At 37.0% G+C, this 144,179-nt stretch overlaps 2 protein-coding genes, 3 long non-coding RNA genes and 1 pseudogene across 11 annotated transcripts in view; 3 read left to right on the top strand and 3 right to left on the bottom strand.

Moving 5' to 3' along the window:
* Positions 1-25,394: 25,394 nt before the first annotated feature.
* Positions 25,395-70,246, bottom strand: FHL5 (four and a half LIM domains 5). Of its 3 annotated transcripts, XM_034991554.1 has the most exons (7): positions 70,030-70,246; positions 50,184-50,306; positions 40,291-40,461; positions 39,071-39,245; positions 37,930-38,099; positions 33,667-33,853; positions 25,395-29,166 (listed from the first exon to the last, which is right to left on the bottom strand). In XM_034991554.1, exons 3-7 carry the CDS (start codon positions 40,447-40,449, stop codon positions 29,003-29,005), a joined length of 855 nt encoding a protein of 284 aa, XP_034847445.1. In that variant the 5' UTR covers positions 40,450-40,461; positions 50,184-50,306; positions 70,030-70,246; the 3' UTR covers positions 25,395-29,002. The 3 variants fall into 3 exon arrangements, with proteins under 3 accessions (XP_034847445.1, XP_034847443.1, XP_034847446.1); XM_034991552.1 differs by lacking the exon at positions 50,184-50,306; XM_034991555.1 differs by lacking the exons at positions 50,184-50,306; positions 70,030-70,246 and adding an exon at positions 42,345-42,514.
* Positions 29,547-71,286, top strand: LOC118001443. Its single transcript, XR_004676696.1, has 3 exons — positions 29,547-29,820; positions 31,900-32,051; positions 70,594-71,286. It is a non-coding gene; the product is annotated as an uncharacterized LOC118001443 (long non-coding RNA).
* A 5,735-nt stretch (positions 71,287-77,021) lies between these two features.
* Positions 77,022-108,600, bottom strand: UFL1 (UFM1 specific ligase 1). Of its 3 annotated transcripts, none has more exons than XM_034991549.1 (19): positions 108,444-108,600; positions 107,066-107,211; positions 105,344-105,372; positions 104,588-104,685; positions 103,956-104,070; positions 102,251-102,381; positions 96,037-96,095; positions 93,359-93,505; positions 91,809-91,984; positions 90,449-90,628; positions 88,577-88,697; positions 85,782-85,898; positions 82,602-82,719; positions 81,084-81,250; positions 80,873-81,003; positions 79,229-79,309; positions 78,868-78,953; positions 78,145-78,325; positions 77,022-77,546 (listed from the first exon to the last, which is right to left on the bottom strand). In XM_034991549.1, exons 1-19 carry the CDS (start codon positions 108,518-108,520, stop codon positions 77,328-77,330), a joined length of 2,379 nt encoding a protein of 792 aa, XP_034847440.1. In that variant the 5' UTR covers positions 108,521-108,600; the 3' UTR covers positions 77,022-77,327. The 3 variants fall into 3 exon arrangements, with proteins under 3 accessions (XP_034847440.1, XP_034847441.1, XP_034847442.1); XM_034991550.1 differs by lacking the exon at positions 108,444-108,600 and adding an exon at positions 107,848-108,397 and having other exon boundaries at positions 77,207-77,546; XM_034991551.1 differs by lacking the exon at positions 108,444-108,600 and adding an exon at positions 107,609-108,396 and having other exon boundaries at positions 77,207-77,546.
* LOC118001758 lies at positions 97,264-97,484 on the bottom strand (annotated as a pseudogene).
* A 106-nt stretch (positions 108,601-108,706) lies between the features above and the next one.
* LOC118001441 lies at positions 108,707-109,472 on the top strand. Its single transcript, XR_004676695.1, has 3 exons — positions 108,707-108,762; positions 108,969-109,067; positions 109,187-109,472. It is a non-coding gene; the product is annotated as an uncharacterized LOC118001441 (long non-coding RNA).
* A 22,014-nt stretch (positions 109,473-131,486) lies between these two features.
* The window catches only part of LOC118001439, an 87,202-nt gene continuing 74,509 nt past the window's right edge, over positions 131,487-144,179 (top strand). For 2 of the 3 annotated variants that reach the window (XR_004676694.1, XR_004676692.1), the window contains exon 1: positions 142,193-142,324. This is a non-coding gene — a long non-coding RNA (uncharacterized LOC118001439). Of the gene's footprint in view, positions 132,857-142,192; positions 142,325-144,179 lie in introns of those variants that run through there. The other variant, XR_004676693.1, reaches the window with a different exon arrangement.

Raw genomic sequence — 144,179 nt, 5'->3', positions numbered from 1 at the left:
TGGAGAGAAGCACAGGGGGGAGGCTCAGAGCACGGAGTGGGAGGACCTTAAACTCTCCTCTGGAATGTGGGGTTTGAGCTATCCAGGTGACTTGTCCACTTAAGAGGATTTGTGGGAGAGGAATTAGGCTCACATAGGAGTCACTGGGATCCAGGTGGAATCTGAAGTTCTGGGAGAAATTAGTTCTACATCTAAGAGCGAGGAGTGGGGACGATAACAGGAACCCCAAGACTGAAGGGAAAGGGAGGCTTCAAAGACATTAAGAATGAGAAAGGGGAGATTTGCTCAGAGGACTAGTGGGGAACAACGGGAAATAATTTCAGGGAGTGCTTCAGCATTCTACAACATGATGAGGCTGTTAGACATGTCCTCTGGCTTAGCACCTACCGTACTGATGCCAACCTCGGTGGTCCGAGGAGCAAGGAGCCCGAGGGCAGAGAGCACAGGTGCTGCAAACACGAGAAAAGCAACTGAAGCCCCTTATCGGGGGCTGTTCTCTCTAGAAGCCTGTCTGGGAATGAGAGAACCGGGAGAGATTTGAGAATGCTTACACACAAAAGTAAGATTTCAGAAAGAGAGAGAAAAGAGGAGAAAGATTGCACATGGGCGAACGGGTCCCTGAGGATCTGTTCTCTTCTGATTTTTCTATTTTGCCTTCTTAGATAAGTGAGATTTGTAAATCCCAAAAAGATGAATTATTGTTCTTGGCACTTACTTACATAAGAGCTGTTTTAAAGCCCTCACGGGAGAGTGTGTTTTTCCTGTTATATATCCTTTCTCTGTATGTTTTTTTAAAATAAATAACAACATATGCAAAGGAACCCTGGGAGAGGACTCAATCAGAAATGACATCACATGTCTAGGGATTATTCTCTGTGCCCAAACAGAAATAGCTCTTTTTGACAGCTTTTCCTATGAATATGCCACCTCTAGGAAGAATAGGCAAGTGCCGTGCCCCAGTCAGAAAACTGTTTTCGATTTCAACTTCTCCAGAAAGGTAATTGAGTGATTTCATCTGATTATAAAGGAGGGTAGCAGGTGTGTGTGTGTGTTTGTGTGTGTGTGTGTGTTTCACAGCGACTTGGGAGTTGAAATAGAACTCTTAATGTAATTAAAGAAATATTTTTTAAAACTTTCAACAAGAACAATGACAAATAGAATGAAATGTGTATGATCTCAGGGTGTGACAAAGGCATTTCCGCTAACAAGCAGTGAGTGGGTGCAGCCTCTGGAGGGCAACTTCTGCCGCTCTGTTTCGGGGCCACCGTACGCAGGAATAGTGCACATAGGAGAACAGATAAGCTTTTCGGCATCAGCATCTGACCGACCCCGGAAATGCACTGCTGTTAAAATTGAGGACAAGAACTGGATGGCTATTTTTAAACTATTTTGAAGAGGTTTTCAGTGCATATGCTGCTTGACTTGTAAGGAAGAGGTTATTTACATTTATCATTTTGAGAGAGCTGATGAAATCTCAATGAGAAATGGCCTCCTGATTACCAAGCCCATGTCCTTCTAGGCAAAAATACTGTGATTTGTGTTCCTCATGTGAGTCCTGATTTTTCGCCAGGCAACTGTGCTACACATTTTAAAAGCATTTAAAAATTTTAATAATTACAATCCTATGCCATAAATACTAGTAGCACCCAATTTAGCGGAGGATGAATTTGAGACTCAAAAGACTTTCCTACATTTTGAGATTTGGTATGTGAGGTTTAAAGCTATTAGGAGGAGGCCAGTCTTCCTAGCAGTGACATTCTGAGGCAAAACAGCTAAGATACGAAGAAAATATCCTCATTTAGGGGCACGAGCCATTTGTCAAGAGTCCTTATGTCTAGGAAATTTTTGTCTTACCTGAAAAACTCGCAAGGTTCTGCTATTCTGATTGGTTATTTTCAGTCATGTGTTCATATATGTTAGATGACTAAGATCTATTGTTATTTTCAGGGTTCCTCATTTTGTGGAATTGATATACTCCTCAAAAATTGTGGGCCAGTAATTGTTTTCCTCCCTCCCTCCCTCCCTCTCTCCCTCTCTCCCTCCTTCCCTCCTCCTCCTCCTCTTTCTTCTCTCTCTCTCTCTCTTTTTAAATGTCTATAGCTCAATTTGAAAGGGGTCCTGCTGTGAACACTGGGTAAAGAACAGCTTTATATTATTAAAAAGTATAAATGATGATTTTCCAAATAAGCACACTTGTCTTTAAGTAGCTGCACAAATGGGGATCTGAATGCTTCAAAACACGTAGCTAAGATATGGACTCCTTGTAAACTGGGTACCATAGCACATGGTGACCACTTAGAGATGGAGCCACTCTCTGCCAAGGGGACTGAGACACCTTGGGCCTACGATTACTTATAGTCCAGTGGCCCACAATCTCATGTCCCTTCTTGCTAGGGTTATCTATTCCATCTGTTTCCATGGTTCCAAATCTGTTATATTTTTGTAAGTTTCCTATAGGCTCCTAAGAAAGTGTTACTACATGCTCCTTTATTTCTTGCTTATTATTTTTATGTTATTTTAGACTTCTAGCAATGTGAGATAAAAAATACAAAGAACTATGCACACACCCTTACCCAGCCACACCACTTGCTTACACTTTGCCCCACTTGCTCTGTCATTTTCTTTCACTTGTTCTAAATGTTTATTTGTATTTTTTTTTCTGAAACACTTGAGAATAAGTCTTAGACATCATGCCCCATTGTCCTATAACTTCACTGTGTATTTACCAGGAACGGAAGCTATTTTCTTATATAACTTGCATAAATACAATTGTAAAATCACAAAACCTAACACTGATATATTACTATTATGCAATCCATGGTCCATATTCAAATTTTATCAACTGTCCCAATAATGTTCTTTATAGTTATTTTTTTTTTCCCCAGTCTAAGGCCCAACCCAGGATCATGCATTGATTTTGTTGTCATGCCTCTTTATTCTGGAACTTTCTTTCTTAAGAATGCAAATGATTATTATTTTTTTAAAGATTTTATTTATTTATTTGAGAGGGAGAAAGAGAGCATGAGAGAGAGAGAGAGCACAAGCAGTGGGGAGGGTAGAGGGAGAAGCAGGCTCCCTGCTGAGCAGGGAGCCCCATGTGGGGTTCAATCCCAGGACCCTGAGATCATGACCTGAGCCAAAATCAAGAGCCAGACCCCATATTTCTGTCTTTCTTTGTCATTCATGATCTTGACATTTTAAAAAGGTACATGCTAGTTATTTGATGGAATGTCCCTCAGTTTGGGTGTGTTTGATATTAACTCAGTTAGACAGTAGATCATGTGTCATTAGTGAGGTTACAAAGAAATGATATGGTATCCTTCTTGGTGCTTCATAGCAGGGTAGCACAAGATTCACTTACTTCCATTACTAGTGATCCTAACTTTCACCACCCAGTTTAGGTGCTGTCTACCAGGTATTTTCTCTGTAAAGTAACAGTTTTTCTCTTTGTAATTAACAAACACCTTAAGGGGCATTCATTGATGATTCTTACCTGAATCAGTTATTACCATGATGTTGCAGGATTGTCATTTTCTAACACCTTCTATAGCAAGGAACTTTTTCCTCCACCATTATGTGTTTATTCACATATTTATTTATATCAATTTGGACTTGCGGATTTTTATTTGATTCAAAGGGAACAATATTTTATTATCATTTGGTGAGGTGATGGATGTGGTAATTAAGTTGACAGGGGAAATGCCTTTACAATTTATGCATATGTCAAATCATCATATACACTTTAGATATCTTACAATTTTGTCAGTGACACATCAATAAAGCCGGAAAAATACATTCTCAGAGCATGGAATTTGACTCTACTTAATATATACAAAATCAATTATGAATAATTAATGATCTTAAAGACTGGTAGTTTTTGTTTTAATTAGTATGCAACTTCTTAAACAATCTACTAATACTACTAACATTTCTTTTTTAAAAAAACTAGTATGGTATGAAGTTCACCACCATCAGTTGCATGATTTTCTCTTTCAGATTTTAGGTGCTGGCACATTCACATTAGTCAAACCTTCTGTAAGATTTTCCTGCTTTCTCTACTTGGGCACCCTCTTAACCTCAAAGAACAGAGGCCAGGAATGGATCAAAATATATGTTAATAATAAAGAGTTGCTCCTAATTATTATTGATTCATTTCTTCTGTGTAGCTTAATCCAGTAAGCATTATTCATTTGGGCTTTTAGTAGGTCTGTTTTATTTGGGATATCTTCGGGTCAGTCTCTCTTTCAAGACCCTACATTGTAGTGTTTTCAAAATTGGACCTTATTTGCCTGTTTAAAAATCTACAGACTTACACCCCAAAGTAGGACTGTTGGCATAAACTTAAGTGTGAACTTAATGCTTCTCCTATTGTCATTGAACAAGGGAAGCATGGAAAGGTTTCATTGGTTTTGTACCCACAAAACTCTGTACACTTGTTCAAAGGCTAAAGAACAAGGAATCTATTAATTGTGAAACTTCCTGGAGGAAAATTTGTTTGGAGAGACTTCAAATCTAGATCAGAAGTATGGAAAACATATGTATAGTGCCTTTTTGACCAGGTCTCTTCTTGGACTTAGGAAAATAGGTGGGGCTATTCGGAGTGAAGGAAGGGCTTTACTGGGGCAGAGGCATTGAAATAAGGCTAACACATACATTCAGCAGGTTATTTTGGGCTTGAGCTAGTTTTGTGCCCCACCCAAATAAGGCATTCTGTTGGTGGGGAAGTATTTTCCCTAAGACACTCTAAGTCCTTATTATGTTCTACGGTATTTTTAGAAAACAGCCTTGACTCTGTTAGAGAGAGGCTTACTTGAGTATTCAAGTTGTTATTTTACAAGGTGAAAGCCACACTGATGTAGCACTTCACTATAAATATGGTCTTAAGTAGTACCTACTCTTAATCATATTTAGATTCTTCTCTTGGGAAAAGAGTTTCTGTTTGCATTTAATTTTAGGGGAGTGCTATTTGCTTAACCATGGCCTCACTCCAGCCTATCACCTGAAATGTTGTCGGTGCAGAAAACACAGCACGCTATAGTAGGTTCACATTTATTTGCCAGAATCGCGGATAAAAAAGTTAAGTATCTCCATGCTGCCTATAGTAGTATGGAGAAAATGAGGTCAGACGACCTCTGTCTATGTCCAGATGTTACGGCTTCCGTTCTTCCCACTCTGATTCAAGCAGCCTATAAAAAATAAGTCCAACTGCAGAAACGGAACGCAGCCACTCTAGTCATTTCCCGTCCAGCCCCGAAAAGCTGGCTACGGCTCGGTGATTGCTCATCAGCTCCGCAGCAGAGAGCTTCAGTATGACGACGATGCATCGGCCCGAATTCAACAGCGTATTGCTCCCACTCATTTTAATGAGAGGGCCTTTGCCTCTATAGCACTGCGGTAATCCTTCTTTCTTACAAGAACAGAAGTATTTATTCACAATCCTGTAGTCAGGTCGGGGACTGTTTTTATATTTTAGACTCATTTTTATGACCAGTTGATGACTAGTTTCCAGTTAGAAGCCAATGTTGATTGGTGATAATATTTATTAAATGCTTGCAAGTACTAGCAGCACCATAAAACGTTTGCAAGCCATGTTTCCTGTCATCTAACGGCTAATTATCTAGGATGGTAAGATAGTCATATACTCACCCTTCTGCCTTACTTATCCATTAGATCCAAAGGAGAGTGGCAATTAGTCTGTGAAACAATACCTTCTCTAGACATTCTTTTTTTTTTTTTTCTTTTTTAGATTTTATTTATTTGCGAGAGAGACAATGAGAGACAGAGAGCATGAGAGGGGGGAGGGTCAGAGGGAGAAGCAGACTCCCTGCCAAGCAGGGAGCCCGATGCGGGACTCGATCCCGGGACTCCAGGATCATGACCTGAGCCGAAGGCAGTCGCTTAACCGACTGAGCCACCCAGGCGCCCTCTACACATTCTTGATGAAGCCAGCTGTTTGTTCAGTAGAAGAGGTTTGAGAATGTTTTGGCGGGGGGGGGGGGGGGGGGGTGTAATTGATTACAAGTGGGCCCAAGGGAACTTTTTGGATGATGGAAATGTCCCACGTTGATTGTGTTTGTGGCTACATGAGTGAATACATTTGTCAAAACACATCAAACTACATATTCAAAGTGGGTGAATTTTAATGTATTTAAGTCATACCCTGCTTCTAGTTTATAAAGCAATCCTAGATGTTAATGTAAAACCTACCTAACTGATAGAATGTTCTTCAAAGTATATGAGAAATCAATTCACAGAAAAGGAAATACAATGGAAAGATATATACTAATGCTACACTCCTTTCAAAATAAAGGAAAAACACATTAAAATAATGTGAAATACTCTCTTTCACCTGTAAGTTTGGGGGAAATGACTGATAACAAACACGTTGTGTAGAAAAATAGATACTCTCATACTTAACTGGTTGAAGTGTAAATTGGTACATTCCTTTGGAGGGTAGTTTGACAGTAACAAAATTACAACTGCATATATCTTTTGAACTAGTAATTCCATTTTGGGGGAGCTTGTCCAACAGATATAATTGCATGCATGCAAAATAACGCATGTATCACATATTACTTGTAGAATTGTTAATAATTGCAAATAATTGTTCACATGTTCCAAAATAAGGGACTGACTGGTTAAGTGAGTTATGGTTCATCCATGCAGTGAAATACTGTGTAGCTGTAAAAATGAGAAAGTCTTTAGAAGTTCTGGTACTGATAGCTCTTGATAATTAAGTGAAATGACAAGGTACACTCTCTAGGAAGATAGAGTGGATATAATTTTCCCTATTCCTTACTCTAAGTACAATATGTAAAAATGTAAAAATGTAAAAATTGTGGACATTATATGTGTAAACAAAGAAACAAAACCATAAGAAGACTCTGAAAGATGGAGAGAAGGCACGATTGATCAGGTGGGAATCTCAGGCCCAAGAGCCCATGGTGGTGAGTGCCTTGGGTTTTCCTGCTGCCCCATGTATACAGACTTATTGCTGAAAAAGCTGGCAACTTGGAAATGCCAATGGGAGAAGACAAAAATGCCTCAATGAAAGCTTGCTCTCTCTAGCCAAAAGACCGGGAAATGGAAAGGCTAGCAGAACAGAAAACTTGCAGAGAGTAACTACACCACCCAAGTACCACAGAAAAACTTGGGCCCGGTCCCCAGGCATACAAGCAAAGTCTGAGTAGGGGGATGAGATTTCCATCCCACTGTTCTCACTCCCCTTTGGTCAGGGTGGTGTCAGACAATGTGTACTTGGTAGGGAGCCCGAACTTTCATCTATGTTGGGGATAAATTAGACTTAAGACATAAATTAAATTTGTTTGTGAATGACACTGTTAGAGGATGAAAAGATGAACCTCGATTGGGAGAAAATATTTTTGCAAACTACATATCAACAAAGGACTCACAAGTAAAATATATGAAGAACTCTCAACTCTCAACGGTAAAGAAAATCCAACTATAAAACAGGCAAAACATGAAACATTTTACTGAAGAGGATTATACAGATGGCAAATAAACACATCAAAAATATGTTCAACGTCATTAGCCACCAGGAAGATGCAAATTAAAGCCATGATGAGATGTTACTGCACACCTTTCAAAATGGCCAAAATAAAAACTGGTGACAACACCAAATGCTGGTGAGGATGTGGAGAAACTGGATCACTTATTTATTGCTGGAAGGAATGTTAACTAGTACAACCACTCTGGAAAATAGTTTGGTAGTCTCTCATTAAACTAAACATGAAATTACCTTGTGATCCCCGAGTTTTACTCCTAGGAATTTATTCCAGAGAAATACAAACTTGTGTTCACACAACAATCTGTACATGAATGCTTATATTGGTTTAATTTATAATAGGCAAAAGTTAGAAATTTCTCAGTGAGTGAACACTTGAAGAAACTGTGGTATATCTCTACCATTAAATAGTACTCAGCAAAAAAAAAAAAAAGAAAGAAAGAAAGAAAAGAAAAAAGAGAAGGAATGAACTATTGACATATGCAACAACCTGAAAGAATCTTTAGGGAATTGTGTTGTGTGAAGAAAGCAAGTCCCTAGAGGTTACATACCACATGATATCATTTATATAATCTTCTTGAAATGACACAATTATAGACATGAGGAACTGATTTGTGGTTGCCAGGATGAAAGAGGGAGTGGGAGTTGGTAGGAAGTGTGGGTGTGGCTACCCAAAGGGCAGCATACAGGATCTTTGTGGTGACAAAACTGTTTTGTATGCAGACTGTATCAATCTCGGTATCCCAATTGTGATATTGTACTATATAGTTTTGCAAGATGTTACCATTTGGGGAAACTGGGTAAAGGATACATGGGCTCACTCTGCGTTATTTCTTCTACCTGCATGAGACTCTACAATTATCTCAAAAAGTGTAATTTAAAAAAGTCAGTGTGCAGAATAATATGTCTGATATGTTACTTTATATGTAAAAATTGTGAGACATAATCTGTAATTGTTTTGTTGTAAATGAATAATGGAATGTTAGAAAGACCCACTAAGAAACTTAAAAATCTTGTCACCAGTTGAGGGAGGGATGGAGGGGAAATGGGGACAAGAATAGAAAGGAGACTTTTCATTTATACTCTTAACTTTCCTATTTGTATATGTTCCTATTTTAGATGATAAACCCTGATAGGTATATATACATACATATATTCTTTTGAAACAGACCTGCAGTTCTCCATGCAATTAGTTTTCTTTTTTAAATTATCTTTTTAAAAAATTCAGTTAATTAGCATGTAGTGTATTATTAGTTTCAGAGGTAGAGTTCAGTGATTCATCAGTTGTATATAACACCCAGTGCTTATTATATCACTTGCCCTCCTTAATGCCCATCACCCAATAGCCCCTATCCCCCAACCTCCTTTCCCTCCAGCAACCCTCAGTTTGTTTCCTATAGTTAAGAGTCTCTTCTGGGGTGCCTGGGTGGCTCAGTTGGTTAAGTGGCTGCCTTTGGCTCAGGTCATGATCCCAGGGTCCTGGGATCAAGCCCCACATCAGGGCTCCTTGCTCAGCGGGGAGCCTGCTTCTCTCTCTCCCTCTGCCTGCCGCTCCCCCTGCTTGTGCTTGCTCTCTGCCTCTCTCTCTCTGTGTCAAATAAATAAATAAAATCTTTAAAAAACAAGTCTCATGGTTTGTCTCCCTCTCTAATTTTGTCTTATTTTATTTTTCCTTCCCTTCCCTCTATGATCCTCTGTTTTGTGTCTTAAATTCACATATGAGTGAAATCAGATGATAATTATCTTTCTCTGACTGACTTATTTAGTTTAGCATAATAACCTCTAGTTCCGTCCACATCGTTGCAAATGGTAAGATTTCATTTTTTTTTGATGGCTGAGTAGTATTCCATTGTATGTATATACCACATCTTCTTTATCCATTCATCTGTCGATGGACATCTGGGCTCTTTCCACAATGTGGCTATAGTGGATGTTGCTGCTATAAACATTGGGGTGCAGGTGCCCCTTCAGATCACTACATTTGTATCTTTTGGGTAGATACCTAGTAGTTCAATTGCTAAGTCATAGGGTAGCTCTATTTTCAACTTTTTGAGGAACCCCCATACTATTTTCCGGAGTGGCTGTATCAGCTTGTATTTCCACCAGCAGTGTAAGAGGGCTCCCCTTTTTCTGCATCCTTGTCAACATTTATTGTTTCCTGACTTGTTAATTTTAGCCATTCTGACTGGTGTGAGGTGGTATCTCATTGTAGTTTTGATTTGTATTTCCCTGATGCCGAGTGATATGCAGCATTTTTTCATGTCTTTTGGCCATTTGTATGTCTTCTTTGGAGAAATGTCTGTTCATGTCTTCTACCCATTTTTTGACTGGATTATTTGTTCTTTGGCTGTTAAGTTTGCTAAGTTCCTTATAGATTTTGGGTACTTGCCCTTTATCTGATAAGACATTTGCAAATATCTTCTCCCATTCTGTAGGTTGTCTTTTGGTTTTGTCGACTGTTTCCTTTGCTGTGCAAAAGTTTTTTTATTTAATGTTTGCTAACTGATTTATAAATGTGAGTTAGAAGATTTGCTAAAGGACAAATCTAGTTGAACAAAAACTCTGAACATGGAGAATGGATTAAATAAAGCTGGAAGTTGAGTGGTAATATAGAATGTAGTAAGAAATACGAGAAATAAACATACAAGTGAACTCTTGTCAAATTTATCTTTTCCATCCTCTTTTTCTTCATTTGATATTAACTCATCATTCTGGAAACTCTCTTTTGTTGACTCTGTCTGTTGGGTAACTAAACTTCCTAACTCTTAGATCAGTGTCCATTTCATCTACCTGCTTCATTGGCTCACTTTTTAAAAAAAGATTTTATTAATTAATTAATAATTAATTAATTAATTAATTAGAAAGAGCACCCACATAACCAGGTGGAAGAGCAGACATGGGGGAGAGGGACAAGCAGATTCTGCGCTGAGCATGGAGCCTGATGTGGGGCTCAATCTTATGACCCGGAGATCCTGAGCTGAAATCAAGAGTCGGCTGCTCAACAGATGGAACCTCCCAGGCACCCCTCATTGACTCAACTTTATCTCTTGTTACTGTGTGTGTGTGTGTGTGTGTATGTGTTAGGTGGAGGGGGAGTAAGGAAGAAGGAGAAATGGCATATCCTACAGTTTAGTCTTTGGGTCTCTAGTCATTTCTCAATTCACTTTCTATCCCCAAAGTCCACACATGTTAAACAGTTACATGCCAGGCACCTATCTATTAGTTAACTTAATCCTTGTAACAATGCTATGAAGAAAGTGTTATTATTATCATACCCATTTTATAGATAAAGAAAATAAAGCTAGGTGTGGTAAACAACTTTCCCAATGTCACCTAGCTAGTAAGGGATGGAACAAAGATTTAAATGTAGGTGTTTCTGACACCAAAGTATATGCTGCTTCGCTTATCCAGCTAAGGAATTATTGCATGAGGTTTAGGAGAACAGAGGTGGTGTCTCCATGAACTACATGTAACACATCTCCAGATTTCATGGGGAGAGAGGTGAGAAATGGGTAATACATTGACCAAGTTACAGTAATCTGTATATGAAGTGCCTGAGTTATCATCAATGCTTAGGTCATCGTGAAGGAAATGCATTCTTTATTGAAAGAAGGAAAACCAATTTGTAAAACAATTGAATGTGGGAGAAAAGAACAAAGGGTTTGGGGCTCTGTACTGGGGAGAAAGACATGTTTTGACTTTTACCGGGGACAACTGGTAGTGAAGTTACCTTGCTTAATAAAGAGAGAGAGAGAGAGAAACTGCTTCTATTGCCTGATTCTGCTAGATGTGTAAGCATATTGTCCAGACAGAGAATGGGGAAGAGGACTGGCTACCTGACAGAAGGGCAAGTGGGTGATGTGCAGTATCTGGAAGTGGTGACTTAAGATGACTAGAATGGCTGAACTTGTTTGGATAGAATACTTGGGAAGAAAAGGACAGTGCCAGAACAAAGATGAAGAAAACCAGACTCCTAGAGAAAAAAGAGGAGGGAAGAGAGAGTTGACCGTGAATCAGTTCAATGATAGACAGATAAATTTGAAATAGGTCTCTGAAGGAAACTATCAGTTACATTTTGTGCAACTGTTTAAGATAGGATGGTTCCCTGTGCTGAATTATGTTAGTGCATGATTTTTCAGTTAATTTTAGGCTGATAGAAGTATCACTTCTCACGTCTCCTCACGTTTGGCTTTCTGCCACTGGAAGTGCACTCAGGGACCAGAGCCATGGCAAAGTGCCAGGCCCAATTCCAACTCTAAATTGGCCATTATGGCCTTTTGGGAACCCCAAAGATAGTCTTCAGTTGTAAATTGGCACCTTTCCTTTCTGCACCTCTTCACTTTGTGAAGCCAGAATTGATGCCTGGCTCTCCCAGATAAATGTTGGGTGACTGCCAGTCCTGACCGGGACAATGGTTTAGGAAAAGCCTTTCACTGATCTCAGGGAATTTGCACACAGCATGGGAGAAATGCTCCTTGCTGTGGCCCACATCTCAGAGACTTCATGGACTAAGTAACTAACTGCACACAAGAAAGCCCTGCCTGGGGAGACAGCCTCCCTGTTAGTCCTGTGTCTTCAAGAGAGAAAGTCTAAGCCCAAAGAGCTGTTGTCAAGGTCATTTCCTTGTTGAGAGTCCTTCCTCCAAAGTCAGCTCCCCTCCATTGCACTGTCCAGTTGCAATGAAAGTCTCTCAGCTTCAAAATTATCACCCAATCCACAGTTTGGGGGGCGTACAGTAGACTTCTGTGATTTATTAAATCACTGTGTTCCAGTATCTAATGCACCATTTGCTACTGACGTTTAACCCAGAAGAAACATTTTTTTTTTCCTCAAAGGAAATAGTTACTAAGGAGATTACAACTATTTAACAAGAATCAAACATAGTCTAAAGTTTAAACAAAGTGATAGGGGAAAATAAGGCAGACTTTGGTGCTGTAGTGAGGACTTTTATATTCTTCCTGGTTAAAATTTATCTGACAAAACATTTTCTGAAGATAAAAGTTTGATTCCTCAATGCTAACCTATACTCCTCAGGGCCAGGGCATCCAATAACGAATAGGATCTAGATAAAATGGGTTCTAAAAATGTAATTATTAATTAGTACCATATAATGATTATGTTCTCTTAGAAAGAGTCCTTTTCTTTTAGAGAGTCATCCTAAAATTCTTACAGATAAAATAATATATCATGTCTGGGATTTACAAGGGAAGAGGTAGAGGTACAGATAAGAGACTGACAGGGAGTTAATAATTATTGAATTTGGGTGATTGGTACAGGAGTGTTCATTGCCTCACTCATTCTACTTTTGCATATTTTTTTCCATCATAAAAAGAAAAAGAAAATAGCACATAATGGTCATCCTTAGGGGCATTTAGTTCTTGTGAACATCATTATTTTCCTGAAAGACAGATCATCCAAAAGTTCATAGCAACTGTACATCATACTTACTACTTACCTCTGTCCCCTAGGTCTTCATTTAGCGAGCATTGTTGACAAAAAGTATTAATGACTTTTTGAAGAGAAGCTCCAGGGAATTCAGCTTGATAAGCCAAGTGGGGAAGAATCTATTCCACACCCACCTGCGCTTCTAAGGAAGGTCTCCCTCTGGGTCAAGAGACCTACATGTTCAATGCCAGAAAAAAAGTGAGGTTTTAAAAAAAGAGGATAGAATGTGGACAGAACTCAATTTTTATTAGTTATTGGGAGTTATGAGCTCTGGAGTCAAACCCCTGTCAACAGTTTATACGATTTACATAATTAGAATTTTCTTGAAAATTCCAGTAAGTCCATTTCAAATGCTCTTATTTTGTAAAATACCAGAGATTACTGAGTTCAGTTACAATCTCATCTAGAAAAAGAGCACTCCTAAATATACTGATTTTTTTTTTTTCCTTTGCCATAGCACAGTTCCCAGATATAGTATGCTAATTTTCCAAACAGGTCAGCAGTTATGGCTTAAATAACAACGTAGGAACCATAATTGTTAGTGCAGGTACAATTTTAGATATAGGTAGAAAAATAGAGATGGATATAGTTCATTCACTAATCAACTATTTATGAGGGAATTATGACATGTTATATGCTCAGATTCTAGAACCAGACTGCAAGGTCACATCTCATCTTTCCCTCTGCCTGTGTGGCCTTGGGCAAGTTGTGAAACTTTTCTGTGTCTCACTTTTCCCCAGCTCTGTCACAGTTTTGTGGATTGACTAAGTTAATATTCATGAAGGATCTAGAACAGAATTAGCTCTTGCACTCATGGAGTATGTTGTTAGACACCAATTCTAGAATTTGATGCTGGAAAAAAGATGAGAATGTTTAGTCCTATCCTCTTATTTTATATGAGGAGGCTTTGAAAAATACCGATGGCCAGTCTCCACCATTAGAGATTTGGGGTCTGGGCTAGGGTCCTCGGGTGACTCTACCATGCAACAGGAATGAGGGCTGTAGCCTGAAAGTTACAGAAAACCATCCTACTGGAGGCTTTTCTGCTTAACTTTAGTATCTGACATGCGGATGGAGCATTCTATGTGGGATCCCAGCCCTTCTCCCAAATGTCTGTGCATCTGCTCGTACTATGTTAAAGCAGAGCAACACAAACATATAATTAGCATGCTCATACCTAATATTTATTACTGTGAAAGCCTCTGATTTTTCCCAGCTTAAAAATAGTTGTTTTCTTTAAAATGCCATATGTGAAAAGGCCAGCATGGCTAGGAGTCCAGGGGAAAGTATTTGCGTAAATCTGAAACTAAAAGAGCTGGGATTAAGCTAGTAAAGTTACTTTGGACAGTAACAATTTTCTGCCATCTAGTGGATAATTCAAAGAATAAACCATGTCTTTATTTTAAGACTCAACATTATCACAGAACTATGATTTCCAGGCCTCCTGCTGCCGGAAGGGAATGTTTTTGTGTTAACAAAACAAATAGTTTTCCACAAATTGTGCCTCAAATCTATTCTCACATTTTTATTGATCTGTTGGTTAATTTTTTTAATGTAAAAAATTCATTATGTCTTATGACTTCTCTTAATGTTGCTAAAAAAAAAATTGTGGACACTCAATAAGTTAGAAATCCAAATACAATAGTCCCTCTTAGCCACAGTTATGCTTGCTGCGGTTTCAGTGGCCCGGGAGTCAACTGCAATCTGGAGGCAGATGATCCTCCTTCTGACCTATCAGAAGATCAATAGTAGCCTAATGCTATGTCATTCACCTTGCTTCATCTCAATTTGTGATGAGATTGAATCTCACAGCATCACAAAAAGAAGGATGCTTGCAGTACAGCAAGATATTTTGAGAGAGGGATCACATCCACATAAGTTTTATTACAGTATATTGTCACAATTGTTCTATTGTATTATTAGTTATTGTTAACCTCTTACTGGGCCTAATTTATAGATTAAACTTTAGCATAGGTATGTATGTATAGGAAAAAACATAGTATATATATAGGGTTTGGTATTATCTATGGTCTCAGGCATCCACTGGGAGTCTTGGATGTATCCTCCAAGGGCGGGGGGCTATTGTATGCTCAATTTCTAACTGGTTGAATACTTATAGGGCTGTAGCATAGACAAATGTGTCTATATTTGGCTCTTTTAAAAAATTCTCCTTTCTCCAATGTTGGAGGAGGCAGTGATATCCCAGGTTAAAAGCACGGGCTCTAAAGTCAAATTTAAAGTTGGGGATCGCCCTTGTGCTAACTTTGGGAATTTGGAGAACTTAATCTGTTTGTTCTCCAGTTTCCATCTGGTAATGATAGTACCAGACTCATAGGGCTGCTGGAGGGATTAAATCCATGCAAAACACTTCGTGTTCAATGTCATTACTATTTTTATCATTGTTGTTTGTTTACATGTGTACCGGTATTTACTAATTATGAGGAAGAAGTTCAGAATTGGCTTGTACCCAGACTTAGTTCAATTTAAATAATCAAAAAAACCTTTCTTTAAGGTGATTTTATATTCAACATTATGCAGGATACAAAGCTGAATAAGACATTGCCCCATTCTTGAGTCAATGTTCTCATAAAATAATGGGAGAGAATTAACTATAATTCAAAGCAAATATAATGAGTGTGAGCCCAGAGTTATCATAAACAAATTATGGAGGAGGAGAAGGATGTTTCCAGTGGGAGAAGTTGACTTGTGACCTATAACTTAAACAATAGGTAAATTTTAATGGAAATTTAATCATGTAAGTGGAGATGGTAGAGAAGACTCCCTAGGTAGGAGACTATCTTAAGCAAAGGAATCAAGTTGGAAAAAATTTAGGATTTATTTATTTTGGGAGCAATGAGTAATAAGATCTGGCTAAGCCATAAGATTTCTTCATTCTTATTTGAGCACCTACTCTGTCAGGCTCTGTTCTAGATGGTATGGATATGCTGGTGAACAGAATATACAAAGACTCCATCCTCAAAGATTTGTATTCCAGTGTGGAAGAAATACTGGGAGAGCAACCTAAGGAGAGAGGATGGGGCTGGATTTTGGAGAGGAGCTAATGGAAAGCCAACAAAAGCTGCTAAGCAATATGGAGCCATGATTAGGCATTACTTATGAAATATGTATCTGGTGGAGGAAGAATGAGGGATAGACAAAAGAATGAGGCCATGGAGCCATGGAAACATATTTCGATAGGAGGCAATTTAAAGAGTCCAGGTGAGATATAATGACGCCTTGCACCACTGAAAGTGAAAAGGACAAAGGAGAAGGATAGCCAACATGTGGAAGATTGGCACCCGCAGGGAGTGAGCATGCGGAGAATGATGTGAAATGAAGATTCTAGGTTCACTGCAGAGAGAGGAGGCATAGTGTATCCAGAGCATCATTTGCATAGCTGACAGCATTGATTCTAGAGTCAGCCAGCCTATATTGTAACGAGTCAGGGCAGTCATTTTATCTCTCTAAACCTCAGTGTCCTCATCTGTACAAGGGGAATTACTGAATATGCCATTTTATCAGACTGTTATGGAAAATGAAGACAACTTCTTCCACATTACTGGGGATATGGTGACACTCCACTCTGGAATCTGTAATGAGGGGAGTAAAGAGGTAACACAGAGTCGCCTACACCTTCCTGCATTTGGCATCAGAGGTATTTGAAGGGGAATTTGCTCCCATCTTGAAATTACAATTATTCACACAAAAAAGATAATTAGCTGAGAATTTTTCAACAATGATCCCACATTAGAAAATTAACCACAAATCAAAGGATCTTATTTTGCATTTGGGAGTCAAAATCGTTGTGAATTTTGATATTATTCTGCTCACCAACTGGGAAATACCTCATTTCAGTATCTGGAAACATACTTCTGATGAGGGATAAAGAGCGATTTCATGAGAAACCCAAGAATGAGAATTAGACTGCAGTTTCCAATCCCCTGAGTGTTTTATTTCCCCAAATCTCAGGACCCATCTCTGAACATTTGCTGGCTGCAGACCTCTATTCTCCCATCCTTAGAAGCTACACACAAAGCTTCATATAGAAGCATCAGGCAGCAGGAATGTGCGCGCTTGTTCAGGACCAGGCAATACAGATCCAAAAAGGGCCTAGATGTTTATTTTCCAGAATTCCACCCAAAGTAATTCTGTGGATAGTTGGAATCTAAGTCTGGAGAGAATTAATGCACATTAAGAGAAAGAAAACACAGAAACAGGAGAGGTGAAACTGTCAAGAAAAGGGGAAGCTTAATAAGGAGGAACGAGAGCAATGCTGTACCCTGGGAGGACTGGGGCAGCTCATGCATGCTGTTCCGGCGCGATAAGGGAATTGAAGATGCCCAAAGCTACACATACTCAGCAATAGCGTAAAGTAAAATCCTCTGCACTTTTGAGAGACACAGAGAATGCATTTTGCCGTTTAAGCAAAGTAAGTGCAATTACATTTCTAACTGTCTGTGAGTACATGATACAAAACTTGTTGGACAGATTGACTCCAAAGTTGGCAGGCATGGGATGGTCTGGCTTCACATAAAGCTATGTGGTGTAGGCAAAATTTACTTTCAAGGTCTTTGAGGAAAACCTCAGAAACAGCCAGTTCTTCTCCAGAACACCTGAAAAGTAAGTGTCTCAGGACAGCAATGTGAGTGCTGGCTGAGAGGCCACTCTACAGATCAGTAGTCTATAGACAGAGGAAACAGTGACATCAACTTGAAAAATTCAAAGCAGATGCCTGAAATTGCAGTTGCTGATTTTCAATCCAGCTGCTTCTTATATGGGCCACTCCCCATAACATGATCAAGGTGAGTAGCAAAAGGGATTTACATATTCAATCATGGTAATGGACAATCAACATAGGGAGAATACTATTATAGAAATAATAATATTTTCACAACTAGAATTTAGTTCAGTTAGTATTTATTGGTTGTTTATCAAGTGCCAGACATTTTGCTAAGCACTGGGTTTATGAAAGATGAATAAACGCACAATCTAGGGGTGGACTGAGGGTCGGAAGGAAGGTGAAGATAATTGATATTTAATAAAAAAAATAATTACTGAGTTAAATATATACCAGGTAGATGTGAAGCAGTTTGCATGTATTTATTTCACTTAGTATGAACCGCAACTTTTTGAAGTTCGTATTATAGATCCCCAATTAAAAATTGGAAAACCAAGGTCCAGACAGTTCAGTAACTTTCCAGAATGTCACACATCGAGCAAGTGGCAGAGCTGAGATCTGATCACAGTTTTTCTGGCTCCAAAGACCATCCTCCTTTAATTAGATTGCCTCCCGTTCCTAACTTGTAATTTAAATCAAGTTGTTCAAAGTTCTCACAGAATTGTAAAAGTTGAAGAATGATGATTACATTTTTCTAAGGGATGTTTGTAAAGATTTTACATAAGAGGTAACTTTGATCTGGGCTTTAGAGGCTGATTAAAATTTTGACAGGCAGGTGAGAGGAGGAAGAGACTCCTCGCCACAGAAAAATTAAAAGGAAGAGTATTTTGGGGAAACAAAAGTTTGCAAGGGAAAATTAAAAAGTTGTAGCTTTTCCTGCAGGGTTCAGAAGTAAGGCACTGGGGAAAGGCAGATTCAAGAGAGATTAAAAAAAAACCAAAAACGGCTTTGTTGAGCTATTTTACATATTCAATTCACTCATTCCAAATATGTAATACAGGGATTTTTTAGTAATTTTACCAAGTGGTGCAGCCACCACCATAAATGAGTTTTAGAATATTTTCAACCCCCTTAATAAAGGTGCCTCATTCCCACTTAGAATTAATTCCCGTTCTCACTCCCATCTATTCTCTGTCTATAGATGTGCCTTTTCTGGATATTATATATAGACAGAATCAAAGAATCTGTGGCCTTTTTTATCTGGCTTCTCTAACTTAGCATAATGTTTTCAAATGTAATGGCATGTACCTGAACTTCATTCCTTTATTCCTTTATTCCTTTATTTATTTATTTATTTATTTATTTATTTATTAATATTTTATTTATTTATTTGACAGAGAGAGACACAGCGAGAGAGGGAACACAAGCAAGGGGAGTGGGAGAGGGAGAAGCAGACTCCCTGCGGAGCAGGGAGCCTGACTAGGGGCTTGATCCAAGGACCCTGGGATCATGACCCGAGCTGAAGGCAGATGCTTAATGACTGAGCCACCCAGGCGCCCCCTGAACTTCATTCCTTTTGATAATGGAATAATAGTCCATTCTATGCCTATACTATGTTTTGCTGATATATTCATCATTTGAGTACTTGAGTTGTTCTACTTCTTGGCTATTATGAATAATGTTGCTGTGAACATTTGTGTGAACATATGTTTTCACATCTCTTGGGTAGATACCTAGAAGTAGAATTGCTGGGTTTGATGGTAGCTTTATATTTAACTTTTTGAGAAGCTGCCAAAATATTTTCCAAAGTGGTTGTACCATTTTACATACTTGCCAGCCATGTATGAGGATTCCTGTTTCTTTACATCTCAAAGGACTTGTTACTGTCATATATATCATAATCATTCTAGTCTGTGTGAAGTGGTATCTCGTGGTTTTAATTTGTATTTTTCCTAATGACTAATGCTGTTGAGCATCTTTTCATATGCCCAAATCATAAATTATAAAGACTCTCTTTAGATAATGCATTAATTGAGATGCAGGCCATAGGAAGACAAGTGGAATTTGCAGGAAGGGTAATAGAGCTGCAGTGAACTGTTCGCAGAACACTGAGTTGCATTTGTCCAGAAGGCAGCGAAAAACCTGAGACTGTACCTCAGAATTTAAGGCAGAGGATATAAGTTTGGGACGCAGCTACACAGAAAAGGCAGTTAAAATCATGAAACTAGAGGAGCTCATTAACATAGAAAACATAGAGCAAGAACCTTGAGGAGAGGATATTTAGAAATACCTGTTTGTAAGAAATAGATGATTGCTTTCTTGTTTTTATTTTATAGAATTCTTAAAAAAATTCTAGTGAAACATTACATTAAAAACCTAAAATAAAACAAAATAAATCATAAAAAAAAGAAATAGATGAATTGTGTACAAAGTTTTAGGAGACTTAGGAGAGACTGATATCATGGATGACATTGGAAGAAACTTTTTTTGTTGTTGTTAATGTTAAAATTTTATTGTACTTCTTTGTAGACTTTTCCTTCACACATAAATAGCAACATTGAATCATATCATACATGTTATTTTATAACATTCTATTTCGACTTAACCTTGCATCATGAACATATTTCCATGTCATTAAGTAGTCTTAAAGTTATGTCTTTTTTTTTAAAGATTTTATTTATTTATTTAGAGTGTGATGAAGGGAGAGGGAGAAAGAATCTCCAGCAGACTCCCTGCTGCCCATGGAGCCTGGTGCGGGGCTTGATCTTATGACCCAGAGATTGTGACCCTAAGATCATGACCTGAGCCAAAATCAAGAGTCAGAGGCGTAACCAACTGAGCCACACAGATGCCCTTTAAGGTTATGTTTTAATGGCTATTTTAAAAGTATTTCATTGCAGTTAAGTACCATAATTAATTTTCCCCTTTTGTTTTATATATATAAACACACACACACATACATATACATATATATGTAAGTATATCCACATAATATATATAATTATGTATATAATTACACATAAATATACATATATATATATATAGAAGTTCCCTTTTATTTGGACCTTTAGGTTGATTTCTTGTCGGGGGCTGTTTTAACAACAGTGCAATAAACACTCTAGTGTAAAAATATTTATGTGGCTCTTCAGTAACTTACCCAGTATAAGTTCTTAGGTATTGGAATATCTTGGCCAGAGCTTATGAAAACAATTTAAAGACTCTTTTTATATGTATTGCCAAATTGTCATGAGAAATGTTTTTCTCTCCCCAGCAATGTATTAAAATAATATGACAAATATATTGAATATGAAAACTATCTCATAAATACAAGGGAAATATTTAATATCATTACTATTTTAGAGGATCTGTTTCCAAGACTGCTATGAGCATCTACTGATGGGACTGCCTCTGAGCATTTGTGTTTTTTTTTAAGTTTTTGAAATTATTTTAATTTTTTATTTTATTTATTTTTAAAGATTTTATGTATTTATTTGACAGAGAGAGAGATCACAAGTAGGCAGACAGGCAGACAGAGGAAGATGGAGAAGCAGACTCCTTGCTGATCAGGGAGCCCGATGTGGGGCTCCATCCCAGGACCCTGGGATCATGACCTGAGCTGAAGGCAGACACCTAACCGACTGAGCCACTCAGGTGCCCCAATTATTTTAATTTTTTTTTTAAGATTTTATTTATTTATTCATGAGTGACAGAGAGAGAGAGAGAGAGAGAAGCAGAGGGAGAAGCAGGCTCCCTGCTCCCAATGCTGGACTCAATCCCAGGACCCTGGTTTCATGACCTGAGCCGAAGGCAGATGCTTAACCATCTGAGCCACCTAGGCGCCCAATTATTTTAATTTTTTAAAGTAAAAATTGTATATATTTAAGATGTACATCATGATCATTTGTCATCCATATACATAGTGATTATTGCAATCAGATTTTGAAAAAACAAGGAGAGGCCAACAATATCTCACAACAGCAGAGAACACTGAAGAAGATTACTGACTTTGGCAACTTCATAACCATTGGTGGCATCTGAGAGAGTACTTTCCCTTGCTGGGAGGAGGCAGATAACCATATTGTAGTTCTCAAGTACAAAATTTTATTGCAATTTTTTTAGTCCACTTAGTTTGTTTCCTGAGAATGCCTTGTAGTTTTGGAAATTTATTATTATACAGGGAAAAAGTTTAAAAATTCAATTTAATTTTCTATTTTTTCAGGAATGTCCATTTTTATCACCACTCTTTTTTCTCCATTTGTCCTTTATCCATACTTCCTCATTCATTTCCTGTTTGAGGGCTTGGATTGGGGTTTTCTGATAAACAGCTTCATATGTGATGCTGTAGAGACAAACCAGGGGTAGGCTGTCATTTGTATAAAGAAAGAATAGGCCTTTGGGATTCAGTGTGTGGACTTCCATAAATATCAAACTTGATTTTTGTTTTTGCATGTGATGGGAATAGCATTTAATGTCACTGTTTAAGTCATTGAATGGATGTCTGTTGAGCTCATTACTGTTTCTCGTTCAGAGAACCCTTTATGGACATCCACTCCATAAATTTATTACCATTCGTGGGAAAATATTTGACCCAAATACTCTCTGCTCCTCTGTGACATGGATCATAATTCTATCACAGTGAGCTGTTTCCTCTTCAACCACAGAGATATACAATCCAGTCATTCCAGATACACACAAATCCTGTTATTTCTTTTATATAGACTCAAACTTGAGCATGAATCTCTTGTTTCTTTTCCTCCCTTTCTGGTTCCCAGTTTGTGAAATTTCTTTCTCACCTTCACATTCAATGAGGTAGCTGGTCCTAAAGCTGGTCATTTAGGAAAATTCAGAATGGCCAGAATTCTGAAAAAGAACTTCTCTAATTCGCTCTGGATGATGCATATTTAGTACCATCTAGGAAGCCATACAGATGTCCCAGTGGATGGACTCATTTCTAATTTCTCTGGGTGGATTAAGTGAAGACTATTGGTATCCTTGCTCCTTGGTGTCCCTTTGTTATGTTGTCATAAAAAATCCAGATGCAGTAATTTCTGAAAAGCTGTAAGGTGAAATCTATCTTATGACATATTTTCTCAAGTTTTGATAGATCTTCTCGACCTGTCCCTAAAAAGAGGTCTGCTTTGTAGGACCTTTACAGTTCTTTACAGTTACCCCCAGCTAACTCTTAAAGTGTTTCTAGTTGAATAAAAGAGATCTAAAAGGTCTGACACTTCCTGGGGGAGAGGTTTAGGATAAAAGTAATGTCCTAGCAATTATAATTTTTAGTGACATTCTGACTCTTTTGTTGAAGAAACACTATTCCAAGACATAAAGTTTTTTGTTACCCATTCAAATTTCATTATATTTCAAAGTAATGTGATTTTAAAAAATGAACTAGAAATGTTTGGTAAGAGATATTTTTCCAAATGTTTCTTTGTGGGACACATTTGGGCGTTAAATGAACTCGTAATCTATAACATAACTCTGAAGAGAACCTAACTAATGCTTATAGTGTGAATTAGCTAGTTTCTTAACGGTTTGTGTTGCAGACACAAAGTTTTCTTTAGATAAAATAAATAAGAGTTAAAAATCACTGTGATTTCTTTTGAGGTATAATTGACATATAACCTTATATTAGCTTCAGGTGTATAACTTAATGATTCAGTATTTGTATATATTGCAAAATGATCACCCACAAGTCACCATACTACTTACAATTTTTCTTCTTGTGATGAGACTTTTAAGATCTACTCTTAGCAATGTTGAAATATGAAATACAGTATTATTAACTATAGTTATGATGCTGTATATGACATCCCCACGACTTATTTTATAACTGGAAGTTTGTACCTTTTGACTCCATTCACCAATTCTACCCTCCCCCACTCCCTGTTTTTGGCAACCACCAATCTGTTTTCTGTAGGCAAGAGCTTGATTTTTTCTTTTCAAAAAATGTGGGAATGCAAGCTGGTGCAGCCACTCTGGAAAACTGTATGGAGGTTCCTCAAAAAGTTGAAAATAGAGCTACCATATGATCCAGCAATTGCACTACTGGGTATTTACCCCAAAGATACAAAAGTAGGGATCCGAAGGGGTACGTGCACCCCGATGTTTATAGCAGCAATGTCCACAATAGCCAAACTGTGGAAAAAGCCAAGATGTCCATTGACAGATGAATGGATAAAGAAGATGTGGTATATATATACAATGGAATATTATGCAGCCATCAAAAGGAATGAGATCTTGCCATTTGCAATGACGTGGATGGAACTGGAGGGTATTATGTTGAGTGAAATAAGTCAAACAGAGAAAGACATGTATCATATGATCTCACTGATATGAGGAATTCTTAATCTCAGGAAACAAACTGAGGGTTGCTGGAGTGGTGGGGGGTGGGAGGGATGGGGTGGCTGGGTGATAGACACTGGGGAGGGTATGTGCTCTGGTAAGCGCTGTGAATTGTGCAAGACTGTTGAATCTGTACCTCTGAAACAAATAATGCAATATATGTTAGGAAAGAAAAAAAAGAAGAAGAAGAAGGTAGCAGGAGGGGAAGAATGAAGCGGGGGAAATCGGAGGGGTAGGCGAACCATGAGAGACGATGGACTCTGAAAAACAAACAGGGTTCTAGAGGGGAGGGGGGTGTGAGGATGGGTTAGCCTGGTGGTGGGTATTGAGGAGGGCACATTCTGCATGGAGCACTGGGTGTTATGCACAAACAATGAATCATGGAACACTTCATCTAAAACTAATGATGTAATGTATGGGGATTAACATAAGAATAAAAAAAAAGAAAAAAAAATAAATTCCAGTTAGTTAACATACAGTGTAATATTTGCTTCACATGTAGGATTTAGTGATTCGTCACTTACATACAACACCCAGTGCTCATCACAAATGCCCTCCTTAATCGCCATCACCGATTTAACCCATCCCCCTGGCCACCCGCCTCCAGTAACCCTTAGTTTGTTCTTTATAGTTAAGAGTCTGTTTCTTGGTTTGCCTCTCTTCCCCCCCTGCCATGTTCATTGGTTTTGTTTCTTAAATTCCATATGTATGAGTGAAATCATATGGTGTTTGTCTTTCTCTGACTGACTTATTACACTTGGCATAATACTCTCTAGCTCCATCCATGTCTTTGCAAATGGTAAGATTCATTCTTTTTTATGGTCAAGTAATATTCCATTATATATATACACACACATACCACACCTCTTTACGCATTCATCAGTTGATGGACATTTGGGCTCTTTCCATAATTTGGCTACTGTAGATAATGCTGCTATAAACATCGGGTGCCTGTGTTTATATCCCTTCGAATCGGTATTTTCGTATCCTTTGTGTACCCACGAGCTTTAAAATCACTAAGAATTCCAGCAATTCCTCCAATACAGAAATAATAAGAAATTAGCTAAAGACTATCTCAGTCAAAACAGGATAATCAAATTAAAATGGGCCTTTTCTGATAGGATATTTTTAGAATCACAGAAATGATAATTAGAAATAAAATAACTCCTAGTTTAGAATATTTAAAAATTTGATCACTGTAAGAAAGATCACAGATGTGTTTCTCTTAGTTTAACAAGAGAGACATTACTATTTGGGTCAGACAGAATTCACTTATGCTGTTTTTTATATTAATACTCTGAAATGGTATCTGAACATATAGTTAATTGCTGTAAAAATGGACGGGACAAGAAGGTAAAAGTCATCATACTACCTTATGTGATAGAAGTAGAAACACCGCAAAGCTATTCCATACTGGCACAGTTAATGTAAAAAATAAATCTCTAAAAACAACTTGAGGAATTTGTACTATGCAAATTTATTCAGCATAAGAGATTTCTGAAAATGACAATTTGTAAAACAAGTAAAAACTATATTATTACAATAGTAAATATCTAAATGTATTTGAGAACAATTTATGTGCTCACTTAAATGTATCTAAAACATACTGTCACAATCATTTTCTCATTTAAAATATGAATTACTATCAATATGCCAAGTAGATTAAAAAATACCTTTTTTCTTAAATTCAGAAATGGTGTTACTAACATCAGATATATGTTTTTAGGTTGATTTTTTTATTTGTGGCTCTATATTTCACAACAATTTTTAACCAACACCATTTGTGACAACGTTATGCATTTTCATAGTGGTTGGCCAATCTTTCATTCCGATGTATAACTTAATGTTTCTTTTTTTCTTAATGTTTCTTTTAAAGTTATAGTGACTGTGTAAGTTTTGAATCCATGATGGTACCCTATCATACTTCACTTAACCAGTGAACCTAGATTGTTCCAGTATAACACGTTTATGATCTTGTTAAGTGAAAATTGAAACCTTGGGTACCCTACCTATTATTATGGAGACAGAAATTCTTTTCTGCATTTTTCTTTGTCATATTTGATCCTAACATGATAACATAAAATATTTTGATTTGTCGACTTGTATTCTCGTCGATAGCTCTTGCCCTGCATTACCCATTGCTCCTTCTTTCTTTTCTGTAGCCACTTACCAAATGTGATACTGCATAAAGAGACTTAGCCTTTGAAATCCTGCCCTCTTCAGTTCTAGGCCACACAGACTCATTAGCATAATGCTCCTCAAACACAGGCGTAATGCTTTTCTCCTCTATTTAAGAGCAGTTAGTAATTTTCTAGTGCCTGTTATATCAAATATAAAGCTTTTATCCTCAGAGTTAATATTCTGTCTTCATCTGACCTTTTCTCTTTTAGCTATGTCATTTCTTTTTGCTCTTTGGCAGTCTCTCTGCTACTTCCAAACCATCTGGTTGTTATTAGCCCACAGGATTGGCTTCTAACTGCTTTCCTGCCTGTGCAGAGATCACTCCTTGAATCACTGGGTGCCCACTGCTTCCTGAGACAGTCTATTCCATCTTCCATCTTTGGATAGGTCAGTTAGAGAGCTTTTCTCTTTACTGACCCGAAGTCAATTATAGGATACAGCATAGGCTTTTTACTTGTATCTTTGTGTGTATGGCAGTCTAACGAGGTCTTCTTTCTTCGTTGTTTTGCATATGTATATTACGTCCACATGGCACTGTTTATCAGCTACTGTGAAGATCTCTGTACGTGGCAATCTCGCATTTCTGTACCCTGATCTCCCACCACCCCAGAACCACAACAGTTTGAACTCTAACTCTGTGCACGGTACATACATATCTGATAATGAAGCTATATTCTAAATATGGAATTATTTATATGTGAAAATATATACACTTAAGTATATGTATCAAAGGATAAAAGAATCTCTATTTCAGAAATGATTGTGAATTTTAATCGTACAGATAGAATGATCTGATCATGTGCATACTCACCCCATACACAAGGAAAAATGCTTAAACATCACTAATTGTTTAACTCAGAAAACATTACATTTTGCCTGTTTTTCTATAATTGGTTAACTGTGACAATATTACATATTGTATATTTATCCAGACCTAGAAGGGCTTGGTTTTCTAAATGTATAATGCACTATTATGTTCTGGATTATAGAACGATTGGCATATTTAGTTCTATATGTGCAATTTCAAACAATGCAGGAAAAATATTGATAGTTTTACATACATTTTACACTGTGAATGTGAAAAATTATCTTGGAGTTGTTACTACAAAAAAAAAAAAAAAGATAGTTAATATATTTCAAATAGCCTTTGTAGCCTGACCTTTTACTACCAGTTCTAAATTGTTAGCATCTCCAAACGTCCTTGCATTTGGAACTATCTCAAAAATTGTGTTCCCATAACAATTTAAATTGCATCTCCTGTGATACTATTTTAATCATTGTAATCAGCTACATCATATAATTAGATTTCAATCAGAACCTTTACTGCTATGCGGTAATCTGAGAAGTAGACACTTTAAAAATGTTATGTCTGCGTGTGTTTCTTCTCCTGACCTCCCTCTACTCCAGCTAAGTGACACTATAATAAGGACAATAACTGGCCATGGAGAAAAGAGGTTGCCTTTCATTTGTCCCTCATAATGTGGAAAATATTGCCCAGGAGCAGCTGGGTAGGGCCATCATCAGTTGATGTTTGATAGAAAGATACGCATATGGTAATAGACTTTTCACTAAAGGCTGTTACTTCTCTTGTGACCAACAAACACTGACTTATTTGTAAAATGGCTGCTCAGGGTTGGAAGTGCACCTCTGGGCCATGCGGGAGATTGGAATTCTTGGGACATGGTTGGCATGGGGTGAGGTGGGTGGCCCAGGTATGGAGCAACAGTGGGGAGGGCTCATCTACAGCCCACATTGCTGTATTGTACTGCTTTGCAGGTCCTGAATTAACAGCAGTGAATTATTCTTTCTCACTTCTTATTATTACTAGATTTCGTTAAAGCCCACTTTTATGTCTTCCCATTAATCATCTGTGTAATTTTAGAAGGCAAAATGCATGAAGCTCAGAGTTAATTATGCATTCTATTATGCCTTTAGATATCTGGATGAAAGTCATGTTCCATCGCTCAATCCCTTCCCTAAAACTCATTTCCACAAGTGATGACTTAATGATCTATTTACTTTAAAGGTTTGCCTTTAAAGGTTAGCTGATTTGAAGGAAGAGACTTCACTTCCATGGAATGAAAGAGAAGAGACTTCTCTCTCATGGAATCTGTAAGTATTTAGAAAAATCACTGTAGGCTTTGAAAATGCATTTAATATAACATATGTTGAAACCTAGGCTGGGACTATCCCTAGGTAGAGAGGACCCCTTTATACCCATGCAGAGTATGAGAGCCATAGTGTCCAAATTCTTGTTTCCATTTGTTAAACATGGAACCAACCAGCTGTGGAAACAGTGTAGATGAGGGTAAATTGCAGCTTTGTTTTGCAACTCCAAAGTCAGTATGTGTGAATAAAAGAATGATAAAGTGACAGAATTCTCAAATAGGATGATTACTAATCAGTTTTCCCCGATCAGTTTTGTTCTTCTACCATGAATAGCCAATCTATCATATTATATATCACTAGCTAGATAGGAATGCAAACATTAGCTTCACGTGTGCCTGTCAATTTAATCTCTTAATTTCCTTTTTTACTCTGCAGTTTTGAAAAACATCACTCTTCGATAATAATATCCGTGACTTCTAGGTATAGGTCATGTGTTTGATTACCATAAGGAGATATTTTCTTATGTTTTTAACAGTAGAGTGCAGTGTTTTGCAAGGAGAGATGCCTTTGTGAGTTAGGATATATTCATTCCTGTTCGACTGTGCTTTTTCTGAGCTCTTATGATATAGTTCAATCAGAATGTGTGCAAAAATCCTTCTACTATAAACTCTACATTAATATTTGCTAAAATGTATATCAGAAATACTACTTCAAGCACATTCTGGATTTAGTGAGAACACAAGCAAGGTGGATTTCAGGTGAGGAAAGACTGCCTCCCTCTAGATGTCAGTGTCCAATCCAGAGCCACACTTGCGGCAGAAGATTTCCTTGTTCTGGGTCAGGAAGCCTTCCCCCACCAAGGAGACCGAGCACTTGCCACAGTTAAAGCATTCACTGTGCCACTGGCGGTCTTGAAAGCAGATAAACTTGGCACCTCTGAGACCTGGAAAGGAATTGGAGGAAAAGAATATTCTTTCAATGAATAGATTAAGCATTCCCTCAGGTACTCTCCTAGGAACTGCAGAGAACAGCAATGACCAAGAAGACTACAGCGAGGCAAGTATGTGGCCTTCCATGCCCCTGTGTCCACCTGGAAATGTCACCCGAGGCAATGTCCTCTGATGAGATCCAGCCTGATTCCCAGTCAACCTTTTCTATAATCTACAAAAGTAGGTAGAATCTGAATATACAAAATGGGTATTTTTGGAAACAGAGAAAGTTTGCCTAAGACAGATAAGGAAGTACAATAAAATGCTGTGGGAAGGGGAGATAGATTTCAAAGTCAGAGATATCTAGGTGTGAATATGTTCTTTCTCTCTTCGTGACCCTCTTAGAAGCAAAATTAAGGTACAGTAAAATAAATATATACCTCCTAGCCTGGTGTCTGATGTTTTAATGACTTTGAGTTCTCTTTCCTCTATTTCTATGTTTAGTTTTACTTAAGATAAAGTTCCATGCTGATACTGTGGGTTTGGGACACAATCTCCAAAAGCCCCCAGTAGAAGATTTCATCCGGACCATTGTGTAGCTAGCCTAACATGACGACCTGATTACCTTGCTCAGAGACAACTTCAGCCCAGGCTTGCAACAAAGATCTGTGAGTCTAATCACTCTGGCCACTGAGGCCATGCTATCCAGTAATTAGCCTCTAGGAAGTGCCTTGTCAGCCCCCACCACCTCCACCTGGGCTTCACGTGAGCCATAACGTTTCTAAGAAAGGTAATAGAATTTGAGTCTTCAGTGAGAATCCCTTTCTAAATTCCTTATATGGATCCAGACTACAGTTTAAGGAATTGATTTTGAGGAGTTGAAAGGGAGAAAAGGTATAGCGGTTGGGAAGGGTTTGAGATACCTTGGGTCTGTTTTTATTTGCCAAGTTTTTTCCCAAGTGCTTATAGTGGTACGAACTTCCCGTGATTTGCTCATTACTCACAGAGTGTGGCTAACATAGTCATGTGTTGATTCACATATAATTTCCAAATATTCCATTTGGGGAAGTAAAAAAAGGTGAATAAGAGTTCTACTTCAGATAAACTCTCCTTAAATATGATAATGAACTTTTATTTCCATGCTAGAAATGTTATTTGATGTCTTTACATGAAATTTACTAGTTTATAAACAAATGCACATCAAATTTCTTCACCTTCTTTGATTAAATTTATAGCTTGCTTATTTATGATGCTATCATCACTACTTGCTAATAAGAGTAAATCAATAATGAACCAATTAATTCCCTGAATGTTATTCAAAACAGTAATAAGCTGACTGCAAGAATCATATTCTATATATGCATGAATCATCTCTGTTCACAAAACTAATTATTACACATCTTGCATTTTGATGCTCATGAGCTTTTCTTGATTTTATTAGTAAGCCTGTACAAATGGGGATAAATATAAAAATAATTCTTCCAGAATTTTACAAAGAAAAGAGAAATAGAAGCATCTGGTAGTAGGAATTTAAGAAAGGCGGATTCAACGTGTGAGATGTTTATAAATTATTTCAATTTTGAATACATTTACTCCCTCAAGTCATGAGGCTCATTTGTATTAAGAAAGTCCCCCAGGAAACTGGTCTCTGGCACTTGTTTTATTTGACGTCATTTATTACTGAAAATTCAGCAGAATAAGAGCTAGCATTTGTTGAGCACTTGAAAATGAGTCAGTCACTATTCTAAGCCCTTCACATGTACTGCTTCACTAGCTCTCACCTTACCTTCATGAGTAGATATTACCGTCAACTCTGCTTTGCAGACTAAAATGGATGAACAGAGAGGTTCAACCACTTGCCCAAATCAGCCAGCTGGTATGTGACAGATCTGGGATTCAGTCCTAGGCCATCTGGCTTCAGAACCTGTGCTCTTAACTTCCCCAAATTCAGTCTGAATTTATCTTTTGTAAAGACCATAACCAGGAGCATTAGCATTCCTTTCAGAAGAAATAACATTTGAAACTCCTTTTACTCAAAATAAGCAGAAATGGCAGAAAGCAAAGATGTGATCCTATTCAACTCCTCATTTGCAAGCAAGGCAAATGAGGACCTCCGTGGTGGTGAGTTCTTTACCCATGGTCCCACAGGCCTCAGGGGCAGAGCCAAGGCCAAGGTCTTTTACTCGCTAGTCCAGAGCACGTCCCTACGTCAAGCTACTTCATTTATCCCAGAAAATTTGAAAGGTTAATCGTACCTTAGAGGAGAAAAAGAATATAGTTCTACCTTGAGTTTGTTCAAATGAATCAAATTTATTTTGATGGGATTTAAAAAAATCACACCTGAGACTCACAGGTAGATTTAATTAATATAAAAAAGTATTTTGAAAACACCCTAACATAGTTTCTTAGATTGACACATTGTTTGCATGAATGTGCAACTTTCAGAAGATAAATATATGGCAGCATAAGAATTCCCTGTGGTACATTAATTCAAAGAGCTCAATTTTAAAGAAACACTACTGCAAAGCATAATATATATATATATATATATATATCAGATAAAAAACCAGTGAAGTGAGTTGGAAGTTTTTGCAGGCATTTTAGTCTCAGGTGTCTCTCATCACAGCCAAAAGAAGATTATGATCATTATCAAAAAGCTGATTATTCTAAGTTAAATACATAATCCTGTATTTGGATTACTTTTGGGTCAAATCTGTGGTTCTTGATCATACTTATATTACCTGCAGGACAATGTGTTTTTTCTCTCTGAACCTGAAAGACCTGGGCTCAGTGATTAACAAGAAACAACCCAACAGAAAAAAGTCACTTAGCTACATGAATCTGCGATGGATGAGAATTGAAACTCCTCAAGTTCAGGGCTCACATAGGCTCTTCGCAGGTCAGTATTAGCCATTTGGGTACCCAGGAAGTGTTTAAACCCATTTTGACTTGTTTAATTTTCTCATTTCCTCATGGAAGCCCCCCTTTCTTTTTCTGGCTAGTTCAAGAAAAGTGTTCTAGACTAAATCAACTGCATGCATTGGGCTGTAATTGCAGATTCTACCAAGGAGATTTATGAGCTCCCAGGACTGACGCATTTCTGGAAGTCCCATTTTCTAACTAAAACTGGTAGCGACAGTGGCTTATTCCCCAGACTGTAGGAGCTGTGAGATGTGTAGAGGCAGGGGAGTGGAGTGGTGAAGAGCTCAAGCTTTGGAGCCTGGTAGTCTGGGATTGCCAACGGAATCCAATGCAAGGGTTGGGAAGGTAACAGAGCTGAGAGATGGAGACGAGTTGTGGGGAACAGAGACCCAGCTGGGAGGTCTGCTCACCCCGGCAGGTTCTTCATGTACTTTTGGCTGCAGAGATGGGTTTTGCACTAGTTGTTTCCAAACATGTGCAGGCCAAACAAAACACACCTGCCAGCCAGCTGTAGCCCTGGACTGGGGTGAGATGCTGAAAAACATGGTGCCCTGTGCAGAAAAATGGGACCTTGTCTGTTTGTCTGGGTAAATCTCTCCCTCCCCTTGCAAGTCAGTGAAAACCGGCCAAGCTGGGTTGCCGTGAAACTCTTTTCTTTGAAGATTTAAGAAGATTCAACTTTTATTTTGTGATGTATTTGAAGATGGAGGGGAGGAAAAGGATAAAATAATCTTTAATTCTGTGTTACATAAACTAAACTAAAAGAAGTGAAATCTGATCTAAGAATCCTAGGAATGGGAACTAGAAGTACAATTCTGCCTAAAAGAATAGGTGCTGGGGTTCTCAGGTCATGCCAGCTTCATTTTTTTTTTTTTTTTTTTTAACTATAGGATTAGCATTTTGGAAATACTTCTGGGGAAAATATAATGCATCATTTTACCTTGAAAATCTTTTTAACATGGATCAATTTACCATTTGTGATATTTTCAAATCATGTCACGTGTATTTTGTTCATTCAGCAGAATGCCATCTTGTTTTATTTTATCTATTCATAATTAAAATGTACTGCAAGTGGATTGAGAGAAATGAGAATGATACACTTGTTAGAAGCATCTTAAAATGAAGTTTAATTAACTCCTGACCTATGCCACCCTAATTATTACAGCTTCAGATTTTTGTACAATACTTGCATTTTTAATTAAAACTTTTTCTATTTTAGGGCCCTTTGCCCTTGTTTGGAATTAAGCAGGATTTTTATTTATAAGTATCCCTTTCTCCCACTCAAATCATTAATCGGCAGGCCTCCTCGTGAAGTTCTCTGACCTCTCAGCTCATCCTGTTCTCCTCTTTCCCTGAACGATTACTTAAGTCATTACCATTAGGTTTAGTATTAATTACCCTCTACAGAACATGGCAGCCCTAATTATGCTCTCCACTTGCCTTGACGGGGTCTGTGTAATATTTGTATTTACCTGTGGGTACCCCTGTGTGTGTATCTCAGAAGATTATCATTTTTTACTCGCGTTTCCCAAATTAACTATATAGCAAATCTACATAGCCATTGTAGGACCATACTAAACTGAAGAACTCACCAGTAATGGGTTTGGTGCAGGCTGCACACTTTTTGGCATAAAGATGGTTGTAGCAGTCCAAACAGAATGGATAATCATCTCTGGACATAAACTCTTCTTCGCAGAGCTCTTTCCTACAGCCACTGCACAGAAAACACTCTTTATGCCATGGTTGGTCATGAAACGTTATCCCACCTGAAGTTATCACCTGCCAAAGGATCACAAAAAGGCAGTGACCATAGAAGCTAGTACAATTCGGACCTGTCACGATCCTCTTCTGTGTCCACAAGTGGTAGTTTTGGCTACTCTATTACCTTGTGTCAGGATGTCCTTTCCCTGTGATTTTTTTGAATCAATATGAGAAGCAAAAGGTTATAAGGATTAAATAGAACTGGCAAGACATATCCTAATTTTTCTCTTACAGTGGAATAGAGAAGAAGCAGGGCCATCATGGACTCAGGAAAATGAAAAAGAAGTAGATCCTTGATTCCTTTTCTCATCTTTCTCTTTCTTGTTGGGCTTCAAAGATCTGCCATCAGAACTAAGGTATTTTCTACACCAGGTTCTTATTTCCATGTCTAACTTTTAAGGATGCTGAAAAAAACTACTTTCCCCTGAAAGCTTTATTCCAGCAGTAGCAATGCTGAATGGCATTGTTAAGGACCATCATCCACTAATCATGACTAATATTTCTGAAGTGAGCTTTCAGTCTTCAGCCCTGTGCTAAGGGATGACCACTTCTTTTGTTCTTAACATCCGACACAGCCAAGACTATTATCTTGCCCCCTTTAAGAGATGAGAAACTACTGAGTATTAGAGTGGTCAGGTCCCTCGCCAGGTCACACAGAACTAGTATGCAAACCTACACAGTCTGACTCCTGAGCCTGTGTGCTTAGCCAGTAAAACAATACTGAGGCAAGGTTACTTTTTGCTCATGAACAGTTGATAAGTCCTTGTCGAATGAATGAACAAACACCAAGGGGAAAAACATTTGGACAGCAATTCTGGTATTGTATCTAGCACAAATGGGGTGCTTTGCCGACTGCATGGGTTTTCAGCTTTAGAACTCTAAGTAATGATGAGCACAGCTTATATGTTGAACCTTAATGTGTGATGTGCGAGGGTTTTGTCAGAGATGATTATTATTCCTCCATAACATATATATTTTTTTCTAAACCGGTTTAATCCATGGGTTGTACTTTTTAAAAGGCTGAGACATCTTTATTTAGAATCAAATGGGTAAATATTGGACACCTGTTCTTGGGTAGCAATTTTTAAGTCATAGCGTCTTTTGAACCCATGGCTGTTGAGCTCTTGGAGTAGCTGTGGAATCTGGAATGTGTTCATGTGCTCTCTGAGGCGAGTGCTGTAATCTTTGTATTCAAATTAACTGGATATAGAAAATGTAGAGCCTCTTCTAAGCCATCTTATTGATGAAAAATTAAAAAAAATGTTGTCTATGATACATGCTGTTAAAAAGATGATTCTAAAGATATTTTTGAATCTTACAACAAATATCTTAAAAATTAAAGATATTTGATAGAACAGTTATTTTACCTAAAGGAAAAGATGTATACTAGTCTAAATAAGTAAATGGGAAACATAATGGTGTGTGTGAACTAAAGCAATTTAAAATACCCCCTACTGATTTCAAATGGCTCACCACAGGGACAGCAGAATTCAAGATTCCTTTGATTTGTTTGGTCAAATTATTAGCAGGCAATGCTTAAAAGATTCCAAACTTGAAAAATGTATTCACAGCAAAAGAAAACTTGATAAGTATTCCAGAGACTGTTTAATTAGGGAGAAGAAACTCTGGAACATTAAAAATAGTTTGCTTATGATTATGTTCCTTTTGAGGAGGCAGACAGGCTGAGATGAAGTCGAATATCCAGGTGTGGTTTTTGCCATTGATTTATCCCAGGATTTGGAACAAATTTCTTCTCTGGCAAAGTGGAAGCAGTATTGGTTTTGTGCTTCGTAGACCATAGCCGATGAATCAGAGAATACTCTATTTGAACCTCGAGGAGTTTGGATTCAAAGCACTTGGAGTTTGAGGTTCCTTGTTTTTGGTAGAAAATAGCTTTTATTTATTTATTAATTTATTTTTATTTTATTTTATTTTTTTAGAGAGAGGGAGGGAGAGAGAGAGTGGGGACAGTGGAGGGAGAGGGTGGAAGAGAGAATCCCAAGCAGGCGCCACGCCCAGCAAGGAGCCCAATGTGGGGCTCCATCCCAGGACCCTGAGTTCATGACCTGAGCCAAAATCAAGAGCCAGACCCTTAACCAACTGAGCCACCCAGGCATCCCAGAAAATAAGTTTTAGTTTCACAAAATAAAATCTATGAAAAAAGTTCTAAGGGCCTGGTTGTCCAGTATTTTTTGCCCATTTTGTTTGTTTTATTTGGTCTTTGGTTTGAGTTGAAACATTGTTTTTCTTCAGCTTGGATCATCTCGATCAGAAACATTTATATCCAGCTTTCCTTAAATGACTTGTGGTTTTAAAAGTTAAATAGAAAATAATCTGGCATGTCGTGATCTGTCTACTACCCAACATAAATATTTCACAAAGTTTTGGTGACTTCAAGTCATGTCCTAAATATAGGACAGGCTCCTATAACTTGGGAAATGCCAGTGCTTTGGCCTCAAATGGTGCGTAGCCTGGGTATACTAGAGAAATTCCCCGTCTTGAATCTTTATAGCATTGAAAGAAACTTTATATTGTAGGCCCAATAAATGATTTTAAGATAATTCCCCCAAGTCTCATTAATGTTTTAGCTTAAGTCTTTAAAAAATATAACATGAACATGGACAACTTAGTTGTCCCATAAAACAGTGAGATAAATCTACCATTTTATTTCCAACATCTGTTTCTAAAATGCATGTCTTCAGGGCACCTGGGTGGCTCAGTCGGTTGAGCATCCAACTCTTGATTTCAGCTCAGGTCATGGGATTGAGTCTGCTTAAGATTCTCTCTCTCCCTCTCCCTCTGCCTCTACCTACCCCCCTTGTGCGTGCTCTCTCTCTCTCAAAAAAGAATATAGTAAAATAAAAAAAAAAAATGCAGGTCATCAATTCTGGTAAATCTTCTGAGCTTCATATATTGCAGGGTCATAGGATCTGAGAGTTGCTTATAAAGTCATTGTCTAAGTCAGTGTTACTGGTAGAGTAATGAGAGTCTCTGGGTGTAGGATGGTTTTATATCATGTTACTATCAATTGTAATTTCAGCCATCATTATAGTGTAATCTAATGATTATGATTTAGGAATTTATTGTTTCCTCTGCAAATGCAGTCCTTGTATTTTAAATACATGTAGAAAATTACCGTGCTCATGTGCTCCCATAGAAAGTGGTAGTGAGACTTCTAGCTGTCCAGATGCAATTATACAAATGGTCCTGAGATCTGCCAGAGCATCTCATAGATCAAAAATGTTTAGACACCACTGCTTTCCCATCACAATTTATAGTGTTATTTTAAACTTTATGATGCCTCATGGGTCAAGGATTTCTCCAAGTACATCGATATATATTTTATGAAATACAGAGGTTTTATCAAGGTGATAGAGATGAGTGGCTCTTTCATATAAAAGCTTAAAGGCTAAAAAAGAGATGGACAAAGTTTACTTGAAGGCAGGACTTCGTTCTTATTGGAAGATATGTTTTGAAGGGGTCTCCGAGTCAGAAAGCCTTATATGATGCTCTGGAACTGGAAGCGAACCACATGCTGCCCTTCGTCCTCTTTCTGTCTTTCTGTCTAGTGAATTTCCCTAGTGATCTTGTCACTCTCTTGAGACTACTTACTTACTCTTTAGAAATATTAAAGCTTTAAGCCAAGAAGACATTTGTGTTGCTGGGACATAATGTGAGAAGTTAAACATCCTGTTTAAATTGGTTCTGTCAGCGACTTTGTGAGACAAATCATATTTCTCTGAAACGAAATGGATCCAGAACTATTTTCTAAGAAATATCTTGTATTCCACAAACGATGTGTGCCCTCTGCCAGAATACAGGAAATCTTGTGTGGTAGCAGTGAATGGAACTGGACTATCTTGAGCTTTTGGAATCTTACATTCGTGTCCTGGGGGAAATTTATGATGATAAAAATAGGTGGCCATCTTCATTGTGATGGACGGGTAGTGTGCTTCTGGACATGCCAGAATTCAAAACTAACATGCGCATGCAAAGACAGAATGTGATAGGATCAGTGCATTCCAAATATCTAGGGATGTTAAAAAGCAGTGGTCTGGAAGGTTCCACAAGCTTCATCCTCTTTAGATAATTACCTTCTTACAAAAGCTGCAGTAGTGAGCAAACTCCTTCTCAAAACATGGCACACAGTAATTGCCACTCTCTTTGGAAATCAAAGGCTTAGTTCCTATTGGCTGTCGGCAATGGTCACACACAAAACAGGTTTCATGCCAGTAGTTTCCCTTAAATTCCATTTTGCGGGAACCTGTCCCCCCCACCCCAAATAAGAACCTGTTAGTACAAATGAAACATCATTTTACTTATTTTAAGTAAAGATATGTCAAATTACTCAAAATATATATATTTTAACATTAAGATGATAAACTTAACTGTCCTTATAGAAAAAGTGTTTTGTTGCCTTCTAAAACATTTATCTGAAAAAAAAGAAGGTAGAGTTCATGATGAAGGTGAGTCGCTCTTTTACTGAAAACTCTTGTGCTGTGTAAGCTACAATTTTGAGATTTGAAAGTACAACTAATGGAGACTCTGAAGGGCTGCATGTGGTTTAGATAGATTGGGCCATAATTATCAGTACTGGGATATTAGGAATGCCCGAGGCACAAACTCTTGAGATTGATGTTGTGCAGTTATGGTCTCCTAGAAACTCTCTGAATTCATAATAAGGGAATGAGAGAGAATCGTGTTTTATGCTGCTGTCCATAGGGATTTAGAAGAGAATCAAAACAGAGAAAGTGCTTGCCTGAAACTATAATGATGTACATGAATCCTTGACTTGCCTAAAAGGAATAAAGATGAGGGACCCCCAAACCATTTTTTGTCCTGCTACAAAATGATGGTTGGCCCCATTCTCCTATGATGGGTTATGCTTCTGGATGCCATTGTTTATGCCTAGGACAGGGTGTTTAATGCAGCGTTAGTGTTACTAGTTTAGATTTTATCTTTATTCTATGGCTCAGATAGTGGTTGAAAATGTCTCTATGAATTAATTAACTTCATGAAAATACGTCGAACACTGTAATTTACCCATACAGAATAATTACCCAGAAAGAATAATCCTTTTATTTCTAAAAAGACACAAAATGAAATCAAGAGATAGCAAGGTAGATGTCTTTCTCCAAAGGAGGGCTTTCTTAGCTACTATACTCTTCCTATGCTTGGGCGTAATTCAGAGTGTTGCAGCTTCAGTGAGAGATCGGAGCTCCCTTGGGATCTTACCGGGCATGATGGTCTTCTTGCAGTGGAAGCACTTGGAGGAGCACTCGTTAGAATAGCACTCCGAGCACAGCAGGCGTTCATCCTTGGCAGCAAAAGGCTTTTCCACCAAAGAGTGATTGCATTTGGCGCAATTGAAGCATGCTTCATGCCAGTGTCGGCCTTTGTAACAAAGATCCTTCGAGACAGTAAATATGAGTTAATTAAATGTGCTAGTAACAGAACAGGTCATTTGATAAGACAAAACTGAACACTCTTGGGACTCTGGTGTCAGTAGTTTGTGCTGGTAGCTTGAGGGAAAGTTGTCATTGATACTATTACCCATGGAGAGGAGCCTCCCTGGGGCAATTAAGAGCTAGAGCCTGAGGCTTTCTTAGTTGGTCACTAAAGACAGATGGAAAATAAACTCTTTCTTATTTCTTCAGATTTCCTCTTCCTTTTATCAACTATAAGAGGGGTTTTTCATGGAATGATTTTTATTTTTAAGTTGTAATATCCTATTATTGTTTGAGATTAAACAAAATCTCAACACCACAAAACAAAGACAAAAAAGAAAAAGAAAAAGAGAAAAACAATAATGTGCATTGTGGGAGGAATGGGCTGTGTGAGGGCCCAGTGGACTTAGGGGGGATGAGCCTGATTTGAAGTCAGAAAATACAGATTTTTGAGGGCGCCTGGGTGGCTCAGTTGGTTGAGCGACTGCCTTCGGCTCAGGTCATGATCCTGGAGTCCCGGGATCAAGTCCCGCATGGGGCTCCCTGCTCGGCAGGGAGTCTGCTTCTCCCTCTGACCCTCCCCCCCTCATGCTCTCTCTCTCATTCTCTCTGTCTCAAATTAATAAATAAAATCTTAAAAAAAAAAAAAAAGAAAATACAGATTTTTGAAATCTCTACACTTCTAATGATTTATGTATTTATTCATTTATACTCTTGTCATTCCAGAAATAAACCAGCATTTTAGCTGTGTAACTCTGGGCAAATAACGTAACCTCTTTAATCTTTAGCATCTTAAATTATCTTCTAAGATCACTGTGAGGATTAAAGTAGATGTTTTGGTTCATAGTGTGCTAAGCACAGTACCTGGTCACTGATGGTAACTTTGAAGATGCTTATATCCAGGAATATAGCAATACAGTATTAACAGTCAATACCGAAGGAAATGAGGCATTCCGAAGCATTTCTCTGCTTGTTTGCATGCAATCATTCTGTAAATTGAAAACCTACCTTGGAATCTGATTCGATTGGTTCTTTGCACTCTTCACAATAGTTAGAAAAGATACGATCGTAACATGAAACACAATATGGATTGTCATTCTTTAGTACATACTTCTTCCCAAGAAGTGATGCTGTGCAGTATTGACAATCAAATTGAGCAGCTGTCATTTTGGTTCAGTCCTGTGAATAAGAAAATGCTTCATGTACATGAAAGCAAATTTTTATAAGATAAATTATAAAGCATTACTAGGAGCCAAACACTTGAATGAATTTATATCTTAAGCAAAAAAACAAAACACCAATTTAGGAAAATATGCTGTAGTCATGGTGACATTTGGAGTGATTTAGGAAAGGCTACTCTCCCATTTTGGCAGTTCCTGTGTGTTTTGCTAACAAAATGCAGTAAGCCCGCAGCCAGATTGTGAAAAACATCTTGTATTCATCATTCACTAACGTGAACTTCAATGAAAACGTGATATGTGTTGAAAGAGGACGGTTTCACCTCAAGGATATAAATATGAACTGTTGATAGGTCTTTCACTAACTGTCATCACTTCCTAACTTGCTGGAGAGTTCTGGAGGCAGAGTTCCTTGAAAATCACAACAGTCTGAAATGGAAGTTAATAATCAAGTACACTGTCATTTTCTAGGCCATTCTTTTATTTCTCAAATCTTTATTGGGCACCTAAGGAGGGTTCTGCACATTAGTCCTCACATCTTCCTGTACTACGTACTCTCCGTTGGGACATCCTCCTTCCTTGTAGCTTGAACCTCCCCAAATATGCTGTTGACTCCCAAATCTGTAGCTAAAGCTACACTTGCCTCCTGGGCATCTCCTTCTGGATGGCCCATACTAACCTGGCCAAATACAACTCCTTAGCAGGTAGGACTTAGTCCAAGGGCTAGGTCTTTCTGGTTGCTGTTGAACAGTTGCCCAGATGTAGAATCAGGGGAAACCATCAGTGGTAGAAAAGAACTCTAAGCTTCTCCAGGTTTTAGGACTAAACTAAGATGTATATAGAATGGTGACTAGCAGCATTTGCTGAATGAAAAACTGATACGAAACATAGAGCCAAGGCAAGAATAAGGAAACCAGTAAAGAACAGAACATACGGATTTCAAAAGGTCTAATTAGGCATTGAACATGAGTTTTTCATTGTCACCAAAAACACCATCACTGCTTTTCTTGGAAAATGAGATTTGTTATCTTTGGATTTACTGGAATATATTAGGAGCTTTGAATATTTTCTAATTCTCTACCTTGGAAATTTTTTTTAAATTGTAGCAAAATCAGAAAATCAGTTATTGTGACGCTTTTCACAGCATTTTTATTTTTTTATTTTTTTTAAAGATTTTTTATTTATTTATTCATTTGAGACACAGAGATACAGAAAGAGAGAGAGAGCATGAGCAGGGAGAGAGGCAGAGAGAAGCAGGCTGCCCGCTGAGCAGGAAGCCCGATGCGGGGCTCGATCCCAGGATCATGACCTGAGCCGAAGGCAGATGCTTAACGTTACATCTGAGCCACCCAGGCGCCCCTTTCACAGCATTTTTAATGCTAGTTTTTATTTAGTACATTCAAATTGTATTCTCATACATTTTTGCCTTCTTTTATTTTAATGATGAGGTGTCCAGCAGACTGTCTTGCTGAATATATATTGTCATTAATTCTGTACATAACAGCTTTGCTATATTGTTCTTCACTAACAGAGAAAAGACAGGATTTAGAACATGTGGGTTTTTTTCCCAGGAAAGATGAAAATTCATACTAGAAAGTTCCCAATGGAACATGCCAAAATTATCTGCAAGGAACATTGAATTCCCTATTTGATTAATTCCACAGAAATGTCCCCTCCAAGTGAATACAAACACACTCAAAGAGTTACCGAGGGCTTAGAAACAGGAGGAAAATAGATCTGATTCCCTTGAAAGATTTTAAAATGTGAGTTTTATTCACATTTACGGTGATCATGTGTTTATCTCTTAATAGTGAAATCAGGTTTATATACCTTTAACTTTCATCACTTAGTATGGAAAATGCCATCTTCATTATTAGTACTTACTTGGAGTTAGCTGTACATAATAGCATCATGGAGCAAGGGAACTCCCAGTCTACTTCCATTTGCTGAGGCTTTTAGTATCTTATAAAATGAAGAAGCAACTGAGGGGATTACAAAACTGGTAGTGTTTCAGCACTTTAAACACAACATTGCAAGACCTATATCTTATTTATTTTATAAATATATACATATTGATATCAAAATATGTAATCAATAAATATAAATACTTGTCTAGATAAGTATCCCCATCCTAGCCACATAATAGGCCTTGCTCCATAGAAAATTCTTAACAAAATGGACCATATTTTATTATTTTTTTTTGAGGAAAGTTACTTCTTATTTTGTTTTTCTTTTTTTTTTTCTTAAAGCAGCATTGGACAGTTGGGTCGGGTGGGAACAGTCATTTCAACATCTCAAAACCTTGTGATTTTGCATTTTATAGAACTATACAGTGAGACAAGGCCTTTAGTCTAGGTCAATGTGTATTGAATATCTAGTCTGTAATATTTGAACTCCCTGCCCTCCAGAAGTCTGGATTCTCTTAGTTTAACTCTTACCTTGGTAATAGTGAACATAATTTGAGCTAAGAGAACAAACTAAATGTTCACCTTCTTATTCTTGGTTGGGGAAAATACACTCAGAAATTCAGCCCTCATTTTCATGAAGTCTCTCATTTACCTGTGGATATGTGAACCCATCCAAATAGAGGTGTTATAACCATATACGTGATACATATTCTACTGGAACCATGGAATCCTTAGGGAACTAATAGAAAAGAGGGTGAGGAGCTACAGTATCAGGAGACCTTCCTGGGAAGACTTTAAGGAAGGTAAGCCGTGGGAACTCAGGAAGGAAGGAAAGAAGTGAGGGAGGGAGGATCAATCCTGATTTGGCAGGAAAGGAAGGGGAAAAGACAAATGGGAGAATGGCGCAGGATCTCTTCTGAAGTTGGGAAATGGTGAGTCTTGGGAAACAAATTTGGGTACATTCAGGATTAAAGAAGACCTTGAAACTAAAGCTTCTTAAAGCTATTTGAACTCTTAATACAAGCAGTTCTAAATGTGGTGGGGGCAGGCAAGAGAAGCGAAAGAATTTCTCTAATCAAATCACTTTTTACCTAACCTTATTCTTTTCTAAACATCATTCTGCCCTTTTTCCTCTTCTTTATCCCTAACATTAATATTTTTAAATACTCAGGGAATAATTCTGTGTCCAGGAGAGCAGATCCAATGGTTTGCTCTTAATCACTTCCTAACAAAGAAAGCTGTACGAAAGAAGATAGGACCCTGTGATTCTTATCTCAGGAACCCCCATCTGAGAGCTAATTTGGCAAAGATACCGGGAAAAATTTCTCTTTCAAAGATTTTTTTTTTAAAGATTTTATTTATTTATTTGACAGAGAGAGAGATAGTGAGAGCAGGAACACAAGCAGGGGGAGTGGGAGAGGGAGAAGCAGGCTCCCCGCTGAGCAGGGAGCCCGATGTGGGGCTCGATCCCAGGACCCTGGGATCATGACCTGAGCCGAAGGCAGACGCCTAACAACTGAGCCACCCAGGCGCCCCTCTTTCAAAGATTTTAAATCCTTTTCTTTCAAAGATCTAAAAAGCGGATCTAGGGCGCCTGGGTGGCTCAGTTGGTTAAGCGACTGCCTTCGGCTCAGGTCATGATCCTGGAGTCCCGGGATCGAGTCCCGCATCGGGCTCCCTGCTCGGCGGGGAGTCTGCTTCTCCCTCTCCCACTCCCCGTTTGTGTTCCCTCTCTCACTGTGTCTTTCTCTGTCAAATAAATAAATAAAATCTTTAAAAAAAAGTAAAAAAAAAAAATAAATAAATAAAAAGCGGATCTATAATTATGAACCATAAGAAATCTTAATATTAACAATGTAACCCAACTGGATAGCATTTCATTTTTTTAGGTATGAACTCAGGAAATGCTAGTATCAATATCAAGTTCTTGGCAGACTTCTTTCAAAGGGATTATATGTATCAATTAGATATATTCTAGTCAAATTTCTTTCGAAGTCATTCTGCAATTATACAATAGTTTGAGTACAGAATTTTTATCATTGCCTACTGGGGTTTTAGAAGATTGATTTAGAGATACACTGACATATCAAAGAACTGACATATCTAAAAACAAATAAATACCTCAGAAATCCGGTGTCATGACCAGACTTGACTTTCATTGTCCAGTTCCTCCTTTATTTTAGATTCTACTTAGAAAGGTGTGAGTTCATTGGCAATAGTTTCTATACCTGAGAATGCCATTTCTTAGATGTTATTTTTTAAACCAGGAATAATTTTGTGTCAAGTTATATTTTATGGTGAATTATTGATTAGAAGGCTAATGCTGTGAGCAATATATCCACTTATATTTTTACTCTGCTGAGCAGAATTAATAGATTCACAAGAAATGTACTTGAGACTATGTCAAGCAGGAGGGAGGCAGGGATTTGATGCCCTGTATCTTTAATATGCTTTTGTTTGCAAGGCATCATCCATCATTCATTTATTCATGCAGTCAATCAACATTTAAGGTTTTTTTTTTTTTTTGCAAAGTAATCTGCCAGAAGTTATGAAGGACATAAAAGAGAGTAGATTCCAATCCTACCCTCAGAGAACTTATAATTGAGTAGGAAGAGTAAGGACATTTTATAAATAACTAAACAAAAGTTAGGAAGTGATGAGGGGAAATGAAAGATTGTAAGAATTTAGAGCAGCAGTTCTAAACACAGAGGATACATTAGAGTTTAAAAATTTCCAAAGTGCACCCCTACTCCACACCAATTAAATCAGAATTTCTGGAGGCAAAGAACGAGAATAAGTATTTTTCAGGTCCGAGGTGGCTCTAATGTCCAATGAGGTTTGTCCAATGGTGGTGAAAACCACCAATGTAGAGGAGGCAGAAGAATGATGACTTTTAGTTAGGAAAAATCCAGGAACAAGTTGGAGAAGGTGGAGTTGGAATGAATCATGCGGTAGATGTTATAGGTTGGCTCTCTCAACCTTGGCTTTACCCTCCTCGCTGGAGAGGTCAGGAAGCTAAAAATATTTCCTGGCCCCTCTTCAGCTGGTGTCTGGGAGGCAAATTTGGCTCTGCTAACTCAAACCATGTGTGTAAACTGGAAGATGGGAGGGTATGGAGGATGTGTTCCTGCCGCTGTTGATGCTGGCAGACTGTGTCTGAGATATGTGAGTGGTTTCTACTATTTCAAAATGCCTGGACTCAGGTTGTCCAGGGTCCAGTGACTAGATTTTTGGCTGTGAGAAACAGTTGTAATGGTATCCGTGGCAGCAGCAGCAGGTCTCTGACCTCTGGGTTACAGAGCAGAATGGATGTAGAGGTGGGCAAAGAGCAGTCGCTCCTACCCTTGGTATTTTATAGTAAAAATACTACCAATGATATAAAATATTCCTGTTCCCTGTACTAACCACTTTGTGTAGATTATCTCCTTTAGTCATCACTTGACCCTCTAGGAGGGGTCTATTATTATTATCCCCATGAATAACATTATTCCATTAATGAAGAAACCAAAGCTTAGTGAGGCCAAGAGAACCTGGCTGGTAAAAATGCTGGATCTGGAATTCAAATCTACGCTTGTCAGAAACTGAAGCCTAGGGTCTTAGCCTGTGCACACCTTTCTTTCCCTGGAGATGTGGGGAAGGGCATTTAAGATAGAACAACAGAATTAGGGTAGACATTCATACTCAGATATGTGAAGCAGGCATAGGAAGAGGCAAGGAGTTTATTCAAAGTGGCTTGCAGGGCACAAGAAGGCAAATATTGGAGGAGAAATTGGAAACATACACTGGGCAAGATCATCAGTGGTTTAAGTTTCAACCTAGAGTTGAACATATTTTTTTCTATAGAAAAGAAAATAACTACTGATGACTGAAAATAGATGAGTGAAATGTTTTGAGCTGAGACTCATGAAAATTAATTTAAAAATAGTAATAGAAGGGGTTGGAAGATGGACATACCACAAACAGGTAAATCAATTGGGATTCCATTTGATCAACAAATATTGTTCTTCCTATGTAAAAAAGTATGTTTTACATGTTTCATGGGGAATATGAAGGAGAATTTTTTTTTGAAAGAGAGAGAGAGAGAGAGAGAGAGGTGGGGGGAGGGGCAGAGGGAGAGAGAGAATCCCAAGCAGGCTCCATGCCCAGGGCGACCTGAGTTAAAATCAAAAGTTGAACACTTAACCGACTGAGCCACCCAGGCGCCCCAGGAGAATTCTTATTGAGGAAATGATGGCCAGTCTTCCAAAACTGACAGATTACATCATGCTACAAGTTTATAAAACAAAATAAAGCAAAAACTATGAACCTCGACCAGGCTAAAAATACACACACTGAGACATCTCAGGGTAAAACCTCTAAAAACTAAAGGCAAATAACATCTAAAATATAGGGTAAAAATATTACTTTCATTGTAACAACAAATTAAGAAGTTACTACTTCTCAATAGAAAAACATGGAAGCTAGACAATGGAAAGATAAGGTAAAAATTCTGAAAGAAATTAGGAGCCAACCTAGAAGTCTATACTCAGATAAAACAGCTTTTGATAATGAAGATGAAAAAAAGACATTTTTCAGACAATCAGAAACTGAATATATCCAGAGCACACCCATATTAAAATAAATGCCAAAGACCATTTTTTTCAGGCAAAAATGATCTCAGATTGAAGCTCAGAGATGAAGAAAGCAGTTAAAAAACAACAAAAATTGTAAATATGGAGGTATATCTAAATAAATATTGGCCTTGTGGAAGAACTTTAGCTAAAGAATTAGAAAATTTTGATAAAATGGGAAACTTCTAAGATAAATAAAACATTACAACTGATACAAGAATATAACATTTCAAACATTAAAACTGATACAAGAATATAAAATTTCTCTGATAGTTGGTAACTATCAGAGAAACTGAATTTGTTATTAAAAGCCTAGGTACCCAGTAAAATGCAAGCCCAAATGGCTTCACCAGTGAATTTTACCAAGCCTTAAGAAATAGCACCATGCCTAATAAACTATGCCAAATATTATAAATAGGAAACATGTTAATTTTGAAACATGTTATCATTAAAACTCTGATACCAAAACTGAAAACATTAGTGAAAAAAATTTATAGGCCAATTACGCTTATAATAAATAATAAATTTTGCAGTACACACAATCTCTCCTCAAATAATAACTAACTGACCCTAGTGATATGTGAAAATGTTAACCATATCATGATAAATCGCATTTATCCCAGGAATGCAACTTTGGTTTAAAATTAAAAAGAGAATCACTGTATTTCACCAGATTTATCAAATAAAAGATAAAGTCATATAATTACCTTAGCAGATGCAGAAAAGGCCTTTGATGAAATTTGACTTCAATTCATAATTAAAAACTTAGTAAACTAAGAATAAAAGGAATAAAAGGAATTTCCTCAATGTAATCAAAAAAAAAAAAAAAAAAAAAACCTAGCAAACATATTTAATGGTGAATGCTGATAGCTTTTACTCTGGGATCAGAAACAGAAAAAGAATGCCTACGATCACCACTTCTATTCAGTTTTGTGTGAGAAGTCCTGGCCGGTACATTAAGATGAGAAAAAGGAAAATACCAGAATTGAAAGGGAACAAATAAACTGTCATTATTTGCTGCTGACTGATTTTTGTGTGAAGAGAATCCAAATGATTCTATAATAAACAATTAGAATTTGTAAGTGGGTTAATAGAGTTGCTGGATAAAACGTCTCTATATAAAAATCTAATTCTTATAACAACAAACAGAAAATGAAGTTTAAAACATATATCATTTTTGGTACCATTAAAAAACCCTCAATACCTTGTAATAAATCTAATAAGCATGTGTGAGAACCCTACACTGAACACTTTGAAGGAATATAAAGAAAACCTGAGTAAGTGAGTGGAAAGATCAGCTATGTTCATAGACTTGGAAACTCACTATTGTGAAGGTGGTATTTCTTTTCTAACCCTTTTAGAATATAAGAAGATATCTTTATTAACTTGTAATAGGGAAAAATTTCTTAAGGCAGCCACATAGGAAAAATTTAATAAATTGGACTACATTAAACTTAAGACCAGTATTTAAAAAAAAATTCAAGATAAGAGAGTGAAAATAAGAACCACAGAATCAGAGAAGGTATTGTAACTAATGAACCAACAAAGGAGTCATATCCAGAACACAAAGAAATTCTACAAATCAATAAGGAAAACATGGACAACCCAATAAAGGTGCAAAAGACTTGACTAGATACTACACAAAAGAGGATATCCAAATACTAAGAAACATGAGACTGTGTTCCATCTCATTATCATTGAAAGGGAGCAAGTTCCTTGATACAAAATCAATACACAAAAATCAACAGAATCCTTATACACCAGAAATACAATGTTAAAAAATACCATGTTTGAAAACAATAAAAATAATACTGGTATTAAATGTAACACCATATATCTACACTTTATGATAGTGGGAACACTTATCATATGAAATCTCAAAACTTAAAGTCATTAAGGAAATGTAGTTTAGAACTGGATAAACCTGATATGAGGAATTCTTAATCTCAGGAAACAAACTGAGGGTTACTGGAGTGGTGGGGGTGGGAGAGATGGGGGTGGCTGGGTGATAGACATTGGGGAGGGTATGTGCTATGGTGAGCGCTGTGAATTGTGTAAGACTGTTGAGTCACAGACCTGTACCTCTGAAACAAATAATACGTTATATGTTAAAAAAAGAAGAAAAAGATAATAGGAAGGGAAAAATGAAGCGGGAGAATTCGGAGGGGGAGATGAACCATGAGAGACTATGGACTCTGAAAAACAAACTGAGGGTTCTAGAGGGGAGGGGAGGTTGGGGGGATGGGTGAGCCTGGTGATGGGTATTAAAGAGGGGACGTACTGCATGGAGCACTGGGTGTCATATGCAAACAATGAATCATGGAACACTACATCAAAAACTAATGATGTATGGTGATTAATATAACATAAAAAAAAAAAAGAACTGGATAAACCAAGAGACGGGTGGAATAGAATGGAAAACCAAATCAGATGTGAAACAAATCATATCAGATAAATATGATGTATTTATTTTTGATATATTTATATTTATAAATATTGATATATTTGACATATAAAGAATGATATTTCAGTTTAATGGGAGTAAAAAAATTATTCAACAAATGGTCCTGGAATAATTGGTTACTTATATGGTGAAAAATTAGGTTGGAGCCCTACCTTATACTATACTCAAACAATTCCATCACCAATATGAAAAGCAAAACTAAACTATAAGAGTAAATTTCTATGACCTCAAGCTAGTGAAAGTTTTTGAAAAGATGCAAAAACACAAACCATGAATGAGCAGATTGACAATTTGGAAAAAAAATTGGTCATTGAAAGACACTATTAAAAGAAAAGAGAACCACAAAATGACAGGTTAAGAGATGATATTTGCTACATATATAACTGACAAAGGATTAGAATACAGAATATATAAAACACTCCCATGAATCAATAAGAATTAAAAATAAGCTATTGGAAAAATGGGCAAAAGATATATGCAAATATTTTTCTTTTTTAAATGACAGATATTTTAAAGAGGGCTCAATCTACTCCATGGAATTGGATTTGATCTGTTTAGCAAACCATAATGAAATACATCTACACTCATAAAGTCAGAAAAAATGAACAAGTCTGACAATATCAAATACTGGTGAGGATAAGGAGCAACAGAAGCTCACGCACTGAAAATAAAAGTGAAAGATGGACAGATAAAATCACTCTGAAAAACAGTATTTCATAATATTGTAAAGTTGAACATGTACCTTTTGTATGACTCAGCAATTTCACCCATTAAGTGTGTAAATCATAAAATCTTGCAGAGATCATGCGCAAGAATGCTCATAGCAGCATACTTTATAGTAGCCATGACAGGAAACTCTGAATAGCTATCAAAGGGAAAATAGATACAGAAGTAGATGTATGGTCATACAGATGAATTGCAGGTAATTCATCCTCATAGATGAAATTTACAATATTGAGTGAAGCAAGTAGTTTGCAAAAAAGTAAATACACTTTTATAAAGTTCAAGAACAGCCCAAACTGATTATTAGGAATTATAATAAATAGGTTAATATATTAAAAATACATGTTAGTATGTTAGTTAACATGTTATTAAACATAATAAATATATATTATTCAAGCTATTTTAAAAAGCATGATGATGGTAAACACAAAAATCAGGATGCAATTTAAGATTATCTAACTTTTGGAATTAGATGGGTATTGAGAAGTTGCAAAGACGTTTTCAAATATGTAGGATCTAGGTATTTACCCAAAGGATACAAAAAAATATTGATTCAAAGGGATACACGCACATATAGCAAAATTATCAACAATAGCCAAAATATGGAAAGAGCCCAAATGTCCATTGACTGATGAATGGATAAAGAGGTTATGGTATATATAAACAATGGAATATTACTCAGCCATCAGAAAGGGTAAAATCATGTCTTTTGAATGACATGGATGGAGTTAGAGTGTATTATGCTAAGCAAAATAAATCAGTCGGAGAAAGACAAACACCATACAATTTTACTCACATGTGGAATTTAAGAAATGAAACAGATGAACATAGGGGAACAAAAAAAGAGAGAGGCAAACCATAAAATAGACTCTTACCTGTAGAGAACAAACTGAGGGTTGCTCAGGGGAGGTGGGTGGGGAATGGGTTAAATGGGTGACAGGGATTAAGGAGGGCACGTGATTGAGCACTGGATATTATGTGTAAGTGATGATTCACTAAATTCTACTCCCGAAACTAATATTACTATATGTTAACTAACTGCAATTTAAATAAAAACTTGAAACTACAAAAAAAATCCACACAAATTGATAGGAAATGTTTGATTTCTTAGACTAAGTTGCTATTGTACTTTGCATATAAATTAGAAATATTCTTTCCTATATGTGAAATGCTTATTTTTTTTTTTAGAGATTTCAAAAAATGAGTTGAGGATAAATAGAATAGTATGTATTAAACAATTCTTTCTTATGTTTGTCAAAAGAGAAATAATCCACAAGGGTGTAGCAATATCTAGAGAAAGGTTTTGCATGCTGATGATGGTCATGGAAGTTGTCTAAACAAGGAAGATCTGGGATGCATGTGGACTGAATCAAAAGAGACCGTAGGGAGACCATTTTATTTCATTTTTTATTTTTTAAAGATTTTATGTATTTATTTGAGAAAGAGAGAGATTGTGCACCAGTGGGGGAAGGGGCAAGAGGGTGAGGGAGAAGCAGACTCCCCGCTGAGCAGGGACCCCAATGTGGGGCTTGATCCTAGGATCCTGAGATCATGACCTGAGCCAAAGCCAGATGCTTAACTGACTGAGCCATGCAGGCACCCAGAGGGGGACCATTTTAGATGCAAGAGAGGGGAGAAGTTCTCTCTCTCTCACACACTCTCTCTCAGTACCATGAAAATGTGCAAAGCAAGGACATGGTTACAATATGCATGAGCTTTGTGCATGAACATTGTACAAATCAAGGACAACCTGTATGTATCTTATTACTCTCTGGTCATGGATTACAAGTTTCAAATGTGAGAGGACTTTTCCTTCCTATGGTGGAGTTGAAATGTACAAGGATATAATTTGAGCCTTCTGGCTTCCAGTAACATCTCTACTGTCGGTGTATTTTTGAGGAATTTTATTTATTGGGGTAGTTGAATTACCATATATTTTTTATTCTAAATATCAATTATAACTTACATTGTTTTGATAACAGCTTTTTGTTCCTTACGGAGGCAGGTGATAATGTATAAAATTCTCACATTGATTATAATTCTTAAAATAGAGGATATACAATAAATGGTATTTAAGATTACTTCTGTCTCTAATACATGATCTGTAAATTTTGCTAAATAGATGCAAATCATGCCATAACTACTACTTTTGCACATATGTAAAAGTACACAGTTCTTTAATTCAAAGTTTACTGGGATTTCTGGCTTAATTCCCATCCGGCTATTCAAAACAGCTTCACTCAGTCTATATAAATACATCTCTGCTCCTAGGAGAGTGCTGAGGACTATTTCAATTGCCCAGGCAGGCTTTCATTGATTCAGTAAAGTAGATGTGTTTCTGCTTTTCTTTGGGGAAGAACTTGGGGAGAAACTAAATCTAAATGGTGTAAGGAGTATTAAAATCCTCTTGGAAAGTGTTAGTATAAAATGTTTAAGTCTTTGAAGTTTCTGATTGATATACCAAACTTCAATGGAAACAGAAACTGGATGAAGAATCTTAATTCAAACTATACTTAACTGAATTTACCTGTGATTTTCCCATTTTGGATTTAAATTTGAATTGTTGCTCTGATGGCCAGTCAGGAGCATTTTGGAAACCTCATTGAACAAAGTATATTCCTCTATGCTCTATGGTTATAGAAACCATCTACAGTGCATAGTTAGAAATCACCTAGTTTCCTGAGGCAACTGTTTCCATCATTCTCCTCTCCTCCCTCCCTGCCCGCACCTCCTATCTGTGTTTATCGGGTACCACATCCTGTTGATCCCACTTCAGAAGCATCCCTTAAATCTTAGTTTAGGCCCTCCTCATATCTCCGATGGGTCATAATAGTTTACATCGACCTGAAGAGATTATTAAAGATTTCTTCCTCTATTGAGCGGAACCAAGCACATTTCTACTACATGACTTTTGTTCTCTAATGATAAGCTCAATTTCCTCTAGGGAGTTCTAGAACATCCTCCACATGCTCAAGAAGAGTCTTTCTCAACCTCCTCTGATCATCTCCCCTCACTGGAAAAAATCTCCAGCAGCTCATTTTTGATTATACAATGAAGTCTAAACTCCATTAGTTAGCATAAAGACCATTTATGCTATGCTTTAAAGAACCTTGCTACTGTTCCCCTTTGCTCCAGCCCTTTCCAGACCCAGCACTGCCCAACACACCCTCATCCCACCTATGCTTTAGCCACACCAGCGACTCCCTATTCAAATACACTACACTCATTTGTGTGGTTGAGCATCCATCCACCTGTGGCTTTTCTTCTGTATCTAGTACCCTCCTCCCTGTCACACTGACCTTGTCTGCCTGATGCTTCTCCTCATCCATCAAGGTCCAGTTAAACATCCTCCTCTCTGTAGCTTTCTCATATCCCTCAGGAAAGAGTTGTTGCTCTCATTAGTTCATACATATGTCTGTTTTCCTTTTGTCACGTTTTGTGACAGTATTTTTGTCCCATGTGTGTCTCTCTCACTTGTGAGCTCCTCAAAGAGTAAGGATGTTGCTTACTTCATTTCTGTATCTCAGGTCTGAGCAGAGCAGCACCTTGGAACATGGTTTATGACTGAAAAAACAAAGGCCTGGAAAATGTCCTGGTCTATGAGGGCTTGGAGTCCAAGACAAGTACTGAAACATATATGCAAAGAGGATTCTGTCAACAGAATAAAGGATAAAGGCTCAAGTAGAAAAGAGTTAAGAATTTGTATGCTATATGTCCACTTGAGTAGTGAATTCATTTATATCTGTTACATCTGTGGCAAATATGTCAAAGGACTGAAAATGAAGGTTAGGGAACAGAAAGTAAAGCCCTCAGGGCATGTCTGTGGCAAGGAACATTCTTTCACTTTCCCTGTGAGGGCAGCTGAAGAAGACAGCTGGAGGGCTCCTCCATTACCAGCTGAGGAAGATATCAAACAAACAGCAGAAGTAGGTGGTTTATCTGTTGATATTATTAAAGGATTTTTCTCTAAACTAGGGGCACTAATATGCTTCTATTAATAGTTTTTTTTTTAAAGATTTATTTATTCATTTGAGAGAGAGCAAGCATGCAGGGGGAGGGGCAGAGGGAGAGGAAGAGAGAGAATCCTGAAGCAGACTCCCTGCTGAACGTGGAGCCCGATGTGTGGCTCCATCCCAGGACCCTGAGATCATAACCTGAGCTGAAATCAGGAGTCGATTGCTTAATCGACTGAGCCACCCAGGTGCCCCTATTAGCAGTTTTTGAGCTGTTGGATTGTCTTCAATTGTCTGTTGGAAGTTACACCAGGCTTTTTGGGTCTGTGCACAACATTTTGAGACAAACCATGTCTTTGCCAGGATCGCAAGATCTTTGTCTTCTGAGATCTCTGATGTTAGCTGAAATGCTGTTTGAGTAAGTGACTGAATTTGACAGAGTTTAAGGGAGTTAAATGAGATATATGAAAAAGTAAATCTTCCAAAGTCTGTGTAAACTAGGCCAGATGGGGTAAGTATATGTTTTACAGCAGAAGAAATTAAAATGCACATATTTTAAAAATATGAAGGAGTTTGGATAACTCATAAAGAAGTTCTACTTTTAGGTTTTTTTTTCTTTTCCTGGTTCTGAGGGTTGAGTTGAGCAGACCTGCATGTACTTCCTTAGCTGTTTTTGCTTGTAACCCAAGACAGAACATACTGAGAACTAGGTTAGAATCCAGAAGCTGTAGAACGTTGCCCTGGTTGCTTGAGCACTAGCATATAACTTAGCCACCGTTGTAGAAACCATTTAACCTTTCTGGCCCTTATGTTCCTTAACTATAAATGAGAACAATAATAGCTGCTCACAATCCCACCCAAGTATCAACTGAGATGTAAGAATGGGAAAGTCATGGGTAAATCGGCTGTAGGTATACTTGACGGAAAATGCGCAATTATAACTGTAGTTCCCATTTTGAAGAAGGAGTCTATTTTCTTCCCCCCTCAAACACTACTTTTTAAAAAATCAACAAACAATTTTAAAAATAACTGAAGCCATAACTTCAGGCCATCAATCAAAAATAACCTAAAACAAGCATCATAGAATTGTGGTGGAATGTTTGATATTAGTCTCTAGGGACATATTTGCAAACCCAGTTTGTTGGAAGCTGAATGTCTTGTGTGGAGAGGTCAAATGCAAATTCTTCTGAGAGCTGGTGAACTACTCTCCCATGAAACAAAACAGCTGACTAAAGCTTTCCATCTGGTTAATTTGTTCTGTGGATACTAACAAAGAAAAAAAAAATGCTTTGATGGCTTTCTTGGAGGGATTACATTCCGAATCATTTAATTATAGGAGCTATTACTGAAATAGTGGTAAATATACCATGGTAATATATAACTATATTTTATTAAACATTATATTCTTTAAAAATAAAAGAAGTAGAAGTCTTATAAAATATATAGGTTTGATTTGATACCATCCTTGATTTCTTTTTTTCCTCACTGGGGTATAAGAAAATTGTCAAGACCAAAAAAATACTCCTTTTAAGATGAAACTGAATTATCTAAATCTCTGTCTATTCAGATCCCAATTTTCTGTTTTTAAATTCATCATTAAGTTTGCTTCTACAATTTTGATCACAAAGGAACCACAAGCCTTTCAGGATAAGTTGAATTTTCTACTTCCTGCAAAATTGCTGTTATTTCTGGAAAAGGTGTGTTGGAAGAGAAGATCCAGTTCCTAGGTTGACTTAGGGTCTCCTCAAAGTCTTGTTTGAAGTTCTGATTAAGTGCAGGGTTTGGTAAACATAGGGACAGCACTAAAAGAGACAATTTATCTAAAAGTATTTAGCATAGGGTCAGCACATGGTAGGGGCATGGTGAATGTTTCTTGTATATGAACCCCCCAGGTCAACCCCATTTCCTACAGATGGAGTCTGTGAGGACACTGCACATCTAATATAAATATTAGAAAGTATTACCCCGGCCTCCTCTCTATACTTTTTTGGGAAATTCAACAAATACTCTATGGAACTCCTCAAGGGTAGTAAATATATCAGTTTGTTTTGTTGATCTTCCTTTCATCTGAAGATCACCTTCATCATACTCATTAACTACCATCAGTATGTAAACACTAGTAGCTGTTTTCTGAGGGAAGGGAAACAAGGGAGCTCCCTTGATTCATCTATTTAACATGGTTTCTATCTGCTTCCCCTTGCATCTAATGACAAATACAAGCTTATTTAGCAAGAAGAGTGATCTGCCATTGTAAAAACTAAGTCTACTGAGGAAGGACTGAATCTGGAACGTCGGCCATGCCTCTAACACACCCTAATCAGCTGAGTCACACCCACAGGGGCAGCTGTTTGAGCGCATGAGATCACACGAAAAATATGCTACAGTCTGGGGAATAGACTTCATCAGAGAGGAAATACAGTGTCTTTTGTACCTTTTTTTCTTTCCATTTTTGAGTTCAATATCATGTGTTACAAAGAGATTGTGAATTGTTCGCTGTAAAGCCAAGATGGCTATTTTATTGTCCCAAATGTTTTAAAATAAACTCTAATTTCCCTCCATAATTAGTGACGGGAAAGCTCAATCCTTACTCAATTAATTCATCTTAAGAGGATGACAAACATGTTCAATTTAAGCAGGTTAGGTTAATACCATGGATTCAGGCACTTTGCCGAGTACTCCAATCATCACAGGATAGTCGATTCATTTGAACCCTATAAAATCTTGAAAAACCAAAAGTACATACTCATAATATAGGAGAATCAACCAAAAAAATGCTCTCTATGATTTTCTTTTAAACAAATATGTTTTTAAATATAAGAAATAAACCACCTGTATTCTGATAAAACAGTATTAGAAACTATCCAAGAAAATGAAGAGTGTTCTTTATTTGGAAGGTGGCCAATATAAAATAATAGATGTATTCTTTATCTAATAGAGCCTATAAAGTAGTTTTTTAAATCCATGACTTACCTAAATGACAACTCCAGTTAAACAAATTAGGAAGAACTTTTAGACATTCAACTAAGAGCAATAAATAAGATTTCACAACCAATCATATAATTCTTTCCTGAGAATAAGCCAAGTCTAACCATACAATATATTGACTTTCATATATCCTGGCATTAATGTGCATTATAGCTTCTGTTGGTTTATGATCTTCAAATTCATAAAACACAATGCTGAGAGAAGAGTTCCTTTTTGAACTTTCTGAAATGAGGACAACCTGTCAACAAGTTCTATTTCACCTTGGACTTAAAGCTGCAGACATTTCTGAATTTTAAGATATATAAAAGCACATTTGTAAATTGTATTATGAATGTTTAATGAATGCCCTTTGTGTTTCTCTTAGATATTGTTTATATTCTACCTTATACTATAAATGTTCTGGAGGTTTGTTGTATTTCTTATAACCATAATATAAGTTCACTGAGAGCATCCACTGTGTCTTACTCATTTCTGCACTCTATTTGAAGCCTAGTGGTGCCCCGTACTTACTGGGTGACCTTTAAAAATGTCTTGGATAAAACTGATGGTAATAAGCCTGGTGATGGGTATTAAAGAGGGCACGTTCTGCATGGAGCACTGGGTGTTATGCACAAACAATGAATCATGGAACACTACATCTAAAACTAATGATGTAATATATGGGGATTAACATAACAATAAAAAATTTAAAAAACCTGATGGTAATAATTAAAGGATTTCTATGTTATTGAAAGTGATAATGGCTCAAGATCAGGAAAATAAGCTGTAGCACCTCCAGTCTTAGAATCTTCTGCTGTGGGGATGGGGGTGGGGGTGGGGGCGGCGCATCACATGATTCCCCAGTGACTGGAAGCTCTCTTCAAGTATCTTTTCCTTGATTTCTGGAGTGGAGGCTCCAGATACTCTTTCTTTTCCTCGGAACTAATAGGCCAAATCAAAGGATAACAAGGGTCCTATCTCTTTGCGGTTGTACCAGCAGTTTTGCAGATGATGGTAGACGTGGAGTAGGTATTTGCTGTCTCTTTGGGTCTTTTTATTCTGTGTTCAAAATTAGTGGTTCCTGCAGCTTTTTGACTCCTACTGAGCCTATTGAGGGCTGGGGAGGGGAGGGCTGGACCTTGGAGGGGAGGAGCTCTGCCTGGCCCTTCACAGATGTGGGGAGGACTCAGTCCCAAGCACTTCTGTGAAGCCCAACAGCCTGTTACTAAGGGCTGGTGCTAACGCACATGCACCCCTTGTCATACGCATGACATTTCTAAACTATCACCAAATTCTTTAATTAATTATTTTTTAAAAAAGAATATTTATTTGAGAGAAAGTGAGAGTGAGAACAAGAGAGAGAGAGAGAGAGAGAGAGAAGCAGACTCCCTGCTGACCAGAGGGCCTGATGCAAAGCTCGATCCCAGGACCCTGGGATCATGACCTGAGCCAAAGGCGGACGCTTAACCGACTGAGCCTCCCAGGCACACCTATCACCACATTCTTAACTTTCAGTTGATTTTTTGGGACAGATAACAGTACACTTTATAAAACCACTGAGTTACTAGCATCCTAATTTTTGGCATTTTGGCAACACCAAAATACATATATGGTAAAAAAAAAATGGCATTTATATTCTGCCTTGCAAAATAGAATATTGTAAATGATGTCCATAAATGGTGCTTTAGAGCAAATGAGATAATGCATATCAAAATATCTTAAAAACAATCATGAGTTATGCAAGTATAAACATTGCTGAGGAGGAAAGTATATAGGAAATAGAGTAATTATAGGTGGAAAATGACAAATTTTAAGAATATTTACAATTTGTTATCCTAATAGTGTTATAGTATTTGGTATTGGTCAAAACCAATCTTGGCTTCTTGGCAAGTGACATTTCACTTAAATAATACTTAGAGTCAGGGCGTCAGGGTGACTCAGTCATTTAAGCATCCAACTCTTGATTTTGGCTCAGGTCATGATCTCAGGGTCATGAGATTGAGTGCTGTATGGCCAGGCTCAGTTCTGGGCGTGGAGCCTGCTTAGAATTCTCTCTCTCCCCCTGCCTCTCTTCCCCCTTCCATGACGCCCCCCATCCATTCACACTATCTCTCAAAAAAAAAAAGAAAAAGAAAAAGAAACAACAACAACAAAAAACTCCCAAAAGAACAAACTTGGAGTCATTCTTGGAGAAACCACAAGACAGAGTGTAATGAATAGACAGGGAAGATTTATTTTTCACTATTTAGTGAGATTTACTTTTCACTGTCTATATAGCCCTTTGTACCTTTTGAATTTTGTTCCAAATGCGTGTGGTCTATTTTAAAAATTAAATAAAATCTTAACACAAATCAAAAGACTGAATTTATTTCACCTGACTCTCTTGTTCCTAATCATAGAATATAAGAACTAGAAGAGATAGATGAGTTACTACTCATTTTACAGATATGGAAACTACATTCTGAAGATAGTATCCATTGCTATTTTCCAGAAAGATTAGGAAAAATGGAATATATCTTCCAAATAAAATTTTGTAAGCACTTAATAGAAAATACCCACATTGCTAATCAAAATTAATTTTTTATATATCACACACTACTTTATTACCACATCTGTCATTTGCATGAATTTTAACAAGCTTCTTTTAGATTAGATTACTGCTTTGTAATGAGTGACCTATACAGGACCAGGTTGTTAAATAAACATGAAAGATTTTCTTTAAGATCGGCCAAAATTGGGTGCTAGTTTAGTGACCCACTTAAAGGAATCTTACACTTACCACCATTTTGGGAATTTTTTACAATTTGTTTCTCAGCTCTGCTCTGTATGACCTTGTTTTCTCAAGGAGAAAGAAAGAATTAACTTCCACCCTCCAATAAATTAGTTGCACAACCAGTCTTTCTTATAATAGTTTACTAAAAAAAAAAAAAAAAAAGTCAACCATTAGAACTAGGCGGGGAAGGAGGGAGGAGGGGGACCCCAGAAGAGAGTTCTGGGAAACTCAGGAAAAGGAATCCCCTCTGGGTACAGTCAGATATTTAGAGATAAATCCTCTCAGTGCCACAGTCATTTTGATATTTTTCCTTCCCTGTAAAATCATGCTTCTGATCCAATCCCATTTTGACAGAACCACTAAATCTAGGAGCTGGGAGGGATTTTTGAAATTCCTTAGTTTGTTCCTCTCATCTAACAAGTGAGAAAAACTGAAGTTCGGGCAGGCACATTGACTGTTTTTTGAAAGCTGACAAAGTGGTTTGTGGAAAAGCTTCCGCCAGAGTTCAGATTTCCGGCTGCTAATGGAAGCCATTTCATATATAGATGGGCAAAAAGCTTGTATGGAGTGACGGCTTTGGTTACTGCTGTGATTTTGTCCCAAGGCGAAAAAAATGAAAGCTCTCCTTATTTGTATCTGGCACTTCAGGTTTGAATTACTGACCAGGTAACCACCTCACATGAGTAAGCAGAGAGGTTCACTCCGTAGCTCAAGCCGAGCTGCCATTAGCTGTGGAAAACAAACCGATTATCCTCAAAAGCAAGTACATGTCCCCTCCAACATTCAAGGCGATTCAATTTCTATTGGGTTTTTATTTATTATAGTTATTATTGGTGTACTCTGGAGTTGGGGAGAAAAATCCAAAACCACATTTGGTTTTATTTTCTGGATCCTCACCTAAAAAAAAATGAGGTAGCGACGTGTGTATGTGTGGTTTGTATATTTGTGTGTATGTGAATCCATGTGGGTATGTGTGCAGTGTGGCTTGTGTTTGGGTTGGGGGATGTAGGGCGGGTGGTGGAAGTTGATGTTAAACTAGTTTTTCTAGTATTTCTGCCTGAAGCTAAATAATCTTCTTCCTGCAAGAATGTGATTTAAAAAGACACAAGGCAGAACTGTATCCTGTACTTTGGTGATAACAATAATCAATAATTTCAAATTACTCTCTTGACAGTTCAGAATTTGTTGGTGATGGAGGGGGTGACCATTTGAGCTGTTGTATGGTGATATTTAAAACCAGCTTTTTTTTTTTTTAAAGATTTTATTTATTTATTTGAGAGAGAGAGAGAGCACAAGAGGGGGTAGCGGGAGAGGGAGCAGCAGACTCCCCGCCGAGCAGGGAGCCCGATGCGGGACTCGATCCCGGGACTCCAGGTTCATGACCTGAGCCGAAGGCAGTCGCTTAACCAACTGAGCCACCCAGGCGCCCAGCTTTAATTTAATTTTTATTTAATTTAATTTAATTTTTATCTGTTCTCAGTCTTAAAGATTTAGGTAAAGTTGGTTCTCGGCATCTATCAAAGGAAAATGACCACAGTCAAAATGCTCGCAGCCTCACTGGGCAACTGTGGTTTACACCTACACGATGTGTTGATCCCAGGTTGCTCGTGCTAATTTTGGAGGTAAAGTAAATGGGAACATCTGTTGTCATTCCCTTGGAAACCAAATGTTCACAGTGTTAGCTGACAAATATTGGTTATGACTCAGCGTTATTTTCATTTTCACCCGAAGCCTCACTCGGTGTGTGAATTTTTAAGGCACGCCAATGTGTCACACACACAAGTGCAGAGACTTCTCCTGCCTGGTTCAGGGCTGTGTCCCTGGCATCTAAAACAGAGCTTGGCTCAAGTATGTGTTGAATGAATGCAGGAAGAAAGAAGTCAGATGTTTGGCCACAGAGTCTTAAAGATTTAGGCCAAAGAGCCACTTTCCTCTGGTTTTCTAAATAGAGACCAATCCAGAGTCTTTGGATGACTTGTGTTTGAATCATGCTACTTTCTGTGACCTTCATAATCCAAGCTCATTAACATAGCATTCCAGACCTTTCATAATCTGGCTTTTTCAATTTTAAACCCAACAATATCCAACAGCTCTCTGAACACAGTGTACTTTAGTTCTGTGGGTTTCACAAAGAGCCTTGGAGTGCCAACTTGGGCCATCCACCGTGCTTGGCAGTGAAGGTCAAACAGATCTCCCCTGTGAAAAGCTTCCATCCTGGCGTGGGAGAGACTCACAGAAAATTTCATTACCCATGACCCTTCCACCGGATGAGGAACCTGACTCTTAAGTTCTCACGGCTCTCAGTACTCCTCACATACAGTTGGCCTTAGCTCTAGTTCATCATCTTTCCTGCTCAACAGTAAACTTCAGGCGGGACAGATGCTCTGTTCCCACCGGACTCCTGCCGTCTAGCATCATACCAGCATATGCTGAGTACTCAGTAAATATTGCGGTTGGAAGGAATGAGGGCGGAAAGGAGAGACGACATGCAGAGATACTTGGACAAATGCATGGAGTGCTCTGGAAATTTCAGGAAATTTCTAGAAAACTTCAAGTAAAGCTTCTTCTAGAGCTGTGTTGTGAAGGTTGAGTAAGGCTAGCCTCTAGGAAAAGGTGGGGGAAGGTTCCTAGGCAGTGGGGAGTCCACACAGCTGTGGAGGTGGTGAGTAGCATGCTGAGGGCTGTGGGCAACAAGCCAGGGAGCACTTGAAAGACCACACCTGGAGGGCAGCATTTCGACCATAGTTGGACAAGAGAAAAGTCACTTAGAAACAAAATATTTTTACATGTCAGAACTTTAAAAACTCAACTATACATTGCTATGAATATATTTAGCCTACTGTTTTGCTCTTGGTCAACTGAAGACCACGCTCTGTAAAAGCAGGTCTGTGACATACACTGTTAACTAAAAATCTCTGACTTGGCATTTCTGCAAGTCACCTTGATGACTTAAATTTATAAGAAGCCAAGAATGCTTTTTTGAATTAAAAATCATGAGGAAAAAAAATCATATGAGAGCTCTCATTTCCTCAGGTTTCTATACTTGTCATTTAAAGGACTTCTTCTTTTGAAATTATGTGGATAAAACGTTCCCCCCGCCCCACCCGGCTCTCTGATCCTGTTACACTTGCGGAGTCACTTAACTGAGAAGTAACTGGGCAAAGGGGTCCTCTCCAGGGTAACCCATTTTCTCCCCACCACTCTGGTGGAAATGGCCGGTGCACGGGCCTCAACTCTGCTCTCTCGCTGGAGGCAGCCCACTGTAGCCGCTCAGCCCCACGAAGGAGCGCTGCTACTGTTGGGAGCCCACGTGCTCTTCCCGCCCTGGGCTGGGAGGGGCAGTCTTTGGAAAAAAACCTTTTCCAATTCAGCTTTAATAATAATAAAATTGATAATAAGTCAGTTCACATATGACACCTGTGTCTACTCCGCAATTGTCTTAGAACTCAAAAAGTCGAGATACACGATGAAGTGGAGCTTTCAAATCCACACATATGTTGCAATAAAGGTGGTTTTATTCTTCAGTCTGTTTGTTGTATTGTGTGAATGTGTATGTGGGGAAAGGGGGGGAGAGAGAGACAGTAATACATATACCAGCTTTTATTAACCAGGATGTTGAAAATTAGGATTTTCTGGTTATGCTAGCTTTGTAGTTTAAAACTTAGAAACAAAATGAAGGAATGATTAGCATTATTTCTAAGCTCTTGGTTCAGTCGAAAACCAAACAAAACAATAAATATTCTAATTACTTTGATCAGAATAACTGTTAATTCTTATTTTTAGTGTGTTTGGGAATGTGACTTCACTATTTTCTCTTTAGGTTATGGTTTATAAGGTTTTTGGATTTCAAGTATCAGTTTCCCAGGTACAATTCTGGTAATGGCATACCTTTCTTTCTATTAATCAATTTTTTCAGGTCATTTGGGGTTTAATTGAATAATGTCATAAGTAAAATATCAACATGTGTTTTAATAATGATTTATGGTTGGGGAGCTTGGGTGGCTCAGTTGGTTGTGTCTGCCTAAGGCTCAGGTCATGATCTCAGGGTCCTGGGATGGAGCCCCTGTGGGTTGTGGTGGGGCTCCCTGCTCAGTGGGGAGCGGGGGGCGAGCCTGCTTCTCCCTTCTCCCCTCTGTGGCTCCCACCCCCCACTTCTGTGCATGCTCACTCTCTCTCATATAAATGAATAAAATCTTTAAAAAAAAGATTTATGGCTTACAAAGCTCTTTCATGTATATTATCTGAAACAGTGATTTTTAAACATTTTAGTTTCAGAATTTATTTAGCATCTAATGAAAGCTATTTACCTCTTCTTAAGAATATATGCATAGGGCGCCTGGGTGGCTTAGTTGGTTGGGCGACTGCCTTCGGCTCAGGTCATGATCCCAGGGTCCTGGGATCGAGTCCCGCATTGGGCTCCCTGCTCTGCGGGGAGCCTGCTTCTCCCTCTCCCGCTCCCCATGCTTGTGTTCCCTCTCTCGCTGTGTCTCTCTCTGTCAAATAAATAAATAAAATCTTTAAAAAAAAAAAAAAGAATATATGCATATACATGTGTTCACAGAAGCTTCTCAAACCTGGTGAAGCCAGTGTCCTTGGAACCAGGCTTCAGATTAGAGGTTGCCTTCTTGAGCCCAAGGACCAAAATCTAGCCACTGCCTGTGTTTGTATGGCCTGAGACCTAAACATAGCTTTTACATTTTTAAATGATGAAAAAAACCATAAACCCAAAAGAAGAATACAATGTTTTGACATGTGAAATAATAGGAAATTTAAATTTCAGCGTCCATAAGTAAAGTTTTATTGGAACATGGCCACACTCTTCCATTTATATACAGTCTGTGGCTGCTTTATTTTATTTAAGATTTTATTTTTATTTTAAGTAATCTCTATATTTACTGTCTGGCCCTTTACAAAGAATGTTTACTGATCCCTGATGTAAAGTTTCAAAGTATATTTTGTGTTTTTTAGTTCTATTTTGTTGACTGTTAAATTATGCTTAAGTTGGGGATTTGAAAAGGACTTCTACATGCTGCTTAAAAGAATATGAAATTATTTACTAAATGACTTTTAAAATAGTACTAGAAATCATTAATATGGTGTTTGGAAAAGAATTTAATGACATGGCAAATGGTTCTGATATTGCTTTAATTGTAAAAAAAGAGTATGAAGTGAATAATCAGTGTGATCTCAACCACATAAATACTATTAAAGAGTAGAAAACAAGTTTAGAAGAAAATACACTCAAATGTTAGGCCTCTTGATTGAAGTTACGGATTTTTTAAAACATTTTTACTGTTCAGTACTTTATAGAAATTGTACAACATATCACTTTGATAATAAGAGAAATAAAAATATTGAATAAAATTAAGAGTACAGTTGTTTAATTAAAAAAACTCTCAAAGATTAGAATCCTCTGTGATAGTATAACTATAAAAATGTTCAAGAGAACAGATTAATAGAGTGAATGCAATTATAGGATCAGAAATAATTTTTAAAAATTAAATCTTACTTCATTTAGATAGCATGACAGCTTGGTGTCAGATGCTTTTTTTTTTTTTTCCTCCATGCAAATTATACCCACAATCTGCTAAAGAAGTGTTGATCTTTATGTTAAGACACAATTTTCCACAAATTTGAAGCATTGTTAGTTCTATACTGAGAGGCATTTGGTCAAAATTTATGATAGACCATTCCTTGTTCAAAGGAGACTCAGGAAATGGTCATCAACATAATTCAGATATTCATGCTCTAAAGAAAACTGAACACTTTGACCAGTTTTTCTGTAGGTGCTGTACTGGCTTGGTCTACTTGATGAATGAATGAGTGAATATATGAATAAATGAATTACCTTTATGTATGACTTTTTGGCTCTGTAGGACAGCTATTAATACTCTTTTAAAACATACTAGGAGTAACATGACCATGTTAATTAAATTGTCTTATGAACAGCTGTAAGGAAAAGGAATCATTAAAGGGAACAGGATCAAGCTGGGAGACAGGAACCCCAGAAGCCTATTCCCCACCATCTTCAGGGCTATAATTGTGATTAAATCACAAATAAACCCAGAAAGTGTATTCTTAAATAACATAATGAATCTGATACATCAAAGTGATCTACTGAAAAATAAAACTCCGGATCCATTTGGTGAATATTGCTCTGGCAAAATGAACAAAGGAGTATCTCAAATCTTTGCTAGAAGCAGCAGAATTGTAACAGAAGAATTTGAGAAAAAATAAAAATAAAATGTGACTACTGTTACTATTACTCTAATACAAAATTCTACAAAATAGGTGTTTTTATTCCATCTTTAAGGCAGGGAGGCAAACTCATCTGCCTGAGTTCACAGGGGACTCAACATGGACCAGATTTCAAAGCCTTGACTCTCTTCTCTGTATCACACTATCGCCATTTCACGGACTTATTAGCCTTGTTTATTTATTTTATGAGTTTAAAACTTTTTTTCTCCTTTCCAGTGTGTTAACAGTCTAACCCAGAAGCAGCATTTGGAGGGTTACATCCAAAATTTCCCTTTTCTCAAACCAGATCTTAAATCTTTCTGTTCCCTGTCTCCACTTCTCATTTTACAGGTCTTTGGAAATGTGTCTATAAAATGTATTCATTCTTTACTGATCCCTGCAACCTGCAAAAGAGTGTGTGAGACACTAGAAAGTCAGCAATAATTGCCACAGTCCTTTACTCTAATGGGACAGATAGTCTTATAGGAGATACAGATAAACAAAGGAAATTATAATGTGAGGCCAGAAGGCACATCGGTAGTGTGAGAATACTCAAAAGTGGTATGAAATGTGGACTTGGGTGGAGGGTGGTCTGTAAGTACTTCCTGGAAGATGCAGCACCTGAGTCGATATCTAAAAGATGAGGGTGACTGAGTTCACTTAGGTCTGTGTACAGAGCGGTCTGCCAAAAAGTGCCTATGGGAGCTTGAAAGAAAAGAGGCATTTGCTATATTCTTAATTTGCTGAAGGTCATTCGGTATGAGTGAGCAGTAGTTTGTGTGTGTGTGTGTGTGTGTGTGCATGCACATCAGTGCCATAGTAAAAATTGGTTTGGAGAAGAATGGAGATGCTAAGTTATTATCATTGACTAATGATAATAATAAGTAGCACTTAACACTCTGTGCCAGGCACTGTAGCAAGTAATTTTAATATAACATGTTTATTCCTCATAACAACCCTAAGAAAAAGGTATACCATTATGATCTCCATTTTCTATACAAGGAGAAGGAGACGCACAGAGGCTAAGTGACTTCTTCAAGTTCCCAGACCAAGTGAGTGACACACCTGGGACTTGAGCTCCAGCCAACCTAGCACGAGAAGCGTGGTCCTTGGATGAATATTATCAGCTTCACCTGGAAAGCTTGTTAGACATGTAAAAACTCAGGCATCAACCCATGGGGCACCTGGGTGGCTCAGTTGGTTAAGCGACTGCCTTCGGCTCAGGTCATGATCCTGGAGTCCCGGGATCGAGTCCCGCATCGGGCTCCCTGCTCAGCGGGGGGTCTGCTTCTCCCTTTGACCCTCTTCCCTCTCGTGCTCTCTGTCTCTCATTCTCTCTCTCAAATAAATAAATAAAATCTTTAAAAAAAAAAAAAGAGTGGTCTTAGTGGGAAAGAACCATGAGTTTGGTATCATGGGAACCCTGGGTAAAGAGTGTCTCAAGGTGGGGAAAGTGAAGAAGAAGGTTAAGTTGATTTGAGACACTGAATAGATGAGAAATGTCTGCTGGGTTTAACAAGACACTAGTGATTGACAGCCTCCATGAGAACTGGGGAAACTGGTGAGGATGAAAGCCAGACTGCAATAGATTGAGAAGCCAGGCTCAGGAAGTAGAGATTAACAGAATGTAGACAAACTTTCGGGAGATTGATCTATGAAGCTGAGGGAGAGGGGAACTGTAGGAGCTCAGTAACGAAGGAGAGGCATTTTAAGACGGGAAATTTGAGCATGTTTAAGTGCTGATGGAAGGAGCTAATAAAGAAGGGAAGGTTAAAGATGGTGAGCCCTGAAGGGCAGGGTATGAGTTAATGGGCACTGGTTTAGATCTTCCCTTTTAGGTTCCAATACCGAAAGGTAGGTATGGAGATTCGGGAGGATGGTCAGAGAAACAGGAAGGCCTCTCTGTAGTCATCTATTCCACATTCTGGGGTCTTCAGTGGGTTCATTCTATCACCCTTCCATCCTAAGCCTTGTTCTCCACAAAAGGAGCTGTTCTGCTACTTGATTACTCCACTTTTATTTCCATGACCTGCTGTCCAGGACAAATATGGCCATGAATTAACTAAGCACCTGCTTTAAAAATTAACCCTTAAACTAAAATCCTTTCCTTAGCCTTACCTGTCTTCAGGTGAGGACAGTTTAGAGAGACAGTTTAGGCGTTCTCCCACCCAAAGCCTTTTAAAGATTTGGGGAATGCACTGGCACCAAGGTATGCTTAAAGTTGAGGTTTTTGGCTTCACAGAAAACAGTGGTTCATCATCAGGATCCCTGGGAATACTCAAGGACACATTTCAGGAATCTATCAAACTCAGAAATGTCATTGAAAATCTATTTGCCACAGGCTTTTTTTTTTTTCTTTTTTTTTTTAGAAAAGGGTCCATTGATTCTGTTAGATCCTTAAGGGTATCTTTAGTCTGTGGAGACAGATAAATGCTCAAGCTGATCATTTCCAGGGTATCAAAACGTAACCAAGAAAAATTATGGCAATCAGAGAGGAAAAAGACAATTACAAGAACACGGAAATACATGTTTGTTTAGCCGACATCTGACTCAGACCTCCCCATGTGAACCCAAGGATTTGGTTTTCAATTCTAAAGAAATCATGTTTCCTAGATTGAAAACATAAAAAACAAATCAAAGCTTTTCCAACATGTTCTAGAGGAACATTTATTTTCAATATTACAGTAGAAAGTTGCTAGGCTTGCCTAAGGAACCCAAATTAATCCACCTTTATTCAAAATGTTGTTGGCAAGTATAATAAAAATAAGAGGTAAACTTGTCAGTGAGGTGATGTGACATTAAAACCCAAAATGCTGCTCTTGGTTGGTAGAACAGGCTCAGAACTGGCAACTAATGATAACGTGTGGAAATAAATAGAGCAAGTGTGGAAAACAGACATCGGAGTTTACCTTCCCCATCAAACGGCTTGGATTATGGCTTCAGGCATATATCATAACAAATATGTTAAGAAATACCTTGTATGATACATGTTTGCAGTATTTGTGTTAAATATTAATCTATAGCTTTTGCCAATGAAAATGTTAGAATTTATACATGACGATGTTGTGGATGTGAAACGACAGCTAAAATCACTTGAGGATTTTCTTACATTTTATTTATAAGGATTACACATTTTATTAATGATTCTTTTTAGTTTCCACATTTCTGAAACCCAAACTGACAGCTGAGGATTTGCATTTGGTTTTCAAAGGGCTGACAGACGCCAAAGGGAGTCTGACTGACCGGGTGAGACAGCGTAAACACATGTGGGACGCATACTGTTTCTGTAGTGATGGTGTTTGCTTCAGGAAGCAGTGCTTTCGATTCCTGTAATAGGTCATATATTTGTGTGGGCCAGACCCACAAGCATTTCAGCTCAATCTCCGAAAACCTCACATTAGGAATGGTCGTTAAGGCTGCGTCTGGAAAGTAGGCAGATTTTTCTCGAAAATAGCAGGAATCTTACTAACTCTCTTAAAATCTGTAAATGACTTTGAATTGTGCTCTGGACATATAAACCCAGCCATAAAATAAACACAGTAATAAAGTTAGTCATTCAAATAAATTAAGCCAAATAAATCCCCAGAATCCTGCCACCCCCTTTTTATGGCAACGAAGCTATACCCCCATGTATAAAGACCATTTTCACAACAGAGGCGACAACTCTGAAGAGTTATCTGACCACTGTGTAGCCTCCGCATGCATATTATTGAAATGAGAAATCTGAAAAGCTCAGTTTATAAAATATGACAACTGTTGGCTCAACTGGCTTTTGAAGAGTTTCTAAGAAACTTCAAGACCAAGTAAAAATTTTCTCATAAGCAGTCACTAGAAAGTTTATAAGAATCTCTCATCCTTAAAAAAAAAAAAAATTAAAGCCAAAATACCACATTAAAAAAACACAAAGGAAACATTACGGAAAAGAAAACAAAACTTACTTTTTCTTAAAGCTGTTTTTTCCTGTGATTTAAAGAGTATGAAAGGAGAATATATGATGATTATTTTTCTCCTCCAACACATTCAAATGTCAACTCCAAAAGGAACAGAAAGGACCACCAGAGCTATCTGAGGGTCCCTCCCAATTGCAGCTTTTTCAGCTTTGTAGAAGGAAATAGGAGGGTGAGTGGGTTTCCTCCAAGTCTTGTGATGTGCACGTAGCTGACTCCTACTGGGCTGAAAAAGCACTCCCTGTCAATTTTTATTTCAAATTGTAACAAATTCTCTGCAGGATATCCTTAAAGGGAAATCCTGCCAAAATTAGTATTTGGAATATCTGGATAAGCTCCAAAAAGTTTAAAATACAAAGTGTATATACAGACAACTCATACATACTCAAGAAATTTCCACTGCTTAGGCTAAATGAAGGACATATTTAAATTTTTAAAAATTCCCAAAAGGATGATGTATTTTCTTTTTCCTTGTTTTTTTTTTTTTTTTCTTCAATTTTTTGTTTGTTTGTTTGTTTTCTTGTTTTCTAACGACTCTCTGAACTTATCTTTTAGGATTAGAAATGGTTGCCCTACAGAGCTTTCCTGCTGAACTATCTAGAAAGAGATGAGGCCCCATGTTCTTACCTGCTGAATTTTTGGTTGCTTGAGACATAAATCCTGGGTTGTGGCCTCTATCACTGCCTTCTTGGGAAATTTGAGAACTTTGAGCCGTGGATTTGACCGGAATAACTCCAGGTATTTACCTGCTTCCTGAACCTCACTGTGGACTCACCATTCCCTGCCTTTGCCTATTGCCCTATGAGCTGGTAACGATTGTTATGTCACAGCATGGCTGTGTGACTTCATTTAAACAGAGGCTTGTCTGGTCTTTCGAAATCTGTGATTAAAAAATGAAAAGTGGAGTGGGACACCTGGGTGGCTCAGGCGGTTAAGCATCTGCCTTCGGCTCAGGTCCTGATCCCAGGGACCTGGGATCAAGTCCCGCATCAGGAGCCTGCTTCTCCCTCTGCCCGCCACTCCCCCTGCTTGTGTGCATGTGCGCTCTCTCCCTCTCTCTCTGACAAATAAATAAATCCTTAAAAAAAAAATGAAAAGTGGATAGAGATTTCGAGAGTTGCATTTAAAGAAATGTTTGAATATTGAACTAATCCACAACAGGAATTCTCCGTGGGTCAATTTGATCCATAAAGCAAATGACGTTTGCTCCTAGAATCTTCTATTTGGGGCTGTTTTTTCGTTTCATAAGGTGGGGATGAGAGAAATGTTCTGCCTTCACCCCATTTATTCCCAGACAAAAACCGTTCTTATTCTAAGTGCTAAAGGAATTATATACGAATATTTTCTGAGATCGAACTCAGGCAGATACAGTAAAAAAAATGTGAGTTAGGGAAATGCAAAGCCAGTCCACTGTGTGCATTGCTATTCCCCTGGATTTGATGATTAAGACCTGAAAATGAAAACATGGTGAGCAGCGACAACAAATCGATTCAGTGAAAGGACACAAGCACATTCAACTAGTAATAGATGTTAACCCTCATGATACTACTGCTAGCCAGGCATTATTTTTATCCTTTTCTAGGAGAGGAAGTGGAGTCTTGGAGATATAAAATTGCATATGTTCCCATGTAAGTATGGGGCCAGCACCCTCTTTGTTTACTTGTCTGCTTCCGGAGAGGGTAATCTACATTCACTGGTAAAACTTCTGATCCTCCCGCTTCCTCCTCAGACAGTTGCAATAAGTCTTCTTCCCTTTGAACTACTCCACCAAAAAAAGCTTCATTGAGTTCATAAAATGTCTTAATTAGTACTTTAAAGGGCACTGTCTTTAACCTTACCTGAGACTTCTCATCTCTGGCCATGTTTATTTCTTTTTGAAATTTGCCCTTGGTTTCACTAAGTTACATGCTCCTGATTTACTCCTTGTTCTTACCATCTTCAGCCTCCTCTCCCTTTATTCATCTCACCCTTCCCTAGAGCTTCCTCCTCAGTCCAGCAGGCTTCTCTGTACACTCTCCATGGCGCTCCTTATGGAAACCACTAGCAAATTTATGACTCCCAATGGTGTCATAGAGGTTCCAGACCTGTCTCCTGTTGTCTGTTGGCCATCTTTTTCCACAGGTTCCCAGGCACCTCAAACTGAAAAGTCCCTACGAAACCACCTCATCTTCTCACTCCAAACCTACTTAGTCGGCTGGAGTTCCTCTCTCAGGGGATGACACAATCATCCAAGCCATCATCTTAGACCGTCCTCCCTTATTCTCCACCAGCCCCAATCATTCATCCCCTTCCCCAACTTCTCCTGGTTCTACTTTGTTAAATCTCTCTCAAATATGTCATCATCCCTGCATCGTCCCTGTGCATCCTCACATTTCTCACTTGGATTACTGTATCAGTCTTAAAACGATTGGTATCTTGGCCTCAGTCTGGTCCCCTCCTCTCATTTCTTTACATTACTGTAAAACAGTATTTTAAAATATCAGTTTATCAAATCATAAAATACATGCTTCTTGCAGAAAACCTGGAATAAAAATTGAAAAAATAAAATTTAAAATGATTTGCAGTCTAAGAGGCAGTCACAACCCAAATCTTAACCCAAATCGCTTCAGAATATTTTGTATGCATGCATAGAACTATACAAGGAAATATTTATGTAAATGTACTTATGCAAATGTTTACACAGTATATTTAATTAGAAAACCAAGACCACATTATATATAGTTCTGTATCCTTTTCTACTTAATATACACTGTGAATGATTTTCCAAATCAAACATTTTTTTTTTTAAAGATTTTATTTATTTATTTGAGAGAGAGAGAGTGAGAGAGAGAGAGCGCAAGAGGGGGTAGGGTTAGAGGGAGAAGCAGACTCCCTGCCGAGCAGGGAGCCCGATGTGGGACTCGATCCCGGGACTCCAGGATCATGACCTGAGCCGAAGACAGTCGCTTAACCAACTGAGCCACCCAGGCGCCCTAAATCAAACATTTTTAAAGTGGTTGTGAATAAAGGCTGCAATATAATGAAACACATGAAATATATTATGGAATAGTGCTCTTCTCTCTCTCTGATTTTTCTTCAACACCAGAACTTAGAAACCCTGAATGTTTATATTGTATGAATCACAAGGACTTAGATTTCAGTAAGAAAGCAGGAAGGAGAAAAAGTCTACGTAATAGAGTTAAGTTAAAGGTACATTTTAGGTGACTAGACAAGCTCAGTAGGAAAGCAATAATCGAGTGCTTTTTCTTCTTCACATTGGATGACAAGAAACATAAGAGAAAACCCTTGGGACCTTTGTCTTAGCTTGACTAGTCAGAGTAAGTTGGGTTCTTGTTTGCTTGTTTGTTTGTTGGACTATCATCTGAATAAGCAAGAGTATTTCAGAGCCAAGAAGACCGTCTCCTTTCTGTGTAAGACAGGTTGTCCATGCTCCTCTTTGCCTATGGGCTGGGAAAAAGACTTCTACATATTAAGTCCACATTTTACTTTTCAGATAGGAGAGACATTGATTTCACAAATAATTCATTTTAAAGGATTTTGGAAGTTGTCAAACTGTCTTTCAGAATGGGTAGTCTTTCTAAAAGACAAATCTAATTACCTTATTTTCCTGGTTAATCTTGAAAAGACTTCCCTTGTTTTCAGGAAAATGGCTAAACTTTTTCGCTTAGTGTACATATAAGGAATTTCAGGATCTCCCTCTGGTCTCTCCAGCTTCATCTTACCCTACTTCCCAGACCATTTTTCATATTTCTCATACTTAGGGTTTCCCAAATGCCTCATTATTTTGTATTAGTTCATGTTTTAGTACTTCCAGATCTCCTCTTCTCTCCCAGAAACGCCTGCCTGCTCTCCCTTCCCCTATTTCCCTGAGGCTAGTCCTACTTTTCTTTCAGGATTCAGTTCAGGTGGTCATCTCTAGCCTGTTTAGTTCCTTCCCGCTGTGCAAGACAGCTGACTTTCATTTCTTTCCCCACAGCATCCTCTGCTAACTTCTCTCAAAATGCTATATTGAACTATAGTTGTTGATTCTTGCCATCTCCTTGAAAACAAGGGGTATTTTTAAGATTTACATTTGTACTTCTAGTGCATAGCAGTCATACAGGATCCGGATTGTTGAGCCAAGGATTTAAATTCACCATGTCTCCCCTTTTCTTCATCACACGACATAATCCCTTCCTTCCTGCTTTTTAAACACACATCAAGGCTAAGTCTTACTACTAATCACTGAAGGGAAATAGAGCCAAGGCTGGTAAAACAATAAAACACAACACTGGGAACTTATAAAAATTTAATACATGTTCAAAGTAATTATTCCTTCTTGTTTGGTCATGTAAATGGAATAAACACTGTGTTTCTGAAAGCCTGAAAGTCAAGGTTTCTTTTTTTGATGGTTTGGAGTAAGTCTCTCTTGGGTTCTATTTATTTTTTTGTTTAGTAGTCTTCAAGGTAGAATGACTTGTGTGAATCCTTAGGCCATTTTAATGGCCACTTCAATAGTGGTCCCAGATTTCTGTGGAAAATGTACATCCCAGAGGAGTTTATCTATGTGTGTTTCTTTCATCTCCCATATACACTGGGGGAAAGGTACTAATCAAAGAAAGCAAACCTTCCACTGACCCCACCCTCTACCCATCTCACATGTTAGTCCTTGATAGAAAAAAAGTCTCATTTGGCCCTGGGTTGAGTAGCATTTCTGGGAAAGAATGAACTGTTCCTTCTCAATCTATAGGCTGCACTATCACTGTTGCACTTTGATCTCATCCTTGGTGCTTTATGGTCTGACTAAAATATAGTTTCTAAAATGTTGAAGATGGTTCTATATTCAGGTTAAGCAACTTCTACACTTATTATTCTGATTCAGTATTAATGTCTTCTCTGAAAATTCACTGTGATTTTGGTAAGATATGCCACGGTTCACTGAATCCTTCTGATGGCCAGAAGTGGGTTTCCCTTGACTCTTCAGAAACACATGGTCTGAAGGCAGAACACACGAACACATTATTCAAATATTTCCATTATATCTGCAACAGTAGGAAGTAGCAGATACAACGGTGCAGCTGCACATTTGCTGAAATCCAGCTAACTGAAAATGATTTACTAAAGTGAAATGGTTCACGAATGGCAAACATTCAAGGAATGAGATACTGAGGACTACGGAACTGTTTTTGTGTAAGAAAAATACAAGAAAATCTTTGAAAAATGTATAGAATAAGAATTTTAAAATGTAAACACGTTACATATAACACCTGCACAATGCATTCTAGTAATTGAAATAATGAAAGCTTCAAAGTACCACAAAATTTAATAGAAACAAGCAAATTTATTTTTAATAACATTCTTAAATCTGCCCATCGAGATCATAGTAGATAGCCATTTAAGAATTTTTATTTTATTGAAATTAGAATTTTACATACAAAATCAGCTACATAACTTTATTTTCAAAAACAATAAAAACTGTTCTTATTTACTATGGAAAAATATGAACCATTCTGATAAATGAAAAAAATTAATGTGAACAAGATAGAATGGTTTTCTTCTTATTTGCTTGGTTGTCTCTCCTATTTTTATTCCTACAAATTAAGAAAGTCAGAATGATTTTATTTGTTTCCGTGTCTATGGTCTAGTTTGAAACAAATGTGGATTACTTTGGTATCTGCTGAAACATAAATGAGAAGGTTCTTAAAGACTGAATAAAACATTAGGCTGGGTGTTCTATATTTTGGAAACTGAATAAACAAAACTAAGTGGAGTTTGTGGTCACAGACGATTTTTCATTTTTCTTCCTTTGCCCATATGAAAATACATTAATAGAAAATTACCAATGGAAAAACACTTAAATTTATGTTACATTCCTATCAACTTTAATAATAATGCTCAGTTAGCAATTATATCAATTTCTTTCAGTCAGTATTAATACTTTGTCTGGAATTAGAGGTAGACTGATATTTGTATTCAAACATTTTGAACCACAGAGTTTTAAGTGCCATATAAGGAATTATATAAAATAGTACTTTTTTGATACTTGAGATTTAACTATTATATTCAAAATAAATTTCTTTTTGATATATAATAAATTGTTGCTTAAAACTCATGTGCTTGAAATTATTACTCTAAGGAACTATTTGTTACTTTTAACTACCAATAGTCTTTAGAAAACAAGAATACCTATTTTCTTATAAGGATTTTCATTTTTGGAAAAAAATAAAGTTCCAATGACTTCAATGCACTTACGGATCCTCCCATAACAAAGAATTAGGTGCCAGAGTGACTACTGATACAAAAAATATAACATTTAGAAATGCAAACTGGTTAAAGAAAAATACTTGTATTACATTTTTAGTTATTCTAATGTTAAAATGTGACTTATACCTCTTAAGAAGTAACTTTTATTTTTTCTCTTACTTGTTAGCATCTTGTGTTAGAATAGACTCCAGCAGTGTATGGGCCCCTCCGGTATTCTTCTGTACCTGTAAAGGCATCCCCTGAAAGACCCAACCACATAAAAGTTCACTCTTGTGGGGGATATGGGAGGCCCTCTATCTGCCAGAAATAAGAGCAAGGGCTTAGAAAAAAACAAAAATTGCAAATTTCTGTATTTTAGGTTTGAAGCATTCTCTATTAATTTTAAAATCCACGATTTTTATTTGTGACACCAAAGGGTTTTCTTTCCCTTTTTAAAAACACACGACCAGGGCACCTGGGTGGCTCAGTTGGTTAAGCAACTGCCTTCGGCTCAGGTCTTGATCCTGGAGTCCTGGGACCGAGTCCCGCATCAGGCTCCCTGCTCAACGGGGAGTCTGCTTCTCCCTCTGACCCTCCCCCCTCTCATGCTCTCTCTATCTCATTCTCTCTCTCAAATAAATAAATAAAATCTTAAAAAAAAACCAAAAAACACATGACCACATTTTAAGGTTCTGCCTAATATGTATATAACTGTAAGGATGTCACTTGAAATCTAACAACACAACAAATGAGTCCTTTTCTAGAGATGAAAGATTTCATAAAATTTATTCTTCATTCAGCATCTGAAAATAAACCTGAAATAGTAATTTTTAGAATTATAATGTGAAAAAGAAGTCTTCCATGGTTGAACCCAATTTACAAAAATTTCACATTTTTCTAAGATTTACACTGAATACAACACTACTGTTTAAACTGAATTGTGTGGGTGTGTGTATGTGTGTGTTATTGGGGGAAACCGAGGATTGTGAAGTGAATATTTTTTGGTAACCACTCACTTTAAACTTTGGGAAAAATGTTTACTATATGACAAAAGTAAATTAAGATCATTACTCTTCTGTCACAGATGATTTCCTGGACATGAGAACAAGGTCTTTAATGGATGAAGAAAGTTCTTGAAGCTCTTTACGAGTAGTATTGGTGATATCTTCTTGTTCTTTGTCCAATTCATCACTCGAGGGATCATCTCCCTGTCCAGTCTTCTTATTTTGACTAACTAAATGCTTTACAACTAAACCTTGATACTTTACCAAAAGAGTATGCTGATCCTGTGAAAAGAGAACAGAAGAAAAGTTAACAAACAGGATTTAATTTTCTGTAGAACAAGCTGGATTTGTTCAACCAATACACAGTGAAGGTCTTCATCTTTACAAATCACTGGCCATGTAAGTAGAAAGCTGAATCCAGCAAGGTCCTTGCTGGCAAGGAGTTTACAGGTGAGGGGTGATAAAACACGAATACAGATCATTTTAATGTAAACTGACTTAGCTAAGTTCTATCACCAGAGATTAAATCAAAGTGATATGGAAGTTCAAAGAAGCCAGATTCCTTTTAGCTGAGAAATTTCTAGGAAGAATTTGTGCAGGGTAAGACTTTTGGAACTAGTCCTTGAAGGACAGGTTAAATTTGCATAAACTGAAACGGAAGACTTCTTTTTACCAATAGATCTTCTAGAATCCCAAAAGATTCTTGATCTATGCTGAGTTTTTAAAAATCAATCTTCAGATTCACTGTTCACATTCTCAGAACAGGAAGTCATATTAATACGTTTTGTGTCTTATTGTTCATGATGATTCACATCTATCCATTCAAAATATGCAGAATCTAAAAGCTTGAAAAGTTTCAAATGCATGGAAAATGTAATACCTCTGGAATTTTACTATTAAGAAAAGCAATGATCTGTGGGACACATCTTCCAGGTGCATGGAGCATGCTGTGGGTTGAGAACTGAAACAGAAGGACTGCTGTGAGGTGCAGAATAAGAGCAGGGTCTTCTGTGACTTTTAGCTGTTCAGCCAGTGCTTGTCGATGCTGGAACAGTATCTGCCTAAACAAAAATAAAATCACAAAAACACATTCTCATATTTTAACAAGCTCTCACCAATTTTAGTTCTTCCCTTCGGTAATCATTTTTAGCTTCTCTAGTTTAATTATCTAGCTCCATAAACATCTTAAGGGACATTTGAAATATGAAATATAGACACACTTAACCCTAAATGCTGTGGATAAACTAATATGCTAGAAAATGATAGAGAAAACTACGTAGCAGGGATCCTCAAGGTGTACTTTTTATGTTGAGTTGTTGGGAATCAAACAGAAGTGTACTGATATAGGTAAGATTTCCTGTAAAGAAGGTCTCAAAGCTAGTATGAAGTTCCCAGGCTTGATCAACTATGGGATTAGGGAACCTTGCTACCTTATCGATACCAGTCAGAGAGGACCACGTATATACTGAATATGCTCAAAGGTATGCAGCCATTTGGATACAAGTGTTCTCTGTGCAAGATTCAGGTAGTCAAATTCCAACTTCGGATATGAAATATCACACATCTAAGAATTTATTAATAATATAGATTAATTCAATGTTACCTTTCCCTTTTTTTGTCTCCCCTTTTCACCATAATATCGCAAGCTTCTGCTGCAGAATCCAGACAAGAAAGGAAGTCTTCTATGCTCTGAAATGGTATTTAATGCCACCATTTACTTTTATTAACAGGTTGCCTAAAAAATATAGCCACTCAGTAGTTTTATAATTTTACACCCGAAACATAATTTTTAAAAAGGTCATTTTGTTATTAAACTTGAAATTGTGATTTAGGAGAAAATGTTCCTGGTCTGTTCTCCCCCTTCACCTCCCAAAGAGATTTAGTTTACACTTATTCTGATAAAAATCTACTCAAAGATCACAAATTCTAGCCCCATTATCTAAACAGAATCAAACTTTACTTACCTTTTCATTCAGAGAGCTATGGAGTTTTGTGAGAACTACTTTGGTTTCTTCTGATAATTTACTTAAAATTTTTTTTCTTACCTGTAAGGGGAAAAAACTCTTTTGGGATTGTGACTTTGACATGTGGTAGATATAAGATCAAACAAAAGAAAACAAAGTATATTTACTACTATAATAGAGTACTGAATGGAATTGATCTTTGTTTTTGAATTTTAGCTTTCAAACTAGGGACAAAAATACGCTAAAAACATTCTAAAATCGGAGAGCTAGCCAATAGCCAGTCAGCCAATCAGGCTAGATATAGCCCTACCCCTCCCTTCTGGCCCAGCAGCAAAGAGGAAGATGGGGGGCGAGGGGGTGGAGAGAAAACCATTCATCTTGTGGGGAAAAGAGAATTTGGGGTAAGAGGCTACTCCCGCTCTCTTCCATCGGGGTAGGAAGAGTGTTCTTCCCTAATGCCAGATGAGGGGGTTCCCACTCATAAGTTCCAGAATGCCTATAAACTAGAGAACTTGCTCCACGGATGGCTGCTTGTTATACTATATGGTGGGTGGAATCTTTTCGGCACCCCTCTCCACATAGATGTGTCTCGTGAAATATGATGGCATTCTTGACCAGAGTCTGATGGCCTTACCAAGTGTGAAATTTCTGGTGGATGCCTAGTGGAATAGTTTGGCTGGCAGGTCCTGCAAGTTACAGTGAGTCTTGGAAGACCAGGGAAACCTGACTCCCTGTCACATGCCACACCAGTTCTTCTGTGCCCTGAAGGGCACGGGATGGGACCCCATGTGTTTCCCACAGCAGAGGTTAGCACAGAGGCAGGATATATGGAACTGTCCAGGCAGTTGGAGATTCACTGCTTGAGCTGAAGACGGGAAGGGGGACAGTACTTTGTTGGGGTAGGAGGGAGAAATAAATGTATCTCTGTTTGGAGGTTTAGGGGAGGTCCCTGCTACAGGGGTTGTCACATGCTAAAAAAACAGGCCCCAAAACAATCTACACCACCGATGGGGCAAGAGACACATCATGAGGCCACAGCATTGGATCTAGATCATAACCAGTGATATGCAGTCACTCCTATGAAACACTCTTGCCTCCTTCATTTTTCCTAAATCTCCAACGTTAAGTGGATCTACAGGGATAGAGAAGAAGAGGAGGAGGAGGAGTGTTAGGGACAGATCACACCTTTCCTTCTTGAAGCAACTGGGAGCCATCGCTCTACCTTACATTTTGAGACAGGAAGAAATGAACTTTGACTTTAGTTTGAGATTAGCATTTTAACAAATAAACTGCAATTCATCTAAACATTGAAATGAGATGGCGTCACTACATGAAAATGACTACAAAGTTATGGAATCTGGCCACAAAACAGTCAAGGGATCGGCAACTCAGCAGGAAAAGGAGATGTGACATAACAATAATTAGGAAAAAATAAAAGTGTTGATTCCAAAGTAATTAAGCATTATTACTTTCAACAGACTGATTATATCACCAATTTAAACTAAAAATCTGATAGATTTTTTTTCCCTAAAAACCCTTTCCTATATTTTACTTTCCTTCAGACTACTTTTGATGTGAGAAAATAAAATATGCTTTTATTTCAAAACATAATACATCAAGAAGGCAAGACAATCACTATCATACTTCACTTGTAATGGCTGCAGGATCATCTACTGCCATCATTAAATCCGAAGCTAAGAAGTTGAAAATGAGGTTAGTGATGTCAGTACATATTGTCTTCAGCAAGTGCTTTGTAAGAGCAGCCTGTGTATCATCTGGAAAATAAAGGTGCTTTATTAAAATGAATGTCCAGGAACAATGATGAAAATCAATGAAAAAATAGTCTTAAGTATACCTGTAAAGAACTTCAGCCCCTTTTCAAACAGCCGAATATTATTGTATAGGTTTGAAACCTCTTCTTGCAAGTCCTTGATTGTGCGCTTTCTACCAGTTCCAGAGGCAGAAGAAGTTGAAGACATGAACACTGAACGTACCACCTCGAGATAAGTTTTATTAAGAGGTCTGTGCACAAGATAAATATATTTAGTTTATTAAAACACACTGGATTTATGCATATAAGAAATTTTGCTTCTATGGAAGTAAGCCTTAAGAAAATACCTCTATATTTTTTAAACAAGATTAATTTGGGGAATAGTTCACAAGCATTTGTCCTCTAATCCTAGGACTTATAACTTAAATGCATTATTTTTCTCAGTTTTAAAGTACTCAAAATTATTGCACTAATGACAGTAAGGAGGGCGCCTGGGTGGCTCAGTTGGTTAAGCGACTGCCTTCGGCTCAGGTCATGATCCTGGAGTCCCGGGATCGAGTCCCACATCGGGCTCCCTGCTCGGCAGGGAGTCTGCTTCTCCCTCTGACCCTCCTCCCTCTCATGCTCTCTGTCTCTCATTCTCTCTCTCGCAAATAAATAAAATCTTAAAAAGAAAAGAAAAGAAAAGAAAAGACAGTAAGGATAGCAGTAACAAAAGCTTCAATTCAAATTCAGTCCGAAGTAATTTTTAAAAGTTCATTTGGAGAATAGGACATAAATCTGTTCCCTATTCATAGGAATAATAAATTCTCAATTTCTAAAGTTCTATAAAAGATATTAAAACTTTTTATGCTCAACAACTTCAGAAGAGATTATTTTAAGTAATGGCAAATGGTTAGTAGTAACTATCTTCTTACATATGAAAAATATGATTATGTACTGTATTCATGCACAAAAAATATTCAGTGAAATGAAAAAAAATCTCACTACAAAAGCTATATTTCTAAATTCAAAGCTAGATGCACTGGGCTCCTGGATTGCATTTATAGACGCTTACACAATGGAACTAACTTGAGGGAAAATCATGTTAGTAACGGTAAAGTTATACACAATTTCTTTTACTTCTGTATAAAAATAAATTTAGCTTGGCTCAATTACAAGCTAGTGCTGTCTAAATTTGTTCTCTGAACACAGTTTGTTACTTTCTTTCTCCCTAAAAGTGCACTGTTTATCCTCTGTCAAATCTAGATAGAAAATGGTCTTTTCTTTCTTTTAGATATTACTTTTTTATGCTATGTCAGAGAGCAGCCAGTGACTGGCGTTGGTGTTTTTCTCCCACCTAGGACTGAAACATCAGTGACCGAGGATGCCTCCGCACTCTCGCCTTTTATTTCCCACACTGCCTCGCCCAAAGCACTTACACGTCTGTTGAACAGAACAGCAAACAGCAAACAAAATCTGGAATTTGGTGGCTAGATTAAATTCTAAGCTTTGAAAAGAAAAGACTTAAAAGCTATGCTTTCCATGATGTTGGTGAAAATTTTATTTAATAACTCATTGAATTTCTATCATAAAACAGAAAAAATATGTTTTTATACTTACTTTATTAAGTGCTCAGCGAGTTCAGAAATAAATTCCTCAGGGGCATCTTGTACGTGTTTTCTTAAAACATCTTCAATCTCATCCTGGAACATAAAAGTGATCTCTGGCTTCTTCTTTCCTATAGCAGAAATGCACAATAGGAAAAAACAACAAAAACATAAAGCAACCTAAAAGCAAACAAGGTTCATTAACATATTTAATGGTAATTAACTTACCATTAAGATGGTAATTCATTCATAGACATTGCCAGTGTCAGATAGCAATAACCAATGAAAACAATTTTAAAAATAGGACACATAGTGGCATTTCTTTTGAGTAATAATTTTCTAACTTTATTTAATGACTGTTCTAATGTCAATCAGAAAATAATAAAGATGATTTTCCCCCTGATCTAACTTGGATGATGCAAATAGTGGAAAATCAAAATAATCAACTGGATGGAAAAAAAATCTTTTAAGAAAAAGGTAACTTCTCTTTGTTGAACAATGTATACTGAGCAGAATTTCCTTCTTTATAAAAATGAACAGTTACTAAAAATCAAATCATCCTTATAATTTACAGAAGATCTTCAGGAAAAGCCTCTATAGTCATGTGAATGACAACTCCAGTAGAATTAAGCTAAAAATTATCTTTTGGGAAAGGCAAAGATGAAAAAAAAACCTCATAATTTTACACTCATCATTTATTTTTCTTCTTACAAAAATAATTCTATGCCAGGAAAAATTTGTACGCAGCTACTGTAATGGAAATAATCGTTAAGTGTGGAAATGTCATGCCTCCTCACCGACTTGGATAAGCACGGGTTGCAAAGAAAGCTAACAGTATTTCCATTATTAATATTGTAAAAATATAAAAGTGATTATTTCCAGCTAGATTTGATGATTGTAAAACCTTAGACATAAAAATAAAAAAACAGTAAAATAAATAAATTAAAAAATAGCTCAAAAATCGGTAAGTAAGTTGACATCACGGCTTTAGAACCGATGGACACGTTAGAACAGATCCAATATCCTTTCTTTTTGAGATCTGCTATCCATTCCTGGACTTTCACATCACATAGTTTCTGCTTTCTCTGTTTGCTTCCTGCATGCATTTTATAAGTTATTAAATTATATTTCCATCTAGTAATCTTTCACACTGAGTTGATGCTGTGATTTAGCTGGGAACCTAATTACATCCCCCATTTCAGAGATTATAACACAACCCCCTTTCAAAGGCACTGAAATTATATCTTTTTAGGTAGAATGGTTTTACTACCTTTATAGCCCTTCTCCATAATCTGTGCACAAAAGGAGTATCACATGCCTCATTTAACAATTACTTAAAGCTACAGATATTAGAGAAGTATTTTATGAAATGCCCCTTCTCTCCCACCCCTAGTACATCTGGGGAATAGAGAAATTCATTTATCAATGAAAACTTAAAACCCACAGAGGACAGTCTTAATACTATTTAAAATAAGAACAGGGCTAGTAGTTTCTATGAAGATCATTTTAATTAATATTGTTTTATGCATGTTGAGAACAGTAGCTCTTTTGACCTGTCTTTATTATTCTTCTTTACCTAAAGCAAAGAATACGTTAAAGATAGATCTGAAGCGATGATGCTATCACTAGTCCTAGCCCATTAATGGCCAAAGCCGTGTCACTTGATACCTATACCTCCCAGCTCGAGCCCACACACAACGAGCTCTGTGGAAGAGGTAAAATAAAAATTTCAAATGATCATCATTTCAAGTTTTCTTCTCTTTTTACTGGGGAAAAAGAAAACGGAGGTATCATAGATTCATTTAGTAAATTTATTTAAAACACAATTTATAAAAGAATCATAATTTTATTTAGAAAAACTAACAGCTCTTGCTGACTTAACAGTACCAAATGCGAACAAGTCTCCAAAAAAGAAGATGCATATGCTTAATTCTCCCCCTTAGATAGAAGCAACCAACCAATTAGATGTTACCATAAAACTTAAATATGCATAAGCTCAATGTTTCCTACTTGAATATGCAGAAACCCACTTGTAATAAAATATTGTAATTTGTTTTGTAGGGCAGTGGGAAACCATAAAAATGACTATGCAAGTTGAAACTGTGCAAGGTGTTCTTAACAAACAATGGGAAAACTTATGACTATTCTGTGATTTTTTAAAAAAATGTCTGTGAAAACATTAAGAGCTCTTACTGTTGGTTATAAATGTAAAGGGAAATGAAAAAGAAAACTAATACTTAAAATTTAGTATACTGTAATTTAGCTCATCAGAAACACTGGGCAACAAAGTATTTTATTTCTTTGTAAAAAATTTATCAAAAATAGTCTGAACAGCGCTTGCCTTCTTCTCAGGCTGTAACTTACAGAGCAAGCATCTTTTCTATGCCTTGGCAAGTTGTCATTCTCCTTTTTTAACTCTGGATCAGCTCACAGCATTTTATCCTTTGCCCTTTCAATGTTGTGAAACATCTCTGGGAATTCCTTTAATATGAAGTTTTCTGCCAACTACACATCCTCTAGGACATTTTCATCCTCTCCGTCACAACCACTTTCCCCATTTGGTCAGTAAGTGCCTCTGCCAAGCTCCTGTGGCTGCATACCTAGTCTCCTGAACAGTGGCAATGCCAACATTCCCACAGTCAGCTAGTTCTTCCCGAACACCATTTATTCTTGATTCATATTTTACTTCCAGTGTTATCACTTTTCATTTCTTGGCTGCATTTTCATCTTTGCTGGCCAGTTCCCTTTTGATTATCCATTTGGCAAAATGTCATAGGGATTCATCACTGGGAGACAAGGAGGCAACATAACTACATGGTTTGTTGTCTGCGCATAAAGTGAAGAAGAGACGCACAGGGATCAATCACTGACAGACTTTGAAACAAGTGATGTGATTGTCATAGCTCATGATGCACATATATTATTTATGTGCTGATCAATGGCCTGAGGAGCCAGCAGCATTGCCTGTACTTTATACAAGTACTCATTGTTAATACACCCTGGTAACTAGAATATGAACCGTGTTGATGGGGGCCTGGTGTTATCAACTAAGCCGTGGTAACTGAAATTCGTGTGCAAAACTGTGCACAGCAAGAACTTCTTGCAGAAGCATATACATCTAATGGTCTACATCTTAAGAAAATGTTTGCAAAATGACACACTCTCAAAGGAAAAGTAAATTAAAGCTACACACCAGTGTGAGATGACTCATCATCACTATCCTCTTCTTTTCTTCCTTTCTTCTTGATTTTTTTAATTTTGTACTCCCTGGCATTACCACCACCACCTCCTCTCACACTTCCACTGCCCTCTGGTGGGAAATGACATTAGTTAGTATTAGCTAACTGGAGATTTTTAGAAAATGATGACACTATATTGTCATATTTAACTGTACAGCAGAACAATAAAAGCCAAATAATTAAACTTTTAAAAGCTGCTATTTAAGGTGGGAGCTTTTTTTATTACAACAGAAGTTTTGTAATTCAGTCAATAAAAACTTAGTAAAATGTGAAACCTCTTGAATTTGAGCAACTCACGTAGATAGCTTACCTGCTCTAAAGGCAGGCTCTTCCACAGTCTCTTCTTCCTTCACTAAGGATACCTCTTTTCTATAGCTTTGTCTGACTTTGTCTTGGCCAAACCCATTCCTTTACCGCTTCTTCTACCTTCCCCAGAAGAAATGTGCCCTCACTTGCTCATCTCTGTTACTACAGCCTCATTAATATCCCCTATTACAGTACTTCACAAGTTTAATTACCCTTGGTTTTGTCCTTTTGGTTGAAAGATTATGTTTATAGGAGACATCCTGAGTCTCCCACCACCCAATGAGACAATGAACTTCTTGAAAACAGGGAGCATGTCTCACTAATGTTTGTATCCTTGGGGTTTAAGCGATGCTTGACATATTAAAAGGAGCTCGATAAATGCTGACCATGAATATTAAGTTGGATGAGTAGAAAAATATAGTTATCAATCACCTATTGGCTAAAGAAAGACGAAAAAAATACAAATTATGAGACAAACTAAAACACTGTAAATAAAAGTAATGTTGTTGAGATATTTCTCTGCTTTACATATTTACATTTAAAGTATCAATTCAACAAAATAGAATACTTATCTAATAATAGGATTGAAACACCGAAAAATATTGAAAATATATTTCTTCATAAAAGATTAATTTTCCATAAAGTAAAATGACATACAAACTACAGATTTTTTTAAGTTCTAAGTACAATTCCTTTAAATTTCATCATGTCCTATAATTGTAAGTTCTAATAATTTATTTTCCCTTGCTTTTATGATAGAAAAAACAATTCTCTGGGTGATAGACATTGGGGAGGGTATGTGTTATGGTGAGCGCTGTGAATTGTGTAAGACTGTTGAATCACAGACCTGTACCTCTGAAACAAGTAATACATTGTATGTTTAAAAAAAAAAAAGAAGAAGATAGCAGGAATGGAGGGGGGAAAATTGGAGGGGGAGACGAACCATTAGAGACTATGGACTCTAAGAAACAAACTGAGGGTTCTAGAGGGGAGGGGGGTGGGGGGATGGGTCAGCCTGGTGATGGGTATTAAAGAGGGCATGTATTGAATGGAGCACTGGGTGTTATATGCAAACAATGAATCGTGGAACACTACCTCAAAAACTAATGATGTAATGTATGGTGATTAACATAACATGATAAAAAAAGATAACCTTGGAAATAAAAAAAAAAGAAAAATACAATTCTCTCAAAATCATACATTTGGCAATAAATTTCTCAGAGGGAAGACATTTAAATCTGACATTATTCCATGCACTATATCTAAACTATTATGATATGACAGTACTATCCTTGAAATGATGACCAGATGACTCTGAATTTTTAGAAGGAAATAAAACAGACTAGCTATTCTGACATAAGTGCAACCAATGGCTTAAGGTGAATTTATAAGCATATCTTCAAATAATATGATAAAATATGCATGGCTGTGAATACTACCATGATTTATTAGAGTATGGTTTTCCCAGAAAAATACAGAGAAATTTCAAAGTATCAAAATTGAAAGATATTTTAGAAAAAGGTTTTTGAAGAGGAAAGAAACAATCTCAAAGAAAACAGAGTGAATTCCCACAACAAAAATGAAGTTTTTATAACACATCTTCAATATAGGTATATTAATGAAACATGTTGAATATCTAGCTTCTTTAACTCTGATGTAGGACTAATAAAATCGTTCCTACTATAAAAAGTATGGAAAACACATGTTAATTTCCAAATGCAAGTTACTAGTATACCAGTGCTACCTAGAATAATTTCCAGTGATTCTTAATTAAAAAAAACAAAACAAAACAAAAAAACAGAAATGAGATCTCCTTGGGAAATTCATTCATTCAATAAATAATTTATAGAACATCTAAAATACATCAACAAGTGCTCTAAGGACTAGGGAAGCAATAAACGAGATGGACAAGGTTTCCAAACAATAAAACACAAGACAGTGATAAAAGCGATACAAAAAAGACTGGAAGATAATATGATGGAGAGTGACCATGTCTACCATTCCAGGTGGTGAGGGAGGCCTCTCTGAGGAACTGACATTTAAACTTGAGCTCTGAATTAGAAGAAGAAATCTGTTACCTGAAGTTCGAGAGAGAACATTCAGGGAGAGGGAATAGCTAATGCAAAGGCTCTCAGGTAAACACAAACTTGCCAAATCTGAGAATCCAAAAAAAAAAGGCTACTGGGCTGGAATATAGACGGTGAGGGGGCAAACAATGGGACATGGGCCAGGTCATGAAATTAACTTAGTTCTCACAAAATAAAAAAAGAATAAGTAACCACTAATATTTCCATTTTCATAATAAATTTAATTCATTAAGAAAAGATTTGACTAATATTAACAGCTGAAGATAAATCCCCTTCAAAGGGCCTAATAAATGTAGAGTTCACTGCAACAAATAAAACTCATCTTTGAATCTTCTTGGTTAATAATAATTTATTACCTGTTGCTTTTCTCCTTCGTTCATCTTTTTTATCCTTTTTACTTGTATTAATGCTTTCTAAAATGGAGACCTGTTTCAGATCATCTTCAGTGATTAAATGAACAGGATTATTTTTCATTTCCTGAAATAAAACATGTTTTTGGTAAGCAAAAATATATGGCATTACAGAAAACATAAAATAAAAGTTATTTACATACTCAATTATTATTACTCATCCTAATTATTCTTGTTCGCTCTTTTTGCTAAGAAGGACTATAGAGCCAGGTCCAACAGTTGCCCCTCTGAAACTATTTCTCCTTGCCAAAGATCAGTCTCTTCCCTTGCTGTTCTTAACTTTTTGATTCTGTGATCAAATAATGAAAAATCCTATCCGGTCCCTGAAAAACTGATCACACATCAGATGCAACCTCTTCAGCTGATTTGGCTTCTTTTAACCACTGCTTACTAGGTGACCTTGCTCTTCTTCTTTTTGAGGCTTCCAAGTCCAGTGCCACTTGGCTAACTGAGAATAACAAAATCTCCATCCCTCACCCTAACAGAACGACCATGTAGGATGAGTTGGCACACTTAAATCATATAAACTGTTTTTCCTCTGGACTCATTCCTGATCTCTGCTTTTTAAAAATTTATGTTTTAAAAAAAAACATAAAAAATTATGTTTTCTGAACTATTTCCATGTTCAGAAACTGTTTTTTCAACATGGGACAGGGTTCTAAATCTGTACTGACAAAAGCACATTTTCATGTTAAAAATGGCATTTCCTTTTTGGTTTCCTGAAGGAAAATGTTTAGAATGTTGACAGTTCAAACAACAGAATCAATTTTTTTCCCTCAAATTATTTTTGTAGTTGCAGGGAGGAGCACAAAGAAATAAAAATTGATGACCATGTTTTTATTTTAGTGTAAATAAATAATGTAGCCATTTAGTGACTTGGAGCTAAATGTGCTAGACATTTTGTATACATCCATCCTTTATTTAAATTTATCTTTAGAAAGGAGGCATCATCACCCTTTCTTTGAAGATGTGGAAACTGGAGATCTATTTGTCCAAAGTCAAAAAGAGTAAAAAAGTTGAGACTGGAACTCAGGTGTACTGGTATCAATCCTATGTATTTTTACTCTTCTCTGCTGCCTGGCAGGCAAGACACAGAAAATTATCTCTCTTTTTTTAAACTATTAAAGAGCTTAAAAGGAATAGAGAGGAATACAAATTACTTACATACTTAATAAGCTCTCACGGATTTATTAACAGTCTAAGATAAATGTGCTTGTTCCACCTATCCGTGAGCAGGCTTTATAAGTAGATGGGGCTGCTAACTAGAAATATGAATTAAATTTAGGTCATTAAAGCAGGCCTGGCAGGACCGCTGCTTCTAGACACTTTGACAGCACTTGTTCTGAGGAGCTAATCAATTTCTGATAGTAACAATTTCTTTCCTAAGTTATCCCATTTCTGCATCCCAAATAGGTAAAATTAATAAGGCTCTACCTGATTTAGTAAATATATAGTGTAGTGATTGATTGATATACTGTATATTTATGCCTATAATCCACAGATACCATTTTTGTGGATTTTAATGTTGGACTAATACCTTTAGGTGACTTAACTGTGAAGTGTATAATTTCATTTATATGATTTCAATTTATAAAATCAGCTCCCTAAGTTCTAACTTATATGTGCTGATGGGAGTGAAGAAGGGGAAAAACAAATCAAGAAGAAAAAGACAGGAATGATGCATTAAAGGAAAATGATGCATGAAACACAGTGTTCACTTTTGGGGATATGCTGCATACTCCATTTTTCAAAAGATGTCAGATGATTCTAATGTGAAAATCCTGTTAAGATTAGTAAGGGAAAGGAAATCTGGCATACCTTTTCAGCTTTCTGGTGCATCAGTCCACTGAAGTGTTCTGTGCAGTTATTTATGAATTTTTCGCTGACTACAACAGTGTCGCTAAAGACTACAGCTGAAGCTTGCTTGCTGAATGCTCTCATCACCTGTTGAAGCAACATGGCAGCATCTTCAACTGATAAAGAACTGGGTAACAGAGGCTAGAATCAGAAACAAAATGAAAACAAGTATAAATACAGTATCACAGAGACAAACCATTTTTTACACATATATGCCCTCCCTAGGTGATCTCATTAAGTCCAGTGGCCTTCAGAAACATCTCTATGCTGATAACCTCCCAAATTATATTTCTGCTTTCATCATCACTCTGAGCTCTGGAGTCATATGCCCACTGCCTCCCTAACATTTCTGCTCTTATGCCTAATAGGCATCTCAAATTCCACATGTCCAGAACAACACTGATTGCAGCCACCTATCCCCCAACACCTAGGTCCCACCCACCCTTCTCCATTGTTCCCCCATCTCAATTAATGGTACTGTTCTCCATGCAGTTGATCAGGACCCAAACCTACATGTCACACTCAATTCCTCTCATAAACCCACAAACAAACCACCATCAAGTCCTGACAACTTTACCTCCAAAATAGATTTCTTAGCTCTTTGGACTATCTGAAATTACCATTTTCATTAACTATCTCCACTTAGGAAACTTGTGTGGGCACCACATTCCCAGCAAGTAAAATGGTTCCTGGCACACAGATGGTACTTAAAATTTGTTGAATGAATAAATGAACACCAAAATCTGGAACCTCTGGAAACTTGTGTATCCAAAACAAGTAATTTTCTACTTTGCCCTGACTAGTAAATAATGGAATGGCCTCTTGTTTCTTTCTCTTCACCTACACTTATCTCTTTGGCATAATAAAGGCAGGTCAATACTGAACACTGAAGTAAAACACTACCAGGGCTAAAGCAGCTCATGTTAATACATGAGCAGAAGTTAATGAATGGATAAGGAATACACAAATACTATATAATGCCTGATGCCAGTAAAGTTGTAAATTCTTGGATAAGATTGTGAGAAATCTCATCAATTTCAATGGCAGGCCTGAAAAGAATGTTACATTGTTTGCTTATTTGTTTGGAGATTTATGGAATTCTGGATGTTGACTATCCATATATAAAAGGTCATTCTACCTCAAAAGCTATAAAGTCTCTAAGCATAATTAAGATTGTTTTTGCTATAACACTGACCACTAGAATTTGGCTACAAAGCCAAGACTACCTTTATGTATCCTAATACTTAAAATGACCACATACTAGTGAATATCAGTGGTCACTGGTTTAAAGAAAAATTGACAAGAAGAAGATAAAACATACTGCAATATCAACCCATGTTCCGGAGCTGATGGCTTCCTCTACTGATGCTTCCACCTGATCCACAAGTCCTTGACCAACACAAGCTGCTTTCAAAAACAAGAGCTGTGTAGTCTTATATCTTTTCTTTATGTAGCTCACAGCATCTGGGATTCCAAGTCTGGATAAAGCATCAAATTCTAGAAATATATCACAAATAGAAATGGAATAGAATACATTGGAACAGAATTGTCAATCATTCATATCTTTTAGAAGTCTTAGAAAAATTAAGTTCTACCAACACCTATTCTTTGTGAATGCACTTTTTTTGTTTTGTTTTGTTTTAAAGAATAAAGCAGAGAAATGTACCACAGCCTATTTCCTGTTAGGCGGCTCGGCTGGCTACCTTCCCAAATTTTTATTACTAAACATAGCTGTAGAAAAATTAGTTCAAATGCTTCCTCAATCCCAGCTATGTCACACCCTCCTTAATTGAGGGGTCAAAGGGAAACATGAGAACTATAGATCAAAAAAGGAGAAACAGGAGTTAAGGAGAATATAATAATTTATAAGTAAAGAAACAAAATCTGGAATTTATTTTGCTTATTACAGTTAACTAAAGGTATCAGACAACTCAAGACAAAGTAATTCCCTAGTCTAATTTAAACTAGACTTAGCATATAAACTAGACTTAGCATATAAACAAAAGTGAAAAAAAAAAAAAGACTTAAATTTACAGCCATTAAAGTTATTGGAGAGAACTATTGTATGCTATGCCCCCAAATAATCATATTTAAGAAAATTAATTATAAGGAAGTTCTAATCCAAGTCCATGGCTGAAGAAACTGAAAAGTACATTACAGAAAGCCAAGAAAACATAAGCGAAACCCAGTATTCTAGCATAGATTTAAACTGTTTGAACATTAATATCTTATGGGTTTATTACTGAGAAAGCAACTGATCTCTTACATGATTTGACCTGGGTTATGAAACTGATCAAATTAAGTGAGCTCATGTACATACATAATATATACGTTACACATATGCATATATATTTGCTAATTGTTTTAATGATTAAATTCAGTCAATCTACTTTATCCAAATGACAGAACCTCAGAAACAGAAGCTAGAATAGCTTCAGGTTTTCTGAAGAAGTGGATGACTAATAAAAATGCACATTGTAAAGCTGATAGCCAAAATAAAGTATTTGAAGAAAATCTATCTGAATAACTGGGCAACTTCATAAAATATAAGATATAATAAATAAAATTACTTTTCATGACTTAAAATATACCTGAAGTTGTAATAGTATCATATCACTGGAAGACTGGTAACAATCAATACCAGATTTTGGCCTTTCTACATTACAACTGTTCAATAACTATGAAATTAAACTCAGTTGCAAAACCAACAAAAATGTGTAATTTGGCTACTTTTACACTCAAAGAGAACCATTAAAAGCTGCTGTCAATAGCAGAGCATGTGTGTACTCCCAGCACTAATACAATACTTTCTAAGAATGTGTGCAGTATTAGAAAGAAGTTTTAGTTTCAAAGACAAAAAGAAATAGTTACCTAGATAGCCATTCTGCCTGAAAAAGGAATCCACCCAAGTACTCTGTGTTCTGGAGTAAATGTCAGGGACAAACACTGCCTTATCCTGTCTCCCACCAACCACAGTGCCTCGTAAACGTCCACTATTAACGAGTTCCTCAAGCACAGCTTAAAACAAAACCAAACAAATACAAATAAATTAGAGCAGGTATAAACGTCAAAAAGTAAAATACTATTTCACAATTTAGTTATTCTTACCCTTTAAAAAAGCAATTTAAAGTTTAAATTGCATAAATGAAGACGTTATATTTTAGGCAAAACTTTCCTGCCATTTATGAGAATATTCAGGTCACAAATTTAGGAAATTCTGGCAACTAGCTAAAAGTGCTGAACCTGTAACTGGTTAACATTAACATTTAATAGTTTAGTTAGAGTAATTTGGGGAAAAAAAACCTTGCCATTATTTATTTTATGATATGTTTGAAAGTGGATGACTAAACACTTGGAGAATAGATAATACGCAATCAGTAAGTGTTTCCAAGTTCAAGTTTCTCATATTTAGAAAACTTAAGACACCTGGATCACATTAGAGTCAATTGTGTGAAATAAAGCCATGAAAATTTTTAAAAGTTATTATATTTCTACTGTTTTTTTATGTTATTACATTTCTACTGTTTAAATTGCAGCACATGAAAGAGAAGTATAATGCTGTGGTTAAGAGGATGGATCTGGATCTAGACACCCTTTATGTCCAAATCTCAACTCTGTCACCTACTTGCTGACAAAAATTGGGCAAGTCATTTTACTTATGCTTCCACTTTCTCAGCCATGAAATAGGGATAACAGTAAGTGTCTCCAAGAATTGTGGTATTCAAGTAAATTGCTCAGAACAGTAGCTGGCATATAATAAGCACTCAGCGAATGTTAACTAAATATCACCACCACCACCACCACCACCACCAGCATCATCATTAATCACTATCATCATCATCAAAAGACTGATGCCAGTCTGAGAACTGGATAGTACTGCCGTTAACATAAAATATATGCTTTTTATTTAAACCATAACATTTAACTAAACATTTTATTGTTTAAATATCAAAATCCCCTGAAAAAGACAAAGCAGATAGGAAGGAGTTACTTCTAAGCAAATCAGAAAGCACAGTCAAAAGATGACTGGCAAAGAAACATTTATGAAAATTAGTCTTTATCAGAAATAAAAATTAGCTTGCAAGATTTCGCTCCTGAGTAAATGAGGATACGTTAGAAAAGTCTAGATTTTTCAACAGACTGCAACACATAATTTTAAATTTTGTGGCTGTACAACATAAATCCATGCTAAATTAAGATAAAAGTTATCAAGTTATCAATTACTTGAAGAACTTTACATGAAATCCCACCAATCTCCAATTAGTAGATTCCAATATATGTTACATTTTTAATTTTAAATTTATTAAACAAAAAATCCAAATTTAACTGCATATTTTGAAAAATACAGTGAATTAAAACGAACTTTTGGTTTTATACATGAATTTCTTTTCCAGCCTTCATTTTAATTCTATTTGCACAGATATCTGAGCCAAAAGATTAAGTCATTGTTTTTATTTATTTATTTTTAAAAGATTTTATTTATTTATTTGAGAGAGAGAGAGAGAGCACAAGAGGGGGAAGGGTCAGAGGGAGAAGCAGATAACCTGCCGAGCAGGGAGCCCGATGTGCGACTCAATCCCAGGACTCGGGGATCATGACCTGAGCCGAAGGCAGTCGCTTAACCAACTGAGCCACCCAGGCACCCTAAGTCATTGTTTTTAAAAATTATTCCAGCAAGACTTTAAAAAACCCCGGGGCGCCTGGGTGGCTCAGTCGTTAAGCGTCTGCCTTCGGCTCAGGTCATGATCCCAGGGTCCTGGGATCGAGCCCCGCATCGGGCTCCCTGCTCGGCGGGAGGCCTGCTTCTCCCTCTCCCACTCCCCCTGCTTGTGTTTCCTCTCTCACTGTGTCTCTCTCTGTCAAATAAATAAATAAAATCTTAAAAAAAAAAAAAAAAGACTTTAAAAAACCCCTCAAAACGTGGTAAGAGCTTCACAAACACACACATAACATAGGTTATGAACCAAGATTATTTTGGAGATATTACAATGCTGTTTGAATGCTAAAAACATATTTTTACTAGTATTATCCTCTTTGTAAAATTTTATTTCTTAAAATATTTTATTTATTTATTTATTAAGTAAGTAAGCTCTATGCTCAATGTGGGGCTTGAACTCATGACCCTGAAATCAAGAGTCGCATGCTCCACTGACTGAGCCAGGCTGGCACCTCTAAAAATTTTTTAGACAAACACTGTTTACTTTCATGTTAGAAAATGTAGCAAGAATCTGTAAGAAACAAAGTGAAAATTATTCTTTAATCCTACAATTTTAAATCTCTCTCTATAAATATATATGCGTAGTGGTATTTTACACACACACACAGTTTTTCATTCTACTCCTTTCGGGGTAGCCAACACTAAATGTTTGGTGGATATAACAGATAGATATATACATGAAAACTGGTATAGGGAAACCTTTCAACTAGAAATATTTTAGTTATGTAAGTTTTAAGGTTAAAAGAAGTCAAAACATGAAAAATTAGTAAGTTTCACATTAATAGTCTATTCAGCAGCTAATTAAGTGACATATAATTTAAAGCAAACTCACAGTAAAGCAGCTGCTCTTGAAATCCATATTTTGAAATGAGAGAATTTACTGCTGTAGGCCTTTATGGAAAGAAATAAAAAGATCTTACTCATTCTAGAATTACACATATTTATGAATTATAAAAATAACTAGGATAACTAGTTTATGAAAAACACCATTTAAAAGAAAAAAAAAATGAAGGCAAAAATAATACCAGATTTTACATCCTTAATCAGAATTACACTACTGAAATTCCAGGGGAATTGATTTGTATCCACAATCCAGGAACAATTCACTTTCTCACCAATTTCCACCTCAGATTTAATGATACCTGATCTGCTTTTATTTTATGTTCGTTTTTCTTCATTCTATTCTTTCTCTCTGGGAGGCTCTTTCTCCACCTAAGAAGAGTCAAGTGAATGTTATCTGATTCTGTTTTTGAAGAAAAGTGAAATCACACATGTAGTGAAAGGAATCTGGAATGATATACTCCCAGATTAGGTAGATGACTGGGAGGGATCCATTTAAAATGCTCCTTTTTGTTTAGCACTATTTTCTGTAATGACTGTGTTTCTTAAAAAAAAAAAAAGCTCTAATGAGGTATAATTTACATACAATTCAAGCATCTTAATAAATTTATAAAGTTGAGGAACCATCACTATAGCTCTCAAGTCTAGAATGTTTCCATCACCTAAAAAATTCCTTCACAGATGTTTGTAGTTAATTCCTGCTTCCATCCCTTGTCCTAGAGAACCACTGATCTGCTTTCTGCCTCTATAAATTTGCCTTTCTAGAAATTTCATATAAATAGAATCAATATATGTCTCTTATGTCTGGCTTTTTTCACTTAGCATCATTTTGAGGTTCATGCATGATGAAGCATGAATCGGTATTTACTCCTTTCTATTGCTGAATAGCATTTCACTGTATGGAGATACCACATTTTTTATTCATTCATCACTTGATGAACATTTGGACTGTTTCCAGTTTGGGGCTATTATAAATAATGCTGCATGAACCTTTGTGTACATGTCTTTGTGTGGACATAACTCTTTATCTCTTTTGGGTAGATCCCTCTGAATGCTTTTCTTTTATAATTATCTTTTTTTTTTTTAAGGGAAATTATAAAGAAAACACAGACTTTCTTTTTATGACTATATATTTTTTCCCTATTCATTTTAAGCCAATTATGCCTGTTTTCTGGTTTGGGTTTAGTCTATGTTTCTATTTTTATGCATATACCTAAGAGACTTTTAAGTTATTCCAAATACTCAATTCTCTGTTGATTATTTAAGATGTTATGAATTTTCTCTATGACAAACTTGGGAGAGCAGAAACATTTGTCTGAATATGAATTGATATTTAAAACACCTGTGTTTGGGAATTTTGGCTAAATTATTATTTTCAATTAGCAATAATTGCGCCTCGGACAAACCTCATTGGCTACGATACTGCCATTGCGCAAATTATTATTTTTATCAAACTCTAATGTAGATTTTTTTTTATTAAATTAATTTATCCTAGTGTTTCAGCTAAATTATCTAGAGCCCCCAAACCAATAAGGTCCATTTAAGTGCTTGGTGAAGTTTGCTCTCTGTTTATCTTATAATTATTACAATCTTCTCAAGTTCTATTTTTTGTTTTCTGTTCCCTTCTACCTGAACACATTTTTGAAGGACTTTATCTTAAAATTTCTGCATGCATAACTTAATTTGGGTTTTCAGTAAATATTTAATTGAACTGCACAAAATTTCTAGCTTTTTTTTGTGTAATAAAACTTAGCTGTTGAATTTTTATTTCAATTTGGAATACAATGTAGTTTAGTATACCTATACATCTCACTGTTCTATTTCCTGATCTTCTTTTTGGCTACCTATAACAGCAATATAAACCCTTTTAAAATCAGAGATGCAGGTGTTTTCTCTGAAGTTAGACCAGAAAAGTGGGGGCCGGGGGGTTCCTTATATTTAAGAGACAAATATGATGATATGGTACATTAAATGAAACTATCTGGGAGTCACACAGCCTAGCAACATCTTTTGAGGCTCAGAATTTGTTTTGCCCTCATGCTTTTTTTTTTTTTTTTTACAGTATTGCTATTTTATGCTAAATTAGGTTCTGAGCATATGCATAATACCTCTACACAGAGAAACTGAGGGCTACTGTGAGTCAGAAAAAATATTTGCCGAACCTGATGATAACTACACTCACCGCAATAGTCAAAGAAAAAAAACTGTCAATAGAAAAACATATTTTGTTTTTATTTTTTGACCAATAAAAATACAAAATATAGTACAAAAAGTACAAAAAAAATACAAATAAAAATACAAAAAAGGTACAAAACTGAATCCCCCTTCATTCTTATCTCTCAGTTACCCAGTTCTCCCAGAAACAACAACTGCTAACCAGTTTCTTGTGTTAGGAGGGCGCAGGCTGTCAGAGCCGATGTGGAGAAAGGAGGACATCCACATGGGAAAGAGAGCTGCAGCAGCAACGGGAAACCAGTTACATAAAGGGGAATCATTCAAATAAGTAAATTTAACTGACCCTTGAACAACGTGGATTTGAATTGCACAGGTCCACTTTACATGAGTTTTTTTTAATGATTTATTTATTCGTTTGAGAGAAAGAGTGAGAGAGCACATGAGCACAGGCTAGAGGGGCAGAGGGAGAGGGAGAGAAAGTCCAAGCTGACTCGTGCCAAACGTGGAGCCTGACACGGGGCTCAGTCTCAGGACCCTGAGATCACGACCTGAGCTGAAACCAAGAGTAGGATGCTTAACCAACTGTGCCACTTAGGCCCCCCATACGTAGATATTTAAAAAATATATATAGTACAGCACTGTAAATGTATTTTCTCTTTCTTATGATAATCTTGGTTTTTTTTTTAAAGATTTATTTATTTGAGAGACAGAGAGAGAGCACAAGTGGGGAGGATGAGCAGAGGGAGAGGGAGAAGCAGACTCCCTGCTGAGAGGGAGCCCAGCACGGGGCTGGATCCCAGGACCCCAGGATCATGACCTGAACAGACGCTTAACTGACTGAGCCACCCAGGCACCCCATCTTTCTTATGATATTCTTAATATTTTCTTTTCTCTAGCTTACTTCATTTTAAGGAAATGGTATAGAATTCATATAACATGCAAAAGATGCATGTTACTCGATTATTTGTCACTGGTAAGGCTTCTGGTAAACAGTAGGCTGTTAGTAGTTAAGTTTTGCGGGAGTCAAAAGTTATTTTCAGATTTTCAACTGCGGTGTGGGGGTTGGTGCCCCAACCTCTGTGTTGTTCAAGGGTCAATAGTATATTAAGGGTAATGGGAACTAGGTTTCTCCGGGTCAGAGAAGGGAGCTGCAAATATGGAAAAGGAGAAAACTAGGACAAAACTAACTGGGCGCTTGGATGGGAACTGGAAGTATCAAGTGTGAACTCATGGTTTTTGATAAACATAAAAATACAAAAATATAGATAAAAAGAGGGGTGGATACACATGTGTCTGTGTATCCTAACTTGTCTGCTGAGAGGCTTGGGAGCAGTGATGACCAAACAGCCATAAGCAATTTAGTGTCCAGATCTTGGTTTCTAAATAGTATACTCGACTAAAAAGAACCAGGCAGGGTTCCTTGGGGAAATGGCTGATTCCAGGTTTGGGAGAAGAAAAGTATGAACTGAGCTTACAACTTCTTGTACCAGAAAGAAGAGAAGTGCTCCAAGAACGATGGGGTCATATTGAAAGGACACAGAAACCAGCCTGAAGGGTGGGCCAATAGCTAAATCAGAGCCAATTTAAAAATATCTAAACAATGATAATAATAGATTTTAATCCAATGGATAAAATAGAGAGCCATGAGTCCATACTGATTTAAATAAATGAATAAACTGAAAGTTTGATAAAAAACAGGTAACTTATAAGATCTCAAATTGCCCTCCCCACAAATACTTAATTATAAAGGAAAAACAAGTAGCTTTATGACAAGCCTAACAGATACCTCCTTATTAAGAAGTTATAATGCACACCATCAGTAACTAGAAAATCTAAACTGTATACCCCTGCTAGGATTCAATGACAAGAACACAGAATCACTTTGGTTACATTCCTGTCAAAGATGCATAACCTGAACATCAGCATGAAAAAATAGCAGACAAGCAAAATTGAACATTTTACAAAATAACTGGCCTGTGGTATTCAAAAGTGTCAAGGTCATGAAAGTAAAAAAAGACCAAGTAAGTGTTCCAGATTGAAGGTGACTGAGGAGACATGACAATTAAATGCAATATGTGATTCTGAACTGGGCCCTTTTACAGTAAAGGACATTACTGGAAAACTGGTAAAACATGAATGAGATCTGAGGACTAGATGGCAGGAATACATCAATGTCAATATTTTGACGTTTGTATTATAGTTATGTGATTATATAGGACAATGCCCTTGTTTGTAGGACACAGACTAATGTATCTGTGGTGATGGGATACTATGTTAGGAACTTTCTCTCAAATGGACAGAAAAAAAAAGGTTCTCTTGCAATTTTTCTGTAATTGTGAGATCACTTAAAAAAAAAAAAAAGAAAAAAAATGGTTGCACTAACTAGCAAGCTTTCTCCTCTAACCTAGACTTTTGTACCAGTGCCTTGCATGTATTAGGTGATCAATAAATGCTTCTGATTTGCTGAATGACAAAAAGAAACTGCTGTGGCTACCATGTAAAACAATGTTCCAGAAGGTAGTAAGAGTAAAAGAAGGGAGACTGGTTAGAAAGCTACTGAAATAGTCTAGTTAAAAAACGGACTGAAGTGGGGTGAATGGTCATGTCACACAAAGATTACATAAATATTTAGAATACAGAATTCAAAAGCCTTTGTGTTCTGAAAAAGGGGGTAGTGAAAGAAAGGATGGTGTAAAGGATGACTCCCAGGACTCTGGCAAAACCAACTGGATTAATAACATTTACTAGTAAAATGGAAACACAAGTGGAAGAATAAATTCAGGTGGGGTAGGGTGGGGTAGCTCAGGGACAGTGAGTTATTTTAAATATGTTGAATTAGAGGGACTTGTAAAACATTTCAGTAGGGATGCTGTGTGGGCAATAGGATTCTGAAATTTAAAAGAAAGGTAAAGTCACCTAGGAAGACAGTGCCAGACTAAGAAGAAAAGATGGCCTGAAAGAAAACTGTAAAGGCTAGGGAAAGGAGGAAAAGCCGGAAAAGGTGACTTATAAGGTACAGCCAAAGGAGGTAAAAAGAAAGCAGTAAAATGTGATGTTTAAAAAAAGGAACGAGAACATTTCAAGAAGGAAGATGTAACTGGAGTTAAATGCTGCTGCTGCCAAGTTAAGTAAAACAAAGTCAGAAAGTATCCATTAGAGTTCATGATACTGACATCATTACCTTGTAAGCTGGTAGAAGCCAGATGGGTGAGTTGAGAAGTGACAGAAGGTAGGAAAACTAAGACAGTAAATGCAGACATCAACTCTTGAGATGGTTTACTTTAAGGAAAGGGACGAACAAGGTGGCAGATAGAGTGGAATATGGGGTTGAGAGAGGTTTGATTGTTTTAAAATGGGAGAAATCTGGACCCAAAAACCACTGAGATAAAGTTAATGACACAGGAGAGAGGAGATAATTAAGAATGCAGGTTTTCTTAATTCCATATTGGAGTGTCACTCAGGCTCCAAACACTTCAGAAATTCTTACTTTAGAAACAGTTCAAGTGATTTTGAAATGAATATTGTTATTCATTAGAATTGTAGAATGTCATTTGGTAAAAAGGGTTCTAAAATCATCTAGTCCCATCTGAGGCTCAAAGGAGTTAGGTGACTGGCTTATTTGCTGCAGCTCACATGGTTATTGTGTGATAGAGCTAGGGCCTGAGGACTTCTGACTTTAAATTGCATGCTCCTTCCATGATCCCAGGATGACTTTCTAAACTGATTTGAGTGTTCTGTAGACCCGCATCTGGAGTCATGAGGGTGATTAACATGGGGAGTGGAAGGAGATGTGGGTTGGAGAGAGTCTGGCTACATTCTAGGGCTCTGGAATCCCCATTCCCGTTTCATAGAAGCTACCAACCCTTCTATATGTCTAAAAAATTAGGGTCCTGCATGAGATTTTAATTAAAAAAAAAGAAAGAAAGAAAAGAAAAAAAGCTGATAGAAAAATAAAAAGCAAACCATGATCAAAGATATGTAAAAATATACATATTTTAAAACAGGCTTTAAAAAAAATGAAACAGGCTTACCGGGTAATAGCACTGAACAGTCCACGGATGCGTGCTTTATGTCGAGCTACAAAAGCTTTAGTAAATATGACTCCTCTGTTATCAAGATCAATCTGTCCATTAATAATTCTACCTAGTCGCTGAGTTAGTGCCTGGGGTAAAGATGCAAACTTTTATTAATTTGAAAGAATAAAATTATATGTATATAATTGTATAGTCTTAATATTAAGTCATGCTGCTCGCTGATGTATTATCCATATGATTGAGAAATTTCAACAAGCACAAATTCATAGGATATATAAGCTAAAATGAAGATTTAGGGTCTAGGAAACTTCATAATCTCAGAGCAGAATCAAGAATTGAGTGAGTATATAGCTGATATGCTAAAAGGCTTTGCTACTTGCTAAGAAGGGCTACTTCTAATGTAAAATAAAAGTGACTGATTAACCAATTTTCTAGATAGAGGCAGCCTGAAACATACAGGCAGCCAAGACATATACATGTCTTGAAGAAGACCCTATCTGGAGCTTCGAGCACTGAGTAAAATAAATGTTATTCCAAGATTCTGAAACCTAGGGAAACATAAGACCTAAAAAGTTCTCTTCTCTGATGCAAATATTAACAAGTTTATTGGTGCCCAGAGATCTCTACTGGCAGACAGCATGATTTCCTGGAAATCCCAAGAGAGTATTTCCCCACAGCTATATTATGACTGGGTTAGGTACATCTGAAATGAGTCTGGACATATTTCACATCCTAAGATGAGTTAAAACTACTCAAGGCAGCCTAGCTGATACCTTTCTGATATAGAAAAACGTATTTCAAAAAACTTCTTAATGAGCTTTTAGAATACTGCCTGTGATATTCAGAAAAACTAGAACTGAAAAATGTTAAGAAAACATACATATTTACAAAATGTATCAATGGCACAGTTTTATAAGAAATCATTTGGGTCTGTTTTGATACTTTTAAAAAATGTTTTAAAAGTACGTTTTTTGACCTTCTGTGATTAAAATACATTTGCTCACTTAAAATAGAACTAAGGCTCCTGAAATGCTACATAAAATGGGTCTATATTCAAATGGTATTTTAGATGTAATAATAGGAAATCACTCTCAAAATGGGTGAGCAAATCTGTTTGTATTATAAATTAATCTCATGCAATTATGGTTCGGTAAATTTTTGTAAGCTGAATTTTCTTAAGGTGATATACATCTAAAAAGAGATTTGGCTTTTCTCTTATTTATTCCAATAAATACAAAACAAAACCATCATTTACTGAGTACCTCCGTTGTGCCAGACATCTCACTAGCTACACCATATATATAACCTTATTAAAGTCTATGAAAAAGATAATTATTCCCATTTCAAAGATACGTAAATTGAAGCACAAGAGTTGAAATAATTTTCCTAACACTGAATAACTAAACAGTGGCATAAATGAATTCAAATCAAAGTCTGTTTAACTCCAAAGCCTGTGCATTTCCCACTGCACAAAAGAAATGTCTATAATTCTAAAATGTCAAACTATTTTAAGAAAAAAGAAATAATCATTTCTAAATGATCTAATCAGAGACATCAATGTACAGGAAGTATCCCCAAAATATACTGCTACAACATCAATAGTCAAATACTTGCAAAAAAATTAATGGTAAGAAAATCTAGTTTTTTTCTTCCAATTAAAATTATTCATCTGAAAAGACGTTATACTATTAAGAGAAAATACCTGTGTCAGAAAGTTTCCAGGAAGATCATAGGTTTTACACAGCTCTGATATGGTGACCTGACCACTTTCTTGCAATTTATCATTTACCTCTTCTGCTAACCGATCCAAATAGTTCCTAAGAGTTTAAAAAAAAAAAAAAAATTAGGAGTAATGATTTTCCTCTTTTATGTTTAATTTCTGTGCAATAATATATGCCAACAAAATAATGAATAGGGTATGTTTAGGTAAACACGATTCATGACTCATATTCTGAAAAGTATTTTTTTTCTTACCAATGCAACTAAATATAAGGTCAACCAAATGATAAATGCTCAGATTTTTTTTTAACAATGTAAATTCCTGCAGTCGTTTTTCATTAACAGTTTTGGAAGCAATTTGCTTTCAGAGTTAAGATCATACAGGAAAGACTGTAAAAATTATGTTTTGTGCTGCTTTAAAATAATAGGCAAAAAAATTTAAAGTTTTTATTATTTCCAAGTACTCCATCCAATTAAGCACTTACTTTTTAAGTACAATGATCTCAACGATGAAAATCAGCATATGAGAGTTCTAAACAAAATGCCAAACTGGTCACAATTGTTCTAAATTTAAACATTAAAAAAAAAAAAAGTGTTCTTAAATACTGTACTTACTCATCTATCAGTTGTCCCAACACTAGCTGCACATGTTTTTCTGATTTTACAATGTCACCAATTCTACTTTCAATATGAGTCAGATCCACATTAATTACCTGGAAAATAAATAAAATTCTATTAGTGATAAGTTCATATTGTTTCTTGAGTTTGAAGTTACAGATTAGAACTACCTTTTTAAAAACTTACTTTCTCTTAGATGAATTTCAAATTAATTTGAAATATTGTGAAAAGTCTCAAATAAAAAATTAGAAGCTTATTGCTTATTAACTTTCATTTCTGAACAACTACATTTTCACTTGCTAAGAAAGTTTGCATTAAGAAGCTACATTTTCATACAACAGGCACAATTTACACAAGATTTTCCAACTTCTTGTAATATAGTGTACCTTGCTAATGACATGCACACTTATATGTTCTAAAAATATCTTCTACTTTAAAAAATTCCCCTATTCCTTCCATATACTAAAAGCATACACAGTTATTTTTCTCTCCAAATTACATAAACCCTGTAATTACATAAAATGACAACTATGAGTTTATTTGGTAAAGAATAAGTAAATAACTGAGAAAGAAGAACTTATTAAATCAAGTCAATATATCAGAACTTATTAAATTGATTAAATGTATTAGTGAGGACTATAAAACTATTTCTTCACAAACATTATACAAAATAAGATACCACTATTAGTGAATACTTAAGTCATAGTACCAAAAAATTGAGAAAGGAAAAAATTTTATAAATTTAAAATTTACCTGTTGCAGATCAACAATGTTTACTCGACCTTTAAAGAAAAGACATTTATTGATTTCATATTTACATGTAAGTACACACAAGCCAAAAACTGTAAATATCGACAGATTTACATTTTGGGCAATCGAAGTCCTCCTTCTACAAAGGACATAAAGCCACAATAATTAATGTTTTCAAATACAAACCATTAGCAGAATAATTTTTTATACTGAAGGCACAGGCAATAATATACTTTTGAAGTTTCATTAGGTCACATCAGGCCAATAATGAACATCAACTGATTCACAAGTTGGCCAGACCTATTGATTTAAGATTTACCTCCCTTCACAATTTACCTGCTGTGACCAAAGAGATACAACTAAATTCAGATGAACTTTTTAAATTTTTGAAATGAGAAGATTTCCACCTATTGGCAAAAGAAAATCTGTCAAGTATTCCAAATTGTACCTAATATTTTCTTAGCATTATGCAGGAAGATGAACCAACACCAAGGGTGTATCTGATAACATCTAATGAAGAGGTATTTTCATAGTTGCTTCTATGTTAATCAAATAGTGTTCAAATTTGCTCAGTAGTTTGTTCACATTTTAAAAAAACAAAAACTTCATGTACCTGTAATAGCATTTCCTACATTATAATAGGTATAGCACCATACTGTTTCCTAATTTGCAAATACTTAAAGGTAAGTTTTTAAAGAGTGTGGTAGTATAGCCCTATCAACAATATATAATCCTTTAAAATCTCTGTTCTCCTTTCATAATTACCCCCTGATGATAGATAGCTAAGTACCCTCCCGAGTCATGCACTAAATTCATGGCCTGTGAACAGAAAGAGTTGATTACATTGCAGCCATCAAAAGGAATGAAATCTCGCCATTTGCAACGACATGGATGGAACTGGAGGGTATTATGCTGAGCGAAATAAGTCAATCAGAGAAAGACATGTATCATATGATCTCATTGATATGAGGAATTATTAATCTCAGGAAACAAACTGAGGGTTGTTGGAGTGGTGGGGGGATGGGAGGGATGGGGTGGCTGGGTGATAGACATTGGGGAGGGTATGTGTTATGGTGAGCACTTTGAATTGTGTAAGACTGTTGAATCACAGACCTGTACCTCTGAAACAAATAATACATTACATGTTAAAAAAAAGAAGATAGTAGGAAGGGAAAAATGAAGGGGGGGGAATCAGAGGGGAAGACGAACCACGAGAGACTATGAACTCTGAGAAACAAACTGAGGGTTCTAGAGGGGAGGGGGTGGGGGGATGGGTTAGCCTGGTGATGGGTATTAAAGAGGGCATGTTCTGCATGGAGCACTGGGTGTTATACGCAAACAATGACTCAGGGAACACTATATCAAGAACTAACGATGTAATGTATGGTGATTAACATAATAAAATAAAAAATAAAGAGAGTTCTGTACATTTAATTCTGCTTATGAATTAAATCTTTTGAATTTAAAAAAAAGAAACAGTTGATTAATTCACATATAGAACCCATAACTCATAATAATAAAAGATGCTATTTTGTAAGGTGACAATATTCGACTTCTTTTAAATTATATGACCACCTTTACCCGAAGCTATTAAAAATATTAAGGCTGATTTTTATATTAACAGTTGAGAAGGGTGTCCTATACCCTCCAAATAATTTACTATTTATGTTTTAAGTTTTTTTTTCCCTTCCAAATAACCAGAGGAAAAAAATAAGGAATACTTACCACCTCGGACATGTAGCTCATCTCTCATTTCTTTACTAATTTGAGCTGGTGTAATATATTCCTTCCCATCAAGTGTGTGAACTACTTCTAGCTGTTTTTGAGCAATCAACTTATTCACAATCTCAATGCAGTTCCGCTCTGACAACCTGAGAGACACAAGAAGTTTTAAAAATGAACTTGGTACATTTGTGCTTAACAAAATTAACAACGTATGAAAATGGGCTTTTTTAAAAAAGTTTGGGTGAAGAGTCCCTAGGTTCTATATTACAAAATCTGTATCTCTTATTAGTGTAACCATACTGATTCAATAAGTTAAAAAAAAAAAAAAACCTCTTGGGAGCAAGCAGGTTTACGTAAGCTTAAATCATGTACCTAATTGGTACAAATCATTCTATTACAGAATTTCAAGTCTGCTCTCTCCTCTGGGCCTGCTTCTACTCTTCAAATCTGAATAGAAAAGTGAGGACATGTAATTTAGGTAGGAAAAAACCCTGCCCTTTTACTTCAATTTCTAGTTTAAGTTCAATAAAAAACCAAACAAACCAGAATTTTCTTTTAAATTAAGTGTGTGATTGCTTCACTACTACTATTGGTCGGTAGGCAGGAGATACGGCCTAGGAAAACCATGACTGCAACTGTTATCCAAGCACTTAAGCATTTGCCCTCGTTTGCTCTCAGTGCTACAAAATACAGTATTAAGGAATAAAGGTCTTCAAGCCCCAGAAGGCACAAAAACATCAAAGGTAATAGATAGTCAACGAATAGAAAAGGATTCTATTAACATTGTATATGCGTTCTGTAACATTAAAAAGCAGAGCTAGGATGCCCAGGACACATCCCCCCAAGGTTTCTGGGTTTGCAAGAAATGCCAGTGTCCAGGAGTCCTTAAAAATGACAGATGGGACCATGGGTCTGGCCTAGCACAACTCTTCCGGTGCACACAAAGGCAAAATGTTTAGAGTCAACATAGCATTTTCTAAGTACTGTATTTTGGCGTTAGCCTCTCCTTTCCAGCTTATTCTAGGTCAGGAAATGTATAATAGTTAATGATGCCACAGGGACTTGACGGGTAAATAAGGATCAGAGGGACCCTCTCGTGACAGCTAGAAGTCACCAGTCTCGGCCATCAAGAAGGCGGGGCGCGCCAGCTCTTGGCTGGGGCATGGCTCGGGGGGTTCCGGGCCGTAGTAGCTTTCGGGCTTCACCGCCGAGAACTGTACTTGGAACTGCAATCCAGGTTATGGGAGGAAGGAGAAGGCAGAAACGGTGACACAGAAGGGGAAGAGCGGAGTCCAGAGCCAGGAATCCCCGGCCTCAGATCACGGCGTGGTGCCCTGGGGCTATTTTGGACTCCGCAACGGAGAGGGAGGGTCGGCACCTCTGTGTGGCCTCGGCGAACTGCGCCCGCTGGAAGTCAGCCGCCAACCGCCTGATCTCCTCCCAGGCATCCGCCATCACGGCCCTACTCGCCGAGCCACCGAAGAACCGCAGACACGTCAGCCTAAATGCAGCGGGAGCCGAGGCGGAACGGGCCGCGCGGAGGGACAAGAGACTCCTTCCCCGATGCAGATACCGAACGCGTGCGCCCCGCTCCGGCAGGGGCGTGCCGGAAGAGCCGTAGCCCCGCCCACTTCGCGTGGGCGGGGCGTCCTCCCTGTTATGAAGCCACAGGGTTTTGCTGGAAGCCAGGTGGCGAGGTTCTCGCAAAAGGGTGGGATGCAGGAGGGGTCAAGTTAGAAAAGTGCTACTTTCGGTCTTTGTTTGTACTGTAACTAATGTTTCAGGGCACTGATAATCAGATTAACGAATTTTCTTTTTCTTCTGCCCTTCATTTGTTTTTTGGGGAGAGAGCGGGGAGGAGATGTGCCTGTGCCTGCAATTAGTAATATCTCTTCTTCCCTAGTTATTAACAAGGAGCAGTCCATTGGGTATCATGCTAATTTTTACGTGGGCACAGGGCACAGAGTACCTTTTGGGAGACAAGTGGGACACAGTACTGAAGGTAGGTACTCTATTTTTTTGCACAAAGATGACTAATTCGGGTACCAAAAAGGCTGGGCATTGCTTTCATGGTGTTCTAGATTTAGACTGTTATTCTTTCCTATTTCTCCTCTGGGGAAGATTGGCTCCATCAAGCAATGAAGAAATAGAAACATACGATAATGCGTATATATGGCTACGGATGAAATGGAGGAGGCAAAAGACACGTTTATTTTGCTTTACCCTGCATTGATATCAGTAAAAGGTAGGTATTTACTCTGGAGTAAATTTCTTGTCCTCTTTTATTTTTATACCTAACTTTTCACTTTAAAAGAAAAATTTTCATTCCTTTTAACTGCATGCGCTATGGAGTTGATGAAGGGGAATTGTTCCAGTTCTTTTCCAATCTCAGTCTCTTATTCGGGGTGACTCAAATCCAATGCCACAAAGATACTTGTCCAGTAAAGTTCCCAACTTTATTTAAAATGCAGAGAACACAGTCACAAAACCTGTTACTAAGTACTGCCACCAAACAGCCACACTGTTTGGCAAAGTGATTGCCAGCCAAGAGGTAGAAGAGCAGAAGTCAAGAAGGTAGCTTGGAAGAGGGTAGGTGGTGTGGTTCCAAAGGGTATCAAGCTTCAGAACAACCAGAAACATTCATTCATATAACAAAGACTTATTGATTCTCTACCCGATACCATGGAGTACATTGGTTGGTAAGGCAGGCATGATCTTGCCATAAACAACTTATAAATCTAATAAAGCAGATTTTTTTTTAAAGATTTTATTTATTTATTTGAGAGAGAGAATGAGAGAGAGAGAGAGAGAGAGAGAGAGAGAGCACATTGGGGGGGAGGGTCAGAGGGAGAAGCAGACTCCCTGCTGAGCAGGGAGCCCGATGTGGGACTCCATCCTGGGACTCCAGGATCATGACCTGAGCCGAAGGCAGTCAATAAAGCAGATTTTTTTAAAAAGTACTTAGTATAAAGTATAAATGCAGTAGGAAAAGTATAGTGTACCATGTGACCACTTGGCATTCAAACTTCTTCCTTACAAATAAGCCTCCATGAGCCCGGATTCTACTTTTTGGCAGCATCAACTACTGCACACCACATGTGAAGTAGTGGCCTAGATACACCAAGCCTTTTCAGGACTCCATATCTTTCTGGAATGCCTGTCTTATTCCTCACAGCACCACGCTCTTATTTATTTTGTAACTTATTCTTCTGTGACGTCCCAGATTAAATAAAACTCTTCAACAAAACCTTTTTAAATTCCTACGATTAGGGGCACCTGGGTGGATCAGTCGTTAAGCGGCTGCCTTCGGCTCAGGTCATGATCCCAGGGTCCTGGGATCAAGCCCCGCATCGGGCTCCCTGCTCAGTGAGAAGCCTGCTTTTCCCTCTCCCCCTCCCCCTGCTTGTGATCCCTCTCTCACTATGTCTCCCTCTGTCAATAAATAAATAAAATCTTTAAAAAAAATAAATTCCTACCATTATTCTGTATGCAGTGTCCCCACAATTCTTTATTCAGTTGTCTATAATAGCAAGCAAAACTGTATTGCAGTTTTTATTTACTACATCTCTAAATAGTCTGAGCTCCTCAATGCTCCATAGCATGAGTATGACAACTGGTACATAGTGCCTGATATATTTCATATATATTAAATAAATAAGTCAGTGTAAATGTTTTGGTGCAGCATTTTACTTTGGTATAATAATAACATTTACATTTATTCTTTTTTTTTTTTTTTAAGATTTTATTTATCTGAGAGAGAGAGAGTGGGCAAGAGAGAGCAGGAGCAAGGGGAGGGGCAGAGGAAGAGGGAGAAGCAGACTCTCTGCTGAGCAGGGAGCTTGATGTGGGGCTCAATCCCAGGACTCCAGGATCATGATCTAAGCTGAAAGCAGACACTTAACTGAGTCACCTAGGTGTCCCCATTTACATTTATTCTTAAAAGGCAATAATTCCTAAAAAAGGAATAATTCATGACTGTATTTTCTAGAGACTAGACTAAAATGGTAGCCACAAGCAAGATGAAGCTATTTAAATTTTAATTAAAATTAAATAAAATGATACCAACAGTGAACAAGTGGAATTTGAAATTGAAAACACAATGTAGTTTACATTAGCACCCCCCAAAATGAAATACTTAGGCATAAATTTAGCAAAATATCTACAAGATCTATATGAGGAAAACTACAAACTTAGATGAATGAAATCAAAGAAGAACTAAATAAATGGGAAGGTATTCCATGTTCATGGATAGGAAAACCAAGGGGAAAAAATCTCATATTGTCAAGATGTGAGTGCTGAACTTGATCTATGATTCAATGCAATCCCAATCAAAATCCTAAAAAATTATTTGGTGGATATCAACAGACTTATTGTAAAGTTTATATAAAGAGGCAAAATATCCAGAATAGCCAACACAGTATTGAAGGAGAGCAAAGTTGGAGGACTGACACGACCTGACTTTTAGACTTACTATGAAGCTACCCTAATCAAGACAATGTGGTATTGATGAGAGAATAGACAAATATGTCAATGGAACAGAATAGAGGGACCAGAAATAGACCCACATAAATATAGTTGACTAATACTTGACAAAGGAACAAAGGCGATGCAATGGAGAAAAGATAATTTTTCAACCAATAATGCTAGAATAATTGGACATTCACACACACACAGATGAATCTAGATGCACAACTTACAGCTTTTATAAAAATTACATTTGGATTGGGTGCCTGGGTGGCTCAGTTGGTTAAGCGACTGCTTTCGGCTTAGGTCATGACCCTGGAGTCCCTGGATCGAGTCCCGCATCGGGCTCCCTGCTCTGCAGGGAGTCTGCTTCTCCCTCTGACCGTAACCCCTCTTATGTGCTCTCTCTCATTCTCTCTCTCTCAAATAAATAAATAAAATATTTTTAAAAATATTACATTTGGATCACAGATCTAAATGTAAAATGCAACTATAAAGCCCCTGGAAGGTAACTAGAGAAAATTTAGAGGACTTTGGGTATATGAATGACTTTTTAGATACAATACCAAAGATATAGCACATGAAAGCAAGAATTGATAAGCTGTACTTGATTAAAATTAAAAACTCTTCAAAAGTCAAAGTCAAGAGAACAGAAGACAAGACACAAACTGGGAGAAAATATTTGCAAAAGATATATCTGATAAAGGACTGTTATCGAAATATATGAAGTCTTAAAACTCAACAGTAAGCAAGCAAGGAACCAATTAAAAAATGGCCCAAAGACCTTAACAGACACCTCACCAAAAAAGGTATACAGGCAGTAAAACAACATATAAAAAGATGCTCTGCATCATGTCATTAAAGAAATGCAAACTGAAATGAGATACCATTACACAACTACCAGAATGACCAAAATCCAGAATACTGGCAATGCCAAATGCTGATGAGGACGTGAAGCAACAGGAACTCTCATTTGTTGCTGGTGGGAATGCAAAAAGTTATAGCCACTTTGAAAGGCAGTTTGGTGCTTCCTTACAAAACTAAAAATACTCTTACTCTATAATCTAGCAATTGTACTCTTTACTATTTACCCAAAGGAGTTGAAAACTTATATCCACACCAAAACCTACGCACAGATATTTAAGGCATTTTGATTCCTAATTGCCAAAACTTGGAAGCAGCTAAGATTTCCTTCAGTAGGTGAATGGATAAATGAACTGTGATACAGCCAGACAACGGAATATTATTTGGCACTAAAATGAAATGAACTATCAAGTCCTGAAAAGACATAGAGAAACCTTAAATGCACACTACTAAGTGAAAGAAGCCAATCTGAAAAGGCTACATACTGTATGATTCCAACTCTATGACATTATGGCAAAGGTAAAATTTTGGAGACAGTAAAAAGACCAGTGTTTGCCAGGGGTTAGGGAAGGTGGAGGGATGAACAGGCAGAGCCCTGAGGATTTTTAGGGCAGGGAAAATACTCTGTATGATATTATAATGATGGACCTGTCTTATTATGCGCATGTCCCCACCAATAGGATGTAGGACACCAAGAGTGAGCCAATGTAAACAATGAATTTTGAGTGATTGTGATGTGTTAATATAAGTTCATAAATTGTAAGAAATGTACAGTCCCTCTCTGGTGCGGGACTTTGATAACGGAGAGGCTATGTGTGGGTGCAGAGATTATATGGGAAATCTCTATACCGTCCTTTCAATTTTTCTATGAACCTAAAACTGGCCTTAAAAAATAGTGTTTAAAATATTAAATAAAATTTAAAAGTTAGTCATTCAGTCACAATAGCCACCTTTCAAAGGTGCAATAGCCATATGTGGCTCATAGCTATCTTATGGGAAAGTATAGAAAACCATTCTCACCTTCACCAGAAGTTCTATGGGACAACTTTGATTTAGACCTTTGATAAAGGCACACGTTTGTTCATTCTGAGATCCTAAGACTCAGAACAACTATCTACACCAAGCAACCATATATCTTAACTGCAGTATCGGTTATTTTGAAGGGGGAATAAGAATTTGAATGGGGACCGTTTCAAAGTTGGCTAACATTGTGATACAGAGTAGGGGAGCTTTAATTAATCTAATGTATGAATAGGATAATGGTAAACAGTACAAGTGACCACTGAATAAGAGATGAGAGATTCCTTTTAAGAACAAGCTTTATGTAGACTTGGAAAACAGAGCTTCAGTTCTCTAAAAAAAACCTTTCTAACAGCTTGTGTCTACAAATGTAAGTCAAATTTTGACATGTGGGAAGGATTTATGGTCTTTTCAACTATGCTAGGTACATGATTGTGACACCATCCTCAGATTAATTTTAAATCCAAAGGCTAAAAAAATATTCTAACATTTGTAATGTGGATTGACAGTTTCTTTGATGATATAAGATGTGATACTGTAAAGTCCTTCCAAGATAAGCTTTTCTTTTAATAAAATTTGAAGCATTTCCACCTGTTTACTAAAAAATAAGAAAATTTGAAGTAATTTCTCCAACTCACCTAGGAAAATAAACCTAAACAACTGCAAAATGTGTATTGTCAAACAAGTCATTGCAGAGAAATTACAAAGACCTTGTGTTAATTACATCACTGATATTATCTTATTGTAGTTAGGGACTTAACAATTACCTTAATACCACCACCAAAAATGGCAGTAAAATCTTATACATAAAAAGCATCAATGCCTTAGGAAACCACTTAGGTGGAAGAAAAGCAAAATGGTTGGAAAAAAGATGAAATTGAAGAACTAGGAATAAAGGAAGCAAGAAGGTATAGGGGATGGAATAGTTAATACCTCTACAGAGTCAAAAATAATGAAAATAAATGCAAGCCCATTAGCTAGTAGAGCAAAGAGGTTATAACTTTTAAGAGAAGAATTTTTTTTCTGCTATGATAGCAATGGAAGTCAGATTGCAGGATACCTCATGAGCAAATGTGAATAATTGGAGCAAGAACAAAGAGAGAGCTGATCAGATGTTGAATGAATAGAAGATAAGTCAGTGAAAAGAGAGATTATGATGATGTTGAAGAGGTAGGCAGCAATCACTCAAGAATCACAGAATCACAGCATTTTAGGGCAGGAAAGACTCTTCAGATCATTCGTGCTAATATCCACCCACAGTAATAATTTCTCTGCAAGGCCCTGGCAGATTATGTACTTTTTGCTTGACCACTTAAAGTGATGAAGTATTCCCTTTTTTGCAAAGTACGTTAATCCATTTTGGGACAGATCTAACAGTTAGAAATTCCTTCCTTATGCTAAAGCAAGATCTGTTTCTTTGTAGCTTCCATATTCTTCCCTTGGGTCCACAGAATGACTCTAATGTATCTTTCCCATGACAACCCTCCAGATATTCAACATGTCCCTCCTGTTTTCATTCTCCAAGTTAAGCATCTCAGATCCTTCGATTATATCTCCTGACAGAATTTCCAGACCTCTAGATATCCTGGCCCCCCTCTCTTATTGAACTCTAGTTTGCCAATATCCACTTTAGAAAGTGATGCCCAGAGGAATTTAGTATTTTGCACATAGTCTGACTAGAGCAGATAAGAGTGAGATTAATTTCCCTAGATGTTAGAATTCTGTTAATTGGACTCTTGGCTTAAATAGAGCTGGTAAGGCACTGTATCTGACTAAATTGCTATCAAACTAGGTTTAGTCAACTCTGTACCTGAAAAAATTAATTTCACCTTGTTAGCATTGATTCATTGATTCATTCATTATTTCAACAAATAGTATTTGAGGTGCCTTGAGGATGCCAAGAAGAATAAACTGTTCTAACCAATCGAGATTATTTCAGAAATTAAGTATCATTCAACATTGTTCTTTCTGCCATCACTTGTCATCTGTAAATTTTTAAAATATAATTAAGTTTTTATTTAAGTTAATAACGAAATTGATTAAGAGAGAAACAAGGATATATGCTGTGATAAGCTGATGACACTGGTATGTTAGGATCCTAGATTCAAAAAATCTTAGAGCTAGAGGGGACTTTAGGGACATCTAAAAGTCTGATTCATTTATTTTATAAAGTAGAGTTAACATGTACCTTTGTGTGTGATTGTCTTAAATACCATATTTCTCCTTTTGTTTAAGGGGAAAGTAAGGAATGACAGCTTTTATGGAATAAAAAATAAAAATTTTATGGAATTCCAGAATTCAGATTTATCAGTCTTAGAGGGAGCAAATTTTTCAAGACTTACTCTTAAAGAACTCATGCTGTTTGATAATAATCACGGTTTTCTTTATCAAAATCCTACAAAAAGCCATCTATTTGCAAACTTATTTTAGAATATTTTTCCTTTCCTATATTTTTCTTTTTCTTCTCATTCCAAGATGAGGTTTAAAATTCTTTTTTGATATTTGTAGGTTTCATTGGGGGATAAGAGAGCAAATTTCTGCTCATTGTGACTTTTCATCTTTATCAGTAAAGCAATAACAGGAATCCCTTCTGGTTCACATCAGTTTATCATTGGTACATAATTTTTGCAGCCTGATCTGTGGAGTCAAATGCATGTAAATACTTTATAAGCTATAAAATTATCTATATATTTATGCCCCCCATTACTCCTCACTACTGTTGTGACTATATTGTCAGCATTTCATTTTAGAGCCATATTTTTTGTGAAAATTGTTCTGCAAATATATATATTTATTCCCCAAACACGAAGTATTCTTTTGTTTCCAAGGGAACAAATTCCATATGAGTTTTGTACCCCCTCCCCAACCAGTTTCTTCACAGTGCTGTATTTAGAGCCAGAATTATTAGCTCCAGGCATCACTTGCTTTCCTGTGTACACTTTTCCAGAGTATAACTGCCAGGCAAAATGACAAAAAAGCAAACTCGCAAAGAAACAAGTTAGTGTTCTTGTCAGTGCTCGGGCGTTGTTCTCAAAGGAGCTGAAATTCTATTTTATCAACAAAATGTGATGTTAAGGAATGTATTGACAGTTTGTGTCACGGCTAAGGCAGTGGTGTGTAGAATGGAACGTAGTGTTAATAGTCACAGGGACACTTTCTAAAGAAATATATAGTATCTATGTTTCCTGCCAAACAAGGAAAAAGTCACACTAGCTCAAATCTTCAGGAATGACTTGTGTCTTTCTTCTTCTTCTTCTTGGTACGTTGACCACTTTCGCCCACTTTGCCCACCTCTAACACCTCACCTCTGGCAACCGACTAATCTGTTCTCTGTATCTGAGTTTGTTTTATTTTAGATTCCACATTTAAGTGAAATCATAGAGGTTTTGTCTTTCTCTGTCTGGTGTCTTTCTTCTTTGTCTCTTGCTCCTTCTCCTCTCTTGATTTTCTCCTCTTCCTCTTCTTCCTCCATGTGTTAGTCATTAATTGCACCAACAAGATGATATGCTGTAAAGAAATTGAGGACTTGTAGCAGATGCCTCATTATAAGGGTGGCACAGACCCCCTGAAAGATGTGTAACATCTGGAAGTTGTTAAGGGACACAGCTGGCATCCCTCATCTCCACCTTTTAAAATTCCATTCTGAGGAGATTGTTTCTGAAAGTAAGTTCTGGTCAAGCTCCGGAAAGTGCCAAGATCAACGAGGGTAGTTGGCATCTATCCTAGTTCATGTACAAGGTAAAAATGTCTCCAGATACACAGATGTGCACGGTCTATGTTATGACAAATCTTTAAGGCAATTCTTATGTTCTCTTAATATATTTCTTTGAATCTTAAAATCTGTGTTCATATTTTAAGCAGATTGAGTTTGTTTATGAGAGAGATATTATTGCTGATACCTGTTATTCATCATAGTAATTACATTCCCATGTAATTTTTACATGGATGAAACACTTAATGTCTTGCTTACATCTGTTTGACCATAGCAGTTCCAATTGATTTCATTTGGTCAGCAAATACACGGCACAGAAGCTCGCAGTCTTCCTTTTAGTACTCATAGTAGGCCACTAATCAATTATGGCATTTGTCTTGCAAAGCCTGGAAATGCCTGAGAATCCTTCTCAAACAGTGTTCCAGCCAACTGCTAACAATATATCAGAGTTGGCATGTGCTATGAAATATATTCCCCATTCTAGAGCAAGGCCATGCCTCTGAGAAATATCCCAATGTAAAAAGACCTCTGGGCAGTGGTATCAGAAATATAAAGATCACCCAGGGAGTATGTCAATACCTCTCTGAATGGGGAATTGCACCAGGAGAATCAGATACAGATCCCAGTTTCTTGGGAGCCAATTCTGGTTTGGACTTAAAGTAAATGTAGACTGGAAACAAAAAGAGAAAACATACTTTGGGGCTGTATCTATAAATCTATAAACAGTCTGTGTGGTCGTCACTCAGATTCTTGAGCAGTTTTTTTGTATTTCACAGTGGTGCTTAATTGTGATATCATAGATGTTTCTGGGACTAATGATCCAAAGTAGTGAAAGGGGACACATTTGTTTTCGGTTTTGTTTTACCACAGCATAGAGGAAGGAGCTTCTACAAAGAGGGAGTTCATTCTTTTCCTAGTGGTTCTCACTGTTTGGTCTTAGGAAACTTTTGTGGCCTTCAACATTCCGAGGATCTCTCAAACAGCTTTTGTATATGGGTTCTATCTATTAATATTTACTGTGTTAAAATTAAAACTGAAATAAACTAAAATAGTTGTTGAAAATGACTACAGTAAAATGACTGTTAACAAAAATAATACTTTTTTTTGTAAAATTAATCTGTAGAACAAAAAATTTAGTGAGGGGATGGCATTGTTTTACATTTTTCCAAATCTTTTTAACATTTGGCTTGTTAAAAGAAAATTCAGAGAACTTTATTTGATATGAATATTTTATTGAGCAAGAAACAAACTATTCATAAGCAGGGAGACTTCAAAACTAAATGTGGTGGAAGGGTGGCTTTCAGTGGTTACAGCTCAGTTTATAAAGCATGAATGAGGAAGTGCATTGTTTTCTGTTGTGATTTGTTACTAGAAATTCACATTCTTTTTAGGGTAGTAGCACTCTATATACTGATTTGTTTGCCTATCTGCTTACTTGATTGGCTAGGAAGCTATAAAGTCATGCTGATAGGAAGAAAGCATAGTTTTATTTAAGGTCAGAATCAGCATTTCTGGGAATCAGGACAATTTTAAACTTTGGTTGCATGACTATAAATGTTTGGTGTTTGGGTATGTTCAGACTATGTCCTTCATTTTGAGGCTTAATAGAAGCTTCTTAATTCAATTTGTTATGATTTCCCATATCACGTAGTCTCTGGAAAACTTCACTGCATACTCATGAAAAAATATGTGTGAAAAAGACAAATAATATTTGACTTAATACCATTTTGAAAATAGTTTTGACCTCACAGACCCCTTGAAAGATTTTAGGGACACCAGAGATTCCTGACTGATCCTTTCAGGACTGATGATTCAACCCTTTCTGTGATGACTGCTGACCTGATGTAGAATGAATGTATAAAGTCTCTTGCTAGGGCTGTTCCTTGGCATTTCATCATTTAAAAGTAGCAGACCTGTGGAAACAACATAATCAACTGAGATAATCCATTCAACTAAATGTTTATTAAAGAGATTTTCATAACTTTTACAATATTTACATTCATAATTTAGAGAAAGTATACCCCCCAATATAAGTAAACATAGAAAGTCAAGATCTGGGGAAAAACAATGCAAGCATTTAGGCCATATAGCTCTATAAAGTTGGCTCATTCATTTATTTAATACATATTTATTGAACACCTATACTGGGCATAGGGGATGCATGAAGGACCTTCATTTGTTGTTACCTTCATTTGAGCTTACATTCTAGTTGTATGACTTGCACCCCAAATATGGCTTTTAAGCAAACCAAAACCAAAATCAAAATAAACACATATGTCAATTACAGGATTAACATTGGCCAAAAAGTGAAGAGGGACCCTCAGGGGAAGCAAAGATTTTTGAAGATGTACTATAGTAAATAGTTTTCCTACAGTAAATGTCACAATGGACTTTGTGAAGCTCTTTATTATAACCTCCATTGATGAAAGCTGAGGACATGAGAACAAAATGGAGCTGAGAGTATCACAGAAACTTCTTTCTGTGAAACAAACATTATCATCCATTTGTTGTCCATCTTAGAAGATGGTGACTCTAAAATGAAATTACTTTTCTTTTTTATATCTGCGTTTTCATAGTACAAGCCTCTACTGGTCCATTAGAGCTGTGGTACTGCCTCCTAGAAATTAGTCCCAAAGTTCCACCTTACAGCAAGAGGGCCAAGAAATGTCGAGAAACACAGGCTATTTGATGGGAAGTAAATGTTTGATACAGCTGGTACTTTGAAAGAATATTTCTTTAGATGGAAGGTTGTTTGTTTTTGTTTTTTCCAGAATGGGAAAGAACGGTCGTGTTACAGAGTTGAATTGTGTTTCCCCCAAATTTATATGTGGAAGTCCTAAGCCCAGCACCTCAGAATGTGACTGTTTTTGGAGATAGGGTCCTTAAAGAGGTAACTAAGGTACAGTGAGGTCATTAGGGTAGGCCTTAATCCAATATGACTGGAGTCCTCATAAGGAAGAAAATTAGGACACAGAAATGTATGGAGGGAAAATCATGTGAGGAGAGAGAGGACAGCCATCTACAAGCCAAGGAGAGAGGCCTCGGAAACCAAGCCTGCCCCCACCTTGATCTCAGATGTCTAGCTTCTGGAATTGTGGGAAAATAAATTTCTGTTTTTGAGACTACCCAATCTGTGGTACTTTGTTCTATCAGCCCTAGCAAACTAACGGTGTGAGTGTATGATGAGGGGAAGGAACCACTGAAGGGAAAGTAATCAAAGATGAGAGAAAGGGAGGAGGCAGCAGAAGGGTGGGAATCAGGGGGAGAAAATCCCGTGTGGCAGAAAAGTATGAGATAAAATCACAGATAGATTGTGTGTGGTCATTTGAAAAATAGCATCAAAAGAGATCCATGTCAATTTCCTGGAATTGATGAATATTACTTTATTTTTTAAAAAGGTTTATTTATTTTTTTTTGAGAGAGAGAGAGAGAAAGCCCACCTGTGTGGGGAGGGGTAGAGGGAAAGAATTTCAAGCAGACTCCCCACTGAGCTCGGAGATCAGACCATGACCCTGAGATCACGACCTGAGCCAAAACCAAGAGTCAGAGTCTCAACCAATTGAGCCACCCAGGCGCCCATATGAATATTACTTTATATGACAAAAGATGTGATAAAGTTAGGTCTCTTCAGAGGAAAAGTTTATCTTGGATTACTTGAGTGGGCCCTAACCATAAACATGTGTGTCCTTATAAGAGAGAGGCACACAGAAAGGGAGAAGGTAATGTGATGTAACCTCAAGCTGAGGAACGCCTGTAGCCACCGGAGGCGGGATGAGGAAAGGAGAGAATATATTTCTGGTGTTTAAGCCACCAAATTTGTGGTAATTTCTTACAGCAGTCACAGAAAACTAATAAAAGATGGACTAAGCTTGGATATCACAAAGGAAATTTCTTCCTTTTAGACATGAAATACAAAAGTAGAGTTGTTTATACACTACTTATCTTGGAGGTGGTGAAGAAGTTGACGTAATTAAGACTGTCCATTTTGCAAGTACTAATGCCTCACAAACTTATTTAATTTTTTTATTTGGTAGAAACCCCAGAGTTTAGTCTGAACCCCAAAGATAATAGAAAGCATTGAGATTTAAAAAATTTTTTTGCCAACAACCTTTTATCAAAAAATAGTAAAGTTTCTTATTTTACTTCATGAGGTATTTCGTTATAATTAAAAAAAATCAGACAGGAAACAAAGGGTCAGTAATGAAAAACCCGACTCCTCAAAATAGGCATGTTTTACAAGTAAAGTTAGAAATTTCCAATTGCTTTTCCTGAGGTCAAAACAACATTCATAACAAGTTTGCTTCTTTAAAATTCTGTAACAGTACAATGTTCTAGATTGTGATATACTGCAACATAACAAAATCTAATGGATTTTCCTCATGAAAATCTATAAAATTGCTTTGATTGAACACTGCTTCAGAACCTGGTAAATACATTGTTTATCTAAAATCTTGTATGTGTTATCATGCTTATTCTGGCAGGTGGGTGGGGGAAATTTGGGTGAATGTTTGCTGTTAGCAGAAGGATGAATTAGTTTTGCAGTATGAGTTGGCATCCCATAAAATCCATTCACAAAATAGTTGCTTACTGGAGTTTTTCATCATTATGGCTGAGAAAGAGGCACATCTGTGCTCCTTGCAATATGAGACATTCATCTTTCGAGCAAATGATACACACTAGAATCGATTGGGATATAAGAGAAAAAAGATTCAGTACATAGTTCTACTTGAGACCTTGATTCCAACACTAGAGACAGAATTGAGATTCAGCCCTATAGCTACACCATGAAAAGCCACATAACCATATGGAGGCTTCACACATTTCACTTCTATCTATGATGGCTTTCTTTTGAGTAATTTCGTAGAGAAAAAAGAGACACGTTGGGGCGCCTGGGTGGCTCAGTCATTAAGCGTCTGCCTTCGGCTCAGGTCATGATCCTGGGGTCCTGGGATCATGCCTGCTTCTCCCTTTCCATCTGCTCCTCCCCTGCTCGTACTCAATCTCTCTCTCTCAAATAAATAAATAAAATCTTTTTAAAAAAAGAAACATGCTTAGAAGTCCTTAAAGTATTACTAATTATTTGTTTAGCTTGGTTTCAGAAATCTGATATGTTGCTATCTTAAACATATATGAAATTCTCAAACACCAGCAACCTGTCTTATAAGTTACCTTGGTATAGGGACATTGTCTTTCATTTTTGTACTCACATATTTATATAGCACAGTGCCTCAAAATGAAATATTAAATTGTCACATTATACATTGATTATTACAGTAGTCGCTTACCTGTTTTACCAATTTCAGTTTACATTTCTACAACATATTTATATTAAAAACATAATTATTTTAAAAGCATGGCTCATGCCACACATGCTTTTAAAAATACTTAATGGCTCTGCATTGGTCAAAGCAAGGAAGTACAGACTCCTAAAAACCTCCTGAAATAACCCTATACACTCTGTCCCTAATTTACTGCCCCAGCTGTATCCTAATCTTCCTCAGCACCCTTAATGAAGGCTGGTATCCAGCCACATGCCACGCTGTTGTCCTTCTCAAAATCCACAGGATTCCTGCAGAGCTCTGAATATTTGCACCTAATAGTTGGTCTTTCTGAAAGGCCCTTTCCTCTCTTCTTTATCCCTGGCCATGTAATTTTCTCCCTCCTGTGCTCTAATAGCCTTTATCTGCTCTCCTCTTGAATAATAGAAGGACCTTAGAAAACTTTAATTTTTTCCACTTAGATAATTTTAAAACTTTATTCCATTATTTTATTCTCCAAATTAGTCAAAGGCATAACATTTTTTTTTTCCCTCTGAATTTCATCTTCCATCTACTCCTTCTTTCTTGGTTCAAATTCCTTCATTATGAGATAGATCCATTAATAATACTCTGGCAAATAGCCATCAGTAGTAAAACTATCATAGTCTTTATTTGTTCATCAGCAAATCCCATTTGATCTTCAAAGTGGCTGCAGAATCTGACCACTTTTACAACGTTTCCCACCATCATCCTAGTCCTCTTCAAATGGGTGTTGGGAACATCTTGCTACCTGATAATTCTGCTTCTACTCTTGTCCTCTCAGTAAATATTGCTAATTACCTCCCAAAGATCCATTCTCTCCTCTTTTGTTAAAAATCGTATCCTATTATATTGGAGTGATGTAGTAGTGAGCTAAAAAAATGACAATTCCTTACCTCTCTTGCAAATGAAGTGGTTGAGGAGGTGTTAGAGTTGTCTCTGGGTGAAGCTTTGGGGAAAGCTCTCCTTTGAAGGAGCTGATAAATCTGGGAAGAACACTCTTTTTGTATTGCTTCTTCCTACATTTTAATGCCTATCATGTGAAAGTGGTAGCAAGAATTACAGCAAAGTCTAAAAAGTAAATCCAGGAGAATTACTGAGACTTTGGTACTGATATCTTTGAGTAATAGAGTCTATATTAGCAATCTCCTAATTGATACAATTTAAGACTACTGTCCACATCGCAGCCAGGGAAATATTTTGAAAATGTTGGTTTGTAAGAGAAAACATAAAGAAACCTTTTTTTATCTTTGGAGTAGATAAAAATTCTTTATACATTATCCTCAAAAATACTAACCAAAAAGGAAAAACATGACAAATTTAAGTACATTAAAATTAAAAACTTTCATCAAAGGATAACAATAGAAGACGCAGGGTGGTAGAAAATAGTTTCAACATATATATCTGACACAGAGTTTATATGCAAGAAATATAAAGGACTTCTACAAATCAGTAAGAAAAAATACTACAACCCAACAGGAAAATGAGCAAAAGACTTAATAGGTACTTCACAAAAGAGAGTATCTAAATTACAATTAAACATACGAAATGAATATTACTCAGCCATCAGAAAAGATGAATATCCAACTTTTACATCAACATGGATGGGACTGGAGGAGATTATGCTAAGTGAAATAAGTCAAGCAGAGAAAGTCAATTATCATATGGTTTCACTTATTTGTGGAACATAAGGAATAACATGGAGGACATGAGGAGAAGGAAGGGAAAAATGGGCGGGGGGAATTGGAGGGAGAGATGAACCATGAGAGACTATGGGCCTGAGAAAGAAACAGGGTTTTAGAGGGGAGGGGGGAGGGGGGATGGGTTAGCCCGGTGATGGGTATTAAGGAGGGCACGTACTGCATGGAGCACTGGGTGTTATACGAAAACAATGGATCGTGGATCACTACATCAAAAACTAATGATGGATTGTATGGTGACTAACATAACACAATAAAATTAAAAAAAAATAAACATACGAAATGTACTAATGTGCTCAACCTCATTAATTATTAGGAGATTGCTAATGACATGAAATGTAAACTAAAGTAATGATAAAACAATATACATCCACCAGAATAGCTAAAACTAAGACTGATGGTACCAAGTGTTGATGTGTATGTGAAACACAGCTGGTGGAAATATAAGTAGATACAACAATTTAGAAACACTGATTGGCTTATCTACTAATGCTGAACATAATGAATATCTTATGCACTAATAGTTTTACTCCAAGGTAAAATTCAATAGAAATGCATATGTATTGTAGTAGGCTGAGTAATGCCCCCTTAAGAATGTCCACATCTTAATCCTCAGAACCTGTGTTGCCTTACATGACAAAGAGACTTGGCAGCTGTGATTAAATTAAGGCTATTGAGATGGGGAGATTATCCTTGATTATCTGGGTGGGCCTGATGTAATTGCAGGGGTCCTTATAAAAGGGTTGCAAGAGGAGTCAGAGAGAAGGCAAAGAGTGGAGTGATGCAGTTATAAGCCAGTGAATGCCAGCAGCCTCTGAAAGACCAAGGGGCAAGGCATCGAATTCCCCTGGAGACTTCAGAAGGAAGCAGACCTGCTGACATCCTTATTCTTATCCCATGCACTTCATTTCAAACTTCTGGACTCAGAACTGTGAGAGCAGAAACTTTATTTTCATTAATACCATGATACTATGTCTAGATAATGTAAGTGTCCAATAACAATCCTTGGGGGAAAAAATGTGTGAATGCAAATGTCTTTATTTCACTCTTACTTTGATGGGTAAGTTATCATGGTTTAGAATTCTAGGTTGACAGTTACTTTCTTTCAGCACGTTAAAGAGTTTTCTGGCTTCTCTCTTATCTTTCAATTCTTTCCTTTGCAACTTCAACTGGATGTTCTAGCCTCTGTGTCTCTGTATTACATGGATGGAGGTTTCTGTGATTTGTCCTGCACAACCAACCACTCAGACCTGCACATACGCAGGCAGGCTAAGGAATGTTGTTTATGAGACTTGTGCTGCATAAGTGACCTCAGGAGCCTGATTAGTTGACATAAGCTGGCCTCCAGGTTAGAATTGGCCCTTCTGGTCTGGAATCCAAGAGTTATAAATTTTGCCTTACATCCCCTCCAGCTCCAGGCTGAGCTGGCCACATGGAAGGGAATCTGGGAAAGGAGGCAAGCAGAAGTAGCCCAGACTCCTTGAATATGTAGACACGATAACATAGGAATGCAGCTCGCTCCAAACTGCACATAGGCAAACAAATGTTTAACTTCAGACCCCATCATTTGCCCTATAAATACAGCCCTTGTGGGAATGGTCAGCTGAAAGTCTCACCAGAGGGGAGGACGCTCCACCCAGCCTTCTCAATTGGGACCCCAGCCTGGCTGTCTCCATGGGGCTTCCCCAGTTGATGAGGTTGGATGTTGAAAGTAACCCAATTTTATGTAACTTTGTCTTATTCTCCTTTACTGCTTACTATTGCCCTCATCTATGTGCAGATTTCCCTTTTCTTCTTTCTGTTTCCATTAGATTTTTATAATATCAGTTAGGAATTTTTCTCCTTTGAAACCGAGAGTACAGCTGCATGAATCTTTTCTTTAGAACCGTCTCTAAACTTCTTCATTGTATCCATCTCTTTATTTCCTTATGCTGTTCTCCGGGTAGTTTGCTTAAATCTATATCAAGTTGATTAATCCTTTCTGTTTAACTCATCTATGTAAAGTGCACACCTTGTAAGGATAAATCTCAATGAATCATTACAAAATAAACATACCAAACATACTCTGTAACCACCACCTAGGTCAATAAGTAGAATTTTGTCAGCACCCAGAAACCCCCTATCCCAATCACTATGACCTTCTTCCTACCTAGAGGTAACTGTTATTCCTTTAATATTTCTGTTAGTGGAATTTACTGAGAACATCAGGGGGTCTACTGACAACTGATTCTCTTGTTTTAGTCTGCGAATATCCTAATTCCGCAAAGACATTTTTATTGATTATAGAATTTTAAGTTGTCAGTTATTTTCTTTTGGCACTTTGAAAATACAATTTATTGTCTTCTGTCTTCTATTATTTTTATCAAAAAGTCAATAATGAGTCATATTATGGATCCCATCAAGCTAGTCTCTTTGCTTTTCTTATAACCAATTTTATGATTTTGTTATTTTTCTTCGTTTTTCATTGATTTCACTATGATGTGCTTACATGTAGCTTTCTTTGTATTTATCGTTTTTGGGTTTTCTTTATTTTTTTCATTTTTTAAAAAAAGACTTTATTTATAGGGCGCCTGGGTGGCTCAGTCAGTTAAGCGTCTGCCTTTGGCTCAGGTCATGATCCCAGGGTTCTGGGATCAAGTCCCAGATAGGACTCCCTGCTCAGTGGGGAGCCTGCTTCTCCCTCTGCCTGCCGCTCCCCCTGCTTGTGCTCTCTCTTGTTCTCTCTCTCTGACAAATAAATAAAATCTTTAAAAGAAAAAGGTTTTATTTATTTATTTTAGAGAGCGAGAACATGAGCAAGCAGGGGGAGGGGCAGAGGGAGAGGGAAAGAGAGAATCTCAAGCAGATTCTGCATTGAGTGCGGAGCCAGATGTGGAGCTCAATCCCAGGACCCTGAGATCATGATCTGAGCCGAAATCAAGAGTCTGCCACTTTAGAGACTGAGCCACGTAAGTACTCCTCATTTTTGCATTTTCTAATGCTACCTGAATCTATGGCTTGATCTCTTTTGCAAGTTTTAAAAAATCCACAGCCATACTCTCTTCAACTATTTTCTGCCCCATTTTTCTCTCCTCTTCTTCTGAGACTTGAATTACACATCTGTTCAAACTTTCACTGTATCACCTATGACTCTTCTATGTAATTTTGTCTATTTTTCCTTCCTTTTATTTCTCTACCTAATTCTGTACATTTTCTTCCAACCTATTTTCCAGGTGACTTATTCTTTTTTCATCTGCGACTAATTTACTGTAAGCCCATATATTGAGTTATTAATATTCAGTCATTACATTTTCTTCATATTTAGAATTTTCATTTGATTCCTTTTTATAATTTATACTTGTCTGCCAATATTAACAATTTTATCTTTTAATTCCTTAAAAATATTAAAATCTGTTTCCAATAGTTCTATTATTTGGATTTCCTGTTTGTCTGTTTCTGTTATCTGTTTCTCCCTTGGTTGTGATCATGTTGTCTTGTCTCCCTATATCTTGTTTATTTTTAAATGTGAATGGCATATTTAATGCAAAGTAATATAACTAATTGAGGGGTATGATGATGTTATTTCCCATCAGAGAGGATTCATATTTTCTTTTGGTAAATGGCTACAAATTTCAGATCATCTTAATTCAATCACAATTTGAGATGATTCTTATCTGGGCTTCAGTTCTTATAAAAAGTCTGTCTTGTAATGATAAACCCTCATTCCTAGGGTGTATTTCTTAATTAATGATCCCAAACTCAAGTCCAAGATGTTTGTCATAACCCTTGTCTTGGGCAGGCAGTGGACTCCAGTTTTTGTTCCCTTGGCACCATGAATCTGTTCAAAATCCTACTAAGTTCCTGATTCTCTGATGCCTCTGATATAAGCCTGTACATGTAATTCTTTCAGATGCTTCTGGTATAAGCATGTACATTAAGAAAAAGTGACCCCAGATGCAGACCTCTTCTGTCTTCTTTCTTTCTTCCCCTAGATCTATGTCTTTTTATTTATCCCTGCTTCTTTAACCCTCAAATGGATTCAAGCAGATTTAAAAAAAAATCTTGCCAGCTTTAATAGTTTTTCTTAGCATTCGGGTTGATCTGATTTACTTTGCTACAATTACTGAAAATGAAAATCAGGCACAATTACTAGGTTTTTCATTTATATAAGTTCTATTTTATTCTTTTAAAATTTGCCTGTCCCTTTCTATAGTCTTCTCTTAGTATGTCTCACATTCCTTTCATATATCTTTATTTTATTTTAAATATGGTCATTTTATAGTATCTACTCAATAACTACATTGTTAGAAGTTTTGGAGGATATAATCTGTTGTTTACTGTGGGTTTTTAAAAAAGAGAGCTCTGTGTTTGCATACTAGATTTCTTTTTTTTTTTTAAAAGATTTCTTTATTTATTTTATAGAGGAAGGGAGAGAGAACACGCATATGAGTGGGGGAGGAACAGAGGGAGAGAATCTTCAAGCAGACTCCCTGCTGAGTGTGGAGCCTGACCCAGGGCTCCATCCCACAACCCATGAGATCATGACCTGAGCTGAAACCAAGAGTCAGATGCCTAACTGACTGAGCCACCCAGACATCCCTAGATTTATTTCTTAATGGTTGTGTGACCTTAGGCATTTTGCCTAAATTTTTAAGGCTAAATTTCCTTCATCTCTTTGAAATGGAAATTGTGTTCAATATAATTCCCATAGTTGGTTGTACAAGGTCTATTTTTGTTTTTATCTGTTTAGTTAATATAAAGGTGAGGAAATTTGGACTATTTTTTTCTCTCTAACAAAATAAGTAATAAATGTTTTGTTTTGTAGGTCTAGAAGACTTTGTATTTTGGAGCTCCCTGTAATCACAATGATTCAGTCTGACATTACCTTGACAGATAGGGCTTTAGTCTTACTGCTAGAGAAATCTGAGAATTTTTGCTTCTAGCACTATGGAGGGCTAGATCTCCTACTACAAAATGTGCTGGACATAATGCCAAAACTTTTTAAAATTTATAAGGGAATTCCTCATTGTCCAAAAATAAAGAAAAAGCAGAAATCTGATGTGGTAACCCAACACTGGGTTTGTGGCTGCATGAAGGTCTTTTCTGATACAAACAGGCCTGTGTTTTCATGGCTCAATAATACCTTGTACCTGTGCAAAGTGATTCCAATAGTCAGTTCCTTCAAAAGGATATTTTTTCAGTAAAATGTTAAGTTAGAAAAGAAAATCTTCCTATCAACAAAGATACATGACCAGGTCACTTGTTCATCCTTGGTTCTGGTTCTGGGTAGGGCAAAAAGAAAGAATTTCTTAAGGATTCCTAAATATAACACTGACCTCCTGTGGAATTGTTATTCAGATGTATATAATCCCAATCCTAGAAATTAGAATAATGTGGCCATGGGTATCTGGCAGAAGCACATAAAATTTCTCTCCAGAGAAGTCCACATTTAACTCCGATCCCATCATTATTTCCATAGATTTAGATTACGTAAGCTCAAAATTCAGAATTATAAAACACCTAAGCAACAAGCCATCATGAGTGAGAATCAGTATGAAAAACAATAGAATTTGAAATTTGGTACAGCATCAATGGGAGTTTTTGTTTTGCTTTGTTTCATTCTTCATTAAGATGGGATAGGCTTAAGTATGTTTCTTTTTTTTTTTTAAAGATTTTATTTATTTATTTGAGACAGAGAGAATGAGATACAGAGAGCATGAGAGGGAGGAGGGTCAGAGGGAGAAGCAGACTCCCTGCCGAGCAGGGAGCCCGATGCGGGACTCGATCCTGGGACTCCAGGATCATGACCTGAGCCGAAGGCAGTTGCTTAACCAACTGAGCCACCCAGGCGCCCCAACTTAAGTATGTTTCTAAGTCAATATCAAAAACAGATTTAAATGGAAGAGTCAGGGGAAATAGTTAACAGAAATCCTGAGCACACCAGGACAGAGAACAGAGGTTGAAGGAAGAGGGCCCATTCATGCCCTGAGGAAGGGAAGCTGAGGTTGAAATATGAATTAAACAGGGACAAGACCTTGACTGATGTGTGGTTCAATTTTCTCAATGTAATAGGAAGACTAAAGGAGGTGAGAGTGAGTAGTGGAATTGGAAGCTTGAGGTCATGGGTAAAAGTTTAGATTTTGCCTGGAGGACAGGAAGATGAACAAGAGAAGAGCTGATGATCAGTGTTGAGTGCCTGAATGTGGACATGAAAATTTGAGCCATATTCATTTTGTGAGGTTGTGGCATTTTCTGCCAGGTGTGGAAAGATGGAGAAGTTGTAAAAACCAGTTACAACCAAAGGCATATTTAGAGCAAGAGCAAATGAGTAACTGCAATTCTTGCATCAAGAAAAATATGAAATTCTATTGAATATTCAAATTCCAAGAAGGAAGGAATTGTGTATAGGAATTTTGAAAGCTTTTGTTGAAGTTGAAGTGATTATAAATTTTAAAGTTTTGATGCTAGAAAGAGTAAACATTAGCTCTCCAGAACATTTATTTACATGAACAGATACTGGACAAATGAACTCTTGCTGAATTTCTTTATTTTTACCTGACTATATTGATTGCCACAAATTCTAAATTGTTTTTTCTCTTTGCAAACATGGAACAACAACAACAACAACAAATCAACCTTTAAACTCTTTTAAACAATATTCAGAAACTGGTTAGCTACTATGCATGTTAAGCTTGAAATCTTGACAGCCAAAGAACAAGTACATGTATGCATTTTAAGTGATTTCCTCCATCATCATTTTAATGCTACTGGAATCATCCACTCTGTTAGGTGCTCTAATCATTTATTGATTTTCGGGTAACTAGCATGGCAGCAGCAACAAAAGCCTTACCACATTTCTGTCTAGAATTTTTGCTGTATCACAGCACCTGCTGTGAGGAAAATTAAGTATAGATGAGAGATCCTTGTTGATTTTACTCCCAGCAGGTTCCACGTGAAAAAAAAAAAAACAACTTTGGTCCAGGACATCCTGAAACAAGAGAAAAATAAAGAGAAATGAAGGGGATCTGAAACAATAAAAGGTAAAATAAGGTGAAAAAGTGAACAAGGTAAGACATAATTTTTAAGAATTGTGAAATTCAGAGGCTGAGAAGAAAGGGTATCCCCAGTATTTGATTGGGGAGAGAGCGAGGCCTGGGAAGTGCCCATCGTCAGAGGAAGTCAGGAGTTGGTCTGATTCCAGGGCTCTTGGCCTCTCACACGGTTCTTTGGCAAGTGAGTATCCTCTGGAGGCTGCTAATGGCTGAGTACCCCTCAGGGGGAGTTTATGAAGAGCATTAGGTAACATAGAGCCTTGTTTAACTTAGTTGCTACATTCCATTTTGCTACTAAAGATTTCATAAGTTGCCAATATTTTCTCTTTGTTATTTTAACATTGTACTGTTTGTTTGGGAAGACAGAATTAGAATGAGGTGTATTTTAGGCCTGACTAAAATAAGATCAGGGCCAAGAAACTTCTCACCAAATGTCTCATTGACTCATTATTTTGACTTAGCCTAGGAAGCTCAAGGAAGCTGCTGTTTCCAAACCACCTAGCTGTTACATGCTACTCTCTTGACAGCACCTGCTTCAGCCCATCTACGCCCTGTTTCTGTTTCTGCCTTGGGAAAAGGACGTGCCCAATGTGGAGTAACTGAAAATCAACAGAAACATGCTCATTGAAAATATGGTTAAGGGAAGTAAGTTTTTTATTTATGAATGTGACAAAGGTAACAGCTTCTTACAAAAAAATAGTGCTATAAAATAAAAACAGTCCAAAGAGAAAATAAAATAAGAATCTCAGTGTTTAACTTCACACCATAAAGCCCTAATGCTTTATTTTATAGGAAATCCTCTTAGGTCTTCATCCAGAGGCCACCTGATTATCTACTTTTTTAAAATTTACAAATGGCACATGGGATAGGTAGATCTAGATATTGCTGAGAAATCCACTCCACTGCAGACTCCATGAGGACAGAGACCATATTTATCTTACGCAATTTTGGATTTCTAGTGTGTGCATATGCTTACCATACAGTAGCAGCACAATAAATATTTGTTGAATAAATGAATAAATGAAAATTAGTTAGGGTGATCAGGAAATCTAGATCTTTCCCATTACCCAGATGTGTGCTATATCCTGAGATACCTGAAAAATCTCAGTTGTGATGCTAACAGTCTTGCCTTTTAGAAATAATTGGAATGGAAAATGTTTCACTTTTTTCCTGAGGCCTGTTAGTTTTGTGTTGAATGATCTAAAATGTAAAATTTATAACTGAGAATATTGGCAACTACTTAGATTGAAAACAAGCTATCTTCAAAATAGTGACCTCCAGGTAGAAAATTGATATACTTTTATTAGCTTCTTAAGCCAGGCTTATTTTTAATGTACCTTGCATGTCTAAAACATATACTTTCTCAAACTTAACTCTAAGTTATGATGCATATAACCTAAATATTGCCTCAACTAAGAAATTTTTGATCAAAGGAACAAGCAACTTATTACCTTAATTCAGTGTAAGGGAGCTGGTGCCTCAGTTAAAATTTCCTGTTTTGTCCTTTTATAGAAGTAAAGCTTAGTTCTGTGAGGGCATTAATGATAGATTTTTTTTTTAAAGTTTTTTTAATCTAAAATTTCTGTTTCCTGAAAGTTCCTTTTTGCAGGATGTGTTGCTGTTCTCTGTCCTTCATCCTGGGCCCTTCCCTCAACAGTCTGGTGGTCCCTGACTGTCTGCTCACATTTCAGAGTGAGACCCAAGTAGGTGACAGGAAGCCCTCTCTGCATGTATGTGGACTGGACTATGGCCTGGTGGGCTTCTCTGTAGCCTAATCCAGCCAGGTAGTTTCACTGCAGAGCAGTAGTCATAAGGGATCTGTTAGGGCTTTCCTCTAGGGATGTCACCCCAAGAAAGAAATCCCCCAATCTCCTGCTTTTGAGTTATGGATTATTGAAACTGGATTGCCAGTTTTCTCCAAGCCCAGAAGTAGAAGGGTATTAGGGTTTCATCATTTATAATGTAGTACTTGATATGCAAAAGCTTTTTATCTTGATGATGTCCCAATAGTTCATTTTTGCCCTTGCTTCCCTTGCTTTTGGTGATGCGTCTAGTTAGAAGTTGCTGCAGGGGAGATTGAAGAGGTTGCTGCCTGTGTTCTCCTCAAGGATTTTGTTGGATTCCTGTCTCACATTTAGGTCTTTCATCCATTTTGAGTCTATCTTTGTGTGTGGTGTAAGGAAATGGTCCAGTTTCATTCTTCTGCGTGTGGCTGTCCAATTTTCCTAACACCAGAGAAAGAGAATTATCGTATAACCTCACTCATATGTGGAATTTGAGAAACAAGGCAGAGGATCATAGGGGAAGGGAGGGAAAAATGAAATAAGACAAAACCAGAGAGAGAGACAAACCATAAGAGACTCTTAATCTCAGGAAACAAACTGAGGGTTGCTGGAGGGGAGGGGGATGGGAGGGATAGGGTGGTTGGGTGATGGACACTGGGGAGGGAATGTACTATGGTGAGCACTGTGAATTGTGTAAGACTGATGAATCACAGGCCTGTACCCCTGAAATAAATAATACATTATATGTTAAAAAAAAAAACCAACCAAAAAAACAAACAAACAAAAATGTTGTACCTGACTAACACAATCTGTGGAATCAGCCCCACCATCTTTGTGGAAGTGACATATAGATGAGAACCCGAAGGTTAATTCGGGTCCTTGAACAGGTATATTGTTTGATAACTTTAAAGATTTGAGGTGTTACCAAAACCCAATGGGCAAATAGAGGTAGGTTGGAGCAGAAGTGATTGACAGGGGGCAGATTGTGTAAGTTGTTAGAGGCCATATTTAGAATTCTGGATTGATTCTAGGTATAATGAGAAGCCATATAAAGATGTTAAGGAGAGTGGCATGGTTAATACTGGGTTTCTAATAAAATAACTCTGGCTGCTGCAGGGAGAATATATTTTAACAGAGCAAAATTGTGAGTCAAAGAAGAGTTAAAGGCCCTTGGGAACTACAGGCTGTTTCTGTAGTTCAGAGTGATGACTTGAAAATCAAGACCAAGGATGGAATTCTAATCCCAGTAACTGTAGAGAACTGGACTGACCCTTCCACAGATAACAATTATAATACATACATGTGTGTGTATGCATACATGTGTTTGTGTATATATAACTTGAAGGCATTGAAAAATGGCCAGAAGCAGGCAGAACTTAGAGAAAATTTAACTCTTAAAAGAAAACACTCATACACACTGGGAGAAACTCACATTTATATAATTTTTTTAAACACAAGTCACATGCCATCTGCATGATATAGAATATCTACACTTAAACTGAAAGCCAGAATTCTACTGGTTTGAGAAATGAGAGGATGGAGTTTGAGAATGCCAGAGTGACTGAAAATTTAGAAGAACCTCCTGCAAAGGAGGAATTTATAGTGAGGAAGACTAAAAATATGAAGATGAACTCTCTTCAAGTCCTTGGCTGACTTCTGAACCATGTATGCATGGGGGAGATGCCAAGAAGTCCATCCGAAAGTAAGAGCTGAAAGGATGGCAAATGGATAGAAATTTTAGATACTTCTCAAAGCAGAGAAGACAGAGTTCAGAGTTTGAGTCCTTTCAAATTAGGGAACTTGGTAAACCTCATGGATTTTCCACCCACCCACCCCTGCAAAACATAACAGTAAGCCTCCACAGATTCTAAATAATCATCCAGTGATTTAACTTCCTTCCAGAACAAAACCCAACACTTTCTGGGGAAAATAATAGATCCCAGCATTTCTACAATGAAACACAGTATCTAAAATACAACCCAAATTTTTAGACATGCAAAAAAGAAAAAAAAAGAACGTGGCCCATAATCAAGACAAAAAAGCAAATGAATCAGATATAAAAATTAGCATACAAAGACTTTAAGCTTGATTTTGTAAATATGTTAAATGACCTAAGGGGAACAATAGATATAAAGAGTGAACAGATGAGAAATCTCAGTAAATGTTGGTTCACAACCTAGGGAGTTCCCAGAGTGAAATTCAAAACTGGCCCCCATACACATAAGGCAAGCAGAGACCAAATAAACCACTCCAGGTTGGTAGATGGTAGTTTTAATAAGCAAAGGAACTTACATATGAGGCTTGTCTTGGGCATCTGCAAGACGAGTAGATCTCCATACTCACCCACCAGAATCTAAAGTTTATATAGAAGCCTCAGTGGGGTATCATATTCAGTCCAGATAGTTTCAACAACACATTCCTCTTGCAAGTCTGTGTCCTTGCAATGGCTCCTAGAGTGGGAACAGTGGTTGGAATGTACCTTTCAAGGACAGGGAAGGGAGTGAGGAGCCTCTGACTGCTTGGGTCCAACTCATGAGTCAATTAGTGGTTATTATTTTTTTTTTTTTTGAGGACCTCCTGTAATACTAAAGAATGAAAATCTATAAAAAACTAGAAATTTTAGAATTGAAAAGTACAGTTTCTGAAATGATAAAAATTCACAGAATGGGCTTAACAGCAGATTGGAGGAAGCAGAAGAGAGGCAGTAACTAAAAGATAGGTCAATAAAGATGATCTCATCTGAAGAAGAGAAGGAAAACCAAGACTGGAGAAAGAATTAACATAGCTCCAGTGGCCTATGGGATGATATCGAGTGATGTAACATATGACTAGTTTGAATTTCAGAAAAAAAAGGAAACAGAATGGGGAAGAAAAATATTTGAAGAAACAATGGCTCAAATTAAGTGAAAAACATCATCTGTCAGATCCAGGAAGCTCAGCATTTTCCAAAAAGGGTAAATATAAAAAGAGGAGCTGCACTTCGGGCACATCATAGTCAAAGTGTTGGGAAGCAAACACGGATTTCCGTCACATTGTGTACACAGGAACGGTGATATGAATGTTAGCTGCCTTCTCATTAGAAACATGGGAAGACTGAAGACAGTAGAATGGCATCTCCAAAATACTGAAAGAAAAATAAAAAAACTGTCGAGCTAGGATTCTATATCCAAGGAAAATACTCTTAAAACATGAGGGCAAAAATAGAAACATTTTCAGATAAACGAAAGCTCAGAGAATTAGTTCTCATTAGGCCTGTACTTTTAAGAAATATTCAAGGCTGGTCTTCATGCCAGAGAGAATTAACACCTGATGAAAATTGGATCTACTGGGAAGAAGAAAAGAGCAAGAAATGGCAAATATGTAGGTAAGTATAAAATATTACTCTTTTTTTCTACTCCTATTCTCTGCATAAGATGACTGAGGCTCATGACATTTGTAACACAAGTAAAATATATAAAAACAATAGCAAAATAATAGGAAGTAGTTAAGTGGAATTTTACTCTCACAAGATTGTTAATTTTACATGAATTAATATACCATTAAGTCTAAATAGACTGTGGTGTTAATCTGTAGGATAACCACCCAAAATGATACAAACAGATACAGCTAAAAAGTCAATATATGCTTTAAAATGAAATACTGAAAACTATTCGGTAACTCCTCCTACCCCCAAGAAAGTCAGGAAAGGAGGAACTAAGAATCAAAAAACGGGACAAATAGAAACCAAGTAGCAATATATCCATAATTGCATTAAATGTACATGGTCTAGCAGACCAATCCAAAGGCAGAGTTGATGACAGGAGAGATGAAATTGAAGGATGAAATGGAGAGATGGGTTGGTAGTAGATTCTGGCTAATGTAAAAAGTATGTATTGTGAAAACTACCTGATATGAAGTGATATTGCTGTATTTTATATGTTAGAACTTTCACAGATTTATCAGGCCTAACTTTAGAGCCACAAATAGGGTTCACTGTCACTAATGATTTACTTCCTTCCCTGCATCCACTGGAGACTAACGCACCCACCCAGGTACTAAATTTTCTCTTTCTTTTGGATGTTTATAGTCTGGAAGGCATTGAAATACCTAAAGAATAATATAACGGGAGAACTGGGGCCAATACACCCTTGGTCATTCCTTTCCAGAGTTATGACTTTCCTTTATACCATCCAGCACAATGTAGTGTGTACCTATTTTTTTTTTTTAAAGATTTTATTTATTTATTTGAGAGAGAGAGAATGAGAGACAGAGAGCATGAGAGGGAGGAGGGTCAGAGGGAGAAGCAGACTCCCTGCCGAGCAGGGAGCCCGATGCGGGACTCGATCCCGGGACTCCAGGATCATGACCTGAGCCGAAGGCAGTCGCTTAACCAACTGAACCACCCAGGTGCCCCTGTGTACCTATTTTTAATGACACCCAGGGGATAAGATTCCTCTTGGCAACTTAGAGCAATGCTTAGCAGTTTTCTCTGGAAAGGAATGTTTTATGTGTAGCATGAATCCCTTATGTTGCTCTTTGAGTTTATTTGAGTAAATTAAGAATTTGTTGAACACCTGCTATGTGCAGTACACTGAGGGATGGCAATTAAAGGCAAAAACAATAATAAAAAAGTGTCTCTATTTCTTACTAAATTTAAATATATGTGTGGGGAGAGCTATATAAATATTCAAGTAGTTAATTAAAGATACAAGAAATATGACAAATATTAATTGACTGGCAAAGACAATAAATGCAATATAATTCCCTGAGAATTATAGACGACTGTGAGACGGGCTGGTTAGGGACAGCTTCAGAGAGAACATGAGACTGTCCCTGACCCTGAAGTCAAGAGTAGGGTTCAGACTGATGGAGAAAAAGATGAGAGCTCATTCCAGGTGGAGAAAATTGAGGAACAGTGCTGTGTGCTAGTGGGTCGTTGTGCTTGAACTGGCCCAACTACAGCAGAGGATTTGAGTGGCCATGCACCAGGGCCTAAGACAGGAAAGGCAGGCTAGGCAGAACTCCTCAGTGAAGCAGTAGATACTGGTTATTTTGACTATCACTAGGAAGCCATGGGCTGTGGTTGAGGAGAAATATAATATGATGGAGAGACTATGAAAATTAACCTAGGGTTAGAGGCAAGAAGATTCCTCTTATTTTGACTTGAATATAGTCAGAGGAAGATTTGAGTAAAGCAGAGTTACATGTGAGAAAAGAATAAGTACATTTACTCTAGTCCACCTTTATAAAGCAGATAAGAAAATGCTAATATTGTTAATTGTGGAACCATTCCAATGACAGCATTACACATTGTTGAGTATCTGTGAATTTTAGCTCAAGGAAATTTATGTGACTTTAGTTATGATCTTTTAGTAATCATACAGTTATGTTTTCTAACAGCCTAGAACTCAATTTAGATGAACTGCCCTGGGTCCCCAGGAGAAGGGCCCAGAATTTAAGTCTGTCACTGCTGTGACTTTGTTATCTCTTCTTTGTTCACGGGGCATAGAAGCTTTCTATAGAAATGCAATTTTTTTATTAATAAAAATGAATTAATAATGCCTCCATAGAGGTTTTCATTTTGCATTTCATTTTGATTTCAGGCTTATTTCAACCTTCTTTGTGATAAAGTGGAGGCACATTTTTATCTTTACTTATTTGCTGTTGAAGATTTTTGTAACTCAAGTACCAAAATATCTAGAGCACCTGAGAATATGGAGACTTTAGAGTGCTAATTGGCAATATGGTACATTACCAGATAAGTACATCAGATGGAACTCTTAAAAAGAAATATCAAAAGCTCTTTTCTTCTACTTTTCTTGGTAACAGCTTTATTTATTATGAAATGCTGGAGATTGGGTCATAGGCTGAATTGGGAAGGAATTGGAGAAGATATTTTAATGTGAAAAAAAACTTTAGAGAAAAACTTATTCTTTTGAGCTTTCCTTGTGGTTTTGTATCATCTGCACCCGTGATGCTACTGGGTGTCAGTCGATGAAATTCCCTATGAATTATTCTCTGCTTTGCTTATGTCACCCTGGTATATCAAGAAAGCTGTCTATGTCAAAGGGGGCCCTGGCAAGAGTATGGAAGAGGACTCTGCAATTTGATGATGCAGTGACACTACCTGTTAGATCATTTCAGGGAAAATTTGGTAATAATTAGGCTGGATATGATTTATATAGTACTATTATGGATGATGTATGGAAGATGTTAGGAAACCATTTAATTCTGATTTCATTTCATTTTGGCATATATATATATATATATATATATATATATATATATATATATATAGGTTTGAATCATACCTGTTATTAAGATTTGGTGAATGCAGAGATCATTTAATGTTATCCAGAATTCTACAAGCCTGATGCAATTTGAGTACATTATAGATGGTCAGAATTACTGACTTTTTTAAATGAATCATTGTATGTTTCAAAGTAATTTTATATGTAGAACAAAGTATAGTAATTATTAAGATGTAGCTTTTGAATTATTTTTCTGGTCTCACATAAAACCTAACTTTAGACGAACTATTAAAAGAAATCAGGGAAAATTTTCTTGCAAAAAAGTATCTGCTCATTAGAATCTGGACAAAACCTTGGCCAGGCCACTTCCACCATGGGAAAATTCCAGGATAATTATTCTCCACTAACCTTTAAGGAGTGTGGAGAGGGTAGCCATTCAGAGATGGAAAAGGGTTATTTTGTCCTCCACCCTCCTGTTCTAAGATTTCACATGAATAAATTTTTAGTTTGCATGAAATGGAAGAACCCCACATATAAATACGAGAGATGGATATGCAATTATTCACATGTTGACTTTTATCTGCATCTCACAGTGGCTTTGTTTGATGAGATGTCTTAGTTTGTAGAGATGTCTTAGTTTGGCATGGCTCTATTTCTGGCTATTTTCACTTGCATTTGTGTTTGTGTGTGTCTGGGTTTCTGATCTCAGGAATGCTTTGCTGTGCTTCTTTATTTTTTCTCTTTTTGCAATTTCATGTGACTTATGAATCCTTTTCTCATATATTTTGTCTATTTATTTGAAGTAGCATATTAACAAAAGGCATTCAAAAGCATTACTTATAACAGATACTATAAAATAGCCTCAAATACTCAATTTAGTAAGGAGCTGGCAGAGGAATCAGAAGCTGTTTTGTATTCTCTTCAAAAGAGTGGAATAGTCCTGAGTTTGACTGTAGCAGAGCAAAATCATGATAAGATAGGGAGAAAAAAATTAGAGGAACTTCTTGTTCCTTACATTTTTTCTTGTTCTTGGTCTAGCCTTCCAGAACAAATGTGATACAGTATTAATACCATGCCTGTTCCTAATTGAAATCTATAATTTTATTGTGGTTGCATTTAGATAAATGCAATCAAATCCTATCCTGTAACTGATAAGGTTATCAGAGGGAAGGTGGGTGGGGGGATGGGTTAAGGAATGCCCTTGTCGTGATGAGCACCAAGTGATGTATGGAATTATTGAATCACTATATCGTATGCCTGAAACTAATATAACACTGTATGTTAGCTAACTGGAATGAAAATAAAAGCTTTAAAAAATCCTATCCTGTTGTGAACATGGAGACTCGAGTTTATGTCTCATCTCTGAATGTGTTATGTATAAATAGGGGGTTGTAGTGATCATGCCTCTTCTCTCGAGGATAATTGGGAAATTGGATTGCCACTTGACCCAATGTCTAAGGAAAGGAATGCCAGCTTTTATTCAATTTAGACTTCTAAGTATCTGTTGGATTGTAGCTAGGACACTGTTTGGGAGTTAAAATTCTTTATATTTTTTCCTAAATGTGACACCTTTCTACCGAATGAACTAAAATATGTATCTGATATCACTATGACTTTGCTTCATTCCATTCTCATTGTAGGCTGGACAGTTGCAGGTGATTGTGGAATGATTCTACTCCTGACGTTTGTAGATGAATGCAAAGTAGACCAGAGTGTAGGGAGGGGTTATTGATGAAAACAGTAAAAAATAATAATAATAATAAAGTTTGCCTAATAAGAATCAAAGAGCAACAGATTATGAAAATGTCATGTCAGCAAAAGAGATTTGAAGGCTGAAAAGGAAGCCTTGGTCATTGGTCATGGAAAACTTCAATATATTTATGGTTGGATTTTTTTTTCCCCCTGTGCATAATGGATAGTATTAACAAAACATTCTTTCTTGTGGGATGAAAATACTTTTCTTTGATTTTCTTCTGATCCTCATAGAATTTCTAATTGTAACCACAAAACTTAACTAGCTGCTTATATCCTGTCCTCTACTGTGTAATTTCAATCCTTGAACACTAAAAATGGTTTACCCAAAGGTGTGTGCACAGAGACGCCTGCAGAGAGATACAGAAAGCCTGTAGATGAGGCTCTAGGAAATGGCCGAGGTATACACCATCTGCTCTCTGTTCCCCTGAAGTGTTTGGTTTATCAGGGCACAGCAGGTAGGACTTCGACCCCCACGCATGGGTGGTAGGCCAGAAGGCAAGAAGTTCGAACTCCTAGACATTCCCATTCTGTTCTAAATGATTATTCCAGTCATAAAAACAAAAGTAGTACATTGCCTGTGAATGACAACTGGTTTAAAAATATTAGTTATAGAGGATGCTGTTTATTTCTAAGTTGAATTACTTTCCTCTCTTTCTTGATCCTGTTTATCTTATATAAATTAGGTAAATAACCAATTTACATTATAGAATTTTATTTTTTAATTTAATTTAATTTTTTTATTATGTTCAGTTAGCCAACATATAATATAGAATTTTAAAATGGCATTGTGAATGCATGGCCAAGTTCAATTTTAGTGGCCTTTCAAGATCACTGCCTTGGCTAGCTTTAGGAAGTAACTGTCTCTAGGTGGCAGCATTTCAAGCCTTTATAGCACATATTTTAAAATGTACAAAATGAGGTGGCTAGTGATGATTTGGGGGAACTGCCTAGTTTGCTGAGAAAACTCAAGGACTTGTTCACATTTTGGAACATGTTTGACATTAATTAAAGCCAAACTGGCAGGAAAATAACTGCCCATGAAATAAAATAAGACCTGGGACACCTAGGGGGGCACAGTTGGTTAAGGGGGTTAAGCGCTGCTTTCGGCTCAGGTCATGATCCCAGGGTTCTGGGATTGAGCCCCGCATCTGCTCCCTGCCTCATGGGGAGTCTGCTTCTCCCTCTGCCTCTCACCCCACTTGTGCTATCTGGCTCTCCTTCTCTGTCAAATAAAGAAAATCGAAAGAAAGAAAAAGAAAGAAAGAAAGAAACAAACAAACTAAGACTGTGTTTTTGTTCACAGCTGGGCTTTCTAAGGATCATCTAGGTGATTCTCCACCCACCACACCCTTTAGAGCTTTGGTGGAAAGAATACGCTCTCCAGCCATCCTTCTCAGAGCATGTGAGTGCCAAGGCGTCTGTGTGGCTCCCTCACCAGTTTAGCAAAGGGGAGGAATTAGGACCTGGCCCTAGTTGCATGCCCTGGACAATACCAGGTTGGATGTCTGTCATTACCATTAACATTTATTAACTGCTTATTGTGTGCTAACTTCATTATATTTACTTTACATATGCTTGTAGATTGATTCCTCACAGTAACCCTGACAGGTAGGCACTGCTATACTCCACTTTGCAAATGAAGTGCTAAGGCAGAGAGAGGTGATCTTGTCCAAGGTAATGTTGCTAGAAAAGTGGCAAAACCAAGGTCTGAAATCAGCCATCGTGCTCCAGAGATTTTGCACTGATCTCACATGTTCTACCGTATAGATAGTACTAGCAGGCAAAAGGCCTGGAGAGAGTGAGAAAAGTATAGCAACCGGTGTGGCGTAGCTTTTATCGGGCTTAAGGGAGAAACATCACTTCTTTATGCTCAGGGCTCTGCAGGGGATTCTTCTGAAGGTTTGGCATCTACTTTCTTACCCGGTAGTTCAATTCAATTCAACATGCATTTATCGAGTGCCTCTTGTAAGGCGCTAGGGACAGAGAGGCAGATAAGATACAGATAAAACTACACACTAAATCTCAGTAAGGTGTTCTTTATTTTATAAGTGTCCTCTGATGACAATTCTTTGCTAATGTCCTTGAAGGAGCAGAATGACAAGTGAGAATGCAAAGCTCCAAATGCATGCTTGTTTCTTAGTAGAGGTCAACCTCTCTTTGTGTGCACATCTCAAGTCATTCAATGAAGTACAACTGAAGATGTACATATCGGATGAGTCTGATTCACAGTGTCCTCTCTGGCTATCAGTAGCAAGCCATGGTAGCTTGAAGCTGTTTATTAACCTGCTGGTTCCAGTTGAGCTTCTCAGACCATGAACATGCAATAACTTTAATTGAAGAAAAAGAGTCAAGTCTTTTTTTTTTTCCCATCTCTGTATTTTAGATCATTTTTGCTTTTTTTTTTTTTTTTTATCATTTTTGCTTTGAACCCTGCTTCACTTGTTTTTTAAAATAGCAAACAGCATGTAGAAAAATCTATCATCTGTTAAACAGTCATGCAAAGAATGACATGGCCATCCTGCCTCTCTAGGAATGAAGACATCTTCTGAATTACTACCATCAAATCCCATGAATTACTTGAAATAAATAAATGGAAATCCCATCCGTTAGCTGTTTAGCAGCCAGTGAAATTCTTGATTCTGTGATTACCTTCTACAAGTGACTTTGAGAATTAGTTAGGAATTAGAAAATGTGAAAAGATGCTTGAACCTCATAGATATAATCACAAGAAAGACTTCAAAAGACTTGTTATCTTCATCGCTAATGTCTATGGGTTAAGTGGCACATTTCGAGGTAGAGGTAATTTGGGGCCACGTTATTGGTATCACCCCATGTATTTCATGATAGTAACAACAATAACTAATAGTTATTGAGCCAGGCCCTATGCTAAGTATTTAACAACGTATCATCTCACTTAATCCTCCCAAACATCTATTTTTCATGTAAGAAATGTACAGGCTCAGAAAGGTTACTTTTCCCGGTCACATAGCTAATGTGGCAGAGTGGGGCTACCCACATGGGAGATTTGTCTAAGTCCATACTCATTGCTACCTTTCCGTAATCTCTAACAAAGTCATTTTATTTATGAACTCTAGTTAGTGCCCACTCACTCAGTATATCACAGCCATAAGTCATTCCGGAATCCCTGAATTTTTGTGGATTTATGGTGAGATATAAATTCATCCCCTCATTATAGACCATCACTTCTCCAGATACCTTCATTTTACAACTTGTCATAGTCGTTATTTTACCTTCAT

This window comes from Mirounga leonina, unplaced genomic scaffold (genome assembly GCF_011800145.1).
Source record: "Mirounga leonina isolate KUSES-001 unplaced genomic scaffold, KU_Mleo_1.0 Mir_53, whole genome shotgun sequence".
Taxonomy (NCBI): Eukaryota; Metazoa; Chordata; class Mammalia; order Carnivora; family Phocidae; genus Mirounga; species Mirounga leonina.
This window is presented reverse-complemented; position numbering and strand designations above follow the sequence as displayed.

What these genes read in the sequence shown, in the direction of transcription:
- FHL5 (XM_034991554.1), bottom strand. Translation starts at nt 40,449, where the DNA reads ATGACAGCTGCTCAATTTGATTGTCAATACTGCACAGCATCACTTCTT. An exon ending in CAATCGAATCAGATTCCAAG is followed by an intron (nt 39,246 to 40,290) that starts GTAGGTTTTCAA and finishes ACTGTCTCGAAG; the next exon opens with GATCTTTGTTACAAAGGCCG. An exon ending in ACTGCAGCTTTTGTAAGAAG is followed by an intron (nt 33,854 to 37,929) that starts GTAATTATCTAA and finishes ATCCTTTGGCAG; the next exon opens with GTGATAACTTCAGGTGGGAT.
- UFL1 (XM_034991549.1), bottom strand. Translation starts at nt 108,520, where the DNA reads ATGGCGGATGCCTGGGAGGAGATCAGGCGGTTGGCGGCTGACTTCCAG. An exon ending in CTCGCTGAGCACTTAATAAA is followed by an intron (nt 81,251 to 82,601) that starts GTAAGTATAAAA and finishes TCTTGTGCACAG; the next exon opens with ACCTCTTAATAAAACTTATC. An exon ending in ATAGCTCTCTGAATGAAAAG is followed by an intron (nt 78,954 to 79,228) that starts GTAAGTAAAGTT and finishes ATACCATTTCAG; the next exon opens with AGCATAGAAGACTTCCTTTC.